This window comes from Rhineura floridana, chromosome 9 (genome assembly GCF_030035675.1).
Source record: "Rhineura floridana isolate rRhiFlo1 chromosome 9, rRhiFlo1.hap2, whole genome shotgun sequence".
In the NCBI taxonomy this organism is placed as follows: domain Eukaryota; kingdom Metazoa; phylum Chordata; class Lepidosauria; order Squamata; family Rhineuridae; genus Rhineura; species Rhineura floridana.
This window is the reverse complement of record NC_084488.1, coordinates 119,317,219-119,427,617: the sequence shown is the minus strand read 5'-3', so window position 1 is coordinate 119,427,617 and position 110,399 is coordinate 119,317,219. Positions and strand designations below refer to the sequence as shown.

The 110,399-nt window shown below is 45.0% G+C and overlaps 1 protein-coding gene and 1 pseudogene across 1 annotated transcript; both read right to left on the bottom strand.

The window, feature by feature from the left end:
* Positions 1–10,713: 10,713 nt before the first annotated feature.
* Positions 10,714–99,518, bottom strand: ADRA1D (adrenoceptor alpha 1D). Its single transcript, XM_061583457.1, has 2 exons — positions 97,014–99,518; positions 10,714–17,814 (listed from the first exon to the last, which is right to left on the bottom strand). Exons 1-2 carry the CDS (start codon positions 97,963–97,965, stop codon positions 17,240–17,242), a joined length of 1,527 nt encoding a protein of 508 aa, XP_061439441.1. The 5' UTR covers positions 97,966–99,518; the 3' UTR covers positions 10,714–17,239.
* Positions 71,541–71,657, bottom strand: LOC133364667 (5S ribosomal RNA; annotated as a pseudogene).
* Positions 99,519–110,399: the final 10,881 nt, after the last annotated feature.

The window sequence follows — 110,399 nt, the reverse complement described above, 5'->3', positions numbered from 1 at the left end:
CAGAGAGAACAGAAATTGAGAGATAATTCCACCCCTAGTGTCTAGAAAGCCCTCCCACTTGCTGCCTCCTTACTGAAGGTGCTGAAGCACTTTGGGCAGCTCCTTGGAAGTTCGGACTAGAACCCGGAGTGGATTCCTCTGCCCCCACTCACATGGAGCTGCCAGCCACCACTGATCCCAAGAGCCAGACACAGGGCCGAAGGGTCACTTCTGGCCTCCATCCCTGATAGACACTGATGGAGCTATACAATAACAACAACATGGGTAGGTTGGTGTGGGCACAGGTGTTCTTTCAAGCGCCCAAGTCCTAAACCATGTGATCCTAGTTTTCCTGCCTTGATGCCCTTAGGGGGAAAGGACAAGATTCAGATGCAGCATCAGATATACGCTTAACTTTGTCTTGCTATTCACTGATTCATGCTGTCCCACACCCCACCCTTGCAAGTAGCCTGACATTCTTTTAACAGTCTGCACTGTGTCATTAGCACTGTGTCATTACAATAAATAAATACAATAAAATAAATAAATTAGCTGAACTGTGTTCAGTTTCCTGAATACAACTCTGCTCTTAGACTCAGGGGTCGTATGTCTCCAGCTGTGCTAAATTTAGCAATTGTTTACAAGCAGGCATGTAAAATTAGATGCTTTGGAGATTGAGGAGGAGTGTGTGTGTGTGTGTGTGTGTGTGTGTGTGTGTGTGTGAGAGAGAGAGAGAGAGAGAGAGAGAGAGAGAGAGAGAGAGCTCACAGCCAGAAGATGCTGGTGGTGATTAGCATTTATGTCCCATTTCTGGGAATGCACTGAACACTCTATTATTACATGTATACCCCCTCTTTCCTCCATGGAGCTCAAGGCAGTGCACCAAGTTCTCTCCCTCTCTATTTTATCCTCACAACAACCCTGTGAGGTAGGTTAGACGGGCTGACCCAAGTTCAGCTTCATGGGGATTTGAACCCTGGTCCTAATCCAATACTCTAACCACAGTACCACACTGGCTTTACACAATCTTGGTTATCCATACAACAATCTGGTAAGGTAGGCCTTGGGTATGATGCACAATGAGTTGGGAAGCAGGGGCATTTGCTATTCTGCCAAGCAGGCAACAAAATGTCTTGGGCCAGCCCTATATTTGACCAAAAGTATTTTCTCCCCCTCGGTCATGTAGAAATAATTCAAGTCAAACTCCCCCTGATTTACCAATGTAAATGCAGACTTGGCACATCCTTGAATGGCTGCGGGCCTCCCAACCCCTGTCAAAACTGGGGTGTTCTGTCAGTGGATGGGCAGATGAAGTTTATTCTCATTCTCCACAATGTCTGCAGCAGGGATGGGTAATGTGTGGCCTTCCAGATGTTGCTACAATACAACTCCCATAATGCCTTGCCATTGGCTGTACTGGCTGGGGTTGATGGGAGTTGGAGACCAACAATATCTGGAGGGCCATATGTATCCCATCCTTAATCTATAGGATCCATTGTAAGGGCACAGAGGATGCTGTGAAATCAGTTTTGAAGCCCCCTGGGGTCCCGCTGAGGAAGATGGCGAAAACCTTCACCAGAACAGTAATCTTCACCACTCGCATATTTTTATTTTTGAAAAAATATCCAGCCCTGCCTATTCCCACATCTGCTCACCTGATGTGTGTAGGGAATAGGGATGAGTGAGAATTTCAAGCCGAATGTATCAAATTTGCACTTTGTGAAACAATAAGAACCCAAACACAGCCATCCTTTGAAATTCACACTTATTCACATTTTGCAATGCATTTCTCCAACCAGCTGATGCTTACAAAGAGTCATGTATTAGGGGAAAGTGTGCGTAAAAAAAGAGTATATGAATGAAAATAAAGCTCAGACGTGCATTATATGACGAGAAATGGCTTGCAAAAATGTGTACATTGGTCAAAACTGCCTACAAAAATGCTGGAGAATTTGCATGAGGATTTTTATAAACTGCAAATTGCTGCAGAAATGTGGCAAACTGAATTCCAGATTGTATAAATGAGATACTGAGGGAACTGAAATTGACATATCTTTCCATCCCTAGTAGGGAGTGGGGGAGGTTCTTGGGTGGTGATGGGGCATGCTTAAGGCCACGTATTGTGACATCACAGGTTGTAGGGATGAGGTGGGCTTTGAAGAGGGGTTCTGAGATGAGACCTCTGTGTGAGGCTGTTCTCAGGCTTTTAATGCCCTGAACCCTCAATTTATTTGTTTATTTTATTATTTCATTTATATCCCACCTTTCTTCCAAGGAGCTCAAGGTAGCTTACAAACATGGTTCTCTCTCCCCATTTTATCCTCACAACAACCCTAGAAGGTAGGTTAGGGTGAGGGACAGTGACTGGCCCAAGATCATCCAGGTCCAAGGCCATCCAGTGAGTTTCATGGCTGAGCAGGGATTTGAACTCTGGTCTCCCAGGTCCCAGTCTGACACTCTAACCTCTACACCTCAGAGTGACTTCATAATAAAACAGCAACAGTTAAAAATAATTATATGTATAAAAACAATAAATCCAATAAAGATAAACACTGTGTTTCAATAGATAAGCTAACCCACCAGGATCTGCTGATGTTTTATTAGTGCGTTTTTTAAAATTATGGATACTTTTTCTGATTTTACTATAGTTGTATATAGCCTTGATATATTTTGTGAAAGTGTGCATTTAAAAATATTTCAGAAAAATAAAATAAAAGACTGGGATCAAAATCTCTGCTTAAGAGGCTTGTTAAAAAAGGAAGGGCTTCGATAGGAACCAAAAGGACACTAGAGATGGTGCCAGTTGGATATGGAATGGGAGAGAGTTCCTAGGTGCCACCACGCTAAAGGCCCAATTCCTATATCATAAGGAGTGGGCCTCCGGATAGGATGTTACATGCAGGCTGCCCTCCCTTGCAGAGTGCAGTGATTGGTAGGGGCATGTAGGGGGAGTGAGGCAACCTTTTTGGTATCCTGTTCCCAAGCTCTGTAGGGCCCTGAACACCAGAATCAACACTATGAACTTGGCACATTGACTCCTTCACAGCCTCTCCTCTTAAGGGGAGGGGGATCTTTCCCAAACCCATCAAATGTCATGCATGAAGGAACTGATTGGCAGGTGGCAACATGTATCCTTGTGTCTTGTGGTGTCTTAAAAGCTAACAGAGAGCAAAAGCAGTATCCTCAGTGCTTAGTTTAGAACAGAGTGGGACCAAATGGCCACCAAGTGCAAGAGATCCAAGCACGGCTCAGGGATTCTGCCCTTGCGTATTTAACATCACATAAGCTGGGCCATGGGCAGTGGCCTCCTCTACGGCACCCCCATCACGTGGGACCTCCGTGTGTCGTAGGAAAGGATACATTCCTAGTGGGGGAGGTCTGAAGCGGGTTAAGTCTGCTCTACATGTGTGCACTCCCTGTACAATTTAGAAACCTGATTGCACAGGGCTTGCAAGCGTGCGGGACTTATATGCATGGGTCTCCCCCCTCTCCACATGCATGGATGGTGGGGTACAGATGGGGCTAGCAAGTGCAGCCCTGCTGTGCCTCTCATGCCACTGTAATTGTGTGGTGCCTGTATAAGGCTACATTAGACAATGAGAAAATCTGTCAATTTTGTTCTCTCTGTTGCTCATTTTTCAGTTCTTAACTTCAGTTTGCCGCATTTTTGAATCAGTTTGCGATTAAAACAAAATCTACAAAAGTCTGTATGTATTTTAGTGCTCATTTCTCCAAACTGGCATCCAATTTTGCCTAATATGCACTTCCCCCCCCCCAAAAAAGTGTTAAAAACAATGCCTTTTGTACCTCCTTTCAATAATATATTTTTGTGCACACTTTCCCCTAATATAACATGATTTTTTTTGGTTGGCCAACGTCATCACAACATTCTTAGAAGTGCAGATTGCAAAGGACAGCTACATTTTAGTTTGCATATTTATTTGGGAAGTGTGTGTGAGGTGAATTTGCATTAAAATGTGAACTGAAATGAATTTCTCCCCTATCCCTAAACTACAATCTATGACATTTTCATGCATGTCACAGACTATTCCTCTTTCATTTCTCTGCTTTTACCTTTTCTGCCAACAAAGGATAACTTTTCAGGAAGCAGCTCTTGTCCATGAAAGTTTTTTGCCACAATAAATTGGTTAGGCTCTAAGAAGCCCGCACGACTCTTACATAGCGATTTCTGTGTGTACCTTTCAGTAACTGGTTCAAAAGTGAACAAATGCTGCCATCTTGTGTGTGCAGGAATGAATGAATTGTTTCCTGGAGCTTGTTTGGCAGGGGGGAGAGGAGGGGAGAAGAACTGGCCACGTATACCAATTGGTGATTATCCCAAGGTCACAGAGCATGTAGCAGTTACTTGCTCTCAAGTACGAGGGGTCTGTATCCTTGGAGAACTTGCAGTCCTAAATATAAGGTAGCACCCTTTAAACCCCAGATGAACGTCTGAGCATAGGATGACTTAGCTTGATTGTTTGACCATAGTGAAAATGTGGAATTCGCTCCCACATGCTTGTATTTACTGAATATGTGTGTTTTATGTGCCAAAATAAAAGTGTTAATAATAACATAAAATCTGAAAGGAACCTCAAGTACAAATATAAAATATCTGCTGAGTAGTTAGCAACTTCTCAAGCTCTCAGAGCTCAAACATTCAGACGGGAAATATTCCATCACAAAATTCACAGAAGAAAAGTTCAGTTCCAACCTAGCTGAGTCTTTCCTTATGCCCAGAGATCAGGCAAGCTGATCAGCCCCTAAGTGGTCAGTTGAAAATTGAGTTCTGGAGATGCTATCAATCATGTTAATCTTATCAGTTTTATACGTAAAAATTTAATAAAAAGTGCAGAAATCCTGTGAAGATATGGGGGGAGGAAACATTCATTTTGCCATTATCTATGATCTTTAGATGAATGGAAAGCAATTGTTGACTCTGTGGGCAACAGCAACACAGCACAAAAAGGGGCCCTTCCCAATGAGTTAAGAACATGAAAAGTGTCCTGCTGGATCAGTGACCAACCCAAAGCCCATAGGAAGCCTGTAAATGGAACCCCAGTACAACAGCACTCTCCCCATGTGTGATTCCTAGCCTTATCTTCCATGAATTTGTATAAGAACACAAGAAGAATCTACTGGATCTGGCCATCCTGTTTTCCCAGCGGCCAACCATATGCCTATGGGATGCTTGCAACCAGGACCTGAGTGCCACAGTGCTCTCCAAGAGGTCCTCCACCTGTGTTCCAAGGAAATTACTGTGGGCAAATGATTGAAATGAATTTGGCTTGACAAGGATAATAACCAGGAGAAAATGTCATGTACTCTGGTGTAGTGGTTAGAGTGTTGGACTACGACCTGGGAGACCAGGGTTTGAATCCCCACACAGCCCTGAAGCTCACTGGGTGACCTTGGGCCAGTCTCTGCCTCTCAGCCTCAGAGGGAGGCAATGGTAAACCCCCTCTGAATACCGCTTACCATGAAAACCCTATTTACAGGGTTGCCGTAAGTTGGAAGCGACTTGAAGGCAGTCCATTTTTTCACTCTCAGGTCGTGATGATGTGGTGGTGGCAGCGACCTTGGTCAAGGCTTGGGGTGACTCAGAAGTGACAATTAGGATCACTCCTGCATAAAGAAAGAAATCCACACGGCAACTAACAATGTGGACTAGTTAATGTATTACAGTTGGAAAGAAACAGGAAGTATTTTCTTCCTGCGTGAATCATGCAGAGAAAGCAGGCTGGTATAGGATTTGTACATGCCTTGTGCAAGGATTGAAAAAGCCCTGTCAGAGTAGACCAGGGTCGCTTCCACATGACCTGTACAGTGAGCATGCATCCTGAGTTGTTTGGGTGTGCGTGTGTTACAGAACACCGGATGTTTGTTGAGCATCCAGTCAGATTTGTTTGCAGGGAGGCTGTACAATGGCATGTCAAGCAGTTGTGATCCCGCATTTTCCAGTGCATTTTCCTGCCACAAAAGTCCAATCTGTTTGAAAGCAGGGTTGTTGAACAAAAGTGCCAAATCCACATTAATTGTGCAACCTGAATTTGCCAGTGTGCTATTTAATCCCACCCGCGAGGGCCACATTCACACCATTCATTTAAAGCATTATTATTCCACCCTAAACAGTCATGGCTTCCCCCAAAGAACCCTGAGAAGTCTAGCTTGATATTACGAGTACTGAGAGTTGTTAGGAGACTCCCAATTCCTTTCACAGAGCTGTAATTCCCAGAGTGGTTTAACAGTCAATCACTCTTCCCAGGGAACTCTGGGCATTGTAGCCCTGTGAGGGAAATAGGGAGTCTCTGCTAACAATTCTCTGCACTCTTAAACGATGCTTCCCAGGATTCTTTGGGGGAAGCCATGACAGTTTAAAGTGGCATAACAGTGCTTTATGGTATGGTGTGAATGCAGCCTAGAAGCACTGCAAGAGTCCAGTTAGCCCAGCCTTCCCCAATCTGGTGCCCTCCAGATGTTTTGCACAACAACTCCTATTACCCAAAGCCAGCCTCCCTTAGGCAACCTTTAGGCTTCCAGAAGTTGCTGGATGACAACATCCATCATAGCAGACTGTTGACAATGCTGGTTTCGGCTACTGGAAAGTGGAGTCCAGCAACATCTTGAGGGCCACCGGTTGCCCACCCTGCTATTCAGGATGGGCCGTAAGTTACTCTAGGGCAGAGCACAGGCGTTGTATGCAAAAACTTCCAGGTTCGGTCCCTGACATAAGGAGAGCCCAGCTGCTGGATGAGGCCCAAGGGCCATCTAGTCCAGCATCCTGTTCTCACAGTGGCCAACCAGATGCTGATAGGAAGCCCACAAGAAGAGACCGAGGGCAACAGCTCTCTCCAGGTATGGTTTGGAGAGACCCTTGTCGGAAACTATAGAGAGCAGCTGCTGTTCAGTGCAGACCTACTGAGCTAGAAGGCCTAATGGTCTGATCCGGCATAAGGTGGCTTTCTATGGTCCCTTCCTGAGATTTGTGCTGCTGCATTGACCCTAAGGGATGTGGTGGTGGCAGTTCTGAAACACTGGCCCTTGCTAAAAATTGCTAAAAAGCAATATAAAATGAGTATTTGGTTTTTTTTTTTTAAAAAAGCTTCACATGGGCTGAGTCTTGTTTTACACCAGGACAGGCATAGCTAAACTGATGCCTTTCAGATGTTCTTGGACTCCAATGCCTATCAGCTCCAGCCAGCATGGCCAACAGTCAGGGATGATTGAGAGCCAGTGTAGTGTAATGGTTCAGGTGCTGGACTATGACCTGGGAGACCAGGTTCAAGTCCCCACTCAGCCATGAAGCTCACTGGGTGACCTTGGGCCAGTTGCTGTCTCTCAGCCTAACCTACCTCACAGGGTTGTTCTGAGGATAAAATCAGGAGAGGGAGAACCATGTACACAACCTTGAGCTCCTTGGAAGAAAGGTGAGGTATAAATGAATGAATGAATGAATGAATGAAGGGTGTGGGAATCCAAGTACATTTGGAACACCTGGAGGGCACCAGGTTGGAGACAACTGCTATCAGAGATGCCCAGATGTGTAAGAGTTTAAATCCCAGTATAAGAGTTTAAATCCCATCCCATGGTGGAAGGCCATGAACTTTAAAAAGGATTAGACAAGGGACGGTGAGTCCATGGTCCTCCAGATGGTCCTCCAGATGTTCGTGGATGCTACAAAGCTCATCAGCCCCAGCCAGCATGGCTAGGGCTCAAGGGATGAATGGTGGTGTAGTTTTTAAGATGTTTTGTTTTTGAGATGTTTTCAGATGTTTTTAGTGTTTTGCCCTTTGCTGCCTTGGGGTCCTTCTCGGAGGAAGGGCAGATTTGATGTAATCATCATCATCATCATCATCATCATCATCATCCAACAACTTGGGGGCACAAGTTGCCCACCCTTGGCCTATCTAATCCAGCGTCCTGTTTCCTAAAGATGCCAACCAGATGCCTCTGAAAAGGCCACCAGCAGGAGATGAGGGCAATATCTCTCTTGCATAGTCTGGTTGTCTGTCAGCACCTGGTATTCAAAGGCGTATCACTTCCAAACAATGGAATATTCCATACAGCCTTCATGACTTTGGGACTTTGGGTTTCTGCTGTGAAGGTTAACTGTTCCACAATTGATTTTAATGCGTCTTTTTTGTTTTTCAAATCGGCTTGACTCTCCCCCAAGCTTTCAGGGCTGGTTGGAATGGAAACAAAAAGAGAGGGGCTCTGAGCCACTGTCAGTGAGACTTAAGCCACTTATGTGACTCTCAGCATAAAACACCCTGAAATTAATTTGCTGCATTAAAGAGAATGGCATGGATGGATTATCAATATTGGAGATAAAACAAGCGCATCATCATACCATCCTGGTTCCATTAGCTGCGAAGGAGAACTTGGGCTTTTAGTATTCCACCTGAGGGATGCTCTTGGTTAATTTAACACCGCCCAAATGATTTTGTTGAGTCCATCTCATTTTGTGCTAATGATCTTTAGCTCATTGTCCATGGTAGCTATAGATCTATGGTTTTCCTCTTTCCATAACAGTGGCAAACGCAAATGCAGAGTAGTGATTTTCCGCAGCCTTATCCTAATAAGATGGTAGCATCCCCTTGACTTCAGTGAGGTTTGCAGGTCAACATCAAGGATTCTCATTAAGGATGGGGGGGGGGAATTAGTGTAGGTTTGCATTTAGAGGTGAACCTATCGAATCTGCATTTTCTGAAACAACACACGAATCAAAACACAGCCATCCCTTCAAAATCCACGGTTTTCCAGAGCTTGGAAAAGTTACTTTTTTGAACTACAACTCCCATCAGCCCCAGCCAGCATGGCCACTGGATTGGGCTGATGGGAGTTGTAGTTCAAAAAAGTAACTTTTCCAAGCTCTGCGGTTTTCTGGTGTGCAATGCAGTTCTCCAGCGAAGGAACTGGGACCTTCGCCCTTGAGGGCAGCCCCTGGATCATGATGGCTGGGCGCTTTGGGGGCAGCCCTGAAGCTCCTGCCTGACTCTCTGTCTCCTTTGCTCCTGTGGCCCTGGAGCACCACCTCATGTGGTGGCCTTGGTGTGGTGCACTGCATAGCAGCGGACTGGCTCTGCTGCCGTGCACCACACCACACCGAGCTCCACCTTGGTCTATGGCGGTGACCCATGGCGGTGGGAAGTCAGGGGAGCAACAGAGCTCCACCTGTGCCTCCCCACTGGCTGCCACTGCTTCAGGCCCTCCAGATGTTGTTGGGACCATCTCCAATTATCCTTTTCTATTGGATGACACTTATCAGCACTGGAGTCCAACAACCTCTGGAGAGCACCAGATTCCCCTTCCCTGTGTTAGACAGAAGGGCTTATCCAAACTATGTACACTGCTGTGTGTGTATGTGTAGGGTAGAAGTTCTAATTACTGATGTTCACCTATGTAAATGAAAATCCATCTTTGCCTGTAATATCCTAGCATGCCAGGGAGAAAGATTTAGCACAGTCCTTTCCTTGATGGGCTCCTTTTCTGGATCAGTGGTTCCCCAACTTCCCCCTCCCCATGGACCACTTGCAGGATTAGAAACCCCCTGCCTATAATGCCCTGCCTGCCTTTTAACATGGCTGCTCCAAACCTCTACTGCACTGTGCTGCTGACAGTCTTGGTGCAAGGCATTTTTAAAGTAATAGTTATGTGTCCAAATGGACACCCAGTCCTAGCTTTTGGCCAGTCAGTTGCCACAAATGGACACATAAAATATATTTGATGAACCAAGAACACAAATTCAGATTGAAAGCCGCTGAAACAGAGTAGAGGTATGAAATTGAATTGAAACAGTAGAACATAGGGGCACACTACACAACAACTCGTAGGATTATTAACCACCAGTCTTTCTGAAAAACTTCATAACTAAAATATATCTCCTTGTACACTGTGATGTCTGGTTCTCTGTATCTTTGTTCCTCTTTTCTATAAGAATTCTGCTACAGCAAGGTATGGATCAAAAGCAGCAGTTTTAAATTTAAATTTGCTTTTAAATCCATGTATTCATCATGTGGGTGGGCAGGCTAATAAGACTTTTCCTGGGCTACGAACTTGTATAAATGCATCTGCAAGGCTATATTCATTCTCTCTCTTTTTCTTTAGTTTGAATAACTTTTGCCTCAGTCTAAATGTCAGGGCTTGAACATGCTAGAGAGGCTTCCATGTGTAAGCCATTTGCATGATAACATGGACACCCAGTAACAATTCATTAAAAAAAAAAACCCATTTCTTGGCAGACCACTTTATGATTTTTCTACCTGTTTTAGCAACTGGCATTCCACAGGATTCAAATTGTAATACAATAAAATAAAATATAAGAAATAGAAAACGCAATAAAATACAGTTAATAATCAATAGGAACATTGATCGCAATGGATGTGTCATCTCCCATCTTCAACCACAAATCCACAGACCGCCTGAATGAAGCTCATGGACCTTTTGTGGTCCACAGATGACAGTCTGGGAATCCCTGGTCTAGATGCAGAGAGACATTTCGGTGTGGAGGAGCTTTTCAAAAAGTTAGGAAATTTTACTGAGTGTCATTGTTTTTATGTAAAGTGCTTAGCAATTGTTATTATATTAAGTGCCATAGTTTTTAATTTAAAAATGGGCATTTCATGAGCAGTGTGATGGAACTGTCCAGAGACGGAAAAAAATAGCCTCCTCCCCAAGCAAATGTCGCTAATGTTATGATAATTCTTTGGACTTGATATTTCTTGAGATGTTTTGTCTGAGGAGTTTGCTTTGGCTTTCATGGGCAGCCTTAAAGTGAAGGCTTTTCTTGAATTTGATAAATCAAGGGAAGGCACCACATGTCTTAAACAATGCACTTTTTTTAGGCAGAGTTGTGTGTGTATTTGGTACAAATAAAGAAAACATTAATAATGTGCATTCTGGTTTTGCAAAGATATACATCAATCAGTACAGCAGAATTTGCATCATGTAACAGGAAGGAAAATCCCATTCTGGCTAATAAATAGATTTGTAGATTTTTCAAAGGGTGGAAAAAAGGAACTAGACATGAAATATCCAAAGATTCATTAAAGGAAATGTACACCTATGTACACATCTGTAAACAATAAAATAGAAAGGTTATAAAACAGCAGTCCAGCATAATGAGCGGAGTCTTCTCCCTTGTTCTGTAATGGTGGTGAGATTTCATTGGAGGTGAGATTTTGTCATTCAGTTAACTGTGTTGAGCAGACAAAGAAATTGGGAGATCAAATATGACATTCCCTCCTCCATATGTAACACCCATTGTCCAAGGTAGGGCCTTCACCTGGTCTTTATTTTTATAGTTCCCACTGTCAAAGATGCAAGTCTTTTTGTATAATGGAACAGAGGCTTGCCTCTTCAGCAGTGGAAACTGCAGTAGCAAAAGGAACAAAGAGGAATTCTTATTATGTGCATGGCTCTGCCCTACATCTGTATGTTGTTTCTTTGGAGCACTGATCTATTTGCATATCAATCCTACAGATCGATCCCTGGATTTCGGGCACATTCTCTTTATTGTTAACCTGTTGCAGTGGATTTTCTCAGTAGGAGCCTATGATCCATTTGATGTCCTACCAGACTGCAATTCACTACAGCCCTGGTTTTACCAACGCACTTTGCAATTTTTTTTCTGGATATTGGCCACAATGATCTGGATACATTTTTTGAGTATTAACAAGATTGGGTTAACATACCAGCATCTTACTAGTGGCTGACCTGATTAGTAAATAACAAACGGAAACAGTTCTATTTACTAGTCTGAACTTGGGTGTTTTCACTCTGGTGAGCTCCTACTGACAGTGGTCCATGTGATCCTACTGAAGCTGAAATGTCTGCATCTAGACACTCAAGACAATGGAAACATCTGGTTATCAATGCTTGCTGAGACAATCCAAGGGTTCAGAACTCTCACAACACCTGAATGCATGTAGGCATTTTGCTCTTAATTTCCATGGGAATGAAAACTGGTGGTTCAACTGCCCCTCACATACTGGACATCAGCAGGCCACAGGGCATTTGGCATTGGCGAGTGATGAACCTCCTAGTCTGGGAGACTGCAGAAAATCAAATGAGGGAGCAGTTTTGTAGATTCATAGAATTGATAGGGGCCTTAGTAGTCATCCAGTCTGACCCTCTGCTCGATGTGGGATTACAATGCAAGATTGCAGTGTCCCAGACAGAAGGCCACACAGCCTATTCTTAAATACCTCTATGGAAGGAGACTCTAAAACCCGGAGCAAAATTCCTTTGCCCCACTGACATGGAGCCAACAGCAGCCACTGTTTCCAAACCCCTCCACGTCCTGGTTCCCCTCCTCTGGACATGCTTCAATGTGATCCTTAAAACATAGTTCCCAGGACTGGATCAGGGTCACTCTGAATACTTTCTCTGTTTCCTCATAGTCATCTGGTTGGCCACTGTGAGAACATGATACTGAACTAGATGGGCCACTGGCCTGACCCGGCAGGGCTTTTCGTATGTTCTTAGATGGACATTCCTGCCTATGAAGGCTCAAATCATAGTGGGGCTTTCTTATGTCTGTTTTTTATGTTATGGAGAAAGAATGATTGCCTGTTCTCTGTGACACCTTCCCAAGATGCTCTGGCTAATCCATGTGACTAATCCAGGAAGCACTGCCCTCACTGCCCCCAATCATTGCCCACACTTGCCCTCAGTAATGTTATCATATAGCCAAATGTGATTGGCTATATAACGTGACATCGTCATTGTCTTATTGGGTGGAATTGACTACGTGGCTGGAAAGTTGCAATGTTTTAAAAATATATCTTTCCCACCCATCAGAATCTCTTTTTAGCCTGAAAAATCAAAACTAGAAAATATTCATTGCAGTCTGACTTCTACAGTTATCTAATTAATGAAGAATGTTAATGAAGAGTCCTACACTTTGATCCTCAGTCAACAGAAATCCATTGGGGGGGTATTCAACACTAGTCCTATTCAGAGTAGACCCACTGAAGTTAATGGGCATGGCTAAGTCGGTCTCATTAATTTCAGTGGGTCTACTCTGAGTAGGACTTAGTTGAACACAACCCATTGATTGTAGTGGTACCCCATGTAAACAGTTAAAAAAAAGAAATCTCCAAATGCAGACCTTCCCACTGACCTCAAGTGGAATTTGAATGTATGCCAAAGGGCTTTCAATGGCCAGTCAAATTTTTGCCTATGAAAACAGCTACAGGCAACATTCAATGACTGTGATGCTATTTTCAGCTCTTGGGTTTGATTCCCACTTACTGTAGGTCTTGATTTGCTGGCTTCCACCCAAGCCTAAATAAACAAGAAAGGGAAAAAATACATTTCCCACCAAGATGCCCTATTGGGAATTTTGCCATTGACTTAACAAATTTGGGGTTCAGATGATTTATATGCACTTGCTGGTGATTTCTAAATATCATTTGGCAAATATGCCTCTAATCGCCAGAACGCATGCAGGAACAGCAGACCAGATGGAGTTGTGTCAGCTCACTCGGGGCCAGTTTTGCCTGACATTATTGGCTGCTTATGGGGGAAATATTTTGACAAACACCAGAATGGCTGCCTGTAATTTATCTAGTCGGCTCATGCAATGACAGCAAAGAGAAAAGGGAATTGAAAAATATGCATGTAACTCTTTATTTTGTTTTTTCTTTCTTTGCTTTTCTTCTTGTAAGATCATAGTCATAATATAATTTTAAACCTCAGTTTAGAGGTTAAACCAAGCTGGAAACCTTCTCATATTGTACCTGTATGTCCCCACCCCCTTTTGTTTGATGTGAAGGTTGTGCATATTCATTCTGGACAAACACAGAATTCTGGGTATTGGACACAAAACAACTCTTCCTAAGAACTTCTGCTTTCATTTTTTTTTTTTTAAAAAGTTTATAGTCCTTATGACTACAAAGATTCACTTGAAATCATATGGGCAATGAGAGAAACCAAGGTGGTTAAATAAGATTTCTGGCAGTCAGCGGGGTGTGGGGATTGAACACCCCGCATAGCTTCTTACCTTCCCCATACAGCTAGCAGAAAGAAAATAAATTGTGCAAAATATGGAAACATGGTGCAAATTCGGTAAATTGAAGAATTCTGCTCTTCCTGACACATAATTATTTTTTGGCACACACCGCCTTATCTATATGCAGTTTCTTTCCCTCACATTATTTAGTGAAACATTCAAGGCCGGCCCTATCATTCAGCAGGATGAGATGCTGGACCAGCCTCCACCAAAGAGCTCAGCATCAGTGCAATGGCTGATGCATTGTGGCATATAGGAAGCAGCCTTATACCGCGTCAGATTGCTGGTCCATCTAGCTCAGGTTTGTTTACACTGACTGGCAGTGGCTCACCAGGGTTTCAGACTAGGGATATTCCTAGCGCTACCTGGAGATGCCGAGGATTGAACCTGAGACTTCTGTATGCAAAGCGGATGCTCTGCCACTGAGCTACGGCCTTTGATTTTCTCTCATGCTACAGTCACATGTAGGAACATAAGAAGCTGCTTTTTACCAGGACAAACTATTTGTCCATCCAGCTCAGTATTGCCTACTCTGACTGGCAGCATCTCTTCAGGGTCTTTCAGGCAGAGAAGAGTTCTTCCGATCACCGAGTGCTACGTGGTCCTTTTTACTGGAGATTCCAGAGACTAAACCTGGGACCTTCTGCAATGCAAAGCGTGTGCTCTGGTCTACTGAGGCCTGGTCCCTCCTTCCCTACATGAATCACGTCATCTCAAAGCACACCCACAATGCTTCAACCTGCTTTTCATAAGCCTGTCTCGGCCCTTACTGTATTATTTGGCTCCCGTGGGTGGGAGCCTCTGTCTCCGGAACCAAAATGTCTCAGGCCATCTCTGAATGGGAGCAAATCTATTGAGAATCATCGGATCTGAATACTGCATGTTGGCAGATGTTTGGAGACCTCTCCCACACACACCCCGGAAGCACAAACCAATGCATGTGAGAAAACCGAAAAAAGGATCCAGAGTGTGGAACCCAGTTCGAAAATGTGATGTTCAAAAGACATGTTGAACTCAGAGCTAAGGGCAGAATCCATCTAAACGGTTCTGCTAGCGCAAGCACTTTTGCCCGAGCAACAGACTGTTTCCTCCTCATGTGTGCACCTCATGCACCCCCTAATCTGTTGTCGGTTTCCCCCAAAATCTGCAGAGTTAGGGGGGTAGGAGAGGAAATTCCAGCCTATCACCTAATAGTACAAAAAGGAGGTGCCTCTGAGCATACACAGAGTGATTTCTCTACACCATTGAGTAAACATCATCAACTCGGCACACACCTGAGCTTCCATGCGTACAGACGACCATAGTAAGCACCATGTGCAATCCCGTGGAGGGCTGGTTGTCTGCAACATCTAACCATTGTGGCGAAGTGAAATTTATCACATTGCTGTACCTGACTGGAGTACTGGGTAGTTTACAAATTATAGACTCTCTTCCTCATTTGAATGAGCCCAGTGCTACAGCTGATAATCTCTCCTTATGGATACAGGACAGAGCTGATCCTCAAGTTTAAGAGAGTCCACTTTAGTTATTCCAACTTGACTGCACTTGATAGTCAAGCTGCGTTTGACTCGCTTTTAGGATTTCTGCTGTTTTCAGGATTTTATTAAAAAAAGAAAAAGGCTACAGACCACCAAATTTGGATTCTTGAGAGCTTAAGCCCTTGCATGTCAAAAGCAAGTTTCTAGACCTTAGTGTTGTAGGAACAATGTTTGAAATTGAGACCATCTCCTCTTCTTTAAACTAGGGGTGAGGAACCTTTTTCAGCCCAAGGGCCGCATTCCCTTCTGGGTAACCTTCTGAGGGCCACAGGCCAGTAGTGGGCGGAGTCCAAAGCAAACGTGGGTAGAGCAATGAATGTAAATTTCACCTTTCTGCATGCACCACCCTCCAACTTCCACCCAGACAAACAAGAGGCATTATCTGAATTCAAGGACCTTTGGGGGCCAAGCAGGGCCAGAGAGGCCTGTGGCCTGATTAGAGTTCCGAGGGCCATATAGAGAGACCTGAAGGGCCGCATTCAGTCCTCAGTCCTGAGGTCTCCCACCTGTGCTTCAAACCTCAGAAAGTTCTGCTTCTGCGCCAGGAAGAGATTCCCCCTTTCTTGCTTCCTCCCTCAAAACAACAACGAGATCAAAGAGATCTTCTATGTCAGACTCTTATTTCCTTTCCTTTCCCTCCCCTCCCAGTGCAGCAGCTCCGTCAGGGAGTGGTGCTCCTATGCTCTCTCTGGCTGGCTTCATTCTTCCTCTCCTGCCTGCAGTCATGCTCCCGTTGCAGAGCGTTCTGCAATGAATCGAGTTCAGAATAAAGAATAGCTGTTGGGCAGATTTATGCAAAAGCCCCTCTAGTGATTTGCACCATTTTTTTCAGAGCTTCCTGGCACACGCTTGGCCTTAGCAAGGATTTTCACAATCCTGCCAAGACCACCCTTCCTTTCCTATCAGAGAAACCGGTATTTCTCATTGCTTCATAGCACATGCTGATCAATGTTTCTTTTCTGATCTAACCCCAGAGCTCATACTAAGTCTGTTGCAGGACATGGCTAATAGCAAGTTGCTTCATTAGGGATCTATCCATGTAGGTCTCAAAGGGTCCCATCCAGACCCATTTTTCATTGGACCTTAATGGTCTGAGCATCGGGATAATAACATAGGGCTCCCCATACCCTGGTTTGGCATTTGGCATACTTATTTATTTATTTATTAGATTTATTAGTCGCCCATCTGGCTGGTTGTCCAGCCACTCTGGACATTTGGCATATCTGGCATTTGCCACCATCTTTCATGCTGGTGGAGTTTGTCCAGTGGAAGAAATGGTTAGCAAACACCTCTGTTGGATGTAAGTGGATTCAGTGTTTGATGCAGTCTGAGAGAGAGAGGGGGGGGGGTTCAAATCAAACACAGCCTGCATGAACAGGTGAATCTTCCTTATACTGAGTCAGATCATTGCTCCATGTAAATCAGTAGTGCCTACACTGACTGGCAGACGCTCTCCTAAGTCTCTAGTGGAGAGAGCTTCAGCCCCAGCCTTACTGCCTGAGACCCTGCTTGATGGGAGATGGCTTGGGATTGCACATGGGACTTTCTGCACACAAAGCATGGGCTCTACCACTGAGCTATACCCCCCCAATTCAGTCTTGAATCCATCTGTCTCACACAAGGGTAGCATCCACCTTCGACAGCCAACCACGCGTAAGACATTGACAAAACAAAATGGAACCCCAAAGGGTGATGATCCCTGCTAGCATTAAATATCTGTTTCTTTAAGCCCACAGGACTCAGAGTCTGTCAAATCATCATAAATTTGATAGTCAATACACTCCATGAATTCATTGGGGATCCCTATCGAGACGGACTCAACCTCCGTTTTGTATGAGGCCGCTGCACCGCCTCTGATGGAGCCCCCTCGGATCTTGTGCGAGAGGCTGTTCATTTTCTCTTTCAGCTGAGTGGTCGGTTTCTGGAAAGGGGAGAACATCCTCCACCGTTTAAAGTTCAGAGTTCTCCTCTTGCTGGACCTTTCGAAGCGGCTGGAGTTCAGTATGAAGGAGCCATTGAGGGTTGAAATCCTGGACCTCGGCTCCCTCTCGGAGTCTTGGCCAGCGCCATTCATGGAGGCGCCCTGCCAGTGGTTGTCATACACCCTCCAGATGGGCCTTCGCCTCCGGCGGCATTGGCACTTCAAGAGCCGGGTGAAAGCTCTCTTGAACTCTTTGCTCGAGCAAGGGTAGATGATGGGGTTCACGCAGCTGTTGAAATATCCCAGCCAGAAGATGATCTTGAAGGGCATCCCCGAGGGTTTCAGAGAAGGGAAGAAGGAACCTGAAAGGAGGATGGGAAAAGATGCAAGAATATAAGAACAGCCTTGCTGGGTCAAGCTACAGCCTATCATTCCCTCTAATAGTGATGTTGGGGTGTGTGAGTGCAGATCCTTATGTAGCCAGAATGGCACCATTGACGCATAAGAGTGAGGTTTGACGTAGCTCAGATAAACTCAAGGTTTACAGAGGTACCATAAAGGGTTCCAAAACATCCCAATGAAGACTGCATGCTCAGTGGCTGGGGAGTACTGACTCATTGTTGCGAAGGGGAACTTTGGAAAATGGGAGGGAGAAGGGGCAATAGAATGGAATTTCCTGGAAAAGAGCATGGCTGGCCAACTAGAACCTTGAACCAGAGCACTCTGTGCTGCAACAGTTTGTGGAATCTAACACTGTGTGAGAGTATCTAGTCTAGTCTTCCGGGTGCCTAAGGCCACAAACAGTGTGCTGCACAGTTAAGCAGGGATTTGATCCTGGCTCTCTCTGTCTCTCAATCCACATCAAACACTGAATCAATATACAGGAGCCATTGAGGGCTGAAATCCTGGACCTCGGCTCCTTCTCAGGAGGGAGGTATTGCCAGCCATTTCTTCCACTGGACAAACTTCACAGGAACGGAAGATGGTGGCATATGCCAGATTTTAAACCAGGGTACGGGAAGCTCCATTTCATACTGGCGCTCAGATAGGGACAGAGGTCAAATTAGATCCAGCTTGCTTTTAAAGGCTAACCTACCAGATCGCACACTTTCTGAAACAATATGAGAACTGAAACACAGCCGTTGAACCAAAACACAGCCACCCTTCGAAATTAGCATTTATTGGAATTTTGCAATGCAGTTCTCCAACCAGTGTTTGTGAAATTGCATGTATTAGAGAAAGGGATGCATAAGCATTACTATATTGTGTGTTAATATAACACACAAAAAGGCCACTATATGAGAGAAAATAGTTTGCAAAAATGTGTGCATTGGTCAAAACTGCATACAAACATGCTTAGTAGGAGAAAGATGCAGTAAAATGTGGAGAAATTTTCATGAGGACTTTTTATTTTTTTAAAAATTATAAATTGCTGCTGAGATGTGGAGAACTGAATCTAAGATCAGAAAAGGAGAAACTGAGAGAATTAAAATGGACAGATCCATCCATCCCTATGCTTAGACCATCAGGGGTGCAGTCCAAAGTTGATTTGGATGGGACCCTTTCAGGCCTCCAGATCATGGCAACAGAATAGCATAAATCTATCTATCTATCTATCTATCTATCTATCTATCTATCTATCTATCTATCTATCTATCTATCTATCTATCTATCTATCTATCTATCTATCTATCTATCTATCTATCTATCTATCTATCTATCTATCTGTCTATCTGTCTATCTGTCTGTCTGTCTGTCTGTCTGTCTACCTATCTCCCAGGATTCCCAGTGTTCTAGGATGGCTGGCTCATGCAACTGCACCCACAACTTTCAGCCTATGCTTCCTTACTGGAGATGGACATTTCCCCTCATCTCAAGTAAGATGTGTGTACATGGGAAGCAGAGAGGGCAGTGATTTAGGAACTGAAGCTTCCTGGCTCTGATTCATGCCAGTGATGCCCTGCCAGGGTCTGATTTGGATCCGCTCCAGAGTCCAGAGCGTATCGAATAAACTACAGTGCCATCCTAATCATGTCTTCTCAGAAGTAAGGCGTATTGAATTCAGTGGGGGTTACTGCCAGGTAAGTGAGGTTAGGATAGGTTAGGGAGGTGGTGGGCTCTCCAACGCTGGAGGCATCCAAGAGGCAGCTGGACAGCTACCTGTCGGGTATGCTTTAAGTTGGATTCCTGCATTGAGAAGGGGGTTGGATTCGATGGCTTGATAGGCCCCTTCCAACTCCACTATTCTATGATCCTATGATTGCAACCTAAGTTTATTTAGTCTACATCAGCCTTCCTTGACCTGGTACCCTCCAGATGTTTTGTACGTCAATTCCCAACAACCCCAGCCAGCGGCCACGCTGGCTGGGGTTGTTGGGAATTGACGTACAAAACATCTGGAGGGTACCAGGTCAAGGAAGGCTGATCTAGATTATTTCTGGAGTGGATTATGTTCATGTGTCAGCCCGTCCTTGGCTATAATGACCACGATCATGACAGCCCAGCTATAATGATAATGAGAGCTTGCCCTAGTGCCACGATCCTCCCCTACAGTTTATCTTCAGAACAGAAAATAGAAAGCCTGAAAAGGAACCTGGGCAAATCCTTTGATAGTAGCATGATGTTCTTGGATAATTGGAAAAGGCTTTCTTTGCAAAGCCGAATCCCTATTTGTCCATTAATCCCCATTTGTCCTCATTAATCCAGGATTTCTTTCCCTCTCGTAGGTCCAGAACGTAGCAGTGCCTCCCTCAGGCCAGCAGGTGGCCCTCTTCTCCTCTACCAGGGCTTGATGGCTATTGCCCAGGGAACTCTAAGTATAACTTTCTGACTCAGTCTGAATGCCTTTTAATTTTAGATGAATCATGAAGCTGCGTGACTGTGGTGTTAATTTGTATTATGGGTAAATAACATGCGCTTCCAAGGTATTGGCGCTAAACCCCGGTGACAAAACAGCTCAGAGGGTCGCATTTGGCATTGTGGGCACGAAAACATTAAAATCCTGAAAGCGAGAACGAAAAGAGTGGAACACAACCCAATAATTTGCTCGCTCAGGAAAGTAGCTTCCAAAACCCGTTAATAGAAAACAGCATCCTTGTTTGTGGGAATCCCAAACCAGCAGAATCTGTAATTGTGAGCTTCACTTTCAGAGCCCACAAGATTCCAGGGCAAGTGCTGCACTTGTCAACACAAACGTCAGAAGAGCCTGGCTGAGGGATCATGCCAACGGCCCATCTAGTCCAGCATCCTGTTCTCACAGTGGCCAACCAGGTGCCCTAATGGGAGGCCTGAAAGCAGGACCTGAGTGCAATACTCCTTACTTGTGATTCCTTGCAACTGACATGCAGAGCCATATTGCCCCACAGTGGAGGCAGAACATAAAAAGAGCCCCACTGGATCAGACCAACAACCAATCGAGTCCAGCATCCTATTCTCACAGTGGCCAATCAGGTGCCCTTTATGGGAACCCTGGAAGCAGGACAGGAGTGCAATGGCCCTCTCCTGCATATTGTCCCCAGGAACTTGGGTTCAGAGGTCCAGAAGATTAACACTCAAGGGTGCTGCAGGCCACTAGGATTCTCACTTCCCATCTTGGCTTATTCAGCTGAAGTTGGGGAGTGTAAAGCTCCTAAATAGCTGGGGATCCGTGAACTACAGAGGAACTAGAGCACGGATAGCCAAAGGGGTGCCCTTCAGATGTTGCTGTACTCCAATTCCCATCAGCCCGGGCCAGCATGGCCAATGGTCAGGGCTGATGGTAGTGGTAGTCCAGCAACATCTGGAGGGCATCATGTTGGTGACCCCTGAAGTAGTGGCACAAGCCATTGTGGGGTACTGGCTAGCTGTTAGATCTGAGGAAGGAAGGGGTGGGGAAACTGGACAAGGCAGTGTCAGGGTGTGGTAGGCAGTGGCGGATGGTGGCTCCCTGTCAGCGGCGCAGTGGAATCCACTTTGGGTTTTAGTTTGAACTTTCAAGGAACTGTCCAGGTTTGGACTTAAACCCGGATCGGATCCCACTGCCCCACTGACATGCACCCACCAGCTTGCCACAGGCAAGCATTTCTGCCAACCTTCTCCATTCTTTAGCTTTGGAATACCTGTATTTTTAAATTGCAATTGCATTCATGCCTTATGAACCGTTTGTCCTATTTGTTTCTGCTGTTGAGTGGTTGCCTTACACCAAGTCAGAGCATCGGTCCATCTAGCTCAGTATTGTCTACACTAATTGGCAGCAGTCCTCCAAGGCCCCAGACAGCAGTCTCTCAGCCCTACTTGGAGATGTTCAACTACTGGGCTATGCCCTTTCCCAGGGAACAGAGGAAGGTGCTTTATACTGAGTCAGTACTGTTTCTCTAGCTCAGTATTGTGGCCTTTCCCAGCCCTACTTGGAGATCCTAGAATCATAGAATTGTAGAGTTGGAAGGGGTCTATAAGGCCATCAAGTCCAACCCCCGGCTCGATTGGGGAATCCAACTTAAATCATACCCGACAGGTGCCTGTCCAGCTGCCTCTTGCATGTCTGCAGTGTTGGACAGCGCACCACCTCCCTAGGTCATTGGTTCCACCGTCATACCGCTCTAACAGTTAGGAAGTTTTCCCTGATGTTCAGCCGAAACCTGGCTGGCAGATTGAACCTGGGACCTTCTACATGGCAAGCAGAATTCAGTGACCAGCACCCCTCAAGTTCTGTGCCCCGTGATGATGTTGGGTTGTCTGTTTAAATCTGGCTCTGTTTCGAGGTCTCCTTTACCAGTGAAGAGCAGGATGCACAAACAGAGCACCCCAGAGTTTTGTGCAGGTGCAAGTGAGCCAATGCATGGGGACAAGGGATGAGGCTACAAGATTGGCAGAGGACCTCACCAATGAGGTTTGCGTGGAAGAATTTCCCAGCAGTTTCTGCACATAGGCCATAACCCTTCATAGGTTTAATTCGTGCATAGGAAAGTAGGGAGCTACCTTATACTGAGTCAGACCATTGGTCAGTCTCGGTTGGTAGTGTCTACACCAGGGGTGGGGAACCTGATCTGGCTGGCTTCATCTCCTTTATACCTTGTGGGTCAAATTTAACAGGAGGTCACAATGAGGTCAGGCAATTTTCATCGGAACTTCAAAGTGTTTGACTATGACCTGGGAGATCAGGGTTCGAATCCCCACACAGCCAGGAAGCTCACTGGGTGACCTTGGTCCAGTCACTGCCTCTCAGCCTCAGAGGGAGGCAATGGTGAAACCCCCTCTGAATACTGCTTACTATGAAAACCCTATTCAGAGGGTCGCCATAAGTCAGAATCGACTTGAAGGCAGTCCATTTCCATTTTCAAAGAGCACATGAGGAACTTGCAAACAGCTGTGCGCAGTGCTTTGAAGCAGTGCTGAATGGCAGGCTCATTTATTTATTAAATTTATATCCCACCCAGGGCAGCAAACAATCAACAAAACACTAAAAACATATTTAAAAACATCTTAAAAACAAAACATCCAACCCCCCAAAAAATCTTAAAATAAAAACAATATTTAAAACATTTTAAAAATATATTTAAAAAATCTTTAAAAACAAATTAAAAACCATCTTAAAAACAATTACAGTACAGATCTACTGGGGTAAGGTCTTTACTTAAAATGCATGTGGAAAGAGGAAGGTCTTTAGTAGGCACTGAAAAGACAACAGAGTTGGTGGGTGGTGATCAGCTGATGGGTGGTGACTTCAAGCCAGATTTCGGCTAAACATCAGGAAAAACTTCCTGTTAGAGCCGTACGACAATGGAACCAATGACCTAGAGAGGTGGCGGGCTCTCCAACATTGGAGGCATTCAAGAGGCAGATGGACAGCCATCTGTCGGGAATGCTTTGATTTGGATTCCTGCACTGAGCAGGGGGTTGGACTTGATGGCCTTAGGCCCCTTCCAACTCTACTATTCTATGATTCTCCAGCAACTGGCTGCATTTTTGAGTTCCCCATGGGGAACTCGGTTGTGCAGCTGATCAGCCACGTCTCAGCCTGCCCATCACCAGATGCCACAGGTGTGGGACAGGTGGGTGTGGTTTGGGGGAAATGGTTACATGGGCCAAACTGAGACCCCTGCCATGCCAAATTTGGCCTGAGGGCTGAAGGCTCCTCAACCCTGGCCGTGATTGGAAGCAGCTCTCCAGGATTTCAGACAGGGGTCTCTCCCAGACCCTCTTGGAGATGCTAGGGAGTGAAACTGGGACCTTCTGCATGCCAAGCAGATGCTCTGTCACTGAGCTGTCACCTTTCCCCTAACACATATGCAAAGAGGAGACACGTATTATCAGTTATATAATCGGCATATATTAACAAGTAAGGTTACGAGTGCAGGTGGTCCCTTGTTCAAAATTCGAAGCGAGTTTGGGTCTGGTACGTTACCATCCCAGGGAATGAAAAACAGAATATTAATGGGGGTTGTCCCTTCTAAGAAAAAATCAGCCCATTTTGTTACATAATTTCACACATCTTTTTATTTAAAAAAAGATTATGTGCTATGTAAATGTATTCATATTTAATGAATTATAATAGATTTGAGCATCAAACGATGAAACAAACAAAAAGGAAACTACTTTAAGTGATAGACACCCCTAGAAATCTTCATTTTATATTGATCTCGTCCATGGAATTCAAGGCAATGCAGGTTTTGACTTTCTACCAGATGCCTGCCAGTCTTAATAGTGACCAGACCTAGCCCTGCTTAGCTTTAACAAGTTTACAGTATCATTTACCCTCCGGTCATAGCCCTGGGTACTATATCCTTGTTTTTTTATGGTTCAGTGAGGGCGGATTGTTGATGAAACCTTTTGTGGTTCATGAGTGAAGGTGACAATTACTCTCTTCCTCTGGAGGACCATGAAGGGCTCTTCCAGACCATCTGTTTCCTGAGCACTCCTCCCTGCTCAGACCTTCCAAACGGAGACACTGGCCTTCTATGAAGTAGGGCCATGCATTAGTCATGCACACTCTAAAAGGAAACTTTCGGGGGGCAGTCAGAACGAGGGGCACCTTCAATTTTAATTCAGCAAGGGGGAAAAGAAAAGTGTGAGTCTGCTATTAGACATCTGGGGGACGGCTGCATGAGACGGCTTGCGGAGTTGTTAGGCAAATCTCTCTCGTAATAATGGAAGAAAAATGCTCTCTCTCTCTCTGAATGTGCACAAACAAAATAGCCTATTATTTTGGAATCCAATGCTGAGAGGCAGCCAAAATCTTTGAGAGACTTCTTGTGCCGCAGTTGGCAGGCAGTAAATCCTTTTGGAAATCCAGTGATTTGTTAATCACTGGACTTGAATTCTGGAACTTCGTCCCCAAACACCTTGGTGATGCTCTCTCTTCCTCCAAATCCCTCCTCTAAATCCAACTTTTCCATAAAAGGAACACATCCTTCCCCTCCTTCTTCTGGCTCCCTCCTGCCTTTGCTGTGTCATATTCTAGACTGTAAACTCCTTGGGGCAGGGAACTTTTTAAAAAAAACTCTGTAAAGCAGACCTGGTGTCAGCACCTGGCATCCTCAGGCAGGGCCCAGTGGCACTGACACCTGCCCTGGGTCAGTGAGCCACCATGTTAAGTTTCCCATAATGCTCTGGAGGTAGCACCCCTCCAGGAAATTTAAAAATGATGACAGCTAGAGATGAACAAATTGGTCAGTTTTGGTTTCTCACAGCTTCTCACTTTCCCAACCTTAAGTTTATTTTTCCACAGTTTGTGGATTTTTTCTTTCTTTCAAAACTCCTTATCCACAATCACCACCATTTTAGTGCAAATTTCTCCTGAAAATGGAAATGGCCTGCCTTCAAGTCGATCCCAACTTATTTTATTTATTTATTTATTACATTTGTATACCGCCCCATAGCTGAAGCTCTCTGGGCAGTTTACAACATAAAAAATCAATATAAATTCTACATAATAAAAAAAGTACACATTTTAAGTAAACATAACTAAACAATAAATCTCTAAACAATATACATAACATGAGAACAAAATGAATCATATACAAAACAAAAAGAAAGAATATAACAATTTAAAAAAGATATCTAAAAATTTCCATGAATGTTACACTAAAAGCATATATGCAATGGACTGCCTTCAAGTCGATCCTGACTCACATATGCAATATCTTATTCTTGGCATCACCTCTTTTGTCTTCATCATAAGGATTATGGCGACCCTATGAATAGGGATTTCATGGCAAGCGGTATTCAGAGGGGGTTTCCCATTGCCTCCCTCTGAGGCTAGTCCTCCCCAGCTGGCTAGGGCCTGCTCAGCTTGCCACGGCTGCACAAGCCAGCCCCTTCCTTGTCCGCAACTGCCAGCTGGGGGGCAACTGGGCTCCTTGGGACTATGCTGCTTGCCCACGGCTGCACAGGTGGCACGGCATGTAACCCCTGAGCCACTTACTGTGGGGGTGATCTTTAGCTGGCCCTTGCCACCCAGGAGACTCGAGCAGGGATTTGAACTCACAGACTCTGGACTCCCAGCCAGGCTCTCCTCCCCACTGGGCTATACCAGCTGTAAATTTCTCCTAATATACACATATCTGTATGTGAGATGGGCTGCGGGCTCACCGGTCCTTTTCCAGCACCTTGCCCATTAAGTAGGCCCCAATCCACACTACCACGCATCAATGGCTCCTGAGGAGACCCTATGTCGACCTGCCTGGAAGCTCCACCTGTGCTAGAAGGAGCTGGGCAGGGCCCTCTCATTCATCGGTCTGTGGGAAGGGAAGGAGTGCTGCTGCAGAGCCTCAGCTGGAAGGAAGGGTGGGGACCCCTGGAAAGTACAAAAGGCATCAGAGAGGGGTGGTGCAAGGCCAGAGGAGCGGCTGGAGTAGGTAGGTCTCCACCAAAAGAATTGAAGGCTTGGCCCTTAACAACATAAGACTAGCCCTGCTGGATTCAGGCTGGTGGCCCATCTAGTCCAGCATCCTGTTTTCACAGTGGCCTAGCAGATGCCCATGGGAAGCCCTTGGTCCCACCCCAGGGGCTATCTGCCGTCTGTCTCCCTAAGCCCCACTGGACGGGGGCAAAGAGGGGAATGGCACCATTTCCGGTTTCCCCAGCCTGCTTCCACCACAAGAAGGCCCTGGCCAACAGCCCAGAAGCCCGGCACCCCAGGGAAGGAGGCCTGCAGAAGGATCGTGCTTGATGGTGAAAGGAACCTGGGACACGATGGAGGCTGCCTGTGAAGCCACAGACCTGAAAGAAAGTCACCCTCGGAGCAGACCGACTGCGAGCCAGAGTCTTCTTTGGCCCTTTGGTCAGCTGTGGGTCCCTGGGAGAAATGGAATGCCCTGTTTTGATGGGCTCCTTCCCTTGCGGTATAGCACAGTATGTGCTCCTACTGGGAGGAAGGGCTGGATAGAAATCTAATAAAAACAATCAATCAATCAATCAATATTTTTGCTTAACGTACACTTTTTTTTTTTTTTGCAAAATGTCTCCCTAAATATAATGCATTTTTTTTGTATGCTGCTTTCACAAATAGATGCCTTTTTATGCACCCTTTGCCCTTGGATATGTGTTCTTGTACACATTACCTGCTGGAGTACTGCACTGCAAAATTTGGGAACAGTGTGAATGTTGACGGATGGCTGTGTTTCAGTTTGCCAGTTGTTTCAGACAGTACAAACTGGATCTGATTTCTCCCTACTTGCAGCTGCCCACACCTGTCACCAGGTAAGCCTGTGGCTGGGGGCCCATTAATGCTGAAAGTGGCCCACCAGAGGGGTGCTGGCCAAGGGCCCCCCTTTAACCTGAGGGGGGGTGGAGAGAGAGAGATGCCAATGTGTGAGGAGGTCACTGCTCCTTTTTCTCACTCTTCCTCTCACTGCTGACTTGCTCACCCAGAGCAGCAACAGCAAGGAAGGGGAGCGGCAGGACTAGGAAGGCCCTGGCAGCAGCTCCTCAACTAAGACATAGGCCATGGCAGGTGCCCAATGATACTAACCTCTGGCGCCGTTGTGACGCCCTTCCCTGGCTCTCCCTGTCAGGTTCCTACCTGCTCGTGGTTACTGCCTGTCACTAGGCACCACCAGGGACTCCACCAGTCCGGACTGTCCTTTTTTATGGTTTCTCTCCCCGCTCTAGCATAGACCTCCCCAGATCCCCCTGCTAGGCAGCACCACCAGTCCCGTCCTATAACCAGTATTCCCAGAGACTCTGCCTGAGTCTCTCTATCAGGTTACCTCTGTGACTGCGTGCTTAAGCTGTCCCACTCCCTTTGTATCAATGCAGATGATTCTGGTTTGCTCTGAATACTTGTGGTGTTATATTATCCCCTTCACCGCTGCCACCATTTATTACCCTTCAGTCTTGGTATTTACCTTGCCCTCCCTTCTGGTCTGTGAAACCCCAGGCAAGGATCAGGCCTTTGGTAAACTAAATATATTTATTAAATAACAAAGATAACAAAGATAACAAGATTACTTTATAAAGGCACTTAAGCATATGGTTTCATCTATTCCTGAGGTACTGGTCTTAGTATTAATCCGAACTCCACACTCTCCTCACATCCACCAACTCTCCACACAATCTCCTCTCAAAAACCCACCAAAACAACCCATCAACGTCCACTCCAACGTTCACCACCCAGATTTAACTGTCATCCATCCATTTATACTCTCAGCCATTTTAAACACTCAGCCAATCATCCAGCATTCTACTGCCCATTCACTCCCCCCTCCTCTTTCATTCCACTTACCATGCATCTCCTATACAAACTGCACTTACCATATATACACTAATACAGGAACATCACAGCCGTCCCTGAGAATAAGGATGAACTGACCTTCCTAGTTCTAGAGCAGGGTTGGGGAATCTCAGGCCTGGGGGGCAAAGGCAGCTCTTCAGACCCCTCAATCTGGGCCTTGGGACTGTTCCCCAGGCCACACCCCTCATTGGCCTTGAACTGTGCCCTCCTTGAGTCCTTTTGCATGGCTGAAAAATGTCGTTGAATTGTAATCATGCCTCCAGCTGAACTGGATAGAAAGACAGGAAGGTGTGCATATATAAACACCTGGCTCTTGCACGGCTGTAATGTAGCCTACTGTATAAAGTTAAGAGTCACAACCACTGCTCTGCCTCCTTTTGCCTCTGGCCCCGCCCATCACTACCATGAGGCCCCTGGAAAGTTGCCCAGGAAGAAATCTGGCCCTCCGGCTGAACGAGTCTCCTTGTCCCTGTTCTAGAGGCTTGAATTTGCAATGGCAAAGCTTACCAATGACGAACGGGGCTCTGCATCAAGCCAAAATATCCTTCAGGATCCTCTGCACCTTGGCTTTCAGCCACTGGAAGTATTTACGATGATGCTTCTCAGCCTCCTGCTAAATGTTCCTGTTGTGCAACCCAATTGAGATTTATTCATCCGCCACCTCCCAATGTTTCTGAAGGGTGGCGGTTTGCGTGTGTGTATGGGTGTGTGCATCAGACTGCTCATTGATGAATTGCTAGCGCATTACGAAATGCACCGGTCAGCCTCCCAGCTGCACACCACAGGCCTAACAATGTGAGCTGCTATTTTTTGACTCCATTCATCCCTGGGGTCACATTCATCCATGAAACAAGCCCTTCCAAATGAGTTTGCACCGGAGGAGAAGAACTGGTCCCTTTTCCTGCTGGGCTCGAGAGAGCTGTTAAACTCTTCTGCAGATTAAAATGTCTGTTGGCATGCAAAATAGGGACTGGCAATATTTATTGTCTGCTAAGTGGGATGAGCGTAGTAGCCCAATCAAATTATGTTGTTGCAATACCAGTGCTTACAAGATGGATGAGTAGGGGCTGAAAAAGGTTCCCCACTCTGATCTAGTCCAACAGGGGTTAGCCAGATGTGTTCGGGAAGCCCAGAAGCAGAGTAATCCGTGGATAGAAAGTGGAAACAGGCTTCAGTCCATGCATGAATTGTCCTCTGGACTGGTCAATCCATGCAGAATTTAACCATCACAAAAGGTCTCATATCCCTGCATTTAGTGCTTGGAGCAGCATGATTCCATAAGGCTACAGCAGAGGCAGAGATGAAACCGCAAGGCCTCTGCATCGCATCTGCTTGGGTTTCCTTTTTCTCTTTGAAATCTTTGCATTCCAGCTGGTTGATTCAAGGACTCTGCAACCCCTTCTGATCCCTTCTCATTATGTGTTGTGTCAATTGTAAGCCTAAGGCTAGGAATAGTCTTCTCATGGACATTTGGAAGCTATTCTGAGAGCCTTTTTTCAGGTGGAGAGGGGATAAAAATGCTTTAAATAACTAAATCATTTTTAAAAAATGCATGGTGATGCATGCTGGAACACGCCTACTCTCACATTCCCTAGTATAGTGGCTTTGAAACATTTAGGGCTTATCTACACAGTGGTTTACGTGTGTGTTGGGTGCTGCTTGCATCTCCTTTAAATTTGCATGGTTCACATGACGTTACTGGCAAACAGAAGCTATCACACAGTTTCCCCCCTGTAAATCTATCCAAACCCAATCCAATGATGATACGAAATGGGAAGAAAAACACATCTTCACTCTGTATCTCTAGTGCTTGCAGATGCTTTGCTCTGATGCTTTGAGTTGGGTGTGTCAATTAGTCCCCTCTCCACACCCACTCTCTCCTCCTCCCTCTGTTCATTTTATTTCCTGCAGGCTGACAAGCAACTTCCAGTTGCTGTCCTCCATTCTGCTGGCCTTTTTTTATGTTGCTGCAAATGGTGTCTTTGTTTTCTTTTCCCCCTAACTTGTGTGCAAAAGTATGACACTGCTCAAACAAAGCTTTGTATTGCAGCTATAACCTACCAGGAAAAACACAGATATGCACATGTCTGGGTTTTTTTTAAAGGAACCTACTGCAGCTGGTAAAACAGACAGAGCATGCTCAGTCATCACCTTAGCAAGCAGAGGGAGTGGAAATGTATAATCAGAGGGTGGGGCCACAAGGAAAAAGTGAGACTAATCCTCCCCAGAGGAATGCCTGCTTGTGTGAATGGGAAAAAGCGATTGGCAGCTAACGTTGAGCAGGAACAGCGGACGACGCAAATGAAAAGCGAAGGTAAAAGAAGTGTATTTTCTACAAAGAAATACTCCCATGTAGATGAGCCCTTAATCTTTAGGGAATCAGTCCTGCTCTGACTTGCTTGTCAAAGAACGCCCACTTGTCTCCCATATAATCCTGCAGATTGGAGCGGATTAAGCGGAGCATTCTAGGGTGCACATTCAATCCAGGCAGGGTGCTAGCCAGGCTTATCAGGTGCTCATCTACACCAATCAATTGGCACCATCTACTATCCGCCCCCCACACTGGATGATTGGTGCTCTCTACTCTCAGTGCACCAACCATCTATTAGGGCAATGGTTTTTCCAAACTGTGAACAAGAGTCAAACCCCACAATCTGGGAGCAGCATGAGAACATGTCTATCTGTCTTTGGATTCAGCTCTACTGCCCAGTGGTGAACAGGAGAGCAAAAAAGCCAGTGTGATGGAGTAACCACAGGGCTAGTCTTAGAAAAGAGAGGCCCAGGTTCAAACCATTGCTCAGCCATGAAGCTCACTGGGTGAGCTTGGAACAGTCATTCTGTCTCAGCCTAGTCTACCTTACAGGGTTGTTGTGAAACATAGAAGAGATGAGTGGGGAGAGATCATTTTACACTGCCCTGAGGTCTTTGGAAACCAAAGTAACAAGTAAATAATGAGACAAAAAGAGAGAGAATGAGGCTACCTTAAGGGCTGACTCCTGTATATTGCCCTAGAGCCCTTGAGATCTAAGGATACTCTCCTGGAGATACCATCTCTAAGGTAGGTTCATAAGAACAGAAGAAGAACCTGCTGGATCAAGCCAGAGGTCCATCTAGTCCTGCATCCTGTTCTCAGTGTCCACCCAGATGCCCATGGGAAGCCCACAAACAGGACCTGAGTGCAACAGCTCTCTTCCCAGCAACTGATATTCAAAGGCATACTGCTTCTGAAGCTGGAGGCAGAGCACAGCCATCATGGCTTGAAGCCATTGATAGCCTTATCCTCCAGGAATTTGTCGAATCCTCTTTTAAAGCCATCAGAATTGGTGGCTGCCACTACTTCTTGCATTCGCATAGCCATTTCTTGAGACCTATACAGCACAGCATGTGCAAATGATCCAGCGCAGCTGACACACCAGAGAGGTGAGCTTTTACATAGCCTCAGTGTGTACATGTGTGTGATCATCAAGGATACATGTGGAAGCATTTTCATGGGATTTCCCCCAAGTTATGAGACTCCTCTCCCCTCCAAGCCAGCTTAAGCCTGAGCCTGGAGGTCGTGAGACTGTTTCCATTTTCTTTTCTTCAGACAGCCTTTAAAGCAGCCAGTGATTGATGCCTCTCCTTTTAGTTAATTGTGTTTATGCTCTTGATGCTTTTATTGTGACATTTTATGGCTGGCTTTTTAATGATTAATTCTGCTTTTATGCCCATTGCTTTGAGTCTCCAGAATAGCGGTATAAAAACCCAAATAATTTTTTTTAAAAAAGGATGCTGAAGTTCTCTCTCTTTGTTTTCTCTCCTCCAATTTCTTGCTACGTGTGTTTATTTCTGAGATTTTTGAGTTCTTCTTTCACTTCCCCCTCCTGCTGCCTATTTCTAGCAGAGAGAAAATTTCAGCCGGCAGTTGCTAAACCAGGTGGCAGTTGTCAAAGGCCAGGGACTACCAGCTGCCACCTCCTAGCAGAGACCATGCCCAGATTTAACCTTCAGACTCTCCTATTGTGACATGATCCATATGTTCTACATTTCAGTAAAGAAGACTGAGCCAATTGGGGAGAAAAGCTGTTGCATAGCACAGAGGTCTTGAACCGCCTGCGAGTGTGCTGGATTCTGGCCCAGCAAACATAGGTATGCCCTCCTTCAGACACCCCCCCCCATTTGGGCTGTGGTGGCAGCTGCAAATAAATAAATAACAATTACATAGGGACATAAAAAGCAGCTTATACTGATTCAGGCCATCGGTCCATCTAGCTCAGTGTGGTCCACAGCTGAGGTTCCCAAACTGTTGGCTGTGGACCAACAGCGGTCCGCAAGCTTCCTTCAGGTCCAAATTAAAAGTAACCTGTGGTGACGTGTCCCTTTGAGGCTGAGGATGCATTAATCTGTACATTCTCTCTGCTTCTTGTTTCTAGGACCTTATGAGTCAGTCCGCCCCATTTCCACATCAGTTTATGACTTTTTCTAAAAATAATCCTCAAGAAAATGTTTGCATTTATGTAGACGTTGCCCCAACTTTATGCATTTCTGTACGTGTTGTGGTTAGAGTGTCAGACTAGGAACTGGGAGACCAGGGTTCAAATCCCCACTCAGCCATGACACTCATTGGGTGATAGTAGAACCGTAGAATCATAGAGTTGGAAGGGCCATCGAATCCAACCCCCTTCTCAAGGCAGGAGTCCAACTCAAAGCATCCCCGACAGGTGGCTGTCCAGCTGCCTCTTAATGGTCTCCAGTGGTGGAGAGCCCACCACCTCCCGAGGTCATGGGTTCAATTGTTGTACCACTCTAACTAGGGTTACCATCATTTTGTCATTTCAAAAAGAGTACATTTGGCTTCAATAAGTGAAAAGTAAGAGTATGCTGTTGCACCATCTCAAAAAGAGTACATGTACTCTTAAAAGAGTATGGTTGGTAACCCTAACTCTTAACAGTTAGGAAGTTTTTCCTGATGTTCAGTTGAAATCTGGCTTCCTGTAACTTGAGCCCATTATTCCGTGTCCTACACTCTGCAATGATCAAGATGAGAGTCTGCCCCTCTTCTGTCTGACAACCTTTAACAATGCTATCATATCTCCCCTCAGTCTTCTCTTCTCCAGGCTAAACATGCCCGGTTCTTTCAGTCTCTCCTCATAGGGCTTTGTTTCCAGTCCCCTGATCATCCTTGTTGCTCTCCTCTGAGCCTGTTCCAGTTTGTCTGCATCCTTCTTGAAGTGCTGCATCCAGAACTGGATGCAGTATTCACGATGAGGCCTAACCAGTGCCGAATAGAGGGGAACTTGTACTTCATGCAATTTGGTAACTATACTTCTGTTAATGCAGCTTAAAATAGCATTTGCCTTTTTTGCAGCCACATCACACTGTTGGCTAATGTTCAGTTTGTGATCAACAACAATCCCAATATCTTTCTTGCGTGTAGTATTGCTGAGCCAAGTATCCCCCATCTTATAACTGTGCATTTGGTTTCTTTTTCCTAGGTGTAGAACTTTGCTCTTATCCCTCTTAGACTTTTTGTTGAAAGATCAAAATAAAATGATGATATTGGGATTTGACGATTAACTAAGATAGTCTATGGAGAAAAGTGATCCTGTATGTATATATTAAGGGACAGGTTTTATATATATTATATACTTATAGCTGATCTGCGACAAATCGGAAGTCAACTATTTTATTTTTTTTTCTTTTGTTGTATTGTTATGTTTTTGTTGTTTGACTTTGTTTTGTTTGTTTTTTGAAAAATTTGAATAAAAATTATTAAAAAAACAACAACAACAATCCCAAGATCTTTCTTGCGTGTAGTATTGCTGAGCCAAGTATCCCCCATCTTATAACTGTGCATTTGGTTTCTTTTTCCTAACATAAGAACATAAGAAGAGCCTGCTGGATCAGGCCAGTGGCCCATCTAGTCCAGCATCCTGTTCTCACAGTGGCCAACCAGGTGCCTGGGGGAAGCCCGCAAGCAGGACCTGAGTGCAAGAACACTCTCCCCTCCTGAGGCTTCCAGCAACTGGTTTTCAGAAGCATGCTGCCTCTGACTAGGGTGGCAGAGCACAGCCATCACAGCTAGTAGCCATTGATAGCCCTGTCCTCCATGAATTTGTCTAATCTTCTTTTAAAGCCGTCCAAGCTGGTGGCCATTACTGCATCTTGTGGGAGCAAATTCCATAGTTTAACTATGCGCTGAGTAAAGAAGTACTTCCTTTTGTCTGTCCTGAATCTTCCAACATTCAGCTTCTTTGAATGTCCACGAGTTCTAGTATTATGAGAGAGGGAGAAGAACTTTTCTCTATCCACTTTCTCAATGCCATGCATAATTTTATACACTTCTATCATGTCTCCTCTGACCCGCCTTTTCTCTAAACTCAAAAGCCCCAAATGCTGCAACCTTTCCTCATAAGGGAGTCGCTCCATCCCCTTGATCATTCTGGTTGCCCTCTTCTGAACCTTTTCCAACTCTATAATATCCTTTTTGAGATGAGGCGACCAGAACTGTACACAGTATTCCAAATGCGGCCGCACCATAGATTTATACAACGGCATTATGATATCGGCTGTTTTATTTTCAATACCTTTCCTAATTATCGCTAGCATGGAATTTGCCTTTTTCACAGCTGCCGCACACTGGGTCGACATTTTCATCGTGCTGTCCACTACAACCCCGAGGTCTCTCTCCTGGTCGGTCACCGCCAGTTCAGACCCCATGAGCGTATATGTGAAATTAAGATTTTTTGCTCCAATATGCATAATTTTACACTTGTTTATATTGAATTGCATTTGCCATTTTTCCGCCCATTCACTCAGTTTGGAGAGGTCTTTTTGGAGCTCTTCGCAATCCCTTTTTGTTTTAACAACCCTGAACAATTTAGTGTCATCAGCAAACTTGGCCACTTCGCTGCTCACTCCTAATTCTAGGTCATTAATGAACAAGTTGAAAAGTACAGGTCCCAATACTGATCCTTGAGGGACTCCACTTTCTACAGCCCTCCATTGGGAGAACTGTCCGTTTATTCCTACTCTCTGCTTTCTGCTTCTTAACCAATTCCTTATCCACAAGAGGACCTCTCCTCTTATTCCATGACTGCTAAGCTTCCTCAGAAGCCTTTGGTGAGGTACCTTGTCAAATGCTTTTTGAAAGTCTAAGTACACTATGTCCACTGGATCACCTCTATCTATATGCTTGTTGACACTCTCAAAGAATTCTAATAGGTTACTGAGACAGGACTTTCCCTTGCAGAAGCCATGCTGGCTCTGCTTCAGCAAGGCTTGTTCTTCTATGTGCTTAGTTAATCTAGCTTTAATAATACTTTCTACCAGTTTTCCAGGGACAGAAGTTAAGCTAACTGGCCTGTAATTTCCGGGATCCCCTCTGGATCCCTTTTTGAAGATTGGCGTTACATTTGCCACTTTCCAGTCCTCAGGCACGGAGGAGGACCCAAGGGACAAGTTACATATTTTAGTTAGCAGATCAGCAATTTCACATTTGAGTTCTTTGAGAACTCTCGGGTAAATGCCATCCGGGCCCGGTGATTTGTCAGTTTTTATATTGTCCATTAAGCTTAGAACTTCCTCTCTCGTTACCACTATTTGTCTCAGTTCCACAGAATCCCTTCCTGCAAATGTTAGTTCAGGTTCAGGCATCTGCCCTATATCTTCCACTGTGAAGACAGATGCAAAGAATTCATTTAGCTTCTCTGCAATCTCCTTATCGTTCTTTAGTACACCTTTGACTCTCTTATCATCCAAGGGTCCAATTGTCTCCCTAGATGGTCTCCTGCTTTGAATGTATTTATAGAATTTTTTGTTGTTGGTTTTTATGTTCTTAGCAATGTGCTCCTCAAATTCTTTTTTAGCATCCCTTATTGTCTTCTTGCATTTCTTTTGCCAGAGTTTGTGTTCTTTTTTATTTTCTTCATTCGAACAAGACTTCCATTTTTTGAAGGAAGACTTTTTGCCTCTAAGAGCTTCCTTGACTTTGCTCGTTAACCATGCTGGCATCTTCTTGGCCCTGGCGGTACCTTTTCTGATCTGCGGTATGCACTCCAATATATAGTGTTTTTAAACAACCTCCAAGCATTTTCGAGTGATGTGACCCTCTGGCCTTTGTTTTTCAGCTTTCTTTTTACCAATCCCCTCATTTTTGTGAAGTTTCCTCTTTTGAAGTCAAATGTGACCGTGTTGGATTTTCTTGGCAATTGGCCATTTACATGTATGTTTAATTTAATAGCACTGTGGTCACTGCTCCCAATCGGTTCAACAACACTTACATCTCGCACCAGGTCCCGGTCCCCACTGAGGATTAAGTCCAGGGTTGCCGTCCCTCTGGTCGGTTCCATGACCAACTGGTCTAGGGAATAGTCATTTAGAATATCTAGAAACTTTGCTTCTTTGTCACGACTGGAACACATATGCAGCCAGTCTATGTCCGGGTAGTTGAAGTCACCCATTACTACCACATTTCCTAGTTTGGATGCTTCCTCAATTTCATATCTCATCTCAAGGTCTCCCTGAGCATTTTGATCAGGGGGACGATAGATCGTTCCCAGTATTAAGTCCCTCCTGGGGCATGGTATCACCACCCACAACGATTCTGTGGAGGAGTCTGCCTCTTTTGGGGTTTTGAGCTTGCTGGATTCAATGCCTTCTTTCACGTATAGAGCGACTCCGCCACCAATACGTCCTTCCCTGTCCTTCCAATATAGTTTATATCCAGGGATAACCGTATCCCACTGGTTTTCTCCATTCCACCAGGTCTCCGTTATGCTCACTATATCAATGCTCTCCTCTAAGACCAAGCACTCCAGTTCTCCTAGGTGTAGAACTTTGCTCTTATCCCTGTTAAATTGAATTCTGTTGTTTTCAGCCCAGTGCTCCAGCCTAGCAAGATTGCTTTGAATTTTGTCCCTGTCTTCCAAGGTATTAGCTATCCCTCCCGATTTTGTATCATCTGCACATTTGATAAGCATCCCCGCACCTCCTCACCCAAGTCATTAATAAAAATGTGGAAGAGTACTGGGCCCAGGACCAAGCCCTGTGGTAGCTGGCTCCTTACTTCCTCCCAGCTTGAGAAGGAATTTTGGGCCAGTCACTATCTCTCAGCCTAACCAACCTCACAGGGTTGTTATGACAATGGAATAAGGAGGAGGAGAACCATGTATGCCTGGGGTGGGGAAGTTTTTTGTCCAGCAGGCCAGTTCTTATTTCCCCCACTCCTGAGGGCCACCTTTGACAGATGGGCGGGACCACCCACATGTCAATCTTCTGGCATCATGGTGATAGCAGGTGACTGACACCTGTCAAAGTTGACCTGTGGGGTGTGGGGAAGCACACAAAGAACATTCTGGTCAAACACCACCCAGCAGGCTTCAACCCTCTGCTCACCAGCTGGTAAGTGAAGGGTTCGATTATCTTGGCTGCAGGGGTCTCCTTCACCAGCACACTCCCTGCAGGGATTGAACCCCACCACCGCCGATTAGCTGATGTCACCCAGTGATGTCAGCTGCTGGACAGGTGGGCATGGTTTTGGGAAATTGTCTTGGACTCTCTGGCAAGCCAAAATTGGCCCATGGCTGGAAGTTCCCACTCCTGATCTATGCCACCTTGAACTCCTTGGAGGAAAGGTGAGATATAAAAGTAATAACCAATAAATAATAGGTTTGCTTAACATACACATTTTTGCAAGCAAATTTCTCTAATATAATTTAGTTTTGTGAAGAATTTTCACTAGGGTGCATTTTGGTGGACAGTTTTGGGTTGGAGAATTGCATCACAATGTTTTGAAGAAGTGCAAATTTCAAAGGAGAGCTGTGCTTTGGTTTGCATGCTGATTTTGGAAGTGCACGTTAGGTAAGTTTGCATTAAAATGCAAACCAAACAAAAATTCCCTCCCATCTCTATTTGAATTGGAGTGTCCCCCCCCTTCTTTTCACTGGGGACACAGAGAAGCACTTCCTGTTAAAATGTGACCCTGGAAAAATTGCAGAGGCAAAGTGGGGCCAGGGGGTACATCCAGACAAATAAAAAGGCAAATGAAGTGGATGCTCAAGCAATTTGCTTGGAGACTTGGGGAAAGCTCTCTGTGATGGTTGAGCCTCTCCCAAGACTACTTTATGTTTGTTTTTCCAGCTTCCCTCCCCCCTTGGTTTTCTAAGAATGTGAACTTGGAGGTTAACCCCAGCATTGCTCCAAGTTTTACACATAGGCAGATCCGGCTGAGCTGCAGATCCTCTGAAAAATGAGAGGAAGACTTGCATTCTAAGCTCCCCCCTCCCATGCTGCCACGTTCATGTGGGCTCTCTGCTACATGCATAGTTATTTATACTGCCCCATCAGAGTTCATGGCATCTTTGAGTTGCATAGGCAGCACAGTCAAGTCTCTGCTCCCAAGGAGCTTACAGTCTAAAAGAGACCTGGGGAAAACATTGTAGCAGTGGGAGAGAAAGGTAAGAAGGTAGACATAGGGTTGCCAGGCTCAGGGCCTGAGAACGATTCTGTATCTTTAAGAGAAGAGAAGATTCAGCCAAGTGCAGGTTTTCTTGCAGCACTGTAATGGGAAAAACCACAAGGTAGAATTCTCCCTTCCTCCTGCACAACTTTTAAAGATACAGAAGACCTTTTGGTTGCCAGGCCCAGCCTCCAAGAGGTCTGTATCTTTCAAAGTTGTGCAGGGGGAAGAGAGAATTCCACCTTGTGGTTTTTCCCATTACGGTGTTGCAAGAACACCTGCACTTGGCTGAATTGTATCTTCTCTTAAAGATACAGAACAATCCTCAGGCCCTGAGCCTGGCAACCCTAATTGGTCCATCTAGTAGTGCCTACCCTGACTGGTAGCAGCTCTCCAGCCTTTCAGGCAGGAGCCTCTCCCAGCCTGGCCTAGAAATTGAGGCTGGGGCCTTCTGCACACAAGTCAGATGCTCTGCCCCTGAGCGATGGCCCTTCTTTTGAACCCAAGCCTGCCTATGCTTGGCCCTCATCACGCCCCCCTTTCCGACTCCCCCGATGTTGGAGCTCCACCATTGATAGAGCAGGGCCTGCAGAAGCTTCCACGGCAGCAAGGAGAAGGCATTCGAGATTGCATTTCCCTCTTCACAGTTACAGCTCCCTTTCTGCCCCCAGCGAGAGAGATTTGGCGTATTCTACTCCCCTGGATTGTCCTCCAAGGGTGTGTGTGCATCATATGGTAGGGTTAAAAGTCTTCTTACCATGATATTTCTGACTATGTTCTGGATTTAATTTATGGCATCCTGCTTATTAAGAACATAAGAACATAAGAAGAGCCTGCTGGATCAGGCCAGTGGCCCATCTAGTCCAGCATCCTGTTCTCACAGTGGCCAACCAGGTGCCTGGGGGAAGCCCGCAAGCAGGACCCGAGTGCAAGAACACTCTCCCCTCCTGAGGCTTCCGGCAACTGGTTTTCAGAAGCATGCTGCCTCTGACAAGGGTGGCACAGCACAGCCATCACATTTTATTTTCAGTTTCGAGCTGTTCTAAGTGTCTCTGGGAGCAGGAGACTAAGGGAGAAGGTGTATAGACCCTGCCGGAGGCATTACGCTTCTGAATACCAGCTGCTGGAGACTGCAGCGGGGAGAGGGCTGTAGCGCTCAGGTTCTGCTTGCGGGCTTCCCATAAAAGGGCATCTGGTTGGCCACTGTGAGATCAGGATGCTGAACTAGATGGGCCACTGGCCTGATCCAGACGCCAGGCTCTTCTTAGGTTCGTATGAAGGAACCACAACCAGCCAACCAATCAATAAAGCAGACAGTGGACTGAGGATAACTTTCAGCTTCTGGAAAGAAAAACAGACATCCCCCCCCCAAAAAAGATAGAGAGACGTGTGGCCGGGGGGGGGGACATGTCTCCTGGGCCTCTAACAGCTCCTAGCTGAGACAGCTTCCAAATTATCCCCTTTTCAGGCTTGGCTGGGTCGTTTGCCAAAAGGAACACAATTGACTTGCCAAGTCCCAGCCTCTTCTTCAACCGATTCTGTGTGAAAAAATGCACATAATTTCCCATAATTTTTCATGGTGGAGTGGGATGGGGGGGAGGTCTCCTTATCTCTCCCCCATGTCCCCGGTTGCTCTTTCTTCCCACCTAGAGAACCCTGACTGACTCGCTCATTCCCTTGCATGTTTTCTAATGCACAAGACCTGTGTTTTCTGGTTTGGTGCAAAGCCAGGCAAGTTACAGCTTCTGAAGGGGTACTCCAATTTTGTTTTTGGAAAGGGAGAGGGGAGAATGGGAGGGGAAGGTGTGTGTGTGGGTAAAACCAGGACACTGTGAATGGGTCAGCTTGCTGCCTTCTGCCAAGGGGAAGACAGGGCAGGCTTTGTTTTAAAACTTCTATGAGATGGATCTATGCTTCCGTGTACAATGGATAACTTCCTCTGGGATTCTTCAGCTGTGTCTCCTTTTGTCTCACCTTCTGTTGGCGCCTCCTTATTTTGGGGGCATTTGTGTGCTGCTCTTTGATGCATTCACAATCTCAACCCAGCCAATGCCAGGCTTGGCCAGCAAGTTGGCTCGGTCAACTAAGGAGGTCAGCTCTCAGTGGTACAGTGCATGCTTTGCCGGCACAAGGTCCCGGCTTCCATCCTCGGCACTTCCGCTTCAAGGCAGGGCTAGGAAAGGCCTTGCAGGGAGATCACCAATGTGGTGCCCATGGGCACCAATGTGCCCACCAGTAGCTCCTATGGTGCTCGCAAAAGTTTTCATAAATATCCCCTCCAAGAAAAAAAAAGTTCTCAAGAGACTTTTCCTGGTATTTGCACTGGCTCAGCCTACATCCCCTTAACCATGCCCACATTTTATGAGGTGCCAAGATTTTATTTATTTATTTAAAATATTTCTATCCCGCCCTTCTATGCTATAATAGGGCACTCAGGGTGGCTTACAAAAATAAAATAAAACACGTACATAATAAAATTGTAAACAATAAAATCACAAAAACATTAAAATAAATTAAAATACATAAAATACGATTAAAATACGATTAAAATACATAAAATACAATTAAAATACATAAAATACTATCTATCTATCTATCTATCTATCTATCTATCTATCTATCTATCTATCTATCTATCTATCTATCTATCTATGGAGTGGTACTAAAGGGGACTACAAGGGTAAAATTTAATGTAGAAGGCATAAAATAATAAAATCTACCTTCAGTCCCTCCCAAAGGCTCTCCGGAACAAGATCATTTTCAGAGGTTTCCGGAAAACCATCAGGGAGGGAGCAGAGCGGACTTCTTGGGGTAGGGTGTTCCAAAGCTTGGGGGCCACAGCTGAAAAAGCTCTCTCCTGAGTGCCTGTCAGTCTAACACAGCCTTTCCCAACCAGTGTGCCTCCAGATGTTGTTGGACCACAACTCCCATCTTTCCTGACCATTGGCAATGCTGGCTGAGGCTGATGGGAGCTGTGGTCCAACAACATCTGGAGGCACACCGGTTGGGAAAGGCTGCTCTAACGTTTTTCACTCCAGGCACACAGAGGAGACCAGAAGATACCCCCTTTTGTTCTGGACAGAGATGATGAGCAAAGAGCTTCCCTCTGTGAGCAAGTGTGGTGGTGGCCGATGCAGGTGCCTCCCTTCCCAATGTTGGGAGTGAAGCTGATTGGGGGGGGGCTCCTTGCATCACTCTGTGGCTCTGTCTCTCTTTCTGCTTTTTTAGATGTGGCAGCTGTTTTGCATTAGGGTACACCCCCCATGGCAGCCATTTTGTGACTGGCACCCCCAGCACTTTCTCAGAGTTCCAGATGGGCCAATTGGCTCATCAACATTGGTGGCCTCCGCTGTAGAGAGCTGTGGGCAAACTGATTAGCCTGGACTTCCCCAACCTGGGAACCTTCTGGATGTTGTTGGACTCTGAGTTCCCTTGGCCCCAGCCAGTATGGGCAACGATCAGGGGTGATGGGAGTTGTAGTCCAACAATACCCAACATTGGGGAAAGCTGGAGTAGACAGTGGCCACTGAAGCAATGTTCTGACTCAGTATAAAGCATATGTTCATATCAAAGGGGTGTCTAGCAATGAGCTTCAGAAACCTAAGAAAACTGAAGGCATACCTACACTATAGACTTTAAACTGAGTAAGTACGTCATTCTTTTCCTCAAAGAACTCTAGGATCTGTAGCTCTCTGGGCCGGCCCTACCAGTAGGCAGATTGAGGTGGCTTCTTCAGGCAGCTGATTTTGAGTTGCCGCAGGTGCCAAAATTATTTAGCTAGACTCATAGAATAGTAGAGTTGGAAGGGGCCTATAAGGCCACTGAGTCCAACCCCCTGCTCAATGCAGGAATCTAAGTTAGCCTTGGGTAGTATGACCAACAGCAGCCAGAGTTGTCTCCCAACGCCAGCGTTGCTGCGGCTTACTTGGATGGGGCAGGATGATGGTAAAGATGAGGACTGTGCATGTGTACCAGCAGGAGCTGCCAGTGTGTCCCTGACCTTTCTGCTTGCCCTGCTCTGCCCAGGTGAGCTGATGCACTGCCAACATCGGGAGGTGGTGCCATGGCAGCGCCCTTCCACACCGGCCACTCCTGGTTATGACTGGGGAAGGGATGGGGTGCCATTTGCAACAAAAGCTCATAGGTCAACCAACTGGTTAGCTGGAGATTAGGTATTTCTCCTAGTACAGCCGTTTCCAAGAGAGAGGGCAGAAGGAGGAGGGGCAGGTAAGCTTCCCTAAAGATGCAACAGTCTAGCACAGCCTTTCCCAACCAGTGTGCCTCCAGATGTTGTTGGACCACAACTCCCATCAGCCTCAGCCAGCATTGCCAATGGTCAGGAAAGATGGGAATTGTGGTCCAACAACATCTGGTGGCCCACTAGTTGGGAAAGGCTGTCCTACTATGTTAGCTTGCGATTAGAGAACTCTCACATACCAGAATGGCACTGACACCAAAGTACAATTCCAAAGATTCTTTGGAAGAGAAGCCATGACAACTACACAAAAATAAGTGTGCAGCAGAGACACATCTTCCCCCCCAAAATAAAAGATAATCTTTTTCCAGCCTTTGGCTGAGGCTTTAGGAGAGGCAAGGAGCAGATAGTAAATATATGTCTAAAAAAGAAAGACGCACACCCCAAAATTATGTCTCCACTTAACCCAAGTGCCCCTGTGACTTCTTTCATGATCATTGCCACAGCAATGCCACGAAACGTGGATTAAAAGCCCCTCTCGTATTGGCTCTTGAGGTCTAACAATGGCATTTTAGAAACGCTCTCTCACTGGAGGTGTGATCGCTGAAGCCAACGGAATCCAGTCTGAGGCCCTGAGTGGAACACTATGTTCCCTATCGCGGCCAAGGAGAGCTGCCTATCTGTCTTGAGATACCTCTTCCAATGACCCCTTGAGCAGTCACTGCCGCCGCCACTATCAGCTTGTTCCTGGCAGGCTTCCCGATGTGTGTGCTCTACAGCGCATGAATGTGGGAAGAGACCCAAAAGACATGTGTTCTGCCTGCAGTTCTGCCCAAATGAGGGAGCTCAGTCTTGGGACAGACTGCTGGCATCCACTGTTGCCCTGTTTCTTAGCAGGCCCGAGCACTGAAATTGCCCAGCAAATTCTGTTGTGATTTGGGTGACAGACTTGAGGATGGGCTGACCTTCTGCTACTTTTCAACAGCTTAATCATGGGCATTTGCTGGACAAAGTTATGGACCGTTAAGGCAACCTTGGAAAGAGCTGGCTTCATTAGATGACAGGAAAAATGTTTTACAGGACCTCCACTCTCACTAAAGCTCCCCTGCTGGATCGGAGCACAGCAAGGCCTCTGCTCCTCTGCAAATTACTGCAATCGGTGTTGCCAAGTTTGAACTGCTGAAAAAGGTTCCCAGTCCTTCTTGAAGACCGTAGCTCATTTGCAGACAAATTGACCGACGTGTGCCTTGCAAGAGGCCAACCACAAATCAATAACAATTACTCTTATGAAGAGAGTAAAATAAACAGATTTTAGTCTGCTCTTCAGTCATAAAACATGGTACTGTTTTATGGGAACAACAGTGGGCAATGTATGATCTGAATGTACAATTAATATCTGTGACAAGGTCTGTGCCCCGCTAGTGTAGTGCATAGCTGTTAGCATATAGTCCCACCTGGCTAGGTCATTATCGTGAGATGAGAGAGCATTGCCTATTAAATACTTGTGGTGCAGGAAAGCACTATCTATAAATGTGTCTGTAAATAAATAAACACTGAGAGAGCTCTGAGGAGCACAGGAACCTGCCTTATACTGTGTCAGATCATTAGTCCATCTAGCTTAGTGTTGACTAGGGATGGGTAAGAATTTCAATTCAGTTCGCATTTATCAAACTCACAATTTGGACACCTTAAGGTCAGTAACAGAGAGTGTTCTGATAGGTTGAAATGTCTCAATATTGTATACTTCTACCATCCCATGGAGAACCAGATCAGTTTTGCTGAAACCCAACTGTTGCGTTGGTCAGTCCATCTGCTCTGTTACTGCCCTGGAGAGCATCACCTGCCAATGCACCTGCTATTCATGGTGGCTATAGATGCTCGCCTTTGACTGCCAGGCACCCTTCCAAGGCTGGGGGGGGGAGCATGTTTGCTCATGCACAGTAGCCATAATGTGGCAGGCAGGGCCAGAGCATTAATATTCACTAGCTAGGGAAGGTACAAAAGCAAAGATGACAAGATGGAAGGAGGCAGAAGCCTCTCGGTCACTGTGAGGCCAGGATGCTAGGAAGGGCCGTAGCTCTGTGGCAGAGCACTTGCTTTGCATGCAGAAGGTTTCAGGTTCAATCCCTGGCATCTCCAGTTTGGGCAGGCAGAGACCCCTGCCTGAAACTCTGGAGAGCCACTGCTGGCCAGTCGTCTGACTCAATATAAGGCAGCTTCCTGTGTCCCTTTGTTTGACTACTGTAGATGACCTTTGGCATGATCTACCACCTCTTACAGGCTTGCCAGGCTCAGGGCCTGAGACTTCTTGGTTGCCAGGCCCAACCTCCAAGAGGTCTTCTGTATCTTTAAAAGTTGTGCAGGGCGAAGGGAGAATTCCACCTTGTGGTTTTTCCCATTACAGTGTTGCAAGAACACCTGCACTTGGCTGACTTTCTCTTCTCCTAAAGATACAGGATCAGTCTCAGGCCATGAACCTGGCAACCCTAACTTCTTATGTTCTTAGGTTAGGCCCACAAGTTTTTTTCTGCAGGAGTATAGATCTCAGGACATAAACAGAATTGGGGTGCTGATTGCCAACATTTCCAGCAAACTAAAAAAAAAAAACTAGTTTGTGGCCTAGTCCTCTTAGTTTTAAAATCTGTGTTTTCATTGTGCTTTTAGTTTTAACAGTTTTAAAACAATTAATTGTTTGTGAGCCACCCAGAGAACTTATATTATTGGGCGGCTTATCCAGTTAATAAAACAAGTTATTATGTGATTGCTAATTGGCTGGGTTTGCTACCTGGAAAGGGTTCCTTGTAATTACAAGAACAAAAATGTCATTGCAGCAGCAGGAAATTGGGGGAACAATCTCATTAAGCAAAACTGTTAAAAGGTGAAGATCTGCATAATTCAGGTTGGCTGAGGCTAATGGGAGTTGCCCAAAACGTCTGGAGGGCAACATGTTGGGGAATGCTGCTTCAGGCCATCTTACTTCTACATTTTTGGAGGCTGATTAAGGCCATTCTGTAAAGTCAGGGCTTTTTGTGATACTCCCTAACAAATATTTGCTGGGTTGCTGCTGCTTTGGATTGGAGTGTTTTGACTGTTGTGTTGGTTTTTTATTTTTTAAAGTTGATGTTATGGGCAGAGCTTGGAAAAGTTACTTTTTTGAACTACAACTCCCATCAGCCCCTGGCTGGGGCTGATGGGAGTTGTAGTTCAAAAAAGTAACTTTTCCAAGCTCTGGTTATGGGACATCTTGCTTTCACAGGTCAAAAGGTAGGACGATGGAGTATTTTTTAAAAAATAATATGCACATATCTGACTAGTGAATCTGAATCTGTCAATTTCATTTTCTCTCACTTTCCCATTTTTTCAGTCTGAAATTCAACTGTCCACACTTCGTGGACAAAAATACCAGTTTGCTATTTTGTTTTTGTGTCTTGGCGGAAAAAAGGTCCTCATGAAATTCATCTGCACTTTGGTGCCAATTTCTTCTGATGTACACATTTTTGTATGCAATTTTCCCTAATTATATAGCCATGAGAGTGGCTGTATACTATAGCCAGCGTGGATTTTTCACATTACGCAATGTTAAATTGAAAATACCCCCCATGCCATTCTGATGCTTCCCATAAACTCATTTCAAAACAAAACCTTACAAAACTTATAGTCTTGAACTCAGAAACACTTGCTTAACAACCCTCTCAATTTTCATGGCGATAAACAAAACAGTCAGAAAGAATTGAGAGTTCAAAGTCTAAAGAGAGAGAAAAAACCCAGACCCCTTTTCAACTTTTTTCTGTCAGAGTTCTCATAATCTGCTGAAATTCATTTAAAACCAGCCATGTTCACAGAGGACCTGTAATCCTGTTACTGACCTTGCCCCATACTCTGACCTTCATCTTCTGCAGTTTAAAAGTTTTAAAAATGCCTGGCTGATTTTTAATTAATTTAAGACATTTTGGCTGGAAGCCAATGATAACGCGGAGCATGCTCAGTAAGAACCAACTGTAAGAGTTCTAAAAGCCAGACTCATAGCTGCTGGGCTTGCCTAATCAGGGGGCCACACCCACACCAGACTTTGATTTCACATGAGACAGTCATGAATTCCCCCAGAGGATCCTAGGAATTGTAGTTTGTGAAGGGTGCTGAGAGGACATAAGAACATAAGAAGAGCCTGCTGGATCAGGCCAGTGGCCCATCTAGTCCAGCATCCTGTTCTCACAGTGGCCAACCAGGTGTCTGGGGGAAGCCCGCAAGCAGGACCCAAGTGCAAGAACACTCTCCCCTCCTGAGGCTTCCGGCAACTGGTTTTCAGAAGCATGCTGCCTCTGACTGGGGTGGCACAGCACAGCCATCATGGCTAGTAGCCATTGATAGCCCTGTCCTCCATGAATTTGTCTAATCTTCTTTTAAAGCCATCCAAGTTGGTGTCTTGTGAGAGCAAATTCCATAGTTTAACTATGCGCTGAGTAAAGAAGTACTTCCTTTTGTCTGTCCTGAATCTTCCAACATTCAGCTTCTTTGAATGTCCACGAGTTCTAGTATTATGAGAGAGGGGGGAAAACTTTTCTCTATCCACTTTCTGCATAATTTTATACACTTCTATCATGTCTCCTCTGACCCGCCTTTTCTCTAAACTAAAAAGCCCCAAATGCTGCAACCTTTCCTCATAAGGGAGTTGCTCCATCCCCTTGATCATTATGGTTGCCCTCTTCTGAACCTTTTCCAACTCTATAATATCCTTTTTGAGATGAGGCGACCAGAACTGCACACAGTATTCCAAATGCAGCCGCACCATAGATTTATACAATGGCATTATGATATCGGCTGTTTTATTTTCAGTACCTTTCCTAATTATCCCTAGCATGGAATTTGCCTTTTTTAGGAAACTACTATTCTGACAGAGGTCCAGTGGCCAGAGTGGTTTAACAGTCAGCTGCTCTGATTGAAGTGCTGTTAGGGGAGCAGGGCATCTCCTAGCAACTCTCAGCACCTTTCACTAACTACACTTCCCAGGATTCTTTGGGAGAAGCCATGATTGTCTAAAGTGACATAAAGGCCTGGTGTGGATGTGGCCAGGGACAGCTTTGGTTTAAATTTGGGTGGGAGGCTACATGTGCCTGCTGTAGAATAAAAAGGTGGGGGAAACACTGAAAAAGAATGATATTGTTTACAATGTTTTCCTTTTGCAAAGGAAAGGGGCTTCCCCTCAGCCCAGTGCCAACCCACCCAATCTCCTCCTGGTCAGTTTTACCTATCTTAAGCATGATTGCATGGGAGTAAATACCACTGAACTCAATAAGCATGCAAATGATCAAACCTGCCCTCCCCTGCCCCTTCCATTGCCCCTTCCATTGCCCCTCCCCCTCCAATCCCCTCCTTCCCCCTCCCACTCCTTCTGCTCCCCTCTCCCCTCTCCTTCCCCCATGGTCAGTTATATCTATCCTAACCATGATTACATAGGAGTAAGTCCCATTGAAATCAATAAGCATGCAAATGATCAGACCTGGCTTCCCCCTCCTTCTCTCTCCCTTTCTCCTCCCCTCCCCTCTTCCTTCTTCCTCCTTCCCTACCCACTCCAGCTGTCCCTCCCTCCCCCTGGTCAGTTTTACCTATCCTAAGCAAGTAAATCCCACTGAACTCAATAAACATGCAAATGATCAAACCTGCCCTTCTCCTTCCTCCCCTACTTCCTGCTCCTATCCCCTTCCTCCCCTCTGTCCTTCCTCCCCTCCCTCCTCCTCCTCCTCCCCTCCCCTCCCGTTCCTCTGTGGTCAATTTCACCTATCCTAAGCATGATTGCAGGGGAGTAAATCTCACCGAACCCAATAAGTATGCAAATGATCAATCCATTCTCGGCAAGCTTGCACAGGATCCCATTTCTTACCTCCCGGATTAAAAAGTAGAGAAATTCACAAACAGGCAAAAAACCTTGCGGTTTAAGAATGTACCTATAGCCCACAGATATTTCTATCAAACTTTTAAAAGCAGGGAAATTGGGCAGCTATAGTGAATGCACCAGGGGAGCAGGAGACCTGACCTCCTCTCCAAGATATTGTACTGCCCTACGCATTTCTCAAACTGCAAACACAATTTGGGTTGGTCTTTCACAGTCCAATCCACTTCCTGTGTAGCTTGGAAGAATTTGGTAACATGTGCCTCTGAGCATATGGTGAGTGGTGGCAACACCTGCAATCAGCCCAAATAACAGAAACAAGACATGTGCTGTGCTGATCTTATTCAGACAGAGGACATAGTTCAGATAGTCACTTTAAATATGTCTGATTTCCTTTGCAATTTTAGTGAAGTTTTCTATTGGAAATCATTTTCTTTTATTACTTTTTATGTGAATATGTGAAGTACATCAACACTTTGCAAAATTTACACTAAAAAACTCCAAAAATAATTGTGGAATAATGGCACTGACTATTCTGCAGAATAGTCTCCAGTGGACATCAGGAGTATCTCAGTTTGCACAAGATAAAACAGTGGGAGGTGAAATATATTCTGGCAAAATTCTAGGTGTGCTCAATGTTTTTAATTGACCGTGCCCACCTTGCCTTAAATGAAGTGGTTTAAACATAGCAGGCTGAAAACATGCATCTTGGGCAAGCTAGGTTTGTTTTTTGCAACAGCTAGAGTCATGGCTTAAGTAGCAACATATTGTAATCCGTCTGATTTTACATCAAACAGCAGTTTGAGATTCAACTGTTAATGCACCCAAAATAGAAATAGAACATAACCTCCAATTTGAAACACAAAAGGCTGTCTTCACCATCATATGACACTGACCAATAAAACGGTTTTGAAATTAATAAAAATAAATTTGACACAGATTTCTAGGATGAATAATGAGAGAAATAAAATTCTCTAGATTAGATTCTCTGTAGAAACAATAGTAACACAGGAATGAAGCAAAGTAAGAAGAACACCAACAAACATGTAATTCTCCATCTTTGGAGATGGCAGGTGTTGCCACCACTCACCATATGCTCAGAGGCACATGTTACCAAATTCTTCCAAGCTACACAGGAAGTGGATTGGACTGTGAAAGACCAACCCAAATTGTGTTTGCATTTTGACAACTTTGTAGGGCAGTACAATATCTCAGAGAGGAGTTCAGGTCTCCTGCTCCACTGGTGCATTCACTATAGCTGCCCAATTTCCCTGCTTTTTAAAGTTTGATAGATATATCTGTGGGCTATAGGTACATTCTTAAACCACAAGGTTTTTTGCCTATTAGTGAATAGACATATAGTTGCAAAACCATTTCCCCTCATATCATGTCTTTTTGTATGCTATTTTCACTAATATATGCCTTTTTGGGCACACTTCACCCCAATGTAGCATTCTTATACACATTACGTGGCTGGAGAACTGCACTGAAAAATGTGGAGGAATGCGAATTTCAAAGGGTGGCTGTGTTTTTCAGAGCTTGGAAAAGTTACTTTTTTTAAACTACAACTCCCATCAGCCCCAGCCAGCATGGCCACTGGATTGGGCTGATGGGAGTTGTAGTTCAAAAAAGAAACTTTTCCAAGCTCTGGTTTTGGTTCACACATCATTTCAGAAAGTGTAAATTAGGTAGGTTTACCTTTAAATGTGAACTGAATTGAATTTCTCCTCCATCCCTACATCTGAGTAACATTTACGTCCCATCCCACTGAAAAATTGAAAGATCTGACAGTTCTCCAAACATAGCTATGATGACGCATTCACCAAAGGTTTGCATTTCCCAGTGGCAGCTGAGGCAGTATTTGAGTTTCTCTTGTAGAGTTCCTGACTTGTATGAGTAGCAATTCTTGCTAGTTACGTAATCCAGAGTGTATGAAGGGCGTTTGGTGCAGCATCCCTGTTATAGGGAAGCAATTCTTACTTCACCAGAAAGGATTCTCTATCTAAATATTTTGTTCCTCCTTTTTCATTTTTTAAAAGCTCTCTGCTGATTAAAGGCATTTGAGTTTCTTCAATATCCACCTTTTTAACTGATCAATTTAAAATACATGTGCATATTACTGAAACCTCAGCATGGGTGCCTGTTCCAGAAATGGAATGAAACAAAAGGATAACTTAAGAGCATGATCGAGCCAAAATTAAGCATGGTCAAGTCTAATTGGTTTCAGCTAGAGAGCATTAAGCATCCTTTATCAGGTTCAGCACCAGCAGTTGGCTAGGTTGGGCAGTGGCCAAGGCTCAGAGACTCAGAAGGGCCCCTCATTAGCCCAACCTGTCTGAGCTGCCTTACCACCCTCCTTACTGATGCTACCTGTTGCTTGCCTGGATGAAGAATATAGAAGGACGTGTAAAAACCAACTTACTGTGCAAAGTTAAAATTTATGTTAATTGCTCAACCCCTTTTGTTGCCCATGGCCCTGCCCACCATTGGCATGTGGCCCCTGGAAGGTTGTCTAGAAGCGAATGTGGCTCTTGGGCTGAAAAAGTTCCCTACTTCTGATTTAAATATTACCAGAGCCACAGATGATCCTGTCATAGGGAAGCAGATCCCACCAACCTATTGGGCCTAAATCAACGAAAATGTGGGCGCAAGAAGACTAAGCTCGGTAGCTGCTTTATGTGTGTTCTGTGGTTAATCCATCCCAGGTCTTCATCACCACTTTGCTCTCCTGAATGAACATCCCACCTGGCATATGGTGATGCTTGGCATGTTCCCTTTTCAAAAAAGCTGTATGTAGGCTGAGGTGGGCGGGAAGTGCACTTTGCAGCATGGGATCTGGCCACTTTTAACAAATTGCTCAGGTTTCTTTTCTTTTGAAATAAGCTCTAAAATTTGCAGGGGGAAATTGTTCGTAACCAGGAGAAGGGCTAATGCAGAAGCCTTGTATGTCTCATGAGCCAATGCGGAGACCTGGTATCTCTCTTGACACAAAATCTGGCCAACGCAAAAAGGCCGATGCATCGCTCACTTGGGATGAAGGATGATGTCTGAATTGCATATCCCATGGATGGTGTTGCAGCCCTTGAAACTAGAGGGCCTGATTATTCAACTGGGGCACAGGAATTGCAGAATTATAGAGCTGGAAGATTCCTTAGAGGCCATATAGTCTAACTCCTCTACTTGATGAAGGATCTGCTGTGCAGGATCCAACCACAGCAGGTGTGAAGAACATTTGGCCCTCCAGATGTTGTGGAACTACAGCTCCAATCATCCCTGGCCATTGGCAATGCTTGCTGGGACTGATGGGAGTTGTAGTTCAGCAACATCTGGAGGGCCACAGGTTCCCCACACTGCACTACCGCATCTCTGACAGGTGGCCCTCCAGCCTCTGTTTAAAAAACTCTACTGAAGGAGAACCCACTGCTAGGATGATCCAGTTCTCATTTAAAGATGAAACTACCTAATATGCACTTTCCAAAACAATATGGGAAGCGAAACACAGCCATCCTTTGAAATTCAAAATTTTGAATTTTGAATTCTCAAAATTTTGCAGTTCTGTTCTGCAGCCAAGAAACTTGTACAAAAATGCATATAGTGGGATAAAGCCTGCATACAAATGCATATATTAGTAAAAATTACATGCATGATACATTATATTAGGGGAAATTGCATTGCAAAAATGTGTATATTAGGCAAAACTGCAAACAAAAATGTGTATATAAGGAGAAATTCATACCAAAATGCTGAAGAATTTTCATGAGGACTTTTTTTTAAAAAAAATTACATACTGATGTGAAAATGTGGAGAACTGAACTTAATATTGGAAAATGAGAAACCAAAATGGCAGGATTCACTAATCGCTCCCCACCACTTCAGACTGTTCTTCTTGTCAAGCCTCCCTTACCATTATGAAGGTTCATTATTTTTTTAATATTTAGCTAAAGTCTCATACTCTGCAGTTCCACACATTGGTTTTAAACCTGCCATCTGGATCAACATCTGCTCCATCTTGCAAGTCTACGGGGGACGGGTCATAGCTCAGTAGTTGGGCACCTCCTCTGTAGGCAGGCAGATCCCAGGTTCAGGCACCCCAGGCATGTCAAGATGGGACTGGGAAAGTCCTTGGCCTGAAACTCTGGAGAGCCACTGCTAGACAATACTGGCCTAAATGGACCAATGGGCTCACTGTTAGGCAGCGTCCTATGTATATCTTCTGTGTGATGGCCTTTCAGACTAAATTACAATTTAGGACACTGAGGGCTTATTGCAGGAGTGGGAACAAAATCCAGCCAAAGGGCCAGATATTGACTGCCTTCACTTCCCCAGGCCATTTTGACAGGTAGGTGGGGCCACCCACTTGTCAGTCACCTGATGTCACAATGACACCAGGCAATCCAAAGTAAAAATTGTCCTCTGCAAGCATGAGTCAAGCCACACTTGCAAAGGAGCATTCTTTTCCTCTTTGTGGCTGCAACTTGAGTTGCAGCTGCAGAGAGGAACATTTTTTAAACTCAAGCTGGAAATACAAAGGAATATTTGTATTTACAGTAAGCCTACTTTGGGCAGGGTCTGGCTGTGCTACAGAGCTTCTGATCAAGAACTCCTAAGCAGCTGATCACACTAGGACTTGCTGTCACCACCAATCAGCTGATTGGGTAACCCCCCTAGTAGACTGTGGGAATGTTGTGGACATAATATATCTCAACTTCAGCAAAGCTTTTGCCAAAGTGCCCCATGACATTGTGATTAGCATGCTAGCTAAACGTGGGCTGGATGGAACAACTATCAGGTGGATCCATGGTTGCCTACAGAATCGTACTTAAAGAGTGCTTATCAATGGTTCTTTCTCAAAATGAGGTACCACAAAGTTTGGTCCTGGGCCAAGTGCTCTTCAACATTTTTATTAACAACTTGGATGAGGAGGTACAGAGAATGCTTATCAAATTTGCAGATGACACAAAATAGGGAAGGATAGTTAATACCTTGGAAGACAGAAACAAAATCAAAAGTGATCTTGAAAGGCTGGAGCACTGGGCTGAAAACAACAGAATTAAATTTAACAGGGACAAATGTGAAGTTCTACACCTAGGAAAAAGAAACCAAATACACAGTTATAAGATGGGAGATACTTGGCTCAGCAATACTACACGCAAGAAGGATCTTGGAATTCTTGTTGATCACAAGCTGAATATGAGCCAACAGCGCGATGTGGCTGAAAAAAAGGCAAATGCTATTTTAGGCTGCATTAACAGAAATATAATTTCCAAATTGCATGAAGTACAAGTTTCCCTTTATCCGGCACTGGTTAGGCCTCCCCTTGAGTACTGCGTTCAGGTCTGGACACAGCACTTTAAGATGGATGCAGACAAACTGGAACAAGTTCACAGGAGGGCAACAAGGATGATCAGGGGGCTGGAAACAACGTCCCATGAGAAAAGATTGAAACAACTGGGCATGTTTAGCCTTGAGAAGAGAAGACTGAGGGGAGATATGATAGCACTCTTCAAGTACATGAAAGGTTGTCACACAGAGAAGGGCCAGGATCTCTTCTCGATCATCCCAGAGTGCAGGACATGGAATAATGGGCTCAAGTTACAGGAAGCCAGATTCAACGGAACATCAGGGAAAACTTCCAAACTGTTAGAGCAGTGTGACAATGGAACCAATGACCTAAGGAGGTGGTGGGCTCTCCAACACTGGAGGTGTTCAAGAGGCAGCTGGACAGCCACCTGTTGGGGATGCTTTACATTGGATTCCTGGATTGAGCAGAGGGTTGGATTCGATGGCCATTTAGGCTCTTTCCAACTCTACTATTCTATGATTCTGTGATTCTATGATCAGTCCTGATAGCAAGACCCGCTACTCAAGGAACAAGCAGGATCACACTTTAAGGCTCCTGGTTGTTCCTTTGTAGCTCTATTGCCACCTACCCCACACCTATCATCACAAAATGGCATCAGGTGTGGGGCATGTGGGTGTAGTTTGGGAAAAAGAGCTTTGCAGGCCAAATTCCTCTCCCCTGGTTTATTGTGACAATATTATCTGGTAGTCACTTCATTTGATTTTGAGATGAAAAAAAAGTCTAATGGTCATTATAGCACCTTATTTTGGAACAGAACAATTTTAGCTTGGCATGGCACGGAAAATGATACCAAGTGCTGAGTTTCCACTGAACAACTTAACACTTATTTATTTATTTATTATTTATTAATTCAATTTATATACCGCCCCATAGCCGAAGCTCTCTGGGCGGTTCACAACAAATAAAACATCTGATATACAATTAAAATTAGGCTGGTATTTTAAGCAACTTCTTTGATGCTGCTTTTTGCTGTCTCCAGAATACTTTTTCTCTAGACATACAATTCTGCCTTAACAACAACAAACATAGACAAACTCTGGTCTTAATGCTTTTTCCATTTATTATAGAAGAGGTCCTGCAATATGATCGAGAGGCAACAATCCTAGTTCTGGATGCCCCCACCTTGAATTAGTTTAACATTCAGGACTTCTGAATGGACAAAGTCTGTACTTATCTTCCTTTACATAACACGCATAACTGCAATCCTAGTTCAGGTAAGTACTCACATGGGAGTAACCTCATGGGACTCCATGGGACTTACCTCTGAGTAAATGTGTATAGGATCATACTGTTAGAATAAGTAACTAAAAATCTTTTTAACTGGCTAAACAGGTTTCCTGATGTATTAGGCAATACTTTTTTAAAACAAACAAATTATTTAATAATAGACGTACTTGTAAAAGCTGCACATGCTATGATAAAGTCTGGTTTTTCCCCTCTTCTCTTTGTTTTAACTGCAACCAATTTAGGCAGATTCCATCACTTAATGAGTCTATTAAAACTAATTTGATTAGTTGACTGAGATTTCTTTAACCGAGTGACAGGCTGATAGCCCTAATAATTTATACTGTTTTTACTAATCTCAGGGAAGGGCTATGAGTTATGGAGTCACTGAAAAACCCACTCTAAGTACTTGAAATCTTTTTTCAACAGCAATTGCCCACACACCTTCAAGCCTGTCTTCACATCGATAAAGGCAAGAAACTTTTTTCTGAAATTGAAAAATGAGATTCTCATGAATTTGAATTCCATGCCAAATTTCACATCCTGAACTTTTTCTGCATTTGTGAGGAACTGTAGATAGGGTTGCCAGGTTCAGGACCTGAGACTGATCCTGTATCTTTAGGAGAAGAGAAAGTCAGCCAAGTGCAGGTGTTCTTGCAACTCTGTAATGGAAAAAAACACAAGGTGGAATTCTCCCTTCCCCCTGCACAACATTTAAAGATACAGAAGACCTCTTGGAGGCTGGACTTGGCATCCCCTAAAGATACAGGATCAGTCTCAGCCCAAGAACCTGGCAACCCTAACTGTAGAACATGTACGGCCCCGACAATATGAAAAAATTCCCCATCTAGGTCATCAAAGGAATGGAAATAGGGCAAGACTGAACAGCCAGTTCTTTTATTTGACAAACTGCCCTCTCTTTGATTAAGCCTTGAATTTCTCATTATGTGTCTACTGTGGTGTCTGTAATTAAGTTGGAATGCAACTTAGCAAACACAGATTAATTTCCACTTGCAGTCTTGCTGAACACTGTCATGGAGGTTGCCCATGCAATGTAGAATATTTCCCCTCTAAAAAGGCAGAACCTGCAATTATCTCTTCCCCCCCTTTTTAGCTGAAACGAGTTCACAGACTGAATGAGCAACCTTCATGTGAACACCAGCAGGTGAGGGAGTAGAACAATGCTTGTACTTTTTTAAAAAATGATAATTTAAAAGAGAAGATAAAGGTTCCTCATTTGGCATTTTCAGGTTAACACAAAGTGGGAAACATATCCTGGAAAATCTGGAGGAACATCACAGAACGAGGCAAGCCATTGCCGAGGTTTAAGTTGGATTGCCTGTCAAGAAAATTTCTTGAAAACAGTTTCATTGGGCCTCCCTTCTGAAGCTGCCTTTCCTTTCCTTTCAAACTCCAATCATCCACTGATGTGGTGAAATTATCTGCCACATTCAATGTAAGTGGGCGCATTTGCAGATTCTGCAGGGGTCCAGGTGGCTAATGGCTCCTAAAGCACAAGTTTTGCTTTGAGTTGACCTCACCCATGCTGGATCTACACATGCCGAAGTGGGAATGAAGTGGTAGAATCCTCAAGTGGTGTAGTGGGATGTTCCACTTTAGAATGCAGGGGAGAGATATCCTTACACCTCAACACATAAACCACAACACCCCTTCCTTTTAAGTTGAAAATTAGTACATCAAGAAGAATAGGCTAGAAGCTTTTCTCTTGATGTGTTATTTTATTTGCAAAGAGAATTTTAAAAAGGACAATCGGGGTAGGATTTGAAAATGGCACCCACCCCTGAGTCTGAAGTGGAACACTCCACTCTACCACTTCTAGGGTACTATTACCTCATTCTAGGGACGGGGAGAGGAATCAGATTAAATTCACATTTAAATTTGCACTTTCAGAAACAATATGAGAACCAAAGAATGTTTACAAAAATGTGTGTATTAGGCGGAAATGTGCATAAAAAATGAATATATTAAAATGCATTATATTAGGAGAAATTACTTGCAACCATTTGCCAAAACCGCATACAGAAATGTGCTTATATGGAGAAATTAATGCTAAAATGGTGAAGAATTTTCATGAACACTTAAAAAAAAACCCAAACAAACCACAAATTACCACAGAAATGGTGAGGACTGAATTTAAGATTGGAAAAATGAGAAACTGAGTGAATTGAAACTGACAGATCTTAGTAGTTGCCAAGTCACCCATAAGTCTCCAGCTGACAATTGGCTGAGCTTCTGTGAGGTCATGGAAGGCTCCTAAACATTCTAATAGCTAAAGTCAAAGTGATAGTATAAGAATAGACATAGTGCTTGTTCTGCTGTGCATATACTGTGCATCCCTATTCTATCTCTCACTTGGTTCTTTTGCCAACCTTCTTCCTGTCCCATCTGTTGTGGGGTAAAACCAGTTCCTTACTTTTTACAGTGGAGCAGTGAGCAGGAACAGGAGAGAAATCTGTTCAATTCACATTTTAGTGAAAACTTATCTAATTTGCCATTTCTGAACCAATACATGAACCAAAATGCAGTTATCTTATGATATTAACACTTCTCTGAATTTGGTGATCATTGTACAAGACAGCAACATATATTAGGAGAAAGTCTGCACAGAAATGCATATATTGGTGAAAATAACTTTAAAATGCATTATTTTAGGGGAGGTTGCTTTGCAAAAGTGTGTATATTGGGCAAAATTGCATATACAAATGTGTAAGATAACAGAGATGGTGCCTGTCTAATATTTAAGGGGAGGGAATTCCAAAGGATAGGTGTCACCATACCAAAAGTCTGCTTCCTATGTTGTACAGAATGGGCCTCCTGATGAGATGGTATCTGCAGGAGGCCCTCACCTGCAGAGTCAGTGATCGACTGGTCATATAAGGGGTGAGATGATCTTTCAGGTATGCAAGCTGCACAGGGCTTTATACACCAAAAGCAGCACCTTGAACTGAACCCAGTAGACACTTGAATGATGACAGCAGAACATCCTGTAGACAAAGTGGCAGAATTCTGTACTGCACCACTGCAGGAGCGATATTTCACGTGCGTTTTATTTTCAAATGCTCCCCAACGTAAAATGGGGGGAGGAGAAAAAAGACACCCAATTTCCTGCAAGCAGAAAATGAGCACAGCAGGGAAAGGCTCATCCCAAACCCTACTGAGCTGGTTTTCTATTTGCGGAAAGTTCTCATGCAAATATGACCACCTCCATCTTAAATGGTACAGCCTATTCTATCATGTTAGGCCTCTACCATTCTCCATAATGTGTTGGTGCAGTCAGGTCAGGCCCAGGTCTCAGGGTGGCACATCAGGGGCAACACTACTTAGCATAATCCCAGAGATCTGGATTGAGGCTGTAGGCCAAAAATCCACCTCCCACCTTTAGGGACACCCAAAATGAAGAAGCTCTTCTTTGTTTGCTCCTCACCGCAGAGCTTGGAAAAGTTACTTTTTTGAACTACAACTCCCATCAGCCCCAGCCAGCATGGGATGGGAGTTGTAGTTCAAAAAAGTAACTTTTCCAAGCTCTGGGGTTCCCAAACTGTGGTCCATGGACTATCAGTGATCTGTGAGCTTCATCCAGGTGGTCTGCGGCTCATGTGGATTTGTGGTTGAAGACGGATTGCACTGAATATTCACATTGATTTTTAAATCTCTTTTATTGCCTCTTTTGTCACATTGCATTGCATTGTATTACAGTCTGAATTCTACAGAATTACAACTGCTATAACAGAGAGAAAAATAATTTAAGTGGTCCGTCAAGACCCTCAGCAATTTTCAAGTGGTCTGTAGGGAAAAAAGTTTGGGAACCCCTAGAGGCCCTGGAGGAAGAGTTTCTTTCCACTTCCTCTCAATAGTGACACCCAGCAAGTCACTAAATAAAGAAAAGGAATAAGAAGCAGGGGGAAACGGTGGACTTTCTCCCCAGTTGCTGTTTCCGTAGGCCATTTGACCCAGTCACCATGGCAACAGTGTCCATTGGGAAAAGGCGAGGGGGATGACTCACCCTAAAGCGGTTCTTGGAGCCACAACACCGAAATGGAGCAATCTTAAAAATCTTCCATCTGTCCCAACAAGCAGGGAATTGGGAGATTTCTGGTGCAGACGTAGACAGCTTTAAAAGGCCTCGGCAGCTTGTGTTTTCATATTTCTTTCCTTGATTGACAGGGCTATTTTAATAAGGCTGAATTTGGAGAAGGCTGCCCATCAGACAAACATTAGGCCCTATTAAGGAACTCAGCTCACAGGAATGAGGCACCCACACGAAGCCAGCAATTTGGGGGTCCTCAAGTAAACAGTCAGGGTGTGCACATGGAGGATGGGGCTGGCACAATTTCCCCCCATTTCTTCACATTCTTTGATATTGATAAAAAAACCCAACAACTTAGGTTGTGTGAACCCAGCAATGGCACTTGGGATCATATCAAACAAATGACTTGCAGCCATATCAGACATTGGCCACATCATGGTAACATGACAAAATTGCAACAAGGTTTTGAGTTTTTTTGGTGTTTTTTTTTTTTTTTTGGCAAGATGGAGCACAAGACCTTAAGAGCAGCCATGTTGGACCAGTCCTGTCTAGTCCAGCATCCTTTTCTCTCAGTGACCAGCCAGATACCTATGGAAAACCCACAAGCAGTACATGAGTGCAACACCTCTTTTTTTGCAATCCATGGTATCCACAAAGCTGTCCTCCAACACATTACAAATGAGTTGATTTTTCTCTTATCCGCTTTTTTCACTCTCCAACTTTCACATCCACATATAGAGATCGGGAATACCATGGTCTGAGTGATCCTGACTTTGGTGTTCAGTGATACATCTTTGCATTGGAGGACCTTTTCTAGTTCTCTCATAGCTGCCCTCCCCAGTCCTAGCCTTCTTCTGATTTCTTGACTATTATCTCCATTTTGGTTAATGACTGTGCCCAGGTATTGATAATCCTTGACAAGTTCAGTGTCCTCATTGTCAACTTTAAAGTTACATAAATCTTCTGTTGTCATTACTACCATGCATTTGAGTTGTAGTTCAGTGACATCTGGAGGGTCAAAGGTTCCCCACCGCTGGTTTAGCACATAGAGCAAAGTTGTGTACATATGCTACTACCAGATGCCTTTTGTGTTTGTTTCCTATTTCCATGTATTATTCCTTATGGTATTGCCACTTTGTTGTTGTTGTCGACCACGACATATGGCGACCCTATGACTCTGTTCAGATCTTGTAAGTTCAGGTCTGTGGCTTCCTTTGTGGAATCAATCCATCTCTTGTTTGGCCTTCCTCTTTCTCTACTCCCTTCAGTTTTTCCCAGCATTATTGTCTTTTCTAGGGAATCATGTCTTCTCATTATATGTCCAAAGTAGGATAACCTCAGTTTCATCATTTTAGCTTCTAGTGACAGTTCTGGTTTAATTTGTTCTAACACCCAATTATTGGTCTTTTTCGCAGTCTGTGGTATCCACAAAGCTCTCCTCCAACACCACATTTCAAATGAATTGATTTTTCTCTTACCTGCTTTTTTCACTGTCCAGCTTTCACATCCATACATAGAGATCGGGAATACCATGGTCTGAATGATCCTGACTTTAATGTTCAATGATACATCTTTGCATTTGAGGACCTTTTCTACTTCTCTCCTAGCTGCACTCTCCCCACTTGTGATTCCCAACAAGTGGCATTTAAAGGCATTCTGCCTCTTAAGGAGGAGGTAGTAAATAGCCATCGTGACTTGCTAGTACTCACTGATAGCTTTATCCTCCATGAATTTGCCTCACTTGCTTTTAAAGCCGTCCAAGTACAGGGATTGTGGTTCATTCCACTCACTCAAAACAAGACAAACCATGGCTTAACATTGTGGATTGTTTGGAGCAAAGCAAAACACAACCCCTGGTTGGCCATCATGCCAAGCCAGGGGGATCATGGCACTGGAGGAGAGTGAAGCATTTGTGCGAAACCATTAATTATGACTCACTGTGATGCATGCTGTGATTCTAGCTCAGGAAATCACCCCTTAAGACAGCAATGGGGAACCTTGGGTACACAGGCCTGATTAGCTTTGGCAGTCCTCCCCATTTGGCCTGCCAGCTGTTGGGCGGGAAAAGACTTGGCCCCGTTTCAAAAGTAGGGTGTGCCATGATCATTGGTGCTTGGGCATGAGGTTTTGCAAACACCAATGATCAACGTGTTGCAGAGCAGGCTTTGTCTCACCGTGCTGAATACCTACATGGCTGAAAATGGAGCATTTATTTAATCTCAGCTGGCATTTCTGGCTACAACAAAAAGAGAAACTAAAACGCCACTTAGCTTTATGGTCCTAGGGACATTAACCATTTAGTGGCTCATTTTCTCCCAAATATTTTTTCCCATGGACCACTCGGAAATTGCTGATGGTCTTGGCGAGTCACTTCATGATTTTTCTGCCTGCTGTAGCAACTGTAATTCACTGTCCTCGATGCTGTATGTTTTTTAAAGTTGTATTTTATCACTTCTTTTCTTTCTTACATTGCATTTTATTGTACTGCAATTTGGATTCAACAGAATTCTACAAAGTGCAAATTGTAAGTGTTCTTCACAGACATGCCACATACCACCTGAACGAAGCTCACGGACCACTGGTGGTCTATGGACCACAGTTTGGGAAGCCCTGGGATAGCGGGTCTGAATTCAAAGCTGTTGCTTATTCCAACACAGCAGTGCCTGCAATATCCTCTCCTTTTGCAAGTGGCAACCATCAGCTGACTGGCAGCACAAAGTCTTGTTCCTTTGTAATGTCACGGGTGGGATATCCCCATCAGCCTGTCAAAATGGCCCTTGGGGGTTGGGAAACCTAGGCATCTGGCCCACTGACTGCAAATGGTTCTCCACCTATGTTTTAGGAACATAAGAAGAGCCCTGATGATTCAGATGAAAAGTCCACCTAGTGCATCATCATTGTGTATCCACCCAGATGCTTCTAGAAAGTCCACAAGCAGTAAATGGGGGTTAACAGGCCCACCCCAGCTATTAGCTTTTAACATCTGATATTCAGAGGTATATTACCACTTCGCTATTCTCCGTGAATTTGTCTAATCATTTTGAATAGGGATGGGGAACCTTTGGCTTTCCAGATGTTGCTGAACTACAAGTCCCATCAGCCCCAGGAAGCATGGCCAGTGGTCAGGGATGATGGGAGTTTATTTATTATTTGATTTATATCCCATACTTCCTCCCAGCAGGAGCCCAGGGCAGCAAACAAAAGCACTAAAAACACTTTAAAACATCATAAAAAAATGGAAATGGACTGCCTTCAAGTCAATTCCGATTCTGACTTATGGTGACCCTATGTATAGGGTTTTCATGGTAAGCGGTATTCAGAGGTGGTTTTACCATTGCCTTCCTCTGAGGCTGAGAGGCAGTGACTGGCCCAAGGTCACTCAGCGAGCTTCATGGTTGTGTGGGGATTCGAACCCTGGTCTCCCAGGTCGTAGTCCAGCACCTTAACCACTACACCACACTTTAAAATACATTAAAACAAAGCATGTTAAAACATTTTTTAAAAAAGCTTTCAAAACATCTTTTTTTTTAAAAAAGGTTAAAAATATATTTTTTAAAAAAGATTTACAAACATATTGAAAAGCAATTCCAACACAGACGCACTCTGGGACAAGGTCTCAACTTAAAAGGGTTGTTGAAAGAGGAAACTCTTCAACAGGCACCAAAAAGATAACAGAGATGGCGCCTGTCTAATATTTAAGGGTAGGGAATTCCACAGGGTGGGTGCCATCACACTAAAGGTCTGTTTCCTATGTTGTGCAGAATGGACCTCCTGATAACATGGTATCTGCAGGAGGCCCTCACCTGCAGAGCACAGTATATGGGTATATAAAGGGTAAGACGGTCTTTTAGGTATCCTGGTCCCAAGCTGTATAGGGCTTTGTAGAACCTTGAATTTGGCCCGGTAGCAAATGGGCAGCCAGTGTTGCAGTTCAGCAACATCCGGAGGGCCAAAGGTTCCCCACACCTGGTTTGTAAAGCCATCCATGTAGTCACCATCACAGCATCTTGTGGTATTGAATTCTATTAACTTAAAGGCTGCTTGACGCAAGAGGTGCTTCCTTAGGAACGTAGGAAGTTGCCGTATCCCGAGCCAGACCATTGGTGCACCTAGAATAGTTTTGCCAACACCAGAGATGGGGAACCTGTTTGCCCTCCAGATGTTGCTGGATTCCAGCTCCCATTATCCCTGACCACTGGCCATGCTCGCGAGGGCAGATGGGCCCTGGAGCCCAGGAACATCTGGAGGGCTACAGATTCAGATTCTCTACCACGGACTACACCAGCCTTCCTCAACCTTCATGCTTTTTGGACTATAGCTCCCATCAGCCCCAGCCAACCCACCCATTGCAGTCCCAAACCTCTGGAAGGCACAAGGTTGCAGCAGGCTACTCTATGCTGAATGGCAAGTGCTCTACTGCTTTTCAGTCAGGAGCCTTTCCCAGCCCTGGGGATTGGTGCTGGGACCTTGTGCATGCTAAGCTGCGGCCCTTCCTTTTGCATATCCCTGTTCACTTCTGGTCACTCTACAGCAACGGTGGGAAACCTTTCTCCAGCCCGAGGGCCGCATTCCTTCTGGTCAAGGTTCCGAGAGCCACATGCCAGGAGTGGGCGGGGCCAGGCGAGGTAACAGCGGGCCAGTCAATGAACGTAAGCTTTACCCTTGTACAGGAGGCTTGTTCCTACACACACTCACATACCTCTCTCAATCCTCCATCCAGACCAGCAAGAGGCACTGTCAGAGGTCAAGGAAACATTTCAGCCAGGGAAAAATACTCAGGGTGTGGTCTGGGGAGGGTTCTGAGGGCCAGACGGAGAGGCTTGGAGGGCCACATTCGGGCCCAGGGCCTAAGGGTCCCTAACTCTTCTCTACAGCTATAGGAGTGAAGGGACCATTTCTTTTGAGCCACTCTCGGCCCTCTTTCACAGCAGAATAGACGTCTAGCATGTGACCCCTTGCTTTTCTTTTTGACCCCCGAGAATTAAAAATCCCCCAATGCCTTTTGGGGGGCTGTCCTCCGAAGCCATAGTCCTTTCTGTGGCTGTCTTTGGATCCTTGTGCAGGGCCACCGTGACATCCTTTACGAAGATGAGACACGCAGCGGGAGCCACACAGAGCATTCGAATGTGAGCTGTGTCATACATTTATATAACGGCAGGAGATTTGCAGACTGTTGCTTTCTTAACAAGCCGGTTGCCTTTTGCATTGCCGCAGCAGATGGCTTTGATGTTTCCTGTGCGCTTTCCACCACAGCCTCTTCACCTCTTTGCTTGGCAGCTGCTCAGTGAAAGGCCTTAGGATGGGAGCCCAGTTATCCCACTATATTGCCTGCAAAGTAGTGGAGGGTGGTGGCTCCAATGTCGGTGAGGCAGTGAATCCGCTCCAGGTTTTAGTCTGAGCCTTCAAGGAGCTGTCCAATGCACTGAAACCTGTTCGCAAAATAAGTTCAGCACCTTGAACAGATCCTTGAAAGCTTGGACTAAAACCTGGAGTGGATCCCACTGCCCTCCGACATGGAGCTAGCTACCACTGGCTAGATAGAGAGGCTTGGAGGGCCTAATTTGGTCTCTGGACAGGGCCGGCTCCAGACATGCCTGGGACCTTGGGCAGCGCCTTGCCCCGGGCCCCAGCATACACGCACACTCACTCACTCACTCACTCACTCTCACACACACACACACACTCACACACCTGTCTCTCGCAGGGAGGGAGCTTCTTCCGCCCGCCCATTTACTGGCTCTGTCTCTCCTGTCTTTTGTGGCTGCACGGGCTGCTATGCGTGCGCATCGCTGCCATCAACCAAGATGGCAGCGGAGGCTTCAGCTGCTTAGGGAAACCTCAGCCGCCATCTTGGTTAATGGCAGTCCTGCGCACGCAGCCCACGCAGCCTCAAAACATAGGAGAGATGGACGGGCGGAAGAAGCTCCCTCTCTGCGATCCGATCACAGAAAAGGAGTTCTACTCCTCCCCCATCCTATTGAGAGGCCCCTCTGTGGCTCCTGGCTGCCCTTTGGGGCCGGCCCTGCCTCTGGACCTGGGGTTCCTCAGCCCTCGTTTAAACTCAAGGTTTCAAACCCTAACGTCTCTCTTAGGGAAGACCATGTGTCCTACAGCACAGAGGACAGTCCACTATTGGAAGGGCTGCCAGAGGGGAGTCCTCTCTTTGAAGGAGCCTCTCTTTGAAGAGCTATCCAATCCCAGCTTAAAAACAAAGAGTAACAATTAGGGGGAGCAGAGGCTTGGATGTTGCCAGTCAACAGTTCGCACCTGTACAGCAGACAGAGCAGGACCACAGGGCACCGTCTTCCCCACTTTGGAGAGAGAATCATAGAATCGTAGAGTTGGAAGGGGCCTTTAAGGCCATTGAGCCCAACCCCCTGCTCAACGCAGGAATCCAAATTAAAGCATCCCTGACAGGTGGCTGTTCAGCTGCCTCTTGAAGGCCTCCAGTGCTGGAGAACCCACCACCTCCCTAGGTCATTGGTTCCATTGTCACACTGCTCTAACAGCTAGGTTTTCCCTGATGTTCAGTCGAAATCTGCCTTCCTGTAACTTGAGCCCATTATTCCGTGTCCTGCACTCTGCAATGATCGAGAAGAGCTCCTCTGTGTGACCATTTTTCCAGTACTTGAAGAGTGCTATGACATCTCCGCTCAGTCTTCTCTTCTCAAGGCTAGGCATGCCCAGTTCAGTCTGTCCTCACAGGGCTCTGTTTCTAGTCCCCTGATCACCCCTGTTGCCCTCCTCTGAACCTGTTCCAGTTTGTCTGCATCTTTCTTAGAGTGCAGTGTCCAGTAATCAAGATGAGGCCTAAACGAAACTTAGATGTAGGGATGGGGGGAGAAATTCATGTGGTTTGCTTTGCCCAACTTTAATTACTACCTTTTAGCCAGGACTCAGGTAGCCATCACCACCTCTCCTTTGTTCCTAGTAGCTGAGAGCAGCTTAGTAGGATATTCTCACCTAGTAAGCCCAGAGCTGAAGAGGTGAGAATGCAAACTCACTGGGTTGCATGAGACTAAGTCACTCTCCAAGAAGACCCAGTCAAATCAATGGACTTGTTAGGTCTACTCTGAGGATGACCTGTTTGATGTAACCAAATATATTCATACTTCCCAAATCAATATATGAACCAAAGCAACAGCTATCCTTTGAAATTCATGTCTCCAAATTTTGCAATGCAATTCCTCAACTTAAAAATGTGTACAAAAATATGTATGTTAGAGGGAAAGGGCACACAAAAATATGTATGCTAATGAAAACAGCTTACAAAAACGCATTTTATTAGGGAAAATTGCTTGCATGTTAGGCAAATTGTATACAAAACTGTGTATATTAGGAGAATTGCAAACAAAGAGTATGAATTTTCATGCTTTTTTATTGCAAACTGATGCAGAAATTGGGAAAACTGAGCTTAAGACTGGAACAATAAGCAAAACTGAAACTGGCATATTCTCCCGTCCCTATGAGAAATGTAATACGCAAAGTTTACTTACTAAAGCAAACTAAGCAAAGTTTGGGGAGCTAAGCAAAGAATACTGGAAAGAATCAGTGCTGAAAACCGGGCTCTCCGCCCCTGATTTATTATAAGGCAGACCTGGTTTAGGTTCTGCTACTACCATCTAGTCTGGACCTCTCACTACCACCAGGCTGAGAATTGAGTCACATTATATCACCCTGGCAACACAGGGATTCCACACAGCTATGGGCTAAGAGCAGGGGTGCAGTTGTCTGGGGTCTCAGGGTGTGTGTCTTAGATCCCTTACTTTTTTTGGAAGAGTGGTCCCAATAGATTCCCTATGTCTCCAGCATCCTACAAGCCAAGCATCATGAAAGGGGAGCATGTTAGCCACTGAGAAGAGTCTTCTAACATGCTTGCTTGTCCTTTCCTGCTGATTGGAGCCAATCAGTGAAAGGAGGACAGTTAGCCACTGAGTAGACTCTTTGCAGTAGCTAAGACTCTCTCTTGTTGTTGTGGGAGAAGGCATTAACAAGGATCTCATTCTCAACCCAGCAGAAAAAAAGGAAGGGGACATGGCTGTGACTATTGTGAAGGGACCCTGCACTTCTGAATTTGCCACTACACTACCAGCAAAGAGTAATTTTTGCCAGTCAGTTATCCTTAGATATGAGCCATATCATTATACTCTTCCTCTTCTCAATTTCCACCAAAACATGAAAAGAAAAAAAAGTATCATCTTTGAGGAAGAAACTGAAGCAATTTCAAAAGCCCCAAACTGGGAGATTTTGGACCTTGATCTTTGTTCTTGACACTCAAAATGTTGGAAACAATTTTTTTATATATATATAGGGGGCAGTCACACCTGGGTGATTGTCATTACAAGTTTTAGGAGCGTTCCTTGCCTGTTTGATTGGATGCATTTGGTCTGCAAATGCCAGCAGCTGTCTCAGCCTACTTTCACAGGCCTGTCCAAGGACTGAGTAACAAGCACCGATCTATCTCCTATTTCTGAACTCAGTCAGACTTATTTGGGCTTCATGCACACATATCTGTCTCTGTGTGCATATGTATGAGTCATATAGTGGAACGCCTATTTCCTGCAAATAGAAAGCCAGCACATCAAGCAGAAAGCAAGGCTAAAACTTTTTTCTATCACATGCTAGTCTTCAGTTTGCATATATATTATACAGCCACGAGAGTGGCTGTATACTATAGCCAGCATGGATTTATTGCATTCTGCAATGTTAAATTGAAAATACCCCCCATGCCATTCTGATCCCTTCCAATCCCCTCCCGCTCCTTCCGTTCCCCTCACCCCTCCCTTTCTCCTTCCCTCTTCTCTCTCTTCCCCCTTCTCCTCCCCCATGGTCATTTTTATCTATCCTCCTAACCATGATTGCATGGGAGTAAATCCCACTGAACTCTATAAGCATGCAGATGATCAGACCTGCCTTTTCCCTCCTTCCACTCTCCTTTCCCTTCCTCCTCCTGTTCCTTCTTCCTCCTTCCCTGCCCACTCCAGCCCTCCTTCCCTCCCCCCAGTCAGTTTTACCTATCCTAAGCATGATTGCACAGGAGTAAATCCCACTGAATTCAATAAACATGCAAATGATCAAACCTGCCCTTCTCCTCCCCTCCCCCTCCTGCCTTCTCTCCTCCCCCTCCTCCCCTCTGTCCTCCCTCCCCTCCCTCCTCCTCCTCCTCCCCTCCCCTCCCCATCCCCTGTGGTCAGTTTCATCTATCCTAAGCATGACTGCAGGAGAGTAAATCCCACTGAACTCAATAAGCATGCAAATGATCAATCCATTCTCAGCAAACTTGCACAGGATCCCATTTCTTACCTCCCGGATTAAAAAGCAGAGAAATTCACTAATAGGCAAAAAACCTTGCGGTTTAAGAATGTACCTATAGCCCACAGATATTTCTATCAAACTTTTAAAAGCAGGGAAATTGGGCAGCTATAGTGAATGCACCAGGGGAGCAGGAGACCTGACCTCCTTCCTGAGATATTGGACTTGCCCTACACATTTCTCAAAATGCAAACACAATTTGGGTTGGTCTTTCACAGTCCAATCCACTTCCTGTGTAGCTTGGAAGAATTTGGTAACATGTGCCTCTGAGCATATATAAGGAATGGAAGAGACATCTGCTTGAGATGGTGGAGAGCTGCTGCCAGGTAGAGTAGATAATCTCAGGATCAGAAGTGGGCAACCTTTTGCATACTGAGGTCCATGTTCCTTTGGGGGGAGCCTGCTGGGGGCCTCTTGCTGCAGTGGGCAGAGGAGCTGATGCCAGCCATGAGTGGGACCACTGTTGGAAGTGTTGGGATACAACTCAGCTTAGTGGACTTGCACAGGGACACAGCAGATGGAGAGGAACCAGCAAGCTTCCTCAACTGTCTTGCTGACCTAACCTGTGCTGACCTTCAGGCGTAAAAACTTATGCTCTTAGGGGTTGCTGGTCTCATTTCCTGTTCCTCCACCATCTGACTTAGGGAGAGGAAACTTCTTGCCTTTTGCCTCCCTCTCTAGCAGCATGAGAGCAAAGATCAAGCATGGCACTTTGCATCTCCATCTTAGTTAGTTAGAACTGGGAACTCTTCTCTGTCAAGTATGCATTTCCTATAATAAACAGGCTCTCTTATTTTCCTAAGCCTAGAGTCTAAGTGTAATTTCATCCAGGAAAACGGTGTGCTACTGCTGGCAAGGTACACACATGCACTCACTCGCAGCTCAGACTCTGTGCAGTCAGCTACTCTGCCAACAGCCCTCACATTTTCCCTCTCTCTACCATCCCCGCCTCTCCACCTCCCTCTCCCCTTCCCTGCCAAGCAGGCTGCAAGGGGGAGGGATAGATCACTCTGGCCCGAAGGACGCTTGCAGAGGGCTTTTGAAATTAGGCCCAGGGCAGCAGGTGGCCTGACCCTAGCCTAGATGGAGCAGTGGCCTGACTCGTATAAGACAATTTACTGTGTTGAAAGCACAGATCCAGATAGCTTTGCCCTTAGGGCCAGGCTGTTGCTCTGCACACCTCCCCCCCCCACAATACTTTTCCAAAGTGGTGGTTTTTTTGGGGGGGACTATCCACTGTGGCAGAGCACTTGGTTTGCATGCATCTTCAGGTAGGGCTAAGAAAGACTGCCCTGGTAAAAGACAGCTTCCCATGGTCCTATTTCAACAGGAAATAAGAGTTCAGTCTTAGTGTGCGTGCACTCTTAGAAATGACCCTCCCCTGTTTCTGGAATTGGAGCAGATGAGCTTAGATGCTATGCTCTTGTGCTGCATTTCAGTCCTGGCTGGCACCAACAGAAATGGCTGGGCTCCACCCATTGGCTCCACACGTAGACCACACATAGGGATCATAATTCTTAATTTCAAGAATGGGCAAATCTATGCTGTATGCCAGCGGTGGCAAACGTCTGGCCCACAGGTCTAATTTTGGCCAAGCCACACCCACCTACCCTACACCTGACGTCATATATGATGTAAAGTTGCAGGTGGGCCAAAAAGGGCTTTGCAGGCACTGCTGATCAGCTGATTGTTGGTGCCTGCAAGCAAGCACAGAGAATCAGTCGGTCAGATCCAGTTCCTCATCCCAGCTCTATGATTACTTGGCCCTCACTGAACTGTTTGATCACTCTTTTCTGCATATATACAAACATGATCCCCACCCAGAGGGACTAGCTGCTCTGCACAATTAAATGCTGGATCAGGACTCAGGTCTATTATCTCCAGTAATGTGCATTTTAATAAAATAGCTTGGGTCGACCAATCCTTCTCGAGAAAAGCCTTCAAAAATTAAAAACCCATTTCTGTTATTATACGTGACTCACAGCTCTTGCTGGATGACTTATGTTCCACACGGCTCATTCGTCTCAGTATTGACTCCCAACCCCTCCCCCTAAAACTCCAGCATATTTCCAATGGGAAAACAGATCAAAGGCTAAAAACAGTAATGCAAAGAAGATACTTCTCAAAAACCCCAGGCCACTCTTGTTATCGAAGCAGGCCGGGGCACCCTGCCAGCTCTCTCTGACAGTCATCCTCTTAAGCAATATGATAGCTCTCTTGGAAAAGACCCCAGGAGCAGAAATAGCAAAGAGTGCAGGGAACCTTGCTAAGGCAAATGGTCCTAGAGGAGAGGTAGGAAACTTCAGGCTCCGGAGCCAAATGCAGCCCTTCCAGGCCTCTCTGTCCAGCAGCCCCGCTGGAGTCTTCCCAGACTATGCCTCCCTGTGAACAACCCTGCTGGGTGCCATCGTCAAGTGCTTTCGCCTGGGAGGAATATGTCGCTGAACTGTGATAATAACTCTTGCTTGCCTAGATGGATGGGTGCATGTGTGCATGCGCATGTGTGTTTGTACATACACATTCCCCTCTGGTTCTGTATGGCTGGATGCAGCATTTAAACAAAACAATTAAAACCATCATTCTTTAAAAAAAAAAAAGTTAAAAGCAGACCAAGTTAAAACCTGATATTTCATTACAGTACCAAATATTTCTAAAATGTGAACTGGCAGGACTGTGCACAGCAACCAGACTAGCCCATAAAAGTGACAGCAAAATATTCCTGTGTCTATTATGGGGGTTGTTTAATGAATTGTATGTGTCTTGTGTTATTTCTGTTTTAATGGCTTGTTGTTATATGCCTTCAAGTTGATTATGACTTATGGTGACCCTATGTATCTTTTATATATATATATATTCATAGGGTTTTCATGGTAAGAGGTATTCAGAGGTGGTTCACCATTGCCTTCCTCTGAGGCTACGGCATCCAGTATTCCCAGGCGGTCTCCCATCCAAGTACTAACCAGGCCTGACCCTGCTTAGGTTTCAAGATCAGACGAGATCGGGCGTGTTCAGGGTAGTATCCGTAGGCTGTTTTAATGGTATAATGTATTTATGTTTGTGGATTGTATTCAGCTAAGTCCTACTCAGAGTAGACCCACTGAAATGAATGAACCAAGTTAGTCATGTTGATTTCCAATAGGTTTACTCTGAGTAGGACTAGCATTGAATACCACCCTATGTTTTTCAGTGTGTTGTAAGTCGCTTGGAGACCTCTGGGTAACAAGCTACTAACAAGTCTAATATATAATACTGTACAAAGGTAAGAATCACCAGCGGTGGTTGGTTTGCTCCATGTCAGTGGGGCAGTGGAATCCTCTCTGGGTTTTCATACAAATTTTCAAGAAGCTGTCTAAAGTTCTGAAACCTATTTCAAAAATAGATTCCACTGTCCAATTGACATAGAGCCACCACTAGCTGTCACTGGTTACCAGGGCTGGTCCAAGGCGTCTTGGGACCTGAGGTGGACAATACATGGCTACTTTCACACTGCACTTTTCCCCATTATTCTAGTGGATTCTTACCTGGTAATTTACGCATTTTATTTATCTTTCACATGACGTACAAGCTAGTTCCAGAAATCTAGTGGAATAAAGTGCAAGTTTAAAGCTAATTTTTGTCATAAATAATACCAGAAATAATCCATTTGCAAGCCTGGGAACCTGGAAAATCATGGGGGCTTTGAGTTACCTGCAGCTGCTCATGTGACAGGCATCCTGGCATGCAATGCGTTCCCGCCCTTTAGGTGTGCACCAGGTTTCTTTTGCCTGATGAAAATTATACCGGTATTCTGGCACAGATGCGGATTTCACACACAAACACACACGTGTCTATACAACTTAAAAAAGCACATGCTAATTTATATGTAATGGATGCAAATGTAGAAATATTTACTGTGATTTAAATAGAAATACAATAGATCTCGCCATAGTGGGGAAGACTGTGACCAGAACTTTATCTTTAATCTGGACTTGGATGAGACAGCCCTTCACCTAGAGAACTGTTACTATGTAAAATGGACACGTGGATACTCTTGGTCACACGCATCTGCATCTACAAGGAAACTTCATAAGATGTGATTGCTTCTCCTGACCCCCGACCCCCGCAGTTAGAAGTGGTTCAGGCTGACCAGACACATACCATGGGATTCTACCAACACCCTCAAAGATAGCCTTCCCCAACTCTGGGTTCCCTGTTTTTGTTGGACCACCACTTCCATTATGCCTGACCATTGGCTACATTGGATGGGGAGGTGATGGGAACTGTAGTCTAACAATGTTTGGGGGCTGCGAAGTTGGGCCATGCTGCTTTGAGATGTAGCTTCTAAAGGCCCATCTCCAAAGAGCCCCCAAATCAGGGTTGGGAAACCTTTTTCAACCAGAGGGCTGCATTCCCTTCTGGGCAATCTTTGTTGGGGGGTCATCACATGACACTGGTGGGGAGATCCAAAGGCAAAAGTGGGTGGAGCAATGAATGCAAATTTTACCTTTGTACAGTGGGCTCCATCCAAACAAGCAAGAAGCATCATGGGAGTTTAAGGACACGTTCTCGCCAGGCAAAAACTCTCAAGGGAAGGGCAAAACAGGGCTGGTGAGGGGGTATGGCCCAGGGGAGAGTCCCAAGGGCCAGACAGAGAGGCCTGGAGGGCCATGTTCAGCACCCAGGCCTCAGATTTCCCACCTTTGCTTTAGAAGACTATATGGAAGGAAAGTCTCTCAGAAGATATTTACCAGAGGAGCCAAAAGGACAATCTTGAGTTTCAGAAATAATATCCCAGGAACTATATGGTGCTTGGGAACATATCGCTCTCATTCTCTATGTGAACACCCAGGGTGTCTGTCCACTGTTGGTAGCCAGAACATTGAGTTTAGGGGCCCTCGGCCTGACTTGACCATTTATATATGAAGACACACCTCTTCATCCTGGCTTGTGACACTTGAAAGAGATATTTTTAGGACTCTCTCTAATGTCTTTTAAACAGTTTTTAATAATGTATTTTATATTGTTGTGACCCATCCTGGGACCTAGTGGCAAAGGGCAGGTAATATCATCACCATCATCATATCATTCATTCATTCATTCATTCATTCATTCATTCATTGTATCCATAGCCCAACCCTCATGCAAAGACTTCAGAGCTGCATACTTTTTGTTCATTGCAGAAACTTTCAATTTTAATTGAGATAGGTTAAGCCAGAAGAAAATGACTTCAAGCTATCCAATGAACTGTGTGAGAAGCAGAAAACTGAAACCAGGTTTCCCCTCACCCAAGACCAGAGCTCTGTCAACAACACACAACAGCACCCCGGCCCACCTAGCACACTTCTGTGAGCAGTGTGAACTGGAAGAAAAGCTGGGGCACAGTGGTGATATGGCCCTTTGAATTTTTCTCACCAGTAATTCTACACCACTCACCCCAAAGCATGCATGATTCTTGCCATTTTACAGGTAGAGAAAACTGAGGCCCAGAGACGTGAATCAACGTTTCTGCGGTGGAGAAAAAAGAACAGGACTTGGCATCCCAAGTCCTATTCTCCATACCCGTCAGATCTCATGATTCCCACACCCTATTAGCATGCAATGCAAGATGGTTTCCAAGAGCATGCTTTTCAAGAGTATGCTATCTCTCTCAGCTGCAAAGTTGAATTCTTGAAGGGCATGGAAGAATCCAGAGGGATTTTGTGTATGCCCATGTGTGTGTTAGAGAAAGGTCGTATCAACAGAGAGCTATCCATAAGGATTAGAATTAGAAGACCTGTTTCCTCCAGTAGAGCTGCGCCTGCCCTTTGCTGTGCCAATAAATGGGGACATAATAAATAAATAATAAATGGGGCATATTATGAAATTTTCTCTGTTTTGCAGTAGCAGCCTTTGTCTTGATGGAACAGCAATCTGGGCAACAGGAGGCAAAGGATAAGAAGCTCCTCAAGGGTTGTGAGCAACTGGCTTAGAGGATCGGATTAACACGGGAAGACCCAGATTCAGATCTGCACTCGGCTGTGTGAAGCTCACTGAGTGTTCTTGAGGCAGTCGCTATCTCTCGCAAACTAATCTATCTCACACAGGGTTGTTGTGAGGATCCACCTACCTCACAGGGTTGTTGTAAGGATAAGAGTGTGCACTGCCCTAGCCTCCTTGGAGGAAGAATGGAATAAAATTGTAACAAGTGAGAACTGTAACAAACTGTTACAGTGGATCTCTCTCTCTCTCTCCCCCCCCCTCCAGGTTTTACTTGAGCATGTGGGTGAGGGGATGCTATTGGTGGCATCAGACTAGGGACTGAGGAGAAATTCAATTCACATTTAAAGCTGAATCTATCAAATCCACACTTTCTGACACAATATGAGAACCCAGATGCAGCCATCCTTTGAAATTCGCACTTTTCTGAATTTTGCAGCACAGTTCTCCAACCAATGGTTTTTTTAAAAATGCATCTATTCGGGGAAAGTGTGCATGAAAATGCATACATTAGTGAAAGTAACATACAAAAATGCATTATATTAGGAGAAATTGTTGGCCAAAATTTGTACGCTAGCCAAAACTGCAGAGAAAAATGTGTTTATTAGGAGGAATTTGTGCCAAAACGCTGAAGAGCTGACAGATATTTCCATCTGTACATCAGACCATTCTCATTCTTTCCCACCTGTGGCAGATCCAGGTTCACCTCCAGTCAGATCAGCATAGCACTTAAGGGCAGGCGCTGACCAAGCTCACTAAGCTAAGCAGACACACATTTATTTATGAAATGTATATCCCATTCTTCTTCCCAAAGGAGCCAAGGGTGGCAAACACACAAGTGCAGACTGGGAAAAATCTCTCTTTAAAAGGCTTATTGGAAGCAGAAGGTCTTCAGCAGGCATCAAAAAGACAACAGAGATGGCACCTGTCTAATATTTAAGGGGAGGGAGTTCCAAAGGGGTAGGTGCCACCACACTAAAGGCCCAATTCCTATATTGTGCAAAAAGGACCTCAATATGAGATGGTATCTGCAGGAGGCCCTTGTGATGTTCCTCTATTAGTGTAAATAGGGTAAGTGTTGTTTGTATAGGAGATACATGGTAAGTGGAATGAAAGAGGAAGGAGGAGTGAATGGGCAGTAGAATGCTGGATGATTGGCTGAATGTTTAAAATGGCTGACAGAATAAATGGCTGGATGTGAGGTGAATGGGGGGGGAGAAGAGAAAGAGTGGGTTTTGAGAGAGTGGTTTGTCAGGAGAGCGTGGAGAAGGAGGGGGGTGGAGTTCGGATTAGTATTAGATAAAACCATATGCTTATGTGCCTTATGAAGAAATCTTGTTAGCTTGTTATCTGTGTTATTTAATAAATACTTAATTTGGTTTCCCAAAGGCCTGATCCTTGGCTGGGGTTTCACAGACCAGAAGGGAGGGTGAGGTAAATACCAAGGCTGAAGGATAATATGGTGGCAGCAGGGAAGGGAAGTATAACACCACAAGTATTCAGAGCAAACCAGAATTATAAGCAGTCTGAGTAAATCAAAGGGATTGGAGACAGCTTTAGCACTCAGTCACAGAGGTAACCAGATTGAGGGAGACTCAGGCAGAGTCTCTGGGAATACTGGTTATAAGACGTGACTGGTGGTGCTGCCTAGCAGGGGGATCTGTTGAGATCTGTGCTAGAGCGGGGAGAGAAACCATAAGAGAGAGCGGTCCGGACTGGTGGAGTCCCTGGTGGTGCCTAGTGACAGGCAGTAACCACGAGCAGGTAGGAACCTGACAGGGAGAGCCAGGGAAGGACGCCTCACAGCCCTCACCTGCAGAGCACAGTGATTGACTAGGTACAGTATATATAGGGTGACACGATCTTTCAGGCAGAGCTTGGAAGTAACTAGTTACAAGTAACGAATTACTTGCAATTCATTACTTTTTTGAGTAACAAGTGGGTAATTCCTTTACATTTTGATTGTAATAGAACTAGGAGTAATTTTACTACTTTTGTGGAGTAATTGTAACGTTTCCAGAATTACTTTTGGGCATTACTTGGGGGGGAGCAGGGGAAGTCTTCTGCTCCTCTGATTTGTGGATGAAAATCATGTGCCTCAAACTGGGCTTCTGTGCAGTGTCACTCTTTCCTCATGCTGTGTGGATGGGTAGGAGGCGACAAGTGTGTGTGTGTGTGTGTGTGTGTGTGTGTGTGTGTGTGTGTGAGAGAGAGAGAGAGAGAGAGAGAGAGAGAGAGAGAATACTGTGCTTTCACTTGGCACACAAAGTGGCCTCCACCATCCTCTCTGGCTACTGTGCTTGTTTGCATCTCTGGGGAAAATGTTTGCTTGAGTGAGTGTCCTTTAGTTGGTGGAAGGGCAGGGTCTGGGAGGTGGTTAAGTGAGAGAGATTATGCTGGCTGGCTGAGTGGGGGGGTTGCACTTGGTTTGACGTGCAAAGATCTGAGTAGTGGCCTCAGCCTCCCTCCCAACCACCCTTACCAGTGGAGATACCACTATTGCTATCTTATGAATAAAAATAATTATTCTACTACCTCTGTATGTGTTCGCTTATTTATAATGTTGTTTTAGGCTACTTGGATGTGCAGCAGCCAAGGCCAGCACCTTGTAGGCATTTTTTAAAAAAAGTAACTGAAATGTAACTGTAGTGATTACTTTTGAGAAAAAGTAAAGTAATCAGTTACTTTCAGAGCAATTGTAATTGTAACGGTAATTACTACTTCTGGGGGGCCATGCAACTGTAACTGTAATTTATTACTTTTTAAAAGTAATCTTCCAAGCTCTGCTTTCAGGTACTCTGATCCCAAGCTGTATAGGGCTTTGTACACCCAGTTTTATACAACCAGCACCTTGAATTCAGCTCAGTAGCTAACTTGCAAGCCAGTGCAATCTTTCAACAGCGGGGTAACATGATGGCAATCTCCTCCACCAGTGAGCGGTGGAGCCACCACATTTTGCACTAGCTGCAGCTTCTGGACCAATCTCAAGTGCAGCCCCACAGAGCACATTACAGTAATTCAAATTGGGCCACACACTGTGGCCTTTAGGTGATTGATAAATCCCTCCCTCCTAGCTTGGTCGCCTGGTCTCTGTGTTATATCAGGGATGGTGAATTAAATGTGCACTGTCCTCTTAAGTGCAACCCACTTCCCAAACTCCTCGCATTTTGGACTTTACAGAAATCCTGCTGCAGGCCTGTGCTAAGTGCCCTGCAAGGAAAAGAATAAAGAACACTTTTGAATAAAACCAAGAGATTTTTTGGCTGCAGTTATGTATGCCTTAGTCACATCCCATTTAGACTACTCCAATGTGCTATAGATGGGGCTACCATTGAACAGCATCCGGAAGCTCCAGTCGGAGGAAGATGTGGCAGCAATGCCGCTAATTGGTGCATATTGCTCCGATACTGAAATAGCTGCACTGGTTGCCAACTGGTTTTCAGACTCAATTCGAGAAGTTGGTTTTTAATGGTTATTTTTAAATTAAAATTTAATGAAGTAAGGGGGGGGAAGGAAAAAGAAAAACCAAGAAAGAAAAATGTGCGGCTAAAGGAAGAACCCCCCCCATTAGTTCACATTAAGATACATTAAACATCTATAAACATCTAATAGTCTTAAATTTTTAAATTGTGTTTTAAATTGTTTTTAAAAGATGTGTTTCTAAATTTGTATATTTGTTTTAATGTTTTTAGTTACTGTAAACCGCCCAGAGAGCTTTGGCTATGGGGCAGTACATAAGTACAATAAATAAATAAATAATAAATAAATATACATCCAGCTTAATTTAAACTTATACATTTGATGTAAGCCAGCCAAATGTCCAGACAAGTATCCGCACGAAACTGATGTTTTTAAGAAGTATGTTCAATTGTAGCCAAGGCAGTGAGGTCCTCAGACCACTGTGTAATAGACTGAGGATGTTTATCCTTCCAGGCTTGAAGTATGAGTACCTTGGCAACAATAAAGGCTCGCAAAATCCACTTTTGTTGTCCCGTTAATCCTCAGACTACAGGAATGCTGTTTAAAAGAAGGGGGTTTTAACTTTTAAAGTCCTAAAGAGGTGAGGGCCTGGCTATCTAAGGGACCACTGCTCTGATTATGAAGCTGTCTATTTATTAAGCTCTGCAGGACACACCCTTTTGAGGATACCATCACCTGCAAAAGCCCGCTTGGCAGGTCTGTGTGAGAGGGCTCTCCCGTGTCACTCCCAGATCATGAGATGCACTTCCTTCGGAGTTATAGTCAGTTCCCCCTCGCTCTGTTTTTAGAAAATGGGGTCAAGAGAGATCTTTTTAATTTGGCTTTTAATTTAATTTGGCTTTTTACTTAGGAGTACTAGTTCTTGTAATGTTTTTAATGATATTTTATTGTTTAAATGTTTTTATCAGGGCTGGTCCTACCATTAGGCAGAGTGAGGTGGCTGCCTCAGGTGACAGATGCAGCAACAAGGTGTGGGATGACACAGTTTTGTGTGCACACCACCGCCTGCCCTGGACCCCCTCCCTCCAAGCTAGGCTGCTGCCATCAGGTTTGGTGGAAGATGCTGCGCTGTCACCAGTTTTGAAAAAAGATTCACAAGAAGCTGCCTTTGACTGAGTCAGACCATTGATCCATCTAGCTCCATATTGTCTACGCACTGACTGGCAGAAAGGCTGTATAAAAATATTACACACATAGAATCATAGAATAGTAGAGTTGGAAGGGGCCTATAAGGCCATCGAGTCCAACCCCCTGCTCAATGCAGGAATCCAATTTAAAGCATACCTGACAGGTGGCTGTCCAGATGCCTCTTGAAGGCCTCCAGTGTTGGAGAGCCCACCACCTCCCTAGGTCATTGCTTCCATTGTTGTACCACTCTAACGGTTAGGAGGTTTTTCCTGATGTTCAGTCGAAATCTGGTTTCCTATAACTTGAGCCCATTATTCTGTGTTCAGCACTCTGGGATGATCAAAAAGCTAACCTGGCCCTCCTCTGTGTAACTACCTTTCACGAACTTGATGAGTGGTATCGTATCACCCCTCAGTCTTCTCCAGGCCAAACATGCCCAGTTCTTTCAGTCTCTCCTCATAGGGCTTCATTTCCAGTCCCCTTATTATCCCCGTTGCCCTTCTCATGCACACACACATTGTAATTAAGAACATAAGAACAGCCTGGCTGTTGGATCAGGCCAGTGGCCCATCTAGTCCAGCATCCTGTTCTCACAGTGGCCAACCATGTGCCTGGGGGAAGCATGCAAACAGGACCTGAGTGCAGCACTGTTCTTCCCCATTTGTGATTCCCGGCAACTGCTATTCAGAGGTATACTGACTCTGACAGTGGAGGCCGAGCATAGCCATTGTTTCTAGTAGCCACTGATACCCTTCTCTTCCCTGATTTTGTCTTAATCCTCTCTTAGAGCCATCCAAGTTGGTCGCCATCACAGCTTTTTGTGGGAGCAAATTCAGAAACAACAGACAACACATTTCAAATGTGAACTTTACCATGTTTGGGTGGCTTTACACAAACCATAACCTGCTGTCTCCACAGCTCGTCTATTATATCAGGGAACAATTTTGCCCTAAGGCCTGGTGCCCTCCAGATGTTTCTGGACTATGATTCCCATCAGCCTCAGCCAGCACAACAACCAGGTTGGGGAAGGCTAGCCTAAGGTGCTTCCAGCACTTAGGAAAAGTAGTAGCATGCCTTATTAGATGCGCCTTGAAAAACTGCCTCCCTGTCCAAAGCTTTCTACCATATTTCTCCATTTCTTGGCTCGCTGGGGTGTAATCAGGAATTAATACACCATGCGATGTCCCCAGATTTAATTTAATTGCTCCCTGCCAGAGTGGAAGGCTCAGTGTTAAAACATTTTAAAGGGGACATTCTGTTTCCAAAGCGCATGGCAACACACGGCTTTGATGGAGAGCTATATTTCATCAGGCACAATGCCTTCATCAAATAAAAGTTCCTATTTAGCTGGCAGGCTGTAAATTCAGGCTGTTTAGCCATCCCAAATCCGTCTATTTCTGTAACAATGCTTGGCATTAAGAGACAGCATATATTCATGGTGGAGAACAGCCTCATAATTAATACTCTGCAGGCACAATCACTTTCATGTCTCAGAAGCTGTGTTGTTTATCATCCTGACCTTTTCTTTTTTTTTTCCTGGGGTGGGTGGGAAGAAATTAGTGTTTTGGACAATTCTATTTGGTCCTGTAGAGTCAATTCAAAAACAAACAGAATAGCAGACAGGTAAGCAAGAGAGGGATCAGAAGCTCGATCACCAGGCACAGCCCCCTTCTTAAAAGGATATTAACCTGTCTTGTGTTAGGCCAGCTCATTAATTATATTACTTGGTTGGGGATGGATGGGCCCTGCTGGGCTTTTACCAGCATGGTGGAGCAGAGGGCAGAGAAGCACTCTTGTCTCTTTGAGGTCTCAGAATTCTTTTATTTTTCACCATTTTCTCTCCATTTGGAGGGAAATGTCTAAATTAGGGTTGGGGAACCTCAGGACTGGTGGCCAAACGCATACCTCTCTACCTTTTTAAAAATATTTTGAAGTGTTTTTTGTGCCTTTCTTTGCCGCCGTAGGCTCCTGCTGGGAGGAAGGACAGGATATAAATCAAATAATATAAATAAATAAATAAATCTGGCCCTTGGGTCTCCCTGAGCCATGCCCCTTGCCTAGCCACACCCTCTCCCCCAGGCCACATCCTTCACAAATCCTGCTTCATGCTTGAGTGTTTTCACTTGGCTAGGATGTGTCCTTGAGCTCTCACAGTGCTTTTTGAATGCCTCGACAGTGGACAAAGAGAGGTGTGAGAGTGCGAGTATAGAACCTAGCCTACTGTACAAGAGTGGTTTTTTTTTTTTTAAAAAAACCTCTTGCCCTGCCTGTCACAAAAGTATGTGACCCCTGGGAGGTTGTTTAAAAGGGATGGTGGTCTTTGCATTGAAAAAAGGTTCTAACATCTCCGGTCCAACATCTCTCCCAGTTTGGGGGTGGGTCTGGTGATGGGAAGGGCTTAGGATCTTTCTTGGCCTTCCTCTGCAACATCTACTTGTTGGCTGTACCAATGTCAGAACTCTGATTAGGGTTGGACAGAGCTCCAGATGGGCCAGTAAGGTTGGAGAGGGAGACTCTGACACAAGGTCTCCTTCTCTGATGTTGAAGCTCTGTCTCCAGCTTCAAAGACATCCCGTGGCTCCGAGGATTCTCTCCCAGGGACTGTAGGATGCCTCTTTAAATATTCTCACTTATATTTTAGTGTGGCAGCACCTATGCTTTAGAACTCCCTGCTTATTGACATCAGGCAGGCACCTCTGCTGTACTCTTTCCAGTGCCTACTTAAAACATTTTTGTTTAGGCAAGCCTACCCAGACATGTAGAAGTTACAAATGCTTTAATTTGTTTTAGCTAGTTGTTTATCTCAGGTTTTGAATGTTTTTAAATACCTGCTTTTAACTGTCTTTTATTGATAATTTTAATTTTTTTTGTAAAGTGCATTGAGGTTTTATTATAATCAAGCAGTATGTACATTTTGTTAAATAAATAAACTGAGTTTGAGAGGAAAGAAGATGGGGTTGTTTTTAAAAAGCGAATCCTCTCACTGCTGAAGGGCACAGAATTCAAGGTGGTATGCACACCGTACGGAAGGGAGAGGCAAGAGAGCCTGCTTACACCCTTCCTTGCCCAAATGCTGCCCATTGTGTTACTCATGAGGATACCAGACACCATCACCATGTGATGACAGTGTGGTGTAGTGGTTAAAGTGTCATGCTGGGACCTGCGAGTCCAGACTTGGCTATGAAGCTCACTGGATGACCTTGGGCCAGCCACTATATCTTCCAGCCTATCCTACCTCACAGGGTTGTTGCGAGGGTAAAATTGGGAAGGGGAGAGCCATGTTTGCATACCACCTTGAGCTCCTTGGAGGAAAGGTGTGATAAAAAAGTAATCATAAATAAATAAATAAATCACAAGAGTCCGCCCAACATCCATTGTCTATAGCCAGGCCCTACGATACAACTGCATCTGTTGATCATCAGACAGAGATTTACAACTAAAAAACATTCCCCAGGCATTCCTCAGAGTACAATACCCATCCAATGAAGTGCAAAGATAGATCAACAAGGCCAGATTGGTACCCAGGAGAAATCTATAACAGGACAGACAGACCTAAGAGAGAAAATGATAGAAAAGCACCACTTGTTGCCGCTTACCAGCTTCCAGGTTAAAGCCCACTCAAATGTATTGCCAGTTATCTACAACTAGGGATGGGGGAGGGGAGAAATTCAATTCAGTTGGAAGCTGAATCTATCAAATTTGCACTTTTTGAAACAATATGAGAACCAAAACACAGTCATCCTTTGAAATTTAGTTATCTGAATTTTGTGTTGCAGTTCTCCAATCAATCAGCGCTTACAAAAATGTATATGTTAGGTAAACATGTGAATAAAAATGAATATATTAGTGAAAATAACATATGCAAATGTGTATTATTAGAAGAAATTGCTCCCAGAAGTGTTCACATTAGTCAACAGTACATACAAAAATCTGTGGATTACGGGAAATTTGTGCTAAAATGCTGAAGAATTTTCATGAGGATTTTTTTGTAACCCCACCCAAATTGTTGCAGAAATGTGGAGAACTGAATTTAAGAATGAAAAAAAAAAACCCCATGAAACTGGCAGATGCTTCCATCCTTATCTACAATGCTGTTCCCCTCTCATAGGCCTTGCTTGGTAGGCCTTTACTTGCTTACAGACAGCTGCAGCAAAACAGCTACTCACCAGCAATAACAGGCCATACAACAGAGAGATAGACACAGGGACCAGACTGTGTGGCAGGCCCTGATACCAGCTCTGTCCAGGTGTTCCATTCTGGCAATGCTGCTACAGGAACTAATCGTGTAATTCACAACATCCGGGGTACATTCACCTGACCATCTTACAATGTGCCAGTTCAGACACCAATAAGTGTGTATTTCTTTTTGTCAACCCGTATTTGATCTTATTGTAATTTTGTATGTTATATTTTCATAGAATCATAGAATCTTAGAGTTGGAAGGGGTCTATAAGGCCATCAAGCCCACCCCCTGCTCAATGCAAGAATCCAAATCAAAGCATCCCCGACAGATGGCTGTCCAGCTGCCTCTTGAATGCCTCCAGTGTCGGAGAGCCCAATATCTCTCTAGGGAATTGGTTCCATTGTCGTATGGCTCTAACAGTTGGAAGCTTTTCCTGATGTTCAGCCGAAATCTGGCTTCCTGCAACTTGAGCCCATTATTCTGTGTCCTGCACTCTGGGACGATCGAGAAGAGATCCCGGCCCTCCTTTGTGTGGCAACCTTTCAAGTACTAGAAGAGTGCTATCATATCTCCCTTAGTCTTCTCTTCTCCAGGCTAACATGCCCAGTTCTTTCAGTCTCTCCTCACAGGGCTTTGTTTCCACCCCCCTGATCATCCTTGTTGCCTTCCTCTGAACGTGAACCTTTTTATGAAAATGTGGCCTATAAATATTTAAATAATGGTTCCCACTATTGCACAGGCTGAGCATCAGGGGTCCAGTTGATAACCCAGTTAGGCAGCATTCCAAGCTACAGCTGGGACATGAATCGCTACCTCAAGACTCCCTATGGGAGTCTCCCAAAGCCTGGAGATCCTTTCCTGTGCCATCGCCTGCCAAAGTTGTGACAACAGCAGCATCCTGCCTAACAATGCACTTGCCCTTGCTATGGAAAAGGCAGAAACCGTACAACCCTAGGCCAATGTGGGTCTAAGTAAAGTTCCTTTCTGGACCTCTCAACCAGCGGCCAATGCAGGTCACAGTAAGGGTTAGCAGGAGTGGATGGCATCCAAAGAGGCAGAGGTGGGAAAACAAGGGGGGAACCCCAGGATGTCAAAAGGAAAAAAACATAGATGATGGAGTTCCAAATGGATTTAATAATTTTTTTTTTAAAGAAATGTGCCCAACGCGTTTCGGCTAGACAAATCTCAGCCTTCGTCACGGGGTACCAAATGTGGAATCTATGAAGTCATTCAATAGTCAGAAAATATCTGACTGCATCCAGTTGTATATTTTTTGACTGTTGAATGACTTCATAGATTCCACATTTGGTACCCCCTGACGAAGGCTGAGATTTGTCTAGCCGAAACGCGTTGGGCACATTTTTTAAAAAAATTAAATCCATTTGGAACTTCATCATCTACATTTTTTCCTTTTGACATCCTGGGGTTCCCCCCTCCTTTTCTCACCTCGGTCACAGTAAAGGACCTGAACTGAAGGAGGGGGGGCAGGTCCACAGTGAGGGTGCCTATCAGTGGAGACTGGTGGCTCCAATGTCAGTGGGGAAGTGAATCCACTCCAGGCTTTAGTCCAAACTTTCAAGGAGCTGCCCAACGTGTTGAACCTGCTTTGGGAATAGATGTCAGCGCCTTGGACAGCTCCTTGAAAGTTTGGGCTAAAACCCAAAGTGGATTTGCTGCCCCACTGACTTTGGGGCCACCAGTCTCCACAGGTGCTTATATATAAGCTGGTAAGCCCCACTCCCTGTGGAGACCTTGATAACTGTGTGCGGTTCCTGAGAAGCTCCCCATAATCTTGTGAACCCCCCAGGAAGTCCTGTGAGACAAAAGTTTGCAAAAGGCCGTCATGCCGAAGAGTGAGTTCCTCTGGAAGAGAGACAGAGAAGAATCCCCTTCAGATGTTTTCCCTGACACGTTCACTACATGCATGGTGTGGGGATTATGGCTGCTGTTATCACTCTGAACCTCCATGCATCCAGCAGAATTGCATTTGGCACCGCGCCTGAGTAGCAGACTCAGAGAAACGTTGCTTGTGCACCGGTTGAGCCAGGAAGCAAGGAGGCGTTGGCAGTGAGAATTGAGGAAACATGCCGGTGTCAGCCATTTAATAGGACTGGGTGGAATCTGATTGGGCCGTTTGTGTCACCTGATCCTTGCTGAGCTCGTAGCTGCAATATCACCTCCTGGCCATCCACCATGATGGTGCTAGCATGGCGATGCAGAAAGAGAAGTGTCCAAGAGACCCGGAGGGGAAGTAGCGGCACAACTGATTTGGCACATACCCATTCTCTCACTGCCAGTCGTATCAGCCTCGTTCCCTCCCCCCCTGCAAGCTCAGATCCCTCAATCTTTATTCCAGAGAGGTAAACGCTGAGTCATGTCCGCTGAGCTGGACTGCATAAAAATAGCCAAGTCACTTTTATCTCTTTTCTATCAGATAAAAATGTCTCCGTTAAATATATCCCAGGGAATGTGAAATGAACCAATAAAGATTCTGGAGAACCTTGCTTTCCCCAGTTTGTTTTTTAACTAAAAGCTTACATAGCCTGGAGTTACCAGATGTTTGGTGGACACTCTGCCCGTGTTCAGAGTAGGGAACGGCCCACCTTATAGCTTCCTCAGAGATTTACAAGGGTTTCTAGGAATTTAAGCACAGGAATCTGCATAATTAAGGAGCAGTCCATTGATACTGGCATCTGCTCAGAGCTTGGAAGATTACTTTTAAAAAGTAATAAATTACAGTTACAATTACATGGCCCCCCAAAAGTAGTAATTACTCTTAAAATTGCAATTGTTCTGAAAGTAACTGATTATGTTTTCTCAAAAGCAATCGCTACAATTACATTTCAGTTACTTTTTTAAAAAAAGCCTCAAGGTGGTGGCCTTGGCTGCTGCACATCTAAGTAGCCTAAAACAACTTTAAAAATAAACACACACATACAGAGGTAGTAGGATAATTCCTTTTATCCATAAGATAGCAATGGTGGCCTCTCTGCTGGTAAGGGTGGTGGGGAGGGAAGCAGAGGCCACTACTCAGATCTTTGCACGTCAAACCAAGTGCAACCCCCCCACTCAGCCAGCCAGCACAATCTCTCTCACTTAACCACCTCCCAGACTCTGCCCTGCCACCAACTAAGGGACGCTCACCCAAGCAAACATTTCCCCTGAGATGCAAAAAAGGTAGAAAAAAATGCAAATGCAGCACTGTAGCCAGACAGGGTGGTGGAGGCCACTTTGTGTGCCAAGTGCATGCACAGTATTCACACACACACACACACACACACACACACACACTGTCATCTTTCACCTCCACACTTCTTTATCTCCATTCTGCTGCCCCCTTCCTTCTCCTCTATCCATGTTCTTGCCCTCCGGCTCCTTTTTCCCCTCCCCTCCATTCTTTACCATCACCATCCATTTTTTTAAACAATTGTTTTCTCCACTCCACCCGTCTCGCTCTCCCCCTCCCCCCTCATCAGCTCCTCAACACCCACAGAGCACGAGGGAAGAGCGACGCTGCACAGAAGCCCAGTTTGAGGCACATGATTTTCATCCACAAATCAGAGGAGCAGAAGACTTACCTGCTTTCCCCCAAGTAATGCCCCAAAGTAATGCTGGAAACATTACAATTACACCTCAAAAGTAATAAAACTACTCCTGTTACAATCAAAATGTAAAGGAATTACCCACTTGTTCATCAAAAAAATAATGAATTACAAGTAATTTATTTGTAACAAATTACTTCCAAGCTCTGCATCTGCTTAATGTGTGTCTTCACTATAAATTTTGCCACCAATCTCCTCTGCCTTCTCTTTAATTCCTCCAAGTTAAAACCTGGCTGGCCATTGTGAGAACAGGATGCTGGACTATTGGCCTGATCCAGCAAGCTCTTCTGATGTTCTCAAAGCTCCCTTGCAGCTAGAAAAATTGTGCAACGGGGAGAAAGTTAAGCAAAATTATGATACATCTCTTTTGCAGTCTGAAATCATGCAGTCCAGAAGTCTAGAGCCTCAGTTTGCATCTTCTTCTGCTTAAGGTATAGATCAACTCTAACACTCAAGCACCCTAACCATGCTCGCCCTGCCACTGGTGATTATATATATCTGGCTTGTAAAGGAATTGGAATTGCCTATTGGTAAAACAGACATGGAAGCTTCTGTAAACTGGATGAAAAACACTGAATCCAGGAGAAAGGTAATCCTGTCCCTGATGTGCTGGTTTGCTTCATGCAGGGTAGGTACCTATTAGGAACGGAAAGATCTGTCCACTTTGGTTCTCTCAGTTTCTCATTTTTCCAATCTTAAATTCAGTTCTTCCCACTTCTGCAGCAATTTGCAATTTAAAAAAAAAACAATCCATGAAAATTCTCCAGCATTTTAGTGTGAATATCTCCTAACAGGTAGTTTTGTAGGCAGTTTTGACAAAGACACACCGTTTTTGCAAGCCATTCCTCATCATCTAAAGCATTTCTGTATGCTATTTTCACTCATATATTCATTTGTATGTATATTTTCTCCTAATATATGCATTTTTGTAAATATTGTTGCATTGGCGATCTGCATCACAAAATTCTAATAAATGCGAATTTCTAAGGATAGCTGTGGTTCGGTTCTCATATTGATTCGGAAATTGAGAATTTGATCAATTCTGCTTGAAATGCAAACTGAATTAAAAAATCTCACCCATCCCCTGTACCTATACATAGGAACATAGGAAGCTGAGTCAGACCAGTGGTCCCTCTAGACCAGGATTGTCTACACTGACTGGCAGTGGCTTTCTTGAGCATTTTCAAGCCCTACCTGGAGATGCCGGGGACTGAACCTGGGACCTTCTGCATGCAAAGCAGATGATCTGCCACTGAGCTACGGCCCTTCCCAAGTGAGGTGGATGAATTCTATGAACTGTACCAGTTCAGAAAGCAGTTAGGGCATTGCATTTTTGAATGGAGAAACTCCCTGAATGCAGACAACTAGAACAGCAGGGAGAAAGGTTTAGCCCTGAAATGCTAGCTTATTACATGCCAGGATCATTCAAATACTACCACCCACCTGCAATTTGAAGTGCTATGGTCTGAAACTCTATCCCCTTGTCTGAGTTTGATATAGATTGTCTCACTTTTCTTCAGGCCATATTGTTACAGATAAGCAGGTGGCTGGGGTCACATTTCCCTTTTATAGGCTAAGGGACTTCTTTGCAGAGCTTGGAAAAGTTACTTTTTTGAACTACAACTCCCATCAGCCCCAGCCAGCATGGCCACTGGATTGGGCTGATGGGAACTGTAGTTCAAAAAAGTAACTTTTCCAAGCTCTGATTCTTTGTAAGGCTGATATCAACGTGTGGCTCCAAAACACAAAGGCGTGAGACTGGGTGTGTCAAGAGTCATACAGCACAGGCAACCAGCTCATTACGTGACTCCATTCAGGGTTAATCTGAATGATGATTGTTACACGCATTGTTTCACAGGTACGCTGAGCATTCCTTCCCGTGCAAGGACAGAAATATTTAACCCCTATACCAGGAAGGGAAAAAGAGATTGCCGTTTAATCAGCATTTCCTCCCTTGTTGAGCAAACAGTTTTTCCAAATTGCCTCATTAGCCACACAAACTTGTTCTGATTAATCGCATAGGTACTTCTTGACGACTGCATCATGACGCATGGGCATCTGCAGAGTTGGGAGCAAGGTGCCTGCTTAGTACTAGCACCCACACCCCTTCCTTCAAAGCAGGGTGGCTGATGATGCTGACTTAGCCTTCACAGGTGGTAGTACTAACCTTTCCATGAAAAACACCCCAAAATATTCTGCAAACTTTCCAAATAGCTCAGTTCTCCCTCCTTCTCTCACCCCCCTTTATTCTTTTGCTATGTGGTAGTTGTTGCAGTCCGTCTTCTTTCCTGCACCTGCTAGGCAGCGCATGCCAAGCCCTGGGTCAGCGGAGAGAGCTCCATGTTGTGGCTCCTCCCAGAAACTGGGATGTGGCTGGTAAGGGGAGGAGCCTCAGCATAGACCCCACCCTCCTGGCTTAAGAACATATGAAGCTGCCTCATACCGAATCAGTCCATTGGTTCATCTAGCTGAGTATGTCTCCAGTGACCTACAGAGGCTCTCCAGGGTTTCAGATGGGAAAGTCCCAGCCCTACCTGGAGATATCAGGGATTGAACCTGGGACCTTCTGCGTGCAAGGCAGATGCTCGGCCACTGAGCTACACCCCTTTCCACAGGCTTACAACTTGTCATGTTATCCCTGGTGATGGGAAGAGGTCTGGTCCTTCAGTGCCCCTACATTGCCTGTGTGACCTAATCAGGAAATCTTCTCGAGGTCTATTTGCTCATTGCATAGACTGAAGTGGGTGAGTGCTTCCTCTTTCAACAAGCCTTTTAAGTAGAGACCTTTTACCAGTTTATGCCTGTGTTGGAATTGCTTTTTAATATGTTTTTAAAGCTTTTTTAAAAAAATAAAAAAATGTTTTTAAAGCTTTTTCTTAAAAGATGCTTTTGAAGATGCTTTGTTTTACTAGGTTTTTAAGGATGTTTTGTTGTAATATATTTTAAAGTCTGTTTTAGAGTGTTTTTAGTGCTTTTGTTTGCCAACCTGGGCTTCTACTGGGAGGAAGGGTGGGATATAAATCTAATAAGTAAATATACAAATAATAAATGTAGCATCTATGAATGCTTCTGTGCATAAAAAAACTCTCTGCATGCAGAAAACTGAAATATATGCCCAGAAGAAGTGCTAGTTTACTACATGCAGGGATCATTCCAAAATGACAGTTGGTGCTAGTTTACTACATGCAGGGATCATTCCAATATTTTATTTATTTATTTATTTATTATTTGATTTATATCCTGCCCTTCCTCCCAGCAGGAGCCCAGGGCGGCAATATTGACCACTCACCTGCAATCTGAAGTGGAATATTCCAAAATTTCTACCATCAGTGTCTACCACTTCATGATGAGCAACACTTTGTTGGGTTCAGGCTTCTTTTATAGATAGTCCTCTCCCCTCCTGCTTAACCCAATCCTTATATTTTTATCCTTTAAACCTATTGCTGCTTTTACTATCATCAATGGACAAGATGAATAATCGTTGCCCCTTTTCTATCAACAAACCATGAGGATTAGAATCTTGCATACAAAAAAAGAAAAATTGAAAGAAAGAGAGGCCAGATCTCAGAAGCTCAGGAGGTAGTGGCCTGGGAGAGGGCATTCCCTGTGGTGGCCCCTAAGTTGTGGAACTCCTTCCCCACCAAGGTGCATTCAACAACTTTGCTGTATAGTTTTAGGTGAATGCACCTCTTCACCCTGGCCTTTGACACCTGAGAGGTACATTTTTAGGACCTATCCTATTTTGTGATTTTAGGTTGTTTTTAATTGTTTTTAATGCTGTATTTCAAATTTGTTGTAACCTGCCCTGGGAACTCCAGGTGAAGGGTGGGTAAATGTTCATCATCATCATCATCATCATCATGTTTTTTCCAGCCTGCTTCTACAGCTTTTACAGGATTCATCACAATACTCTATAGAAGCAAAACAGTTTTGCATTGGGTGCAGAATTCAGCATCTAAAGAACCTTCACTTTAATTTTTTTAACCCCCTCAAGTTTGTAGCCCCTGTAGATGCAAAAACAAACAAACAAAAACTGTGAAGATGAGGGTTGACTGAGGGGGATAGGTTCAAATCTGTGTGGGTAATGCCTGGTGAAATCTCACAAGCCAGAAGAAATGCTGCACAGGATTTCTAGTCGTCGGAGCAGAGTCTCAGTACAGTGCATACCTTTTGGCTCTCCCCAAGATTAAATTGCACAATGGAGACATTCATAAGGAAATTACCCTGATTACATTTTATCTAGAAATACAGGGTAGAAATGCTGGAAATGAATAGTATATAAAGATTCAAACATAAGAATAGCCAGAGGCCTATCTAATCCAGCATCCTGTTCTCACAGTAGCCATCCAGAAGTCTATTCTGGGAAGTCCACAAACAGGGCAGCACTCACGCCGCTTATGTTCCCCAGACACTGGTATTCAGAGGACATACTGCCTCTGATGGGGTTGCCAGGTTCAGGGCCTTGAAAGATACAGAAGACCTCTTGGAGGCCGGGCCTACCAAGAGGTCTTCTGTATCTTTAAAAGTTGTGCAGGGGAAGGGAGAATTCCACCTTGTGGGTTTTCCCGTTACAGTGTTGCAAGAACACCTGCACTTGGCTGACTTTCTCTTCTCCTAAAGCAGTGGTTCCCAACCTGGGGGCCAGGACCCCCAGGGGGTCCGTGAAGTAATCCAGAGGGGGCCGTGAACAGTAAAGAAATGAGTTATTTATTAATTTTTTAAAAAAGATCTGCACTCCCTGGATGCTATCTGGTCCCTACTGCCGCTGCAGATGACACCTCCCCCTAGCTTCAAACAAGAGGGGAGGCCTTTTCTGAAGCTCCAGAGCGTCTTTCAGGCACACTAAGGGCAGGCATCTGCCTATAAAATACATGGCAGATGCCAAAGGAGGCTGAGGATGGAGCTACCAGGAAGAAGAGGGGATTACTATCACTGATTCCCGTCTCCTTGCACTGCCGCTACTGGCAACGCCCTTGCTTAGAATGAGAGGAGAGGGCTTCTTGTGAAGCAAAAAGAAGCAAGCCTGCAAAGAAAGGCTGCTTTCCCCTTTCCTTCCTGGCAGCCAGCCTGCCTCCCTGGGGGGAGGGGGTCACAAAACATTTTAAGCTTATAAAGGGGGTCCCGTACTCATAAAGGTTGGGAACCACTGTCCTAAAGATACAGGATCAGTCTCAGGCCCTGAGCCTGGCAACCCTAGCCTCTGACACTGAAGGTAGAACATACTCTCATGGCTAGTAGCCATTGATAGCCCTGTACTCCATGAATTTGTCTAATCTTCTCTTAAAGCCTTCCAAGCTGGAGTCCATCACTGCTTCTTGTGGGAGCAAATTCCATAGTTTAACCATGCATTGCGTGAAGAAGTATTTTCTTTTGTTTGTCCTGATCCTTCCAACATTCAGCTTCATTGGATGACCCCAAGTTCTAGTTTTATAAGAGAACTTAAACTTTTCCTTATCCACTTTTCTATGCAGTGCAAATTTTATACACTTTGATCACATCCCTTCCTTAAAATGTAAATGTACTGCCTTCAAGTCGATTCAGACTTATGGCGACCCTGTGAATAGGGTTTTCATGAGGCTGAGAAGCAGTGACTGGCCCAAGGTCACCCAGTGAGCTTCATGGCTATGTGGGGATTTGAACCCTGGTCTCCCAGGTTGTAGTCCAACACCTTAACCACTACACCACACTGGCTCTCATCCCTTCCTTACTCGTATGTTTTTTCTAAACTTAATAGCTCTGGATCTTGTTCCTCCTAAGGGAGTTGCTCCAGTCCCTGGTTCATTTTGGTTGCCCTTTTCTTCACCATGTACATCACTTTAGAATCTAAGAGTGTAAAAACAGTCCTGGTGGATTCAGAGCAAAGATCAATTTGCCCAGTATTCTTGATCCTATGTTGGCCAATTAGGTACCCCCAGGAAGTCTCTGAGAAAGGACATGAAGGGTAAATAATAATGATAATGATAAGTAGTAGTAGTAGTAGTAGTAGTTATATCCCACCCAGTAGGAGCCCAGGGCAGCAAACAAAAACGCTAAAAACACTATAAAACATCATACAAACATAAATTAAAATATATTAAAACAAAACATATTTTAAAAAATATTAAAACAAAACATCTTTAAAAACTTATATATATATATATAAATAGCTTTAGAAACATCTTAAAAAGCAATTCCAACACAGACACAGACTGGGATAAGGTCTCTACTTAAAAGGCTTGTTGACAGAGGAAGGTCTTCAGCAGGTGCCAAAAAGATAACAGGGATGGTGTCTGTCTTAATATTTAAAGGGAGGGAAGACCATAAGTTCAGATCTGTGGCTTACTTTATGGAATCAATCCATCTCTTGTTTGGCCTTCCTCTTTTTCTACTTCCTTCTGTTTTTCCCAGCATTATTGCTTTTCTAGTGAATCATATAAATTCATATCATATAAATCATATAAATAATCATATAAATTGTAATAAATGCTCAATAAAAACTGGACATTATCTAACCATTGCATAAGCAAATTAAGGTGAATGCTCAATAAGCAGGTTGTTTGGAGAAGTCCCTAGTCCAGACAGATGCCTCTGGGAAGCTTAGGAGTAAGGGCCACTGAGAGTGTTCCTGTCTCTAGAGGCATGCCAGCTTTGGTCATGGAAATTCCATTTAGCTATCAAGAAGCTTCTGTGGGTGTAGCAAGGGTGGATCTGGTAGGCAGAGCTTTGCACAGGTGGATCTGGTGGCAGGTATGGGCCTGGCTTGGCCGGGTTTTTGGAGGCATCGTCCTGACAGTTGAAACCAGCTCCAAACTGTTGTAGCTTTGCGGAGTGAATGTTTATGATTCATATCAACAAATCAGCAGCCTGTCTCTGTACCAAACTGCCCTGAGTAAGAATGTACGATCACCACTTTGCTAAACAGGAAGAGGGAAATGCCTCACTGCCGTCTTCCACAGGGCCAGCCCACCTCCACACAAGCAGCTCAAATAGCTGTTTGGGAAGGGGGCAGCGAATACTTGCGGAGGTACAAAAAACCCGGTTGCAATCCAAGAGGTGCATCCCAGTGGATCCTTTGCAAAGGGGAACTCTGGGCACCCTCTTGGATCTTCTTGCAACTGAGTGCCTTGTGTCCCAGCGTCCTTTGGATCACTGCGAAGGATCTTGGGAGACCCACCTTCTGCTGTGCAGTGCAGCCGCTTGGGTCAGCAAACTGCTGTGGTCCACTCCCCTTTCCTCATGTGGTTAAAACATCAAGGGGTTCCAGCTCCAATGCAGATTTGGTTGGGGCTGTTTCCAAATAAATGTGGTCAGCCGGAGGCTTCTGACCAATGCTGCACAAGAATGCTTTGCTCCAGACAGAGCATCATCTCCTGTCTGTATCACGGTTCTGCCACACAAATGAGAGGAAGAGATAGAGCTCAGTAGCAGTAGCTTGCTTTGCATGCAGAAGGTCCCAGTCCATCCCTGCAATCTCCAGGTAGGACTGGGAAAGTTTCCCTGCCTGAAACCCTGGAGGGTTGCTGCCCGTCAGTGTAGACAATACTGAGTTAAATGGACCAATGGGTTGACTCAGTTTAAGGCAGCTTCCTAAGTGCTTTTCAAATAGAGGCTGGAAGTTAGAGGTTGGATGCCACTTTAGTCTTCCCTTAGCTATATGATCAGGCTTAAAATCTGCACTTGTAGTCAGTTAGTTGACAGTCACTGGTACTCTGTAGTACATTTACCATTCATGTCACAGAATCCTAGAGTGCTTGGCTTTCCTTTTCTCAAATATATGGTGCATTGTAACATCAGAAAAATAGATATAAATTTGTATGTTTATTTATGTTTGTATGGTGCATTGTTACTATGAGAAATCAATATACATTTTTATAAGCAATTGGGGCTTGGTGTTGCTTGCCTTGTTTACTTGCAACCTCATACAAACATTTTAAATAAATTGCGGATACCATGGACTGTGAAAAAGACAAATAATTCGGTGTTATAACAAAGTAAACCAGAACTGTCACTAGAAGCTAAAACGATGAAACTGATGTTATCATACTTTGGACACACAATAGAAGACATGATTCACTAGAAAAGACAATAATGCTGGGAAAAACAGAAGGGAGTAGAAAAAGAGGAATGCCAAACAAGAGATGGATTGATTACATAATGGAAGCCACAGACCTAAACTTACAAGATCTGAACAGGATGGTCATGACAGATGACCAACTTTTCAACTTGTTCATTAATGACCTAGAATTAGGAGTGAGCAGTGAAGTGGCCAAGTTTGCTGACGACACTAAATTGTTCAGGGTTGTTAAAACAAAGAGGGATTGCGAAGAGCTCCAAAAAGATCTCTCCAAACTGAGTGAATGGGCGGAAAAATGGCAAATGAAATTCAATATAAACAAGTGTAAAATTATGCATATTGGAGCAAAAAATCTTAATTTCACATATACGCTCATGGGGTCTGAACTGGCGGTGACCGACCAGGAGAGAGACCTCGGGGTTGTGGTGGACAGCACGATGAAAATGTCGACCCAGTGTGCGGCAGCTGTGAAAAAGGCAAATTCCATGCTAGCAATAATTAGGAAAGGTATTGAAAATAAAACAGCCGATATCATAATGCCGTTGTATAAATCTATGGTGCGGCCGCATTTGGAATACTGTGTACAGTTCTGGTCGCCTCATCTCAGAAAGGATATTATAGAGTTGGAAAAGGTTCAGAAGAGGGCAACCAGAATGATCAAGGGGATGGAGCAACTCCCTTACGAGGAAAGGTTGCAGCATTTGGGGCTTTTTAGTTTAGACAAAAGGCGGGTCAGAGGAGACATGATAGAAGTGTATAAAATTATGCATGGCATTGAGAAAGTGGATAGAGAAAAGTTCTTCTCCCTCTCTCATAATACTAGAACTCGTGGACATTCAAAGAAGCTGAATGTTGGAAGATTCAGGACAGACAAAAGGAAGTACTTCTTTACTCAATGCATAGTTAAACTATGGAATTTGCTCCCACAAGATGCAGTAATGGCTACCAGCTTGGATGGCTTTAAAAGAAGATTAGACAAATTCATGGAGGACAGGGCTATCAATGGCTACTAGCCATGATGGCTGTGCTCTGCCACCCTAGTCAGAGGCAGCATGCTTCTGAAAACCAGTTGCCGGAAGCCTCAGGAGGGGAGAGTGTTCTTGCACTCGGGTCCTGCTTGCGGGCTTCCCCCAGGCACCTGGTAGGCCACTGTGAGAACAGGATGCTGGACTAGATGGGCCACTGGCCTGATCCAGCAGGCTCTTCTTATGTTCTTATGTTCAGATGCTCTTGGACGTCACTGATTCATAGGGTCTCCATAAGTCATAATCGACTTGAAGGCACATAACAACAACAAAATCTCATCCAGACTCTGAGCAATGATGTTCGGTAGGGTCACAACAACTTTGCAAGGCAGAGCATTCCTAGTCTCATTCAACAGATGAAGTGGCAAGATATAAAATGATAACGACTCTTCAGAAGCTGTTCAGGGTATCCATAGCTGAATTGGGATTCAATGCCAGATCTGTCAGGTTAACTGGGTGGCCCATATTGACTGACCATCATCCCCACTGCCAGACAATTTAAGTTGCTGAGGATTTTATTTCTAAGCAAACCTGGAACAGTAGTCTTAATGAGGTTGTAAAGCTGACCCTTCTCAATTAGGTGTAAAGCTGATCCAATTACCTTGATGAATAATTAGAATTCACCATTTATTAGCTGCATATGTAGATTGCCCTTCCTCCCAATGGAGCCCAGACCAATGTACAATAAAATGCAACAAACATATATATTATAAATAAGGCCTAACAATAACTAACATACTTGAAAATATAAATCTATAAAACTCAGAACCATGAAAACACACCGTATATAGAAATATAAAAATGAAGACAGATGTAATATAAAAAGAAAACTTGCACCACATGCTTAAGTGTGAAGACAGATGTAATATAAAAAGAGAACTTGTACCACAGACGTAATATAAAAAGAGAATTGCATCATATGAAAATCACACAAGTGATACCAAGATGTTATACTTACCAAAAGACAGTACGAAAAAGAATGGCAGCCAGCAGAGGATGAAAACCCCAACAACGATTGCCAGAGTTTTGGCAGCTTTCTTCTCCCTGGAGAACTTCAAGAGGCGTACGGAGAGAGAACTCCTGAAAGTGTGCCCTTTGCCCTTAGTGCTGGCAAGGGAGTCCTCAAGGACACTGCGGCAGTGGATCCTGAGCACCACTTCCATGGACTTGTTCCGCTCTTTCTTGACCCCGGCCTCTAAGCTCTTGGTGGTCCTCCTTGCCACCACGTAGATGTTGAAGTACATCACCAGGATGACCATGAGAGGCAAGTAGAAGGAGAAAAGGGAGGAGAAGATGGCATAGCCGGGCTCCATAGTTATGCTACAGGTTTGATCATTTTCAGGCGGCTCCTCCTTCCAGCCCAAGAGGGGCCCGATGGATATGACCATCGAAGAGAGCCAGACCACCACCAGGATGACAACAGCTTTCTTCTCGGTCATAATGGTGGGGTATTTGAGTGAGTATTTGACCCCAATGTACCTATCCACGGAGATGATGCAGAGGCTCATGATGGAAGCGGAGCAGCAGAGGACGTCCACCGCTGCCCAGATGTCGCAGAAGATGCGTCCGAAGATCCAGAGGTCCAAAACCTCCAAAGTGGCCGAGAAGGGCAACACGGTGGTGCTGAGGAGCAGGTCAGCAATGGCCAGGTTGATGATGAAGTAATTGGTCACCGTCTGCAAGTGACGGTTGCAGGCCACCGAGAGAATGACCAAGATGTTGCCCACAATGGCCGAGAGGATGAAGATGGCAAGGAAGACCCCCACCCCCACCGACTGCAGGCTCAGCCCCAGGGCCACGGAAGTGCTGTTGGAATCATCATCCCCTCCTGCCCAGGACCCATCGTCTCCCTCGCCCTCGCCCGTGTTGTTCCCATTCAAGGTGGCATTAATCCGGTCAGAGAAAGTCATTCTTTTTTAAAAAGGGCCAGCCTCCATTGGGGATGGGCTCAGTGTGACAGGGATGCTGAGGAGGAGAGGAGCCACAGGAATTTTGCTTCACTTCCTATGGCCAACACCACCTCAGCTCCTATCAGGATTTCTTTTTTTTTGGCTGCCCCCCTGGGATCTCCACCCTCTCAAGAGAAAAGTCTCGCTGGGTTTCTTTTGCACACCAGGAGGAGTTTCCTCCCACTTACGGCTCTCCTCCTCTGCAATCCTGGCTTTTAAAATGAAACAACAACACACACAGTCTATCCCTGCAAAGGTGGACCTCAACGTCACCCATCACCATCAGGGATGCTGTTCAGCAGCTACCCCTCTTCCCCACTATGCTGATCATTGACCTTAATCAAAGATTGATGGATGGATTGACTCCCCCCCCCACTACACACAGAGCGAGAGCGAGAGAGCGAGACAGCAGAATGCTCACGCAAAGGTGCTGGAGCCCACTTTCTCTGCCTCTCCTCCCTCAACAGACGCACAAAGCTTCTTGGGGTTCAGGGGGTGCCCTCTTTCATCTCTCCCCCCTTCCTTTTCTCTCCCACCTCTGGGTCCATGAGGGGTGCGTGCGCCGGACTCCTCTTCAGGCGACTCCCACGCCCCCTCAGCAAAAAGTATTATGACAGCCGAGCTCTCCAGTTCTTGTACCTCTCCAAATGTTGTTGGTGTGTGTTTTAAAAAAAGTCCTTTACAAAAAGGTCGAACAAAACCAAACACTCACTCCCCCGCCCCGAGAAAATGAAAATAATAACAACAACAATAAAACAAAAATCGGGGCTGGGGACGGGGCAAGAAAGAAATTCCTCCTCTTCCTTTCAAGAAGCCCTTTCCCTTTTCTGTCTTTCAAGCAGGCGTCCTTCATCCGGGAAGATGGGTTGGCCGCGGCTGCTTCGGGAAGGAAGACCGAGTTAGCCGCCAGCCTTGCCTCGTCAGTTTCAGAAGCCGGCTTGTCAATTTCACGGACATCCTTCCAGCTTGTCAGTCCGGACGGACGCGACGCAGGGGAAGGTGAGGCGGCACGGGGGGGGGGACGTGCGGAAGAGACGCCGGTGCCTCTGCAACGAGATCCAAGCCCTCCAATAGGAAGGAGAGAGAAGAAGAAGAAGTGGCGGGAGGGGGGCGGCGGCGGCGGAAGGAGAAAGAAAAGTAGCTGCCGTGCAGGAGTGTAAACTTTGCCTCCAGTTGCGCCGGCAAAAGCGGCGGAGGAGCGGAAGAGCTGCGCGCTACCCCGTCGCCGGGCTCGCCTCCCGAGCGCGATCTACGGCCGCCGCAGCCGAAAGCACCAAGGCGCCTTCTCAGACTCCTCCTAGAGGGTTGGGGACATTCTTCGGCCTGCGGCGGGGGCCGGAGGGGCTTTGCAAGTTTGGCAACGAGAAGTGGCGGCGGCTGGGAGGAAAAGGTTGGCCGGGCGAGCGGCGCAAAACGGCCGCGCGGGAGGGAGCCGTCGCGGACGCGAAGCGGGGCATCCTCGTTCTTCTTTGGAGGGACGGAGAAGAGAGCGCTCTGGATCGTCGTCGAGGGAAGGGAGGTCTTTTTTTTTTTTTTAACTGCTACCTAAAATAGCTCCATTGAAGGATTCCCAGTTCCTTAGCAAGGCGCCGGAGAGGCGCTAGGGGGCAGCAAAGGGCTGGAATTCCTTCGAAGACGGAGCTGCGCAAAAGCGCGTGTGGCGCTCCCGCTAGTCAGTCGCGGCCTCGCGGTGTTTATCCGAGGAGCCCTTATCCTGGGATGCTGATCGCCTCCTCGCGGCCCCCTCCAACCTGTTTTGAGTTGCTTTACGCGGGACGAATCGGGCCGATTTAAGCCTGTCGGCGGCTTCGCTAACAAACAGACATGTGTGCGCATTGCAAAAGGCAGATCCTGTAAGGCTGCAATCCGATTCATGTCTACTCAGAAGTAAGCTCCATTGAGTTCAATGGGACTTGCTCCCCGGTAATTGTGTATTGGATTACAGCCCAAGTGGGTCCTTCTTGTCGCCAGCTCACCGTGTCCAGCTGACCCGCACTCCCACAATCATTCAGATGGTTGTGTGAATGTGCCTTTATTCAGGGATAGTTAATATATATTCTGGAGTCCAGAAGTGCTGGTTTTTACTAGGGGCCTCTGATCCTCTTTCAACTGACCTCAGCCTCTCCTTTAAATTTAAATCCGTAAAGGATTTAAATGTGACAGTGGTCCGGTGGAGATCTCTCTCCCCTCTCCCCAAACATGCACTTTCTTTTACCCTGTACACAACCAGTCCAATGTTTGAAATGTCCTGAAAGTGAGTTGCCTTGTTATCAATTGCTCTTACTTCCAAGCAAACATAGGAACCTAAAGTTGGAGAGGTGTGCTTGGAGGTCATCTAGTCCAGCCCTATTAGCAATGCAGGATATTTAAGAGTAAGAGCATCCTGAGCAGGTTGCTGTCCAGCCTCTGCTTGAAGACCACCACCCAGGGAGATCCTTTGAATGTAAAGGTGGAGGGTTGTAGCTCAGGGGTACAGCATCCACCTTGCATGCAGAAGGTCCCAGGTTCAATCCCTGGCATCTCCAGGAGAGACTCCTGCCTAAACTCATGGAGAGCTGCTGCCAGTCAGTGTAGACAGTACTAACCTAGATGGACCAAAGGGTCTGACTTGGTATAAGGCATCTTCCTATGCCCTATGCAGCATCAGCAAGGTTGTTGCATCATGTGCCCTTGCCCCCACGCTAAAGGCATCAGCCCCCCCTCCCAGCCATCACTGAATAAACCCATGAATAAATAAATGGAAAGAGAATAAATAAATAAATTCTCAAAGGGCCCAAAATCTTTTATTGCTGCCCATCACGTTTCAGAAACAAAAACTGTTTCCTCAGCAGCAATCTAGTGAGACACAAAAGTGTACCTGGAAGCAGAATTTAAACACTGACAAAACAATGTTTTAAAATAAAAGAACAGGTAAGAACCACCAGTTTTGCACTGGAACAACGAAAGCTCCCTTGCACCTCCATTCACTGTTCCTATGACCTTCACGTCCCACTTGAACATTTGTCTTTAAACTGCATCGGGCCACAACAAAATGGCTTGGGCACTTTGAGAACGTTTTCTCTCTGGTCTAACACAGCCTCCCCCAACCTGGTGCCCTCCAGATGTTTTGAACTACAGTTCCCATCAGCCCCAGTTAATAAGGGTTGCTTGAGATAGGGGTGGGGAACCTCAGGCCCTGGGGGCTGAATGTGGCCCTCCAAGCCTACCTCTCCCTATCTGCTGGCCCTACTTTGCACCCCCCTTGAATGCTTTTGCCTGGCTCGGATGTGTCCTTAAACTCTGACAACACTGCTTCCTTCCTTGGATGGAAGACAGAGGGGTTCATGGTGAGTGTGTGTAGAAACGACCCTTCTGGGCAATGAATGTAAATGGACATTCATTGCTCTGCCCACTTGGGCCTCTGGCCCTGCCCACCACTGACATGTGACCCCTGGAAGGTGCACCAGAATGGAATGCGGCCTTTGGGCTGAAAAAGTTCCCCCAACCCTGTTCTAACAACTTGTGGCTGGTACTCCCAATCCAAGAACTGAGCGGGAGGCAATGCAGTCTCTTCCACGTTGCCTCCGCCGTCTCTTTCCCAAAGTCGGATCTCACAGGCACACTTTGACAAAGAGATAAGAGTTGGTTATATCATGTATCTGCTTGCGAGGGGCGTTGTCGTGGAGGAGTCCGTTTTTGCTTAAGAAGAAGGTTTTGTGGAAAATCAAAAGCCGAGCTTTGCGCTGTAACTTATAAACCATTTAGAAGGGGATTAATGATTTGTGTATCTTTCATTTTGAAAAGTGGGGGGTGAACAAAGCTCTTGGGACTATTCCTGTTACATTAAGCCCTGACAAAGGAGTCATGAGACTTCAGCGTGTCGAGGTACTCTGTGTAAACAAGGCTTTCTGATATTAAAGCCACATTTGATACTGTTTTGCTCTGAGTTTCCCCGCCTCCCTCCCCATCATAGATTTGTTTTGGTGTGTCTTCAGCCTGTCTTCTTATTACAATATTGTGGCTTGCCTTGCATAGCTGTGATGGTGCAATAAGAAAGTAAGAAAGTAAGAAGTGCCTGCTGGATCAGGCCAATGACCCAGCTAGTCCAGCAGTTAAGATCTAAAGTTCAAAATCAACCGTAACAGATGCAAATGTGTCTTACACAAAGTTAGGGTATGTAGTCATTATAATTACAATTTATACAAGATTTTTAAAGGTCTTTTAATACAAACAACAGCAAACATTAATACATACATATGAATTTTTTTAAAAAACAGAGTTGTCTCCTGAATCAAAAGTGCCTACGTATTTAGTCCATACTAATGAATGAATACACACTTCTACTATAGTGCTTTTGTAAAAGCTGCTGGTTATCTTGCTTGTAGATTTTAAATCTGTGCCTCAATGGAGCAAGATGCGTATATTGTGGCCAGACGCGTTTCGACTTGTGTGTCTTTATCAATAGCCTTTCAAACACATACTATAGGCACTTTTGATTCAGGAGACAATTCTGTTTTTTTAAAAAATTCATATGTATGTATTAATGTTTGCTATTGTTTGTATTAAAAAACCTTTAAAAATCTTGTATAAATTGTAATTGTAATGACCACATACCCTAACTTTGTGTAAGACACACCAGCTAGTCCAGCATCCTGTTCTCGCAGTGGCCAACCAGATGCCCGAAAAAGGAAAGTCCCACAAGCAGGACCTGAGTGCAAGAGCACTCTCCAAGTGGCATTCAGGAGCATGCTGCCTGTGACTGTGACGGCACAGCATAACTGCCATGGCTAGTAGCCATTGATAGCCTTCTCCTCCATGCATTTGTCTAATCCTCTTTTAAGGCCATCCAAGTTGGTGGCCATCACTGCCTCCTGTGGGGAACGAATTCCATGGTTTAACTTTGCACTGTGGGCTTCCTATTGCCTGCCCTGAATCTTCCAGCATTCCATGGGATGTCCACGAGTTCTAGGGTAAGAAGAAAGGGAGAGACACTTTTCTCCATCTACTTTCTCCATGTCACACATAGTTTTATACATTTCTATCATGTCACCTGTTACTTGCCTTTCCTCTAAATTGAGAGCCAGTGTGATGTAGTGGTTAAGGTGTTGGACTACGACGTGGGAGACCAGGGTTTGAATCCCCCTCTACTCTCAACTAAAAAGCCCTAAAAAGTCCCTGGCATATAGTGAGGTTTTCCTTTACTGCTTATGACCTTCATCTAGCATGATGCTAATCCTCCCCCCCCTCCCCCTGCTTTGCTAAGGATCACTGGGTTCCCCTCTAAAAAATCGTTTTGGATCCCAGAATAAGCTGGTTCCACTGTGCAATCTGGGCTTCAGTGAAAATAGAGCTTGGAATTTTCTCTGGGGGCATGTGCACTGAGGTTGTTGGCACACTAGGGGCCAATGATATAATTATTCATTGCATTGATTTATTTGAAAACATTGCTGTGTTACAGCAATGAATAGCATAAAGTCAACAATAAAATTTCATTCACAAAATGAGTGCAGAACATGCCACAAAACAGCAGATCAGCTTAAGAACATAAGAACATAAGAAGAGCCTGCTGGATCAGGCCAGTGGCCCATCTAGTCCAGCATCCTGTTCTCACAGTGACCAACCAGGTGCCTGGGGGAAGCCCGAAAGCAGGACCCGAGTGCAAGAACACTCTCCCCTCCTGAGGCTTCCGGCAACTGGTTTTCAGAAGCATGCTGCCTCTGACTAGGGTGGCAGAGCACAGCCATCATGGCTAGTAGCCATTGATAGCCCTGTCCTCCATGAATTTGTCTAATCTTCTTTTAAAGCCGTCCAAGCTGGTGGCCATTACTGCATCTTGTGGGAGCAAATTCCATAGTTTAACTATGCGCTGAGTAAAGAAGTACTTCCTTTTGTCTGTCCTGAATCTTCCAACATTCAGCTTCTTTGAATGTCCACGAGTTCTAGTATTATGAGAGAGGGAGAAGAACTTTTCTCTATCCACTTTCTCAATGCCATGCATAATTTTATACACTTCTATCATGTCTCCTCTGACCCGCCTTTTCTCTAAACTAAAAAGCCCCAAATGCTGCAACCTTTCCTCATAACGGAGTCGCTCCATCCCCTTGATCATTCTGGTTGCCCTCTTCTGAACCTTTTCCAACTCTATAATATCCTTTTTGAGATGAGGCGACCAGAACTGTACACAGTATTCCAAATGCGGCCGCACCATAGATTTATACAACAGCATTATGATATCGGCTGTTTTATTTTCAATACCTTTCCTAATTATCGCTAGCATGGAATTTGCCTTTTTCACAGCTGCCGCACACTGGGTCGACATTTTCATCGTGCTGTCCACTACAACCCCGAGGTCTCTCTCCTGGTCGGTCACCGCCAGTTCAGACCCCATGAGCGTATATGTGAAATTAAGATTTTTTGCTCCAATATGCATAATTTTACACTTGTTTATATTGAATTGCATTTGCAATTTTTCCGCCCATTCACTCAGTTTGGAGAGATCTTTTTGGAGCTCTTCGCAATCCCTTTTTGTTTTAACAACCCTGAACAATTTAGTGTCATCAGCAAACTTGGCCACTTCACTGCTCACTCCTAATTCTAGGTCATTAATGAACAAGTTGAAAAGTACAGGTCCCAATACCGATCCTTGAGGGCCTCCACTTTCTACAGCCCTCCATTGGGAGAACTGTCCGTTTATTCCTACTCTCTGCTTTCTGCTTCTTAACCAATTCCTTATCCACAAGAGGACCTCTCCTCTTATTCCATGACTGCTAAGCTTCCTCAGAAGCCTTTGGTGAGGTACCTTGTCAAACGCTTTTTCAAAGTCTAAGTACACTATGTCCACTGGATCACCTCTATCTATATGCTTGTTGACACTCTCAAAGAATTCTAATAGATTACTGAGACAGGACTTTCCCTTGCAGAAGCCATGCTGGCTCTGCTTCAGCAAGGCTTGTTCTTCTATGTGCTTAGTTAATCTAGCTTTAATAATACTTTCTACCAGTTTTCCAGGGACAGAAGTTAAGCTAACTGGCCTGTAATTTCCGGGATCCCCTCTGGATCCCTTTTTGAAGATTGGCGTTACATTTGCCACTTTCCAGTCCTCAGGCACGGAGGAGGACCCAAGGGACAAGTTACATATTTTAGTTAGCAGATCAGCAATTTCACCTTTGAGTTCTTTGAGAACTCTCGGGTGGATGTCATCCGGGCCCGGTGATTTGTCAGTTTTTATATTGTCCATTAAGCTTAGAACTTCCTCTCTCATTACCACTATTTGTCTTAGTTCCTCAGAATCCCTTCGTGCAAATGTTAGTTCAGGTTCAGGGATCTGCCCTATATCTTCCACTGTGAAGACAGATGCAAAGAATTCATTTAGCTTCTCTGCAATCTCCTTATCATTCTTTAGTACACCTTTGACTCCCTTATCATCCAAGGGTCCAATCGTCTCCCTAGATGGTCTCCTGCTTTGAATGTATTTATAGAATTTTTTGTTGTTGGTTTTTATGTTCTTAGCAATGTGCTCCTCAAATTCTTTTTTAGCATCCCTTATTGTCTTTTTGCATTTCTTTTGCCAGAGTTTGTGTTCTTTTTTATTTTCTTCATTCGGACAAGACTTCCATTTTTTGAAGGAAGACTTTTTGCCTCTAAGAGCTTCCTTGACTTTGCTCGTTAACCATGCTGGCATCTTCTTGGCCCTGGCGGTACCTTTTCTGATCTGCGGTATGCACTCCAGTTGAGCTTCTAATATAGTGTTTTTAAACAACTTCCAAGCATTTTCGAGTGATGTGACCCTCTGGACTTTGTTTTTCAGCTTTCTTTTTACCAATCCCCTCATTTTTGTGAAGTTTCCTCTTTTGAAGTCAAATGTGACCGTGTTGGATTTTCTTGGCAATTGGCCATTTACATGTATGTTTAATTTAATAGCACTGTGGTCACTGCTCCCAATCGGTTCAACAACACTTACATCTCACACCAGGTCCCGGTCCCCTCTGAGGATTGTCCAGGGTTGCCGTCCCTCTGGTCGGTTCCATGACCAACTGGTCTAGGGAATAGTCATTTAGAATATCTAGAAACTTTGCTTCTTTGTCATGACTGGAACACATATGCAGCCAGTCTATGTCCGGGTAGTTGAAGTCACCCATTACTACCACATTTCCTAGTTTGGATGCTTCCTCAATTTCATATCTCATCTCAAGGTCTCCCTGAGCATTTTGATCAGGGGGACGATAGATCGTTCCCAGTATTAAGTCCCTCCTGGGGCATGGTATCACCACCCACAACGATTCTGTGGAGGAGTCTGCCTCTTTTGGGGTCTTGAGCTTGCTGGATTCAATGCCTTCTTTCACGTATAGAGCGACTCTTCCACCAATACGTCCTTCCCTGTCTTTCTGATATAGTTTATATCCAGGGATAACCGTATCCCACTGGTTTTCTCCATTCCACCAGGTCTCCGTTATGCTCACTATATCAATGCTCTCCTCTAAGACCAAGCACTCCAGTTCTCCCATCTTGTTTCGCAGGCTCCTAGCATTAGCGTACAGGCACTTGTAAGCAGTGTCTCTCTTCAAGTGTCTTTGGCACTTGTGGTTAGGCCTGTGGTAATTTTGCTCTTCTGAATTGATATCCTGTGCCCCTGCTCTCACAATGCCTACTTCTAGGCCTACCCCTTTTAAAATTTCATCATTTCTTTGGTTTTTATCCCAGGGGGGAGGTTTATTCCGAACCGGACCTTTCTCAGCTCCTGTCGGGTTTCCCCCCTCAGTCAGTTTAAAAGTTGCTCTGCCACCTTTTTAATTTTAAGTGCCAGCAGTCTGGTTCCATTCTGGTTCAAGTGGAGCCCGTCCCTTTTGTACAGGCCCAGCTTGTCCCAAAATGTTCCCCAGTGCCTAACAAATCCAAACCCTTCCACCCGACACCATCGTCTCATCCACGCATTGAGACTGCGAAGCTGGGCCTGTCTGGCTGGTCCTGCGCGTGGAACTGGTAGCATTTCAGAGAAAGCCACCTTGGAGGTCCTGGCTTTCAGCATCCTACCTAGCAACCTAAATTTTGCTTCCAGGACCTCACGGCTGCATTTCCCCATGTCGTTGGTACCAACGTGCACCACGACCACTGACTCCTTCCCAGCACTGTCTACCAAACTATCTAAACGACGGGCGATATCCGCAACCTTCGCACCAGGCAGGCAAAACACCTTGCGGTCTACACGCCCATCACACACCCCACTGTCTATGTTCCTAATGATCGAATCACCCACTACAAGGATCCCTCCACCCCCTGGAGATATATCCTCGGCACGAGAGGATAGCTGCTCATCCATCTGTGCAGCATGGCTGATCCAGCTGCATGTAGAACAATGGAATCATAGAATCATAGACTTGGAAGGGGCCAATAAGGCCATGGCTTAATACATCTGCTTAATACATCAGTATTAATTAATTAATTAATAATTAATAATTAATTAATTAATTAATTAATTAATACAGCTGCTTAATACATCAGTAGGATCACCCCTAAGGGAAAGTCTGTTGTTGGAATCTAACAACATCTAGAGGGCCACAGGTTCCCTGTTCCTACCATAATCCCCTCCTCCCTCCCCTGTACAACTGTGTTCCAGTCTAGGTTCTGCTCCCTCACCTCTTTTCCAGCCGCTTTCCTCCCAGCAACGCATCCCTTGAAGCACCGTTCTTCCAGGGCTGACCAAGCATTCATTCTTCCCATCTCTCACCAGCTGGGATTTAAAGGGCCCTTGAGACAGCATCACACTCTCTGTATCCTGGCGCTTCTTTTAATGGTGTCACGCAGAGGAGGGCCAGGATCTCTTCTCAGTCATCCCAGAGTGCAGGACATGGAATCATGGGCTCCAGTTACAGGAAGCCAGATTTCGGCTGAACATCAGGAAAAACTTCCTAGCTGCCAGAGCGGTACGACAATGGAACCAATGACCTAGGGAGGTGGTGGGCTCTCCAACACTAGAGGCGTTTAACAAGCAGCTGGACAGCTAGTTATCCTTTAATTTGGATTCCTGCACTGAGCAGGGGGTTGGATGCCATGGCCTTATTGGCCTCTTCCAAGTCTATGATTCTATGATTCCATTGTTCTACATGCCGCTGGGCCAGCCATGCTGCACAGGTGTCACAGGCCCCTCAGCCGGGTGTCTCCTGACATGCCTGTCATTCTTCTGTTCTCATGGTCTTTCTTTTCTCTTTCCCCAAAGAATCCCACTTCTGCAAAAATACAGGGGTTAGATTCTGAACCCTCCCCCCCAAGAAAAGCCCACAACAGTCTATGCAAAGTAAATGTGCATAATTATTCTGGAAGTGCATCATGCCTTTTAACTATGGAATTTGAGATGATCTTGGTTCACAATCAAGATTTGGCAAGGGCTGTGATTCATGGTGTGGGTACCCCCTGGCAAGAAGCATTAATAGGAGCACTTGGAGTGCTGGAAGTGGGCTTAGAAGCCCCAGTGCTGAATGCAAGCCCAAAGGGACAGCTCCACAGCCACAGGAAAACAAGCAAACAAATAAATAAAATGCCTCATTAGAAATCATGGTTGCTTCCTTCGGCCTCAATCTGTGGGAAAAGCAGCTGTTTGTGTAAACAAGGCTCAGATTAAATGCCTAACCAGTTCCGCCCCAATCTGTTGTTATGAAGACTTGCAGCCAGTTCTCAACTGTCAAGGGCTTGAGAAGACACAACAGGGAAGGGAAGGTGGTCATTCTTTGTGTCGAAAGTCAAAGATGGACAGAAAGCAAACACACACAGACACACCAAGAGGGTCTTTTCCCTTGCTGATGGATGGGACAGGAACAGTGACAAATTCTGCCCCTCTTGGAATCTGGGTCAAAATCAGACAAGGAGTCTTTCCCAGCCTTGGGACCTTCTGCATGCAATGCAGATACGCTACCACTGAGCTACGGTCCCTTCCCTATCGCTTGCTGTAGTGCGTAATTGTCCCAAAGTGATGTGGGACAGTATTGGCGGCACCAGCCTGGCACAATAGGCAAAGCTATCTGGCTATTGTTGGAAGTGGGGCAAGAGCAACTCCTGTTTTGTTCTTTTGTCTATGTTCCAGAAGGAAGATAGAGTTAGGGTCCTTCAGATGGCTTGTTTACTTTTACCTGTGATGCTCTGACTGACTTCCTCCTGTTGCTAGACCAGCCTTTCCCAACCAGTGTGCCTTCAGATGTTGTTGGACCACAACTCCCATCTTTCCTGACCATTGGGAATGCTGGCTGAGGCTGATGGGAGTTGTGGTCCAACAACATCTGGAGGCACACTGGTTGGGAAAGGCTGTGCTAGACTGTTGCATCTTTAGGGAAGCTTACCTGCCCCTCCTCCTTCTGCCCTCTCTCTTCCTTCTTCTCCGACTGTCCGGGAGAGAGGAGACACCCTTTGTCTCTGCTCTCTCCTAGCCATGAGGCTAACTCCCACACCTGGGCGTTACACCTCCAACTTAGCTAGTTAGCTAGAACTAGGGATGCCTTTCTATCTACAATGTATTTCTATAAATAAAGTAGCTTTTCTTATTTTACTAAGTCTCAAGTCTCAGTGATCCTGATGCAAGGTAAAAGCCTGCTTTCTTAGGTAAATGCACACACACGCTGGCACACTTGCATTTCAACATCCGCTATTACTCTCTGCTGCTGTTGTGCTGCTTTAAACAAATTTAGCAAACACACACAGCAACAGCTATGAAGCTGCTTTGTAAAGTCAGCCCTTTGATTCATCAGGCTCAGGAGGAGTGTAGTGGGTTGATGGGAATTATAGTCTTGGTATATCTGGAGGGCTGCAAGTTTCTCATCCCTGGCTTATTCATGGGGTAGTGGGAAATAACGTTTTCCCCCTGGGCATGCCAGTCTGAACAGACCCAAGATCTTAAGCAGGCCCTAGCTGAAACTAACCATTGGTTGATAATGAGGTAAATCTTTCTCTCCCCCTTCTCGGTAGCAGGTAGGCAAGTTACTCCAGAGCCCTCCTATATCTGCTAGGTTAGGACTCTGCTGACTGACACCATATCTCATAGCACAAGATTGGCATTATTACAATTATTTGCCAAGACAATGGTGATTGAAATATTAGGGCTGCAGTGCATAATTTATGAATTGGCTAGGTGACCAGGATTTAAACAGGCAGTGGATTTTTTTCTTAAAAAACTATTTTTAATGCAAGTGCTTATAATTAAAAGATGCAAAAGAAGCATTCTCTCTTCTCTTGCACATAAGGAATGTCTCTTCTAAGATGTTGCCTGCTACAACACACATAGGGATCATCGGAAAATGAAGAAAGGAGAATGCTTTTTGCTTCAGAAATATTGTTTTTCCTTATGTGCTAATTTAATTGATAATCAATTAAAACATATTTATTTATTTATCATCTATTTATTAAATACGAATTCTACCCTTCCTCCCAAAGGA

Coding starts and splice junctions, on each gene's coding strand:
- ADRA1D (XM_061583457.1), bottom strand. CDS start 97,965: ATGACTTTCTCTGACCGGATTAATGCCACCTTGAATGGGAACAACACG. Junction 17,815..97,013: donor CTTTTTCGTACTGTCTTTTG/GTAAGTATAACA, acceptor TCCTCCTTTCAG/GTTCCTTCTTCCCTTCTCTG.